At 36.2% G+C, this 144,179-nt stretch overlaps 4 protein-coding genes, 1 long non-coding RNA gene and 1 pseudogene across 19 annotated transcripts; all 6 read right to left on the bottom strand.

Moving 5' to 3' along the window:
* Window positions 1–44,345: 44,345 nt before the first annotated feature.
* Window positions 44,346–50,760, bottom strand: LOC113780024 (beta-glucosidase 12-like). The gene is made up of 13 exons (XM_027325850.1): window positions 50,660–50,760; window positions 50,472–50,544; window positions 49,705–49,757; window positions 49,491–49,566; window positions 49,270–49,353; window positions 49,069–49,156; window positions 48,342–48,663; window positions 47,810–47,925; window positions 46,785–46,987; window positions 46,595–46,626; window positions 46,281–46,383; window positions 45,352–45,460; window positions 44,346–44,780 (listed from the first exon to the last, which is right to left on the bottom strand). The coding sequence occupies exons 4-13, from the start codon at window positions 49,549–49,551 to the stop codon at window positions 44,594–44,596; spliced, it is 1,305 nt and encodes a 434-aa protein (XP_027181651.1). The 5' UTR covers window positions 49,552–49,566; window positions 49,705–49,757; window positions 50,472–50,544; window positions 50,660–50,760; the 3' UTR covers window positions 44,346–44,593.
* An 8,444-nt stretch (window positions 50,761–59,204) lies between these two features.
* Window positions 59,205–61,751, bottom strand: LOC113767314 (G-type lectin S-receptor-like serine/threonine-protein kinase LECRK3). The gene has a single exon (XM_027311365.1). The coding sequence runs from the start codon at window positions 61,749–61,751 to the stop codon at window positions 59,340–59,342; it is 2,412 nt and encodes an 803-aa protein (XP_027167166.1). The 3' UTR covers window positions 59,205–59,339.
* A 7,130-nt stretch (window positions 61,752–68,881) lies between these two features.
* LOC113779887 lies at window positions 68,882–80,298 on the bottom strand. 15 transcript variants are annotated; one of them, XR_003469505.1, is made up of 4 exons: window positions 80,155–80,298; window positions 79,984–80,035; window positions 70,133–79,865; window positions 68,882–69,496 (listed from the first exon to the last, which is right to left on the bottom strand). It is a non-coding gene; the product is annotated as an uncharacterized LOC113779887 (long non-coding RNA). The 15 variants fall into 15 exon arrangements; XR_003469501.1 differs by having other exon boundaries at window positions 68,891–69,496; window positions 70,133–76,076; window positions 76,166–76,222; window positions 76,315–80,298; XR_003469504.1 differs by having other exon boundaries at window positions 70,133–78,626; window positions 78,734–80,298.
* Window positions 80,299–89,126: 8,828 nt separating this feature from the next.
* LOC113767305 lies at window positions 89,127–89,570 on the bottom strand. Its single transcript, XM_027311355.1, has one exon. It carries the CDS (start codon window positions 89,568–89,570, stop codon window positions 89,127–89,129), a length of 444 nt encoding a protein of 147 aa, XP_027167156.1.
* Window positions 89,571–94,919: 5,349 nt separating this feature from the next.
* LOC113767283 lies at window positions 94,920–99,510 on the bottom strand (annotated as a pseudogene).
* A 5,910-nt stretch (window positions 99,511–105,420) lies between these two features.
* LOC113767267 (2-oxoglutarate-dependent dioxygenase AOP3-like) lies at window positions 105,421–106,892 on the bottom strand. The gene is made up of 3 exons (XM_027311338.1): window positions 106,807–106,892; window positions 106,356–106,680; window positions 105,421–105,672 (listed from the first exon to the last, which is right to left on the bottom strand). The coding sequence occupies exons 1-3, from the start codon at window positions 106,890–106,892 to the stop codon at window positions 105,421–105,423; spliced, it is 663 nt and encodes a 220-aa protein (XP_027167139.1).
* Between the last annotated feature and the right edge of the window lie 37,287 nt (window positions 106,893–144,179).

The raw sequence follows: 144,179 nt of genomic DNA, 5'->3' as shown, positions 1-144,179 counted from the left end.
ATTAATTCCAGTATCCAAAACTTAACCTAGTTGGCCGAATTTTTCCGAACTTTTCGCCCTAGTGGGTCCCATATCCGGTATACGTTCTTAATTTCTCAAAACCTATTCGATACTATAAAAATCATCTAAAAACTATATTTACTTATAAAAATTATCTAGAAAATTTTCCGGATACAGAAAGTGCAGAAAGCAAGCCATTGAATATAATAAAACCCTAAAATGAAAAAATTACGGGCTCTCACACTCGATTTGAGACTTAGTTATGTAGAGATGCTTAAGTGACCTTGTGGGTGACTTATAAGCTAAAATTTTTGCTCAAAAGTGTATATTTCTCAAAAACAAAGTAATGGCCACTTTAAACACGATTTTCTAGTTTCTTTCGCCAAGTTGCGAACTTAAACGTTTTAATCGCTTCTTTATCGAAAATAAAAGAGCGAGCATGAATTTTGTAGGGTTTGATAAGTAAAATGAGTACTACTTAAACGAGTTTTATTTACTTGATTTTCTTTAAGTGAAACTCCTTTATTTTGAACTCTAATTGATTTCAAACTGTTAAACGGTATTTTATTGCAAATTTGGACTCCAGCCAGGGAGTTGAACTTGAGCGTGAGTTTGAAAAGCAATAACTCATTGGTGAGTGTTTTCAAGTGCATGATTGAACTTGATATTTGAAAGAAATACTTGACTTGTTTGGATGGGCAAGGGTGTACTTTATCACACTTGCCCTAATGTGATTTCTTACTGTTTACTGGATATTATTGACTTGATATACATGTGTACAACTTGAATACTACCTGGGATCCTCACCCTATTGGTTAGTCAGTCGAATCGAGCTAGTAAGGGTTTGGTCGAGAAGACTGGCGAACCATAGGTACTGTTTATTGTTTATTATGTAATCCTTTGGATATGGTCCACTGGATTCGATATACTTGAGTATTACCATCACTCTTAATTAGGAGTTCGGGCCCGGTAAGGGGTTGATTAGTGGATAGAAATTGGTGTAAAGTGGAGATCTACGGTCATGGTTTTGCTTCTTTAAACATTAACGGAGTGTGTCAACGGGTTCGGATCAAGTAATACAATGGAAATTTGGCTCTTAAGAGCCATTTGTATCTTTATATTTGGAAATGTTGTATATTTAGTCAATTTGTTACTTGTAGTGCCATTGTTTCTTTTTATGAACTTGTACGCTCACTCATTTTGAGATTTCAAGTTTTATATAATGACCAACTTGCTACTTGGGTCTGCATGAAGTTTTGGAATTTCACTGAGTTTTGGCTCACCCTATTAGTTTTGTTTTCCTTACAGAGGAATACGAGCACGGGCGTGAGGCTGGTACAGGCTAGCATCGTCTAGTTTTTTTTGAATTTTTGTGATTGTACTTGTGCTAGTGCTTGATTAGGTTTGGAAGTTAGTTGGAACTTGGATCTTTTGTTATATTTGGAAATGTATGAACGTTTAAGATAGAAATGAGTATAAATGTACTTTCTAAACTTGGGAATTGTTGTGTCCTTTACTTTTGAAGTTGTAACTTATTTTCTTGAAGTGAGTGAGTGAGTCCTAGCGAGAGTTGGTCAGGCGGTCTGCTAAACCCTGTGGTACGCCTTAGGGAGAGGTGGGGTCGTCACATACCTTCCACTCAGATTGAGTGTGGTACATGCTGCCGTTTAGCGCTACAGTCGATGAAGTAACTCTCCCATCGACTTAATCAGTATAAAAGTACTGAGACGGAATGAGAGGCACCTTCAACTCGAATTGAGTGTAGTACATGCTACCACTCAGCACTTACAAGTCAAGCACAAGCACAAATACAAGTACAGGTCAATCAAATTCAAGCAAGTACAAGTTCATTCAAGAAGAGGAGTACGAGTGTGATAAAATACACCCTTGCCACATAAAATTCAGTATTCAACACATAACACGTGGCAACATGTATCATTCAAATCAATATATCAAGAAACATGCACTTGACACTCACCATGTAAAGCAAAGCTCAAACATCCGTCTCGGATGTAAATCTTGTGTTCACTTCCAAGTCCTAGAGCCAAGTAATTAGAGTACAATGAGATTCACTACTCCAAACCACCATTCAATCAAAACTACTCCCAAGTCCCAACTTAGAAGTTCCAAGATGTTTCTCAAGATTTTCATATTTTTACGTCCCTAAAAGTCTTCCAAAACACATGTTTTCACTTCCAAGTCCTAGAACCAAGTAATTAGAGTACAATGAGATTCACTACTCCAAACCACCATTCAATCAAAACTACTCCCAAGTCCCAACTTAGAAGTTCCAAGATGTTTCTCAAGATTTTCATATTTTTACGTCCCTAAAAGTCTTCCAAAACACATGTTTTCAATCTCAATTTAAAGGGAAAATCCATATGCATGTTAGGTCAATGGTTCAGGTATAATATTGTGAGAACCTGAAAATTTTCACATTTTCTAAGTATTATTTTATTTCTTTGCCTACATTTTTATACTGTCCTTTAAAATATTAAATTTTCTATACATTTTATAAGTAAGTACAGTTTTTAAATCATTTTCTTGATATAAGTTAGCGTACATTAAATTTCAAGTGCATTATAGACGTGAGACCCACTAGTGCGGTAAGTGAAATAAAATTTTGGTGACTAAGTGATTTTTGTTTAGAGGGATATTATATTACAAGGTGTTAGGAGATGATTAGAGGTTAACTAGATAGATGAATCATTGGGAGACAAAAGGATGAGCATGAACTTGAAAGAGCCAAGTGTCACTACACTATTGGAGGGTGGACTTTGACCAAATTTATTTAACTTTCCTAAACTCCAATTTTGACCCAATTTTCTTCCATTTTGAGCTTCCTTTGGCCGGCCCTCTTGAGGAAAAAAACAAGAGAGACTACTTCAATTTCTAGCTCCCAAACTTGCTTGAATCTTGAGTTCTAGCCAATCAAATTGGAAACTACTCCATACAAATGCTCACTAAGGAAGTGTAAAGGCTTTGGTAGAATTATTTTGGAGGAGGAAAGACAAAGCTACCATTTTCTTTGAGGTTCCAAGGTAATTTGATAAGAACATCCCTCTTTGCTTCTAATAGTTGTAAATTAGTGGCTTGTGGTTGCCACTTTGGTAGTTTTATGCAATATTTCTTGGTTAGAAGTGGTGATATATGGATTTTCAGTTTTTATAGTTTCTGCCCATATATGAAGCTTAAGGGTTGGCCATGATTTACTAGCTTTGATATGTGAAAAATCTAGTATTTTGGTGTTAGTTTAATTTGCATAAAGAAATTTCCAGCTTATGTACTTAAATTTCAAATTAGGGTTTCTAATTAGGGCTTTATTGTGGTTGGTTGTAAAGCTACCAATTGATTGTGATTGAAGGGTATTGTGACCTTAAGGAAGTGTATTTACTAGCCTATGATTTGTGTGTGTGATTGTGGCTGTTTTGAATGAATGTTGGTGGTTAAGTGTAGGATGGAAAATAGGGAATTCAAGGGGAAATGCTGTCCGTTTATTTTCTTGTAGTTGGAGTGAGTGAAAGTGAGATTTGAAAAGATGATTTGTGATGCGTTGGACTTACTTTGCTTAGACATACTTAGGTTCACTCTAGTGATGTTAGATGAGCTGAATTTCATTTGAACTTATACATTTTCGCATGGTGAATGTGATGACCGTTTTAAACATGATACTTAGTTACAAATGTCAAGTGTTGAACTTCAAATGTTTGCTTATTTTCTTCCCAAAACAAGGAGGAGTTGCATAGGGTTTCTCAGCCACAAAACCTATTTTATCAAGCGAGGCTTTAGGTGTGAATTTAGGGTTTGTTTATCTTCCTTTTCATATGATTTTACCCAAGACACTTGTTACACATTCTTTCCTTGCATATGTGTTAGTTTTGAGCCAAACAAAGAGTTTTACAAAAAAGAAAAAAAATGTTTTTCATATCCGGCCGTGTATCCGGCCAAATCTTCCATATCCGGCCGGATTGACAGGGGAAGATGAAAAAATTTTCGTTTGCCCACTGCCTTGAATCTGGCCATGAATCCGGCCAGATCTTGGCTGGATTCTGACGTGGCACTATTTTATTTGTTTTTCGATGAAATTTTCTAAAAACTTTGAGTTTAGTTTTATTTTTGGTTTGGGAAGTTCTTCGTTACTCATGTCCCTTGGTCTAAATGTACTCTTTTCACTTCCAAAATCATATTTATATCTTGTACTAGTGGGTATTCGGATTTTCTTTGATTCACCTAAAAGTTTGATGGTAGAACCGTAATGTGTTCTCTTGGTTGCTCTTAGGGTTCCTTAGTGATTGAAGGTGATATCCAGAAGGATACTTTGGACGTTATTTTGCTTAAATAGGTGAGTGTTCTTTGTACGTTATGTTTCTAATGACTATGTGGATTGTTGTGACTATGTGACTATTTGTGAATGTGTGATTAAATGTTAAATGTTTTCAATGATTTCTAAAATGAATTTTACTAGGCGAGTGTGTACTTTATCGCACTTGACCTAAATGAATGTGAAATTTATAATGATTAAATAATTAAATATTTAAATACTACTTGTGCATGAATGTAAGTCTTTTAGCTGAATTGGGCCCTTGCCCTTCGTTGCCGGTCGACTCGAGCCAGAAACGGATTCGATCGGGCGATTGGTGACCCTGGATTAATGTTTGGTATACTTGAGTATGACCAAGAAGTCTGGTGGAGACTGGCCAATGAAATGGCTAGTAGCGGGGAATGAAATTAATGAATGAATGGTAAGGACATTGGAGAAGTTTTCAAATGCAAAATGTTTTCTAATGTTGGAGGAATAAGGGGAATGGTCGGTGAATAAACGAATGAATGGCTCCACGTGAGCATGTATCATTTTAATGAGTGTGATACCATTGCTTTATATTGTAAATGTTTTCTGGATTACTTGTTATTACATGATTAATGTCCCTGTTTAATTACTTGGCCATGTGTATGGAACCTCACTGGACTTTTAGCTCATTCCGTTAGTTTTGTTTTCCTTACAAGGGATGCGAGCGAGGGCGTGAGTCCTGTGCAAACTAGCTTGGTCTAGTTTTTGAAATTTTGTTTTTATTGTACTCGTGCTAGTGCTTGGATAAGGTTGGATGTATTAGGAACTTAAGGCTTTTGTTCTAATTGGGATTGTATTTCTATTTGAGATGGATATGAATGTAAGTACATGTTTCAAGTTTGGGAATTGTTATTTCGCTTAGTCTCGAGGTTATATCTTATTTCACTTGTTGAGAACGATCGAGTCCTGGCGAGAGTTGGGCAGACGGTCCGCTGAACCCTTTGGTTCGCTTTAGGGGAAGATGGGGCTGTCACAAGTGGTATCAGAGCCACTTCGCATGGTCTCTGCGCGGAGTGAGCTTGGGACAAGTGGTGTTATGGTCCTGATTTCGTGAATAAGTATGAAGGACCAAGTGCTCTTTTGAGCATAAGTTACGAATCATGAATTGTTATCGATTTTAAATCTTTCTCATGGTACTTGAGGACAATAGATATATACGTCCGGTAGGAATCTCGATATAGATAATTTATTTTTCGGGCTGGCCAGCTCGAGTGGTGAATTATCTCGTATTCTTGTACCCGAGTACGCGGGAGTTGAGGGCAATACTAAGGACTTGCGATCTTTATTTCGGGGAGACAGGAATGGGCTAATGTTTGGTGAGAGTAAGCTAGCTTGGTCTAGTTTTTGAAATTTTGTTTTTATTGTATTCGTGCTAGTGCTTGGATAAGGTTGGATGTATTAGGAACTTAACGCTTTTGTTCTAATTGGGATTGTATTTCTGTTTGAGATGGATATGAATGTAAGTATATGTTTCAAATTTGGGAATTGGTATTTCGCTTAGTCTCGAGATTATATCTTATTTCACTTGTTGAGAACGATCGAGTCCTGACGAGAGTTGGGCAAGCGGTCCGCCGAACCCTTTGGTTCGCCTTAGGGGAAGGTAGGGCTGTCCCAAATATGGAGTGAAAAATGTTAAATTGAACCCAGAAAAATGAAGGAAAGAATGCAAAGGAGAAGAATCAAAATGACAGTTTTGACACCTCTCGACATTTTGATCATAACTGGAGGTACATTTATCGGATTCAGATGAATTTTATGACGTTTTGAAGTAAGATATAGATCTACCTTTCTTATGAAAATATCAAAATTCAGTTCATGCATTTTCATGGTCAAAAATAACAATCACAGAGGTACAAGAAAGCTGTCGCGTCATATCAGGGCATTTGAGCAGTCTCGGAAAAATGGCTATAACTCAATGTAAAAAAATAAAAAATGCGATTGGTTAAGTTTGAAACTAAACTCAAAGGGCTTTCCAATGGCATAAAATTTAGACTTTAATTCGTTTTCAATTATCACCAGAAAATCTGACAAGTTGACTGAAAATACTCTCTGAGTTTCAGTCCATTTTACAACTTTCCAACAAGAAAACAAGGAAGAAATCCATAGTTTTGATTCAAATTCAATATACAAGTAAAAAGTGATGTGTTAGAAAGTTTTTTGAACAAGAACTTGCCCACAATTATTAAGAAAAAGTGGAAATCAAGGCTAGAATATCTTCCCCTGTTTTGGATAGCAAAGGCAGAATTTTCCCACAAGAATTTTCCAAACATTTCTCCATCAAATCTTCCCAATTTTCCCATAACAAATCCATGAACATAGCAAATAATATATAGCCAAGATTGTTAGTACAAAAAATCATGAAAATTTGCACATAAACAACCCTTGACAAAAAATCAAACACTTGGTAGACATAGAGATTTCTTCCATTTTCACCAACAAATCACTAGAAATATAACTCAAATCCTCAAGGGTTTCATCAATCATTAACCCTTGGATATCAAGAAACAACAATCCACAAATTCTTGGCCAAAATTTTCAAGATTCAAACATACAAGAGACTATCAAACTTCTAGTAGCAAAACTTCCATAAAAAGTTCAAATCCACCATGGATCTTCCATGAAATCCTCCAATATCAAGTCATATGTGGATTAAATTGCAAAGTAAGAAGAAAAAGAGGAGTTTCTTAGTATAATACCTCAAAACCCCAATATAAGATGCAAGACAAGAGGTTTCTTCCTCAAATAACTTCACCACAATCTCACTTCCAACTTGATACAAGATTTGTCGGAGTATATTTGAGTTTTCTCTTGTTTTGCCTCACTAATTGGACAAGAATCAAGGCTTGAACTTGGAGCTTTTCTCTCCCTTTCCCTTCTCATGTTTTTGGCCAAGGCAAGCAAAAAAAGAAGATGATTTGGATGATATAAAACTTGGTTGGTCATATAAAGACTTGGTCTTGGTCAACTTTCCATGGATGATGGACATTTGGCAAGAAAAGGAGTAATATCTATCCATTTAGCTTCCTAACATCCAAATGCTCCAATTAGCTTGTAACAACTCTTGTCACATAATTTTTTTTTTTTACAAAACTCCTTCTAATCCTCCAAATTTATGATACACACTTTACTAATCGATCACACTTGTATTATGCACTACGAGACTTAACATGTATCACATGAAAAATGCACCAAGTAAAATAAGAAAATAGGTTAAAATCATGATTCAACTAGTAAAACAACCAAGAATTCAAGACAAGTAAATGAAATCAAAGAAAATATGTAACTAACTATCAGGTCACAACACTGTGAGGACCCGAAAGTTTTCTTATTTTTATCTTATTTTACTGGTTTAATTAATTAATTATTCATCCGTTTTCTTCGAATAAATTATTTCAACCCTTTTAGAACCATTTACATGGAACTATGATTTACATATATTTTTAAAACATCCCGTTAATAAATTTAATTTTCGGAAGCTCGTTTAGTGAGATTTAGCGAATACGCGTTTGGAGGCAATATTCGATTTGAGAGTACAGTGATTTTGGAGATTTGAGAACTCATGCGTTAGTCTTAAAATAGTTATTTTTATGATTAAATACCCTAGTATTGGTTAGTTATACTATCGTTATAAGAATTTCTTAGAAATTTCGCTTTATCGTGCACAAGTCGGAAGTTCGCGTTTTCGCGCGCGTGACTAATTGAGGGACTTTGGACATTTATATTTAGACTACTAAGAGTGGATAATAATAGTGTTAAAGGAAATATATTATAGGTTTAGTGCACAAGTGAAACAAACCCGAGAGGAAACGGGCACGAAACACGCGCGTACGCGCACTATTGGAGAGTTGACTTTTGTGCACTTAAAGCTTACACCTACCAAGCTTCTCCAAGAAGCTTTGCATCAGCACCATCTCTCTCTTTTCTCTCTCAAAGCAGCCGAAACCCTCAAGGCAAGAAGGAGCAAAAAATTTCTTCATCATCTCACTCAAATCATCCATCCATTTCACTTCAAATTTGCCACACAAACTCAAAACAACTTGGAGACTATCTTGGACTAGGAGAGGAGCAACTTATCCACGGTTTCTTGGAGCTTCTTAGTGGCTGAAATTCTGGTCTTCAACATCCAAGAAGGTAGCAAATCATCCAACCTTTGAATCTTAGTTTTAGTGAGTTAAATTACACTTAGAAGCTTGTAGTTTCATGTGGGTAACTTTGGTTGGTTGAAAATCATGTGAGTGGGCTCTATGAAATCCCACAATGGACTTGTTGGACTGATATGATGATTTTGGATGTTATTTATGTTGATTAAGTGTTAAACTAGTGGTTATATGTTGAAAAAGTGGAAAGAAACTCAAAGGAAACAGAAGGGAGGAAGGGGCCGAATCTGCTCTGTTCTTGCCGCAGCCTTAGTGCGATTCTTTTGTGGTTAAATTGCCTTGATTTTGATGTAGATATATTGTATAGGTTGTGCGGAAAGTTTCCACCAAAAATCACTTGATTTGGTTGGCAAAAGGTTGAATTTCCGAAATGGTTTCAAAGCTGGAAAACGTGTACAGAGGTACTCTGGCAGTGAACATTGAATAATCATAACTCTTTGCTCCAACGTCGAAATCAAGTGCCGTTTGTTGCATTAGAAACTAGACACTTCCAGTTTTCTAACAGTATAAAATACATCTCTTGATTCGACTTGAGTGAACTGTACCAGCTCTTCAAAGTTACCTGTCCTGTTTTGTTACTCTGCTAGAGAGTCAATGAGGTGTTGGGAATTGTTGTTTAAATTTGAGCTAGCTATGGACAGAATTGTAAAATGATTCCTTCTGAGACATTGTAGCCCTATGAATGTAGTTTCCAACTCCACCAACCACGTACAATTTCAAGTTGAATTGAGTGAGTTGTGGCCAAATTACAGACCTGCGTCAGTGACCAAAAACCCTAATTTTGGCTAGCCGATGCCTTAGCTCGAATTGGGACTTGTTATTTTGAAACTTTCAGTGTCAATCACCTACCAAATGTATTTTTGGATGTTTCTTAGACCTTGTCTTCATAAATGAACCAGATTTGAGATGATTTCATTGGCCAAAAGTTAAAAAAAGGAAAATGGAAGCATAAGGCAGAATAGCCTTGTATATTCCCAGAACTTTAGTGGTCTTGATAACTAACTTCCTGTGCGAATTTTTGCATGAAATTTGACAGAGGAGTAGCTCTTATATGGTAGTATAATCATACTAAATTTGGCGCCATTCCAAATCTATTTCGATGTCCAACTGAAGTCCCAAAGTTCATGTTTCAAATCTGGAAAATTGCCCAATGGTCTTCATTTTGAACCAATTTTGAGCTGCTATATCTTGGCCCTCAAAACTCCGATTCATGTTCTGTTTGTTGTGTTTTAAACTTTGATTGTAACTCTAATTGAGTTTCAAATTTGAGAGGCTAGTTCATATTCTGTAGATTTTGCCGAATTTTCAAAATTTACCAAAAACCAACCCCGAATCTGTCTTAGGAGTCCAAATCAGCAACTTTAAGCAGAAATTCGAGTGTTTTCCATTTTGAATCATGGAAAGGTGTTTTCTAGGAACTTTTAGTACTCTGGAAGTAGTTTCCAATGGTACAAAGTTTTCCAATTTTGGACCTACATAGAGTGAGATATGATTTTTCAAAAATAACTCCTCAAATCTGCAATTTCCGAACCTAAAGGAAATTGAGTTTTTAGAACTATCCATTTTCCTTCGATATTGCTTGACCGATTTACACTTGATTTCAAAGATAAAAATCGGATTTTCCTAATATTATTAAACCCCACTTTTGAACCTCGATTTACGAGAAATTAAGACTCATTTTCACAATATTCTCTAAGATTGTACATGAGTGCAATCTTTCTTGATAATTAGGGGTTTTAAGCGATAGTGTGTAATGGTTAAGCCGACTAGTTTATGTTTTTTATTGGAAATCTTGGTTGTAAATTTTTAATCGACTTTTAATGGTTGTATTTTGAGATTTGAGGTATCTTTTGAGAACCTGATGTAAGATTTGGAAAATTGGTGTACTTCGAACTCGTGGTGTAAGATTTGGATTTTCGGTCTTGGAAGCGACTTTTCTTTATTTGACTTGTATTAATTGTTTTGTATCGTTAAACTTGAATCGATTTGTCTTGAGTCCTGGCGAGAGTTGAGTAGGCGTCCCGCGGATACTCTTTGGTTAGCCTTAAGGAGAAGTGGGGGTGTCACAAACACAACTTGCAAACATCTAAAAGTGAGCAAAAATGAACAAAACTTTTTTTTTTCTTGGTCAAAGTTAGGGTTTGAAATCTCTTGTATTAAAATCTCTTTCTTGCCATAAATATCTCGTACCACAAAACGTTAGACAATCAATTAAAAGAAGCAATAAGGTACAACTGTCCGTTATCATTCGCTATATATATACAAGCAAGTAAGCCAAAATGAAAGGTATGAAAATTTTGGGTCCCCCTTAAAAAAATTTCGTCCTCGAAATTCTAATCTTTGCTAGCAAAAACTCAAGTTTGCAATCTCCAATTTACTCATGGTCATTGTCAATGCCATACCCAAAAGACACTATAGCTACTTATTCCCCTAGTATCCTTTTCCATCCTCAATCGAAGCTGTCAGCCTACATTCACCAAAAGAACATATACAAGATTAGAATCCAAACCCTTTTCTCCAAAACTTCCATACCTAATCCAAAACTCTCAATCTGGGCAAGATAGGAATCAAAGCCAAATCCCTGCTCTTGCATCGTAGGGTAGGTATCAAAGAAGCACAGGCATGGGTAGTCAATCAAGAACCAAATTAGAAGGAGACAGGTTAGCAATGCTAGCTTCTCCAACATGCATGACAATCTAACCACCAGCCATAGAAATCCTAACCACTAGTTACTGGATTAGTCCTTTATAGCACTTGTCGATCCATTCTTCTCAATCAGTTCAATTCCTAGGTCACACATTAAAATCTTCTGTGCCTTGACCTTTGTCATTTACATTTACCTCAAATATAGTCGTGATGTCGACTTTCATCCAAATGTCCACAACTCTTGTGTACTCGGGTACAAGAATCCAAAAATAGGGCAATTCATAACTCGAGTTGGTCATTCCCAAGTGTAAATCAATCACATTTAATATTCCTATCTGACATACATGTCTGTCTTTCCCAAATATCATGATAAACGTTTTACGCCTATAACATTCATGATTCACAGCTTATGCTCAAGAAGAGTACGCAATCCTTTACACTTATTCTCATAATCAGGACCATAACACCACTTGTCCTAAATTCACTCTGCGCAAAGACCACGCGAAACGGCTCTGATACCACCTGTGACGATCACATCTCCTCCTAGGGCGAATCCAAGGGTTTGACGGACCGCCTGCCCAACTCCCGCCAGGACTCATGCACTCACTCGAACCAAATCACGATTTTCAAACCAAACAATTTCTTAAAATCAAGAAAATACTTGAACAACAACAGCCACAATCCTTAGGTAACAACGTTAACTATTACAATCATAATATTTCAAATACAAATGAAATCCATATTTCCAAATGTCCAAAAGTCGCTCAAGGAATCACACTAACTCTAGACAAAAGTTGGCTAGTCTAGCGCCTCCAATTCTTCACTTCAAATTCCTGTTAAGAAATAACAATTTAAAGGGATGAGTGGATGCTCAGTGAGGTCAAGAAATCAAACAAGCAAGTAGAGCAAGTACCATAATTTAACTCAAGTAGCATATGTACAGAATAACAATAATAGTTTCACGTAAAGCCATAAAAAAACCAAAACACGTTTATTAAGAGGATACAGGAGCTCTCAGGAGTCAATTTCCCCGTTGCAGTAACTTGATCCAAACCCGTTGATATTTCGTCAACGTTTAAAGAAGTAAAAATAATGACCGTAGATCTCCACTTTACACCAATTTCTCGTCCATCAAACATACCCCTTACTGAGTCCGAACACCAAATAGAAACAGTGGTGATAATACTCGAGTATACCCAACTAAGAACAAGTATGGTTGACGAGATAACACTCCAATCGACTTAATCAAGATAGAGGCACTGAGACGGGATGAAAGGCACCTCCCACTCGGATTGAGTGTGGTACATGCTGCTACTCAGCGTTAGGGTCGACGAGATAACTCTCCAATCGACTTAATAAGGATAAAAGTACTGAGACGGAATGAGAGGCACCTCCCACTCGAATTGAGTGTGGTACATGCTGCTGCTCAGCGTTAGGGTCGACGAGATAACTCTCCAATCGACTTAATAAGGATAAAAGTACTGAGACGGAATGAGAGGCACCTCCCACTCGAATTGAGTGTGGTACATGCTGCCGCTCAACACTTACAAATTAAGCACAAGCACAAATACTAGTACATGTCAATCAAACTCAAGCAAGTACAAGATCATTCAAGAAGGGAAGGACGAGTGTGATAAATTACACCCTCGCCTCATCAAATTTAGTATTCAATACATAACACGTGGCAACATGTATCATTCAAATCATTATATCAAGAAACATGCACTTGACACTCATCATGTAAAGCAAAGCTCAAACGTCCGCCTCGGGTGCAAATCTTGTGTTCACTTCCAAGTCCTAGAACCAAGTAATTAGAGTATAATGAGATTCACAACTCCAAACCACCATTTAATCAAAACTACTTTCAAATCCCAATTTAGATGTCCCAAGATATTCCTCAAGATTTCCGTATTTTTACGTCCCTAAAAGTCTTCCAAAACACATGTTTTCAATCTCAATTTAAAGGGAAAATCCATGTACATGTTAGGTCAATGGTTCAGATATAATATGGAGTGAAAAACATTAAATTGAACCAAGAAAAATGAAGGAAAGAGTGCAAAGGAGAAGAATCAAAGTGACAGTTTTGACACCTCTCGACATTTTGATCATAACTGGAGGTACATTTATCGGATTCAGATGAATTTTATGACGTTTCGAAATAAGATATAGATCTACCTTTCTTATGAAAACATCAAAATTCAGTTCATGCATTTTCATGGTAAAAAATAACAATCACAGAGGTACAAGAAAGCTGTCGCATCATATCAGGGCATTTGAGCAGTCTCGGAAATATGGCTATAACTCAATGCAGAAAAATCGAAATCGAATGCATTGGTTAAGTTTGAAACTAAACTCAAAAGGCTTTCCAATGGCATAAAATTTAGACTCTAATTCGTTTTCAATTATCACCAGAAAATCTGACAAGTTGACTGAAAATACTCTCTGAGTTTCAGTCCATTTTACAACTTTCCAACAAGAAAACAAGGAAGAAATCCATAGTTTTGATTCAAATTCAACATACAAGTAAAGAGTGATGTGTTAGCAAGTTTTTTGAACAAGAACTTGTCCACAATTATTAAGAAAAAGTGGAAATCAAGGCTAGAATATCTTCCCCTGTTTTGGATCGCAAAGGCAGAATTTTCCCACAAGAATTTTCCAAACATTTCTCCATCAAATCTTCCCAATTTTTCCATAAAAAATCCATGAACATAGCAAATAATATATAACCAAGATTGTTAGCAAGAAAAACCATGAAAATTTGCACATAAACAACCCTTCACAAAAGGTCAAACACTTGGTGGACATAGAAATTTCTTCCATTTTCACCAACAAATCACTAGAAATATAACTCAAATCCTCAAGGGTTTCATCAATCATTAACCCTTGGATATCAAGAAACAACAATCCACAAATTCTTGGCCAAAATTTTCAAGATTCAAACATACAAGAGACTATCAAACTTCTAGTACCAAAACTTCCATAAAAAGCTCAAATCCACCATGGATCTTCCATGATATCCTCCAATATCAAGTCATATGTGAATTAAATTGCAAAGTAAAAAGAAAAAGAGGAGTTTCTTAGTATAATACCTCAAAACCCCAATATAAGATGCAAGACAAGAGGTTTCTTCCTCAAATAACTTCACCACAAGCTCACTTCCAACTTGATACAAGATATGTCGTAGTATATATGAGTTTTCTCTTGTTTTCCCTCACTAATTGGACAAGAATCAAGGCTTGAACTTGGAGCTTTTCTCTCCCTTTCTCTTCTCATGTTTTTTGTGACGGTCCCACCTTCTCTTAGGCGTACTCTAGGGTTTAGCGGACCGTCTGCCCAACTCCCGCCAGGACTCACTCACTCACATCAAATAAAATAAGATGCAATCTCAGTAATAAACGAAATAATAGTTCCCAAATTTGGAACATACTGTGAGGCCCCAGTCTGTTCTTAAATTTGATATTAGGTTATATTCATTATTTGTGCGGTAACATTTGGTTTTGGGACTATTTCAAAAACCCTAAATTGGGGTTAGGATTGAAACCCTAGTTTTTGTATTAATTATAAGTTCGAGTGGTGATTAAAGTTAGTTATGTTAGTGTGTGTTTTAGTATAAGTAAGTATAGGATTTAATCCATTTTATATAGGTTAAGTGAGTTTAAAAGTTAGAAAACCCTAAGTTAGCAAAATCTTTAGTGTTATGATGTATTAGAAGTTTAAGTTGGATTTAAAACCCTAATTTCACCCTTGACAAAAAGGTTGGTATTTAATTGCTTTTATGTGGGATAAAGTATTTTAAGTATAGGTGATTAAGATAGGAAGGTGATTAGTGAAGCAATTAAGTGTGATTACATGTTTTGGACTAGATTAAGTTATGACCCATGGAGTTAATTGAAAGAGTTCCAAATGTTTGAGGGCAAGAGTTGATCATATGCAAAGTTGAAGGTGTAAGGGCTTGAGAGCAAAATGTGAGCTTTTATGTGATTGGTGGAGAGAGAAAATATCTTCTTACACTTTGACCATCTTATATATATCATAGGATTGCAAGATTATCATAAGAAAAAAAACAAAATAAAACTAAAAAAAGAGAGAGAAAGGAGCCGAACCAAGGAGGAAAGAAAAGAGAAAAATTTCCTTCAAGTTCTTCATCTTCTAGCCTTCCATCTTGTTGTTGGAGCTTAAGGGATTAACTTGGGTACTTGATTGTTGAAGGTTGATCAACTACAAAGCTTGTTTGAAGGTAAATCACCTCTTTTGAAAGTTAAGTTTTGGGGTTTTAATCTTGAAGTTATGAAAGTGACACTTTTGTGGTGATTATGCATTTTTATAGGTTGTGTGATGATTATTGAGTAGTTTAATAGTTAATTTTAGTGATTTATTGCTGCTGGAATTTCGGTCAAGATAAGAAAGAATTAGGGGTTTCATAATAAACATTCTAGTTAGTTCTAATCTTGTGTTATTGAACTTGTAGTGGTTGTGTTTGATGATTGGCTTCATTGGTTTGGTGAGTGAATGGTAAAAACTGATTTGGGTTAAGAAACCCTAGGCTTTCTTAGGTTGGTTTAGCTTGGCTAATGTTTAATGAATTAGGGTTTGGTTAGTAGGTTGTTATATTAAGTTTAGTGATGCAAATAAAGTTAGGTTAGGGATTATGGTTAGTTTTGGGCAAGTTGTAGTGTCTTAGAAGGAAAGTTTCAGACCTTTGGTAGGTCATTTAGAAGCTGGTATATATGTGTTTCTTTGGTATGAAATTGGTTAGAAAATTTGCATGAGAATCATGGAACGGACCATGCGTTTGCGACGCGCAAAACCGGCAAATCCGGGTAAACAGGGCAGCCAGCACCTGAACTTGAGCTCCATTTTTATTGATACTACGTATTGATTCAGAATTTTCTCGAAATATGAAAGTTGTAGCTTTTGAAGTTCTTGTGGTGCCTACAAAGTTTCGGGTCAAACGGATCTATGTAACCTGAGTTATGGCCAAAATAGTCGCATCTATTCTAAACTCAGAATTCTGCCGCGTTTCTTGTTTTAGCCTCTGACCGTGTTCTGTCTGTTTTGATAACGTACGAATTGGGTGTTGACCTCTTCATAAGAAATGTAGATCTTGTTCTTAGTTTCGAAACGGTATAAAGTTCATCCAAATCCGAGTCCCGTAGCTTCAGTTATGACCAAAACAAAATCGGTTGTCAGAACTGCCTTCGAATTTGGACAGTTCTGACAAGAATGTTTAGACCCGTTTTCCCCCATGCTCTGTATTGATTCAACTTTTAGTCCAAACACGAAAGTTATAGCCTTATGGATGAGCTTTCTAATGCCTCTGGAATTTATTGATTCCGATTTCTAAGCCCTGAGTTACGGAAAACTGAAATGAAATGGATGGAACTATTTTGTACATTTTTTACCAATACCTATTGAGATCTGGGTTGAAATGTTTAAATAAAAGTTGTAGCCCTTCCTCGTAGCTTCGAAACGGTGTCTCACGCACCTTGATTCGATATTCCTAACCTAACTTTTGATCAAAATGGTTTGAGGTGACAGATTTGGCCGTTTCCGTTTGCCGTTCCACGCGCGCGCGCGTGTCCATTTTGCCGTTTCCGCACTTGCATGTGCCGATTTTGCCGTTTTGCTTGTTTTGGGCATGTTAGTGGCCGTTTGTGATATAATGTGATGCAATCTTCTATTTCAGACCGTGGTGAGTTAGGCGGAGCTAGTGGGGCCAACTACTAACTAACACGTACGAAGTGATTTCTGCTAATGTACTACTTTTGTGTTTTGAGTAAGTATTCGGGCCATTTTGTATATAACTTGCTTATGTGTTTAAGGTGAATGAAATGGTACCTAGGCGAGGGTGTACTTCATCGCACTCGACCTAAACCCTAATTTACGTGCATATTTATACATGACATGTCTAAATGAATTATTTTGGGTTTGAACTCCTTGAGCTTGGAGTTCGGGGTGACTTTCGTGAGTTCATGAAAAATGTTTAAGTTGTGGGCCCGATCTCAAGACTTGGATGGACTATTCGAGCCGGCCGGGGTTTGATCGAAGCCAGTCCAACCTAGTCTAAGGTCACCAAGTTCGTAGATTCAAGTGGTGAACCAAGTTTGTGACCCGAGCTTGTGACTCAAGCTCAAGTTTGTGATTTCGTTCGCTCGAGTAGGTTTGAGGTGACTGGCCAGTGAGGGTGATAAGGTGTTAGGTGGGAGTACAAGTGGAGTTCTACGGACCCTTATATGTGGTCGACGGAGTGTCGGCAGGAGGTCACGCATGGCAAACGACTTGGCTTTGAAGCCAACCTGTATCCTTCTTTTGTGTTGTTACTTTTACACTTGACTTGGCATTTTGTGAAATAGTTGTTTATTTTAATGTGAAGTTTACGTGTTTACCTCTGTTTACTTACTAAGCATATAACTTACCCCGTTTCCTTTGTTTTCCTTAGCAGGAGAAGACGCGGGGAACTTCTTGGCACATTCACTAGTATAGTTAGGTGTGCTTGTAATAGTTCGATAGTTAAGGTGTTTATCTTTATTTTAGTGATCTGTATAAGAACCTGTTTTCGGGTCTACTTTTGCTTTTGGTTAGTGGTGTGGAATTCGATAGTAGTCTCGATAGCTCCTTTCGAGGATGTAAATACTCTTTTGGGGATTGTATATATTATGAATAGTGCTCTTTTAGCTCATATCGTTAATATTTTGTTTTGAAATTTTGAGTCCTGGTGCGAGTTAGGCAGGCGTCCCGCCGATACCCTAGGGTCCGTCCTTGGGAGAAGCGGGGGCGTCACACATACGAATACATTCATTTCTATTTCAACCATCCATACAGTCCCAAATACATCAAAAGATTTAAGTTCTCAGTATATTCAACCCTAATCGAGCGACTAGTGCGAGTACAATTACAAAAGTCAAAACAACTAGACTACGCTAGTCCGTACACGTCTCACGCCTCGCTCGTACCCCTGCAAGAAAAACAAATGGCATGGAATGAGCTAAAACCCCAGTGAGGTTCCAAATAGAAAATTGACTATTATTTATAAGTACAAGTTTCCAATGTAGCAAAGTAACGAGCATGAAGAGTTCATAAAAGTAAGCAATAACACTTCAAGTAGCAATCTCAAAATGAGCGAGTGTAAAGTTTTAAAAGAAACAATAACACTACACGTAACGATCATCTCCAAGTATAAGGATACGGATGGCTCTTAGGAGCCAAATTTTCATTGCATCACCAGGAGTTTGATCACGTAATAGTTGACACTCCGTCAACTTTCAAGTAAAGAAACCAATCCAATAGAGCACCACTTACACTACTCTCCGTCCACCATTCACACCCCCTACTGGGTCCAAAATCCTCAATAAACACTTATGATAGTACTCGAGTATACCGATTAGTCGAGGAGATAGCACTCCGCTCGACATCACTAACTACCCAGGGTTCGTTAGCTAATCGACCAAGCTCTTGCCGGCTTAACTCGACTAACTAGCCACAGGGTTTCTGGAATTTCATGCCAAATACAATTCATGTGCATGTATAGCAAGTCAATTGCAATCGATGAACAAGAACAAATCATGTTAGGGCAAGTGCGGTAAAGTGCACCATTGCCCTATCAAATCACTTATATATATCATGTAATCACATTGGTCAAAGATAACTCACAAATATCAAGTTCAATCAGATATTTGGAAGCACTCACCAAAAGTATTGCCTCTAGTGATTGTGTCTGGGTTGTACTCCAGGTTTGGAGTCCAAATCTGCGATAAAACTTTGTTTAAGAACTTTGAAAATCGACTAAGATTCGAAACTTAAACGTTTCATTCAATAAGAATCAAGAAATGAAAATTCACTTGGAGAATATTCATGAAACACTCGCTCGCTTTTCAAACTATATAACTTTGTAACATTTATACTTGGAAATGCTATTTGAGTCGAAAGTACAAGAAAAACGTATTCCTAGTAGTCATGATTATATTTCTCAAGGGTACAAGTTCGGTCAAATCCTCACCGATATACCTCGATAAAAGAAGACGCAATTACTCTTAATTAGGGTCACAACACCCTTAAATCTTAACCAATTAAAAGCACAAGAACCAATCATAAGAAAGCCCCAAATCAAAACCCTAAATCTGAAATTTACCCTTCAAATGGAAATTTTCCGCAATTAACAACAATTAAGAGACACAAACTTCATGTTATACCATATCAATCCATCATTCCAAGGCTAATCCATGATTATTATATGAAATCAGAAAAATCTCCAATAAATCAGAAATTGGTCCAATTTTACTTAATAGGATAAGTTTGGATGACAAAATCAAAGGCACGGGGGATGTGAATAGTCTGGACTTGAAATATATTGAAGATATTCATGGGATTTGGGACCCTTATTATTCACGTGCTTCAAGTTTTGATTAAGTGTAGTGCCTGAGCAATATTTAGGGTTAATGTCCTATATCCTATAGGGTATGTGACTTGTTTTGATTGAATGTGTTGCATTACCCTGTTTTACGATTTGGAAAGGTTTATTTGAGCCTTATTTTATTCTGTTTATATCTATATAGTTATTTAGTGGCTATATTCTATCATTGATTAGTTGGCTATATTGCTTTGTTATAGTTGATTAGTCGCAAAACATGGAAGGTACAAGAAACCAGAATCAGGGAGCTACTCGCGGGCGTGGCTCTAATCGTGTGCGTGGGGGTAGACAGACGCAGGGACCCACGCAAGAACCCAGAGGGGAAAGAGGTGAAACGAGCGGACCACAACCTGGACCCCAAGTTATAGAGGGGATCAAGTGACAACTGCGATTCAACAGATGACTAATATCCTTGCTCGATTGGTGGAGCAACAGGGTCAAGTCCCTGTGAATCAACCTAGGAATGATATGGGGCAAGATAGGACCCTCGAGAGATTCCAAAAATTCTCTCCTCCTAAGTTCTTGGGAGGGCCGGACCCTGAGGCAGCTGAGAGATGGCTAGAGTCGATGATTAATATTTTCGCTGCCTTAAACTATACGGAGGATAGGCAGATGCAATTCACTGTATTTCAGTTTGAAGGACCAGCTAGGACCTGGTGGAATGTAATTAGGGCTAAATGGGAAAGAGAGGGGACTGCATCAATTTGGGTGAACTTTGTTGGAGAGTTTAATGAGAAATACCTTCCACCGATAGTCCAGGAGAAGAGGGAAGATGATTTTATTAAGCTCTGTCAAGGAACTCTAAGTGTATCTGAGTACGAGACTCAATTCACTAAACTGTCAAAGTTTACTCCCAAATTGATAGCTACGGAGCAACGGAGGGTTAGGAGGTTTGTACAGGGGCTCAATGTGGAAATACAGGAGGCCTTGGCAGCGGCCCAGATTAACACTTTTACGGAAGTTTTGGAGAAGGCTCAAAGAATAGAAATTGCTAGGGCACAAATGAGAGCTTTTCATGCAAAAAGGAGAGGTGTGTCTGGTAGAAGTCAAAGGCAAGGACAAGGTGATTTAGATATACCACCCTCTGAGTTGGGTCGAGGAGATGGTAGTGAGAAAATTTCAGGGACACCTAAGGAAATTACTCCAAGAGGAGCCTCGCGTGGAAAGGAGCAAGCAAGAGGTACCTCACCAGGAGGTCAAACCTCAGTCCCTCAAGTATCTTGTAGGTATTGTGGGAAGGCCAATCATACGGAGAATGATTGTTGGCGAAAGGCAGGAAAATATTTATGGTGTGGTAGTGCCTAGCACCAGCTTGAAACTTGTCCCCATAGGTCACATCTAAACCCTGAACAAGCAAATGTATGAGGGACTAAGCCAAGAGTGCTAGGAGGGATTTGCAAATTCCTTATATTTTTCTTAAAAATTCCCTTAAATTTGGAAATTATTATTTTATAATAGCCCTACTACCCAATCACCCCACAATAAATGTAAATGAACATAGAAATAAGAGTTTTCCCTTTTTGCTTTCACGTTAGCACGAATTAGGATTTTTACGTCTTTTCGTAGTACAAGTAACCGGTACGGGGTGTGTACAAAATTTGGTGTTTAAGAGTGAGTTTTAGATGAGAAATAATGTATGTTTAGAGGTGATAATAATAAGTTAGTGAATTATAAGTTAAAATCCTAGTATACACGATTTAAGGAAAATAGGTTCAAACCGGCGGGTATCGCTCACTATCGATTGACCACACCACTTGACTACCACTTCCTCACCATAAAATATCATTGATATTGGTGCAAAATATCTCCCTCATCCTCAGTCCTCTTAGCCGAAATATTTGACCAAAAAATGCAAGGAAAGCAAAAAATTTGAGATGGATTTTGGTTGCGACAAGTGGCAACCATCCCTTAAGTGTTGACCAACCAATTTTCCTCCATATTTATCATCAAAAAACACACAAATTGCCCTCATTTTCCTCCTCCTAGCCGTGAACAAGAGAGAGTGTGTGAGCAAGAGAAAAACAACTTCATTTCATCTTGATTTGCACCATTTGAGTGAAAAAAAATAAGATTCTAAACCGATTAACTTGTAAATTGGAAGCTTGGGAAGCTTAGGGAACTAAAAATTTCAAGGGGAAGTGAAGGAGAACACTAGCAAGCTCTAGTTTTGAGGTAAAATGGCTGACCACTCTTTTCTTTTTCCCTTAAACATGTTGGAGTTGTTTAGTAACTTGTATTTGTGATTGTGATGCTTAAATCAAGAGAATTTGGATGATTGGGGTGATGCACTTGAGTTAGGGTTTGAATGATTTCCTTCTCATACTTGTTGTATGGATGGTATATGATGTATACAAGCTTGTATATGAGGTGGTAGTGATGGTTTTAAACTAGAAATGGAAATTATATCTTGATTGTAGCAAATTTCCAGAATTGAAGTTAGTATGTACCCTGTTCTGCCCGGTTATAGTTCACCATGTTAGAGGCCGAATTAGGCTTAGTATAAAACATAAAAGTTGTAGAGAATGATGTTTTATAGGTGCCTGTAAATTTTCAGCTCAATCCGAGGACTGTAGCATGTAAAAAGACAAAAATACCCTTGACTGCCATAGGCAGAACTTTAGGGACAGTTTTGACATTTCACCAATTTGACCGCGCCTATTCACCGTGATGCGTACTGAATTAGCATTTAGCCAAAACATAAAAGTTTTAGTGCTATGTCTTAGCTTTCCAACGACCCTAGAATCACCTCGATTGGACTTCAGTAGCCTGAGTTATTGTCATTTAAACATAGTGCGATTAACTGACCTGTTTGTGCGATTCTGGTTCAGTAATTTCAAATTTTGACTTAGATACACTACGAACTGGACTAGGTGGTCTTCATCAAAGTTGTAAATCTCTATTTAGCTTCGAAACGGTATGCATAGTTTCGGTTGTGTCCGTTACGCAAAACAACGTCAAATCTGTCTTGTGCTAAACTTCATTTTCGCACATGTCCTTAGCTTGATTTTGTACTTGTATGACTTTAAGCCTATTGAACCGCTATTGAAATGAGATTATTTTATGTGTAACTGTGGGGTTGATTGAGGAAAAGAATGAAGCAATAAATAGCTGAAAAATAGAAAAATACAAAGGGCGTGCTGCCTAAATTTATGCTCAAGGGCTAAGTAGACATACTTGCAACTTGAGTAAGGGTTAAGAGCGATTACCCCTTGAACCCTCGAGATCTCAACTTATCGTAAAGGTACCACTCTTTGGTACTTGGGTACAAGAATCCGAAAATATGATAATTCACCACTCAAGTTGGCCAGGCTTAAGAGCAAATCACCCGTATTAGAAATTTCTACCCAACATACATATCTAAGACCCCAACAATAGACAGTTGTTCCATATTTAACAAGTCAATCGCCGCAGTCCGAGAATCCTCTCCCGGCACGAGCTCAATAGGAGCTCTGATACCATCTGTGACGGCTCCACCTTCCCTTGGGCGTACCCTAGGATTTAGCGGACCGCCTACCCAACTCTCGCCAGGACTCACTCACTCTCATCAAATAAAATAAGATGCAATTTCAGTAATAAATGAAATAATAGTTCCCAGGTTTGGAACATACGAATATATGCATTTCTATTTCAACCATCCATACAGTCCTAAATACATCAAAAGATTTAAGTTCTCAGTACATTCAACCCTAATCGAGCGACTAGTGCAAGTACAATTACAAAAGTCAAAATAACTAGACTACGCTAGTCTGTACACGTCTCACGCCTCGCTCGTACCCCTGTAAGGAAAACAAATGGCGTGGAATGAGTTAAAAGCCCAGTGAGATTCCAAATAGTAAATTGACTATTATTTATAAGTACAAGTTTTTAATGTAGCAAAGTAACGAGCATGAAGAGTTCATAAAAGTAAGCAATAACACTTCAAGTAGCAATCTCAAAATGAGCGAGTGTAAAGTTTTAAAAGAAACAATAACACTACACGTAATAATCATCTCCAGGTATAAGGATACGGATGGTTCTCAGGAGCCAAATTTCCATTGCATCACCAGGAGCTTGATCACGTAATAGTTGACACTCCGTCAACTTTCAAGTAAAGAAATCAATCCAGTAGAGCACCACTTACACTACTCTCCGTCCACCATTCACACCCCCTACTGGGCCCAAAATCCTCAATAAACACTGGTGGTAGTATTCGAGTATATCGATTAGTCGAAAAGATAGCACTCCGCTCGACATCACTAACTACCCAGGGTTCGTTAGCTAATCGATCAGACTCTTGCCGGCTCGACTCGACTAACTAGCCACAGGGTTTCTGGAATTCCAAGCCAAATACAATTCATGTGCATGTATAGCAAGTCAATTGCAATCGATGAACAAGAACAAATCATGTTAGGGAAAGTGCGGTAAAATACACCCTTGTCCTATCAAATCACTTATATATATCATGTAATCACATTGGTCAAAGATAACTCACAAATATCAAGTTCAATCAGATATTTGGAAGCACTCACCAAAAGTAGTGCCTCTAGTGATCGTGTCTGGGTTGTACTCCGGGTTTGGAGTCCAAATCTGCGATAAAACTTTGTTTAAGAATTTTGAAAATCGACTAAGGTTCGAAACTTAGACGTTTCGTTCAATAAGAATCAAGAAATGGAAATTCACTTGGAGAATATTCGTGAAACACTCGCTCGCTTTTCAAACTATATAACTTTGTAACATTTATACTTGGAAATGCCATTTGAGTCGAAAGTACAAGGAAAACGTATTCCTAGTAGTCATGATTGTATTTCTCAAGGGTACAAGTTCAGCCAAATCCTCACTAATATATCTCAATAAAAGAAGACGCAAATATTCTAGATGGTTCAAGGGGTAATCGCTCTTAACCCTTACTCAAGTTGCAAGTATGTCTACCTAGCCCTTGAGCGTAAATTTGGGCAGCACGCCCTTTGTATTTTTCTATTTTCCAGCCATTTATGGCTTCATTCTTTTCCTCAATCAACCCCACAGTTACACACAAAATAATCTCATTTCAAAAGCCGTTCAATAGGCTCAAAGTCATACAAGTACAAAATCAAGCTAAGAACATGTGCGGAAATGAAGTTTAGCACAAGACAGATTTGACGTTGTTTTGCGTAACGGACACAACCGAAGCTACGCTTATCAGATTGAGGTGAAATTTATACTGTTTCGAAGCTAAGGCAGAGAGCTACAACTTTTCTGAAGACCACCTAGTCCAGTTCATAGTGTATCTAGGTAAAAATTTGAAATTACTGAACCAGAATCGCACAAACAGGGCAGTTAATCGCGCTATGTTTAAATGACAATAACTCAGGCTACCGAAGTCCAATCGAGGTGATTCTAGGGGCATTAGAAAACTAAGACATAGAACTACAACTTTTGTGTTTTGGCTAAATGCTAATTCAGTACGCATCAGGGTGAACAGGTACAGTCAAATTGGTGAAATGTGAAAACTGTCCCTAAAGTTCTACCTATGGCAGTCAGGGGTATTTTTGTCTTTGCACATGATACAGTGCTTGGATTGAGCTGAAAATTTACAGACACCTATAAAACATCATTCTCTACAACTTTCATATTTTATGCTAAACCTAATTCGGCCTCTAACATGGTGAACTAGAATCGGGCAGAACAGGGTGCATACTAACTTCAATTCTGGAAATTTGCTACAATCAAGATATAATTCCCATTTCTAATTTAAAACCATCACTACCACCTCATATACAAGTTTGTATACATCATATACCATCCATACAACAAGTATGAGAAGGAAATCATTCAAACCCTAACTCAAGTGCATCACCCCAATCATCCAAATTCTCTTGATTTAAGCATCACAATCACAAATACAAGTTACTAAACAACTCCAACATGCTTAAGGGAAAAAGAAAAGAGTGGTCAGCCATTTTACCTCAAAACTAGAGCTTGCTAGTGTTTTCCTTCACTTCCCCTTGAAATTTTTAGTTCCCTAAACTTCCCAAACTTCCAATTTACAAGTTAATCGGTTTAGAATCTTGTTTTTTTTCACTCAAATGGTGCAAATCAAGATGAAATGAAGTTGTTTTTCTCTTGCTCACTCTCTCTCTCTTGTTCACGGCTAGGAGGAGGAAAATGAGGGCAATTTGTGTATTTTTTGATGATAAATATGGAGAAAAATTGGTTGGTCAACACTTAAAGGATGGTTGCCACTTGTCGCAACCAAAATCCATCTCAAAATTTTTGCTTTTCCTTGCATTTTTTGGTCAAATATTTCGGCTAAGAGGGCTGAGGATGAGGGAGATATTTTGCACCAATATCAATGATATTTTATGGTGAGGAAGTGGTAGTCAAGTGGTGTGGTCAATCGGTAGTGAGCGATACCCGTCGGTTTGAGCCGATTTTCCTTAAATCGCGTATACTAGGGTTTTAACTTACAATTCACTAACTTATTATTATCACCTCTAAACATACATTATTTCTCATTTAAAACTCACTCTTAAACACCAAATTTAGTACACACCCCGTACCGATTACTTGTACTACGAAAAGACGTAAAAATTCTAATTCGCGTTAACGTGAAAACAAAAAGGAAAAACCCTTATTTCTATATTCATTTACATTTATTGTGGGGTGATTGGATAGTAAGGCTACTATAAAATAATAATTTCCAAATTTAAGGAAATTTTTAAGAAAAATATAAGGAATTTGCAAGTTCTCACATTTTTGGCCAAGGCAAGCAAAAAAATAAGATGATTTGGATGATATAAAACTTGGTTGGTCATATAAAGACTTGGTCTTGGTCAACTTTCCATGGATGATGTATATTTGGCTAGAAAATGAGTAATATCTATCCATTTAGCTTCCTAACATCCAAATGCTCCAATTAGCTTGTAACAACTCTAGTCACATATTTTTTTTTTACACAAAACTCCTTCTAATCCTCCAAATTTATGATACACACTTTACTAATCGATCACACTAGTATTATGCACTATGAGACTCAACATGTATCACATGAAAAATGCACCAAATAAAATAAGAAAATAGGTTAAAATCATGATTCAACTATTAAACAACCAAGAATTTAAGACAAGTAAATGAAATCAAAGAAAATATGTAACTAACTATCGGGTTACAACACAACTTGTAAACATCTAAAAGTGTGCAAAAATGAACAAATCTTTTTTTTCCTTGGTCAAAGCTAGGGTTTGAAATCTCTTGTATTAAAATCTCTTTTTTGCCATAAATATCTCGTGTCACAAAACGTTAGGCAATCAATTAAAAGAAGCAATAAGGTACAACTATCCGTTATCATTCTCTATATGTATACAAGCAAGCAACCAAAATGAAATGTATGAAAATTTTGGGTCCTCACATTCAAGATGCTCTTTAATTGGAAATTTTAACAAATTCATTATGATACTAGATATAATATTGCAATAATTACCACCATTAATTACCAAATTAAAGATGTGATTAAAATTTCTGTACTTGGTTCGGAATAATTGATGTCACTGTGTCTCATCCTTCCTTAGCAAAAAATTACGAACCATATGCACAGGCTATTTGTTCTAACAAAGATTATCCCTAGGGTTAGGGATAGTCCCGCCAAAACTTGTCAAAATTTCATCATCCGAAAATGACGCCTCATAACTTAGTTGTCTATAAGGTTGATGTAGATCAGGTTGAATAAGGATGCGATCCTGAGCAACTCTCCTACATGCACCACCATTTTTTCATGATCCAAATTGTGGTTAAGCATTACAACTATCATCATTGGAGAAGTCTACTCTGATCATCAAGGTAACAAAGCTCATTTAATTGGTAATTTTTATTTGCAAGAGTAGATCGGAATTTCATAACCCTAAAATTTTCTTTGTTATCATTGTTACTGTTTTATCGCATGATTATAGTTTAAATTTACTTGCTTGCTTGTGATCGTCTAAATAATAAAGGAGTTCAATTTACACTGATAATTAATAATCTTTCTTGTGAGATTGGCATCTAATATCTCTTATAAAGATCTATTGATCAATTCCAATTCTTTCTTGACCAGTGAGACGATAGGGGACAAGCTTCATTGTTGAGAGGGAAACAGTCTGAATCACCAACTAAGACCCCTAAGTGACCATTCAGTGACTAAACTATACCCGCTACAATGAAATTATTGTATACAACTGAGTTTTTTGTCAAGCTTTTTTTTTTTTTGGCTAATCTCGCACACGAGGGGGGGCGCCACTCCAAAATTTATTCAAAGGACACACTACATACAGCAGTTGGTCTGAACGTTTGCCAGTAAGGCTAAGCCAAACGTACATAAGGCACCCGTATCTTATCTAGGCGGGCTAGCCCCTATATATGGTTCGGAAGTGTGGAAGCACCAAAACTTTGACAGACACTTGTGGAACTTGCTAGATTTGCAAGTGCGTCAGCAACCCCGTTTGCCTCCCGATAAACGTGAGTGAAGGTGACCTGGCGGCCCAGCGCTAAGGTTTGGATGCGTGAGATAGTCTTCCATAGCGTCCAAGGTATTCTTCCATTGCCATTCACCATAGCCAGCAGAACCTGAGAGTCCATTTCAACCTGTAGAAAGTGGAAATCTGTGGAGAGTAGCATACCCTCTAGTAATGCCGAGGCTTCCGCTTCCATATTTGTCCTTGATCCCAAAAAGGATGAGAAACCGCGTAGGACATTACCCCCCGAGTCACGAAGCACCCCTCCAGCACTAGAGGAGCCTGGATTCCTTAGAGATGAGCCGTCAACATTCAGTTTGACATACCCGTCCGGTGGTTTTTTCCAAACGACCCAGCGCGGGGGCATCCGCTCGCGTGATGTCAGTCGAAGTAACAAGCCCGAGTGGACCAGCTCCCCGTTATCCCGCGTCACTTGAGCGAAAGGCCAGACCTGGGACACGTGATGCAGCAACGTTTGAATATTCCAGCAAACCTGCGATGATGTTAAAATAAGCCCCTCATAAACTGCCATGTTCCTAGCCTTCCAAAGTCCCCAACAGATTACCGACGGCAACACCCTGCACAGCTTTTCCCGTACGGAGCCTGGAGGGTGACAAAGCCACCAATGCTGTAGCCGGCAGAGAATGGCCGTCGTAGGTGCATTGGGAACCTACATGGCCCTGGCAAAGAAACTCCATACCTCAGATGCTAGAAAGCAGCCCGATAAGATGTGATCTTGAGACTCTCCATTCAGGCAGAACGGGCACTTTGAGGGGAGGTGGAGGCCAAACCGCTGTAGGGCATCAGGGAAAGTGAGGTACTTATTCAGTAGCTTCCACATAAAGACGGCGATCTTGCAAGAAACTCGACCACTCCATACACATTTCCTAGATCCAAGGCAAGCCCGTTTAGGCCGCAAAGCCTCCCATGCTGAAGAAATAGTGAAATTGCCAGAGGATGTAAGAATCCAAGCTGGTCGAGCCCTGTCCTCGAAGTCTATAAGTCGGGTGAACTGTGCCACCGCATCAAAAACGGCCAGCATTCGTCTCCGGACTCTGGATGCCCCGCGGGCTGCCCCATTGTCTTCACTATACCGAGACCTCATGAAAAGAGCCCACAAGGAGGTCGAATGGCGGAACCGCCACCACAGTTTGCAGCTGAACGCCCCCTGTATGTCTTTAAAGGATCGTATGCCAAGGCCATCTTCCTCCACTGGGTAGCATAGGTTTTGCCAGGAACGCCAGTGATGTTTAGGGCCCAGCTCCGTCTGACCCCAGAAAAAATTTGCCATTATTCGCTCCAGATCCTTGAGCACCCCGGATGGTGGGTCCATTACGGCTAACACGTGCGTAGGTATGGCAGAAAGCACATGCTTAATGAGTATGAGCCGTTCCCCTTGGGAGAGAAATTTTTTCTGCCAGCCCGCAAGTTTAGTAATAAATTTGTCTATTACGAATTGGAAGTACACCTTTTTCCGACGCCCAGCATATAGATTGCATTCCAGATAAGGGAGAGGTAGAGACCCATGCCTGAAACCGGTCATCTGTTGAATTCTACGAATTTGGCCAGTACCACACCGACGCGATGCTATGAATAAGCTCTTGTGATTGTTAACCGCTGGCCTGCTGCAGTATGATATAGATTTAAGAAATGAACCAAGTTCCCTACCGACCTCCTATCTCCCCGAGCAAAAATGATGATGTCGTCAGCGAAGGACAAATGTGTGACCCGAACGCATCCACGCGGTGTTGCATAGGGAGCCACACTGCCATCAGCTACCTGTGCATTCAGTCCCCTACTAAGAGCCTCGGATGCCAGATTAAAGAGGAGAGGGGACAGAGGATCACCTTGCTTGATCCCGCGGGATGCCTGGAAAAAGCCCCTGGCCCTACCATTTACCAACACGGAAAACCAGCTGTGGGAGAGGTTATTCAAAATAAGCAAAATGAAACGATAGTCAAAACCAAACTTGCAGAGGAGCTGCCGTAGAAACCACAATGACACCCTATCAAAAGCCTTCATCATGTCCAGTTTGAAGACGCAATTGTGTCCGCGGGCCTTCTTGTTAATGGAGGCAATCATTTCTTGTGCCAGGAGAACATTTTCAGCAATATCACGACCAGGGCAAAACGCGGATTGCTCCGAAGATATAATGCTCGGGAGAATAGTCTGCAACCGATTGGCAAGGACCTTCGTAAAAATTTTGTTTACAAAGGTGCACAGGCTAATGGGCCGGAAATCTGCAAACGTAGCTGGGTTCGGCTTCTTCGGGATTAACACAATCAAAGTGCTGGCAATTCCCTTTGGGATCGGAGTCCCAGCCAAAAAATCCCCGGTCGCTGCTAAGACGTCAAGGGCCACAATATTCCAGCAATTGCGGAAAAAGGTGCCAGTGAATCCATCCGCACCCGGGGCACTATCCTTGTTGAGCTCGAAGACCACCCCCTTGACCTCCTCCATTGTTACCTCCCTTAATAAGACTCAGTTTTGATCCGCAGACACTAGCTTCGGTATGTGTATGAGAAGATCATCAACATCGCTGACCTCCTCAGCTGTAAGAAGACGCTGGAAAAAACACACCGCTGCCTGGCCAATCCGGTCTTCATCCTCCATCCAAATCCCCCCTCATCCTTAATGCGGTGAATGGCCAGCTTTGAGCTTTTCTCTCTAACCGATGCATGGAAATATCGTGTATTGGAGTCCCCATCCTTCAACCAACGCAGGCGCGCCTTTTGATGCCAGTAGTCCTCTTCAACCCGGAGACTTTGCAACAGGCAGGCTTTTGCCCGATGGAGTTCAGCTCTCGCCTCATCCGTCGGGGTACCTTCAAACAAGATTTCCTTTTGTTGTACCTCAAACTCGTTCTGCCGAACAGCTTGGAAGATGTTTCCAAAATGCTGCTTGCTCCAGTGGCGTAAACATGCCTTCATTCGCTTTAGCTTGAAAGCCAACCGATACATACCATATCCCTGTGTAGGAAGTTCCCAATTGCTCTGCACCGTCGATTTAAAACATGAGCTAGAAACCCAGAAATTCTGGAATTTAAAGGGCTTCGGAACACTAGCATCAGCAGAGCGCAGATTCACCAATAAGGGCGTATGATCAGAGGTGGCCCGGTTGAGATGCTGAACCGAAGTATTTGGTAAGAAATTGAGCCATTGCTGGTTGATTAAGACCTTATCCAAACGTTTCCATATCCTAGCTCCTGCCCTAACTCCGGACCACGTATATGAGCTTCCGGAGTACGGCAACTCCTGAAGATGACAGTCAAAGATTGCTGTGTTGAAATCTGAAATGGCACCCAGGTCCTGGTTTGCCCGACCCGTATACTCCGCCAGCGTACGGATAGCATTAAAATTCCCCCCTACCAACTACGATCTTGTGATCGAGCTAGCAAGAGTGCGCAGTTAAGACCACAGAGCACGTCTTCCCGCCCTAGTACATTTAGCATAAATGAAGGAGGCAAAGATAGTCTCTATCCAAGAATCATGACCCGCCATGACATGGAGAATTTGCTCCGAGTTATGCAAGACATTAAAATGGAATCCAAAACGCCAAAATACCCATATCTTATTTGAGGGATTAAATAAACAAAAATCAAATGATAACTTCACCCGCAAGTTTTCTAGGTTGTACGCTTCTGCCATAGGTTCTAAGAGTACTAAAACGGCAACTTGATGAAGACGAACTGAAATGCGCAAGCAACGTACAGAAAGCCTGTTCGTCGCTCCCCTAATATTCCAAATAAGAAGATTATTCATTGGAGTTAGGGTAGAGGGGTACCATGATGGCTTTAGCAGCTTGCCGTGTCAAGACTTGTCGGGGCAGAGGGGTGTAGGCTCGCCTCTTCCTTGACCTTCGCGAGAGCACCATGGTGAATCCATCTTCATCCCGATCAGCAAACTTCCGTTGTACCCGCGGCCCCAAAGCCTTGCTGAATTGCTAGAGAGAGGCGACCAGTGTCATCCTATCACGCGCACCCTCCTCTGGCAGTTCCTCCCCATCCGAGAGGGATCCTTGGGGAGACATCTTCTCATGCAGAGCCGGCTGAATTTGCGAATCATCGTAGATACTACCCAAAACTGGTGGGTTTGCAGTCACTTGCAAAGGGCCGCTCTCATCTACGAGCTTCGCAAGGTCGGAGTATCTGTGCTCGGCAGTCTCAACCTGCCCTTGCTTGCCTTTGTGCACAGCGTCGTAACGACCATCCAAAGCCTCCTGATCCGCCGCGGCAGCTAGGCGCTCGACACTAGAGCAGTGAGCTCCACTTCTTCCCCCCTAGGCCTGGCTATCCACAGCTGCTAGGTGTAGAGTTGAAATGGAATGGTGGGAACCGCCACTCCCGTCTTGTGTCTGGGCATCCACGATCGTGAGGACCGCGAGCGCTGGGTGCGGAGTAGCATTGGAGTGTTGTGCGCCGCCCCTCACCTCTTGGGTCTGGGCGACCGCCGCCGCCGTAGTAGGCCTTGGGCCATCTCTGCGTTGTTTGTTTTGCCGACAGCCGTCACTGGAGTGCCCCTGTCGACTGCAAAGTGGGCAGTAAAGCGGCAGGTTCTCGTAGAGGACTCGTTGCCAGAAGCCATGGTTGCCTGTCCCAATCCAGACGCGAACCGGCAATTCCTTTGAGATATCAAGGTCCATGCATATTCGAGCAATACTGGGCCGCGCCAAAGAGGCAGTAGCGGTGTCAATTTGCAGCGGGTTGCCAATGGTGCTGGCGATGGAGAACAGGGACATTTTATCAAAAAAATGAATAGGTAAATGCTCCAATGCAATCCAAACAGGGGCTCGTGAGGATTCACTGGATACTGTAAAGTCAGTGCTCCACTTAAAACACGCATGGAAAATTCTGCAATGCTCCATAAGCCCTTCGTCCAACACCGTAGGAAATCCTCCTCCAAGCAAAATCGTATGAGGATATGCCTCTGGTCTAGAAGTCCGACAGCGAAGTTGGATTTGAAGCCTATCGCCGAGAATGACTTACGGATGACATCCAGGCTTGGCCTTCCATGGGAGAATTTTCCCACGACAGCAAACTTGAAAGGAGCAGATAGCTTCGCAATATCCTCTTCCGAAAACAGGAGGGCTGGTTCCCCTCGATACTGAGCAGCAGTCTTGATCTTGCAAGGAGACAATGACGAAGATGACGGCTGATTCTGGAGCACGGCAGCAAAGGAGCTGCCAGCCCCACCTCCAGGCGACTGGAGGCCAGCCATGGAGAAAACCCTAAACTACCAAAAATAGATTCTCGAGTCTTCAGTTTCCAGAGAGAACCCTCCAAAAAAAAAGTCTGCAAAAATTTGAATTGAAGAAAGAAGTCTCGTCAATCATATAATGTTGTGTAATTCCTAAGCAATATGTTCCCAAGCATGTTGCCTTATCCCACTATATATGCTTATTGGAATAATGTGGTCATTTAAAAATTAAGCATAAATTGAGCATTCATATATGTTTATTGGAGTAATATGGTCATTTGATGTGAAATGAGATTCCTTGTCAACAGTAGCAGTTTGATTGTGTAATATAGTGATACAAAATCAATCCTTTGAGCGCACAAATCCGTCCATGGCAACGGAAGTATGATAAGCGAATATATGAACATTCTCTACAAGAATACATAGTTAACAAATTATAACCAAGATTTAACAAGAATCTAGACCTAGGGTGCATCCAAAGTATATAAAACCCAAACAATCACAACCGTTAAAATCACAACCGTTAATCCAAAGTTTTCTAGGTTGTACGCTTCTGCCATAGGTTCTAAGAGTACTAAAACGGCAACTTGATGAAGACGAACTGAAATGCGCAAGCAACGTACAGAAAGCCTGTTCGTCGCTCCCCTAATATTCCAAATAAGAAGATTATTCATTGGAGTTAGGGTAGAGGGGTACCATGATGGCTTTAGCAGCTTGCCGTGTCAAGACTTGTCGGGGCAGAGGGGTGTAGGCTCGCCTCTTCCTTGACCTTCGCGAGAGCACCATGGTGAATCCATCTTCATCCCGATCAGCAAACTTCCGTTGTACCCGCGGCCCCAAAGCCTTGCTGAATTGCTAGAGAGAGGCGACCAGTGTCATCCTATCACGCGCACCCTCCTCTGGCAGTTCCTCCCCATCCGAGAGGGATCCTTGGGGAGACATCTTCTCATGCAGAGCCGGCTGAATTTGCGAATCATCGTAGATACTACCCAAAACTGGTGGGTTTGCAGTCACTTGCAAAGGGCCGCTCTCATCTACGAGCTTCGCAAGGTCGGAGTATCTGTGCTCGGCAGTCTCAACCTGCCCTTGCTTGCCTTTGTGCACAGCGTCGTAACGACCATCCAAAGCCTCCTGATCCGCCGCGGCAGCTAGGCGCTCGACACTAGAGCAGTGAGCTCCACTTCTTCCCCCCTAGGCCTGGCTATCCACAGCTGCTAGGTGTAGAGTTGAAATGGAATGGTGGGAACCGCCACTCCCGTCTTGTGTCTGGGCATCCACGATCGTGAGGACCGCGAGCGCTGGGTGCGGAGTAGCATTGGAGTGTTGTGCGCCGCCCCTCACCTCTTGGGTCTGGGCGACCGCCGCCGCCGTAGTAGGCCTTGGGCCATCTCTGCGTTGTTTGTTTTGCCGACAGCCGTCACTGGAGTGCCCCTGTCGACTGCAAAGTGGGCAGTAAAGCGGCAGGTTCTCGTAGAGGACTCGTTGCCAGAAGCCATGGTTGCCTGTCCCAATCCAGACGCGAACCGGCAATTCCTTTGAGATATCAAGGTCCATGCATATTCGAGCAATACTGGGCCGCGCCAAAGAGGCAGTAGCGGTGTCAATTTGCAGCGGGTTGCCAATGGTGCTGGCAATGGAGAACAGGGACATTTTATCAAAAAAATGAATAGGTAAATGCTCCAATGCAATCCAAACAGGGGCTCGTGAGGATTCACTGGATACTGTAAAGTCAGTGCTCCACTTAAAACACGCATGGAAAATTCTGCAATGCTCCATAAGCCCTTCGTCCAACACCGTAGGAAATCCTCCTCCAAGCAAAATCGTATGAGGATATGCCTCTGGTCTAGAAGTCCGACAGCGAAGTTGGATTTGAAGCCTATCGCCGAGAATGACTTACGGATGACATCCAGGCTTGGCCTTCCATGGGAGAATTTTCCCACGACAGCAAACTTGAAAGGAGCAGATAGCTTCGCAATATCCTCTTCCGAAAACAGGAGGGCTGGTTCCCCTCGATACTGAGCAGCAGTCTTGATCTTGCAAGGAGACAATGACGAAGATGACGGCTGATTCTGGAGCACGGCAGCAAAGGAGCTGCCAGCCCCACCTCCAGGCGACTGGAGGCCAGCCATGGAGAAAACCCTAAACTACCAAAAATAGATTCTCGAGTCTTCAGTTTCCAGAGAGAACCCTCCAAAAAAAAAGTCTGCAAAAATTTGAATTGAAGAAAGAAGTCTCGTCAATCATATAATGTTGTGTAATTCCTAAGCAATATGTTCCCAAGCATGTTGCCTTATCCCACTATATATGCTTATTGGAATAATGTGGTCATTTAAAAATTAAGCATAAATTGAGTATTCATATATGTTTATTGGAGTAATATGGTCATTTGATGTGAAATGAGATTCCTTGTCAACAGTAGCAGTTTGATTGTGTAATATAGTGATACAAAATCAATCCTTTGAGCGCACAAATCCGTCCATGGCAACGGAAGTATGATAAGCGAATATATGAACATTCTCTACAAGAATACATAGTTAACAAATTATAACCAAGATTTAACAAGAATCTAGACCTAGGGTGCATCCAAAGTATATAAAACCCAAACAATCACAACCGTTAAAATCACAACCGTTAATCCAAAGTTTTCTAGGTTGTACGCTTCTGCCATAGGTTCTAAGAGTACTAAAACGGCAACTTGATGAAGACGAACTGAAATGCGCAAGCAACGTACAGAAAGCCTGTTCGTCGCTCCCCTAATATTCCAAATAAGAAGATTATTCATTGGAGTTAGGGTAGAGGGGTACCATGATGGCTTTAGCAGCTTGCCGTGTCAAGACTTGTCGGGGCAGAGGGGTGTAGGCTCGCCTCTTCCTTGACCTTCGCGAGAGCACCATGGTGAATCCATCTTCATCCCGATCAGCAAACTTCCGTTGTACCCGCGGCCCCAAAGCCTTGCTGAATTGCTAGAGAGAGGCGACCAGTGTCATCCTATCACGCGCACCCTCCTCTGGCAGTTCCTCCCCATCCGAGAGGGATCCTTGGGGAGACATCTTCTCATGCAGAGCCGGCTGAATTTGCGAATCATCGTAGATACTACCCAAAACTGGTGGGTTTGCAGTCACTTGCAAAGGGCCGCTCTCATCTATGAGCTTCGCAAGGTCGGAGTATCTGTGCTCGGCAGTCTCAACCTGCCCTTGCTTGCCTTTGTGCACAGCGTCGTAACGACCATCCAAAGCCTCCTGATCCGCCGCGGCAGCTAGGTGCTCGACACTAGAGCAGTGAGCTCCACTTCTTCCCCCCTAGGCCTGGCTATCCACAGCTGCTAGGTGTAGAGTTGAAATGGAATGGTGGGAACCGCCACTCCCGTCTTGTGTCTGGGCATCCACGATCGTGAGGACCGCGAGCGCTGGGTGCGGAGTAGCATTGGAGTGTTGTGCGCCGCCCCTCACCTCTTGGGTCTGGGCGACCGCCGCCGCCGTAGTAGGCCTTGGGCCATCTCTGCGTTGTTTGTTTTGCCGACAGCCGTCACTGGAGTGCCCCTGTCGACTGCAAAGTGGGCAGTAAAGCGGCAGGTTCTCGTAGAGGACTCGTTGCCAGAAGCCATGGTTGCCTGTCCCAATCCAGACGCGAACCGGCAATTCCTTTGAGATATCAAGGTCCATGCATATTCGAGCAATACTGGGCCGCGCCAAAGAGGCAGTAGCGGTGTCAATTTGCAGCGGGTTGCCAATGGTGCTGGCGATGGAGAACAGGGACATTTTATCAAAAAAATGAATAGGTAAATGCTCCAATGCAATCCAAACAGGGGCTCGTGAGGATTCACTGGATACTGTAAAGTCAGTGCTCCACTTAAAACACGCATGGAAAATTCTGCAATGCTCCATAAGCCCTTCGTCCAACACCGTAGGAAATCCTCCTCCAAGCAAAATCGTATGAGGATATGCCTCTGGTCTAGAAGTCCGACAGCGAAGTTGGATTTGAAGCCTATCGCCGAGAATGACTTACGGATGACATCCAGGCTTGGCCTTCCATGGGAGAATTTTCCCACGACAGCAAACTTGAAAGGAGCAGATAGCTTCGCAATATCCTCTTCCGAAAACAGGAGGGCTGGTTCCCCTCGATACTGAGCAGCAGTCTTGATCTTGCAAGGAGACAATGACGAAGATGACGGCTGATTCTGGAGCACGGCAGCAAAGGAGCTGCCAGCCCCACCTCCAGGCGACTGGAGGCCAGCCATGGAGAAAACCCTAAACTACCAAAAATAGATTCTCGAGTCTTCAGTTTCCAGAGAGAACCCTCCAAAAAAAAAGTCTGCAAAAATTTGAATTGAAGAAAGAAGTCTCGTCAATCATATAATGTTGTGTAATTCCTAAGCAATATGTTCCCAAGCATGTTGCCTTATCCCACTATATATGCTTATTGGAATAATGTGGTCATTTAAAAATTAAGCATAAATTGAGTATTCATATATGTTTATTGGAGTAATATGGTCATTTGATGTGAAATGAGATTCCTTGTCAACAGTAGCAGTTTGATTGTGTAATATAGTGATACAAAATCAATCCTTTGAGCGCACAAATCCGTCCATGGCAACGGAAGTATGATAAGCGAATATATGAACATTCTCTACAAGAATACATAGTTAACAAATTATAACCAAGATTTAACAAGAATCTAGACCTAGGGTGCATCCAAAGTATATAAAACCCAAACAATCACAACCGTTAAAATTTCAATAATAATGTCAAAAGCCGTCAAAATAAAATTTAGGATAAAGTATTCTAAACTAAAAAGAAAAGAAAGTACACTTAAAATCAGAAAAATAACTTAAATTTGTAATGTGCAATGACCAAGGATAGGTAGACGGATCCAAGTCGACTAGGTGTGGATTCGTCTCACGAATCCATGTCGCTGTTGTCTCCCTTGGATCTGGCTCAAAAATCTAACTAGCTGAATTGTCTTTTAAAATGGATCCGCAGATAGAAACATGGGTTGAGGGATAGATCTGTGCACATTTCTCATTACTCCATTAAATGATCCAATCGCTACTAGTGACAATAAATCTAGTTCCACATCAATCCCCCTACTTCGAAAAAACTCAACCTTGAGTTCCAAAAAAAAACTGCAATATCAGAAAATCGAAATAATCCAATGACTCTTCCATGTGATTTGTAAGAATCTTTGAACTCGATCACAAATTGTGCTCCCGTAAATTTTATTAGGATCAAATTTATTCTCGAACCTCTGCATCTAACCACAAACATATGTAGTTGTATATAATTTTGAACTAATTTTAAATTCCACAACTTCATCATCCAATATGATTAGAAAAAATTGGACTGTACATGTGGAGATGATTTAAAATTCAACTTTTTCAACCTTCACAGGAAATATTTAATCGAAGAAAATTTGTCGAAGACAATATTCTCTCCAAAGTCAATATTTTTATGACTTGAAAAAAATTGATGCCATAGATGTGGCAACAATTAATGAGGTTTATTTGCAACTAGTTTCAATTTCTCCAAAAGGACTTTTATTTTTCTCATCTAGGATTACAGCTGCATCTTCATATTTGCTAGACAGCAAATTTACTTAGGGTTCAATAGCTGAGTCAAGAAGTTTTTCAACATCTTTGGCACCTTCAACATCCTTTATACCTGCATATAAATTACAATCTGTAGTGCAGCATGTAACAAATTGGTTACAATCAATTGACTGGACATGGATTTTGAACGCGGTTTCAGTGGTATGAGGTCAATATTTTTGCCATTTCGACAAAATGATATATATTGTCACATCTACTATATGCTGCATTTACAATATATTGCCATGGTCTATCAACCAATGAGTGACAAGCATTGATGTCCAACACATCACACAAGATTTCACATGTATAATAGCCTATTAAAAATGGAACATGACACCTTGCAATCACTTCAACAAATTCTACGATTTATTATCTACCCAATTCTATAAGGTTCAAGATGCTCTTTAATTGAAAATTTTAACAAACTCATTATGATGCTAGAGATGATATTACAATAATTACTACCATTAATTACCAAATTAAAGATGCGATTAAAAGTTCTATACTTGGTTCGGAATAATTGATGTCATTGTGTCTCATCCTTCCTTAGCAAAAAAATGCTAACCATACGCACGGCTGTTTGTTCTAATAAAGATTATCCCTAGGGTTGGGGATAATTCGGCCAAAACCTGCCAAAATTTCATCATCCGAAGATGACACCTCATAACTTAGTTGTCTATAAGGTAGATGTAGATCATGTTGAATAAGGATGCAATATCAAAAAATCAAAATAATCCAATGACTCTTCCATGTGATTTGTAAGAATCTTTGAACTTGACCACGAACTATGCTCCCGCAGATTTTATTAGGATCAAATTTCATCACGAACCTTTGCATCAACCACAAACATATGTAGTTGTATATAATTTTGAATTAATTTTCAATCCCCTAACTTCACCATCCAATATGGTTAGAAAAAATTTGGCTTTCACAGGAAAATATTTAACCGAAAAAAATTTGTCAAAGACTATTCTCTACAAAGTCAATATTTTTGTGACTTGGAAAAATAATTGATGCCATAGATTTGATAGACAACTAATGAGGTTTATTTGCAACTAGAGGAATTTTATTAATTTCAATCTCTCCAAAAGGACTTTTATTTTCCTCATTTGGAATTACAGCTGCATCTTCATATTTGCTAGATAGCAAATTTGCTTAGGGTTCAATAGCTGAGTCAAGAAGTTCTTCAACATTTTTGGCACCTTCAACATCCTTTATACCTGCATATAAATTACAATCTGTATGTGCAGCATGTAACAAATTGATTGCAATCAATTGACTGGACATGGATTTTGAACGCGGCTTCAGTGGCATGAGGACAATATTTTTGCCATTTCGACAAAATGATATATATTGTCAAATCTACTATATGCTGCATTTACAATATATTGCCATGGTCTATCAACCAATGAGTGACAAGCATTGATGTCCAAAACATAACACAAGACTTCATATGCATAATGCCCTATTGAAAATGGAAAATGACACCTTACAGTCACTTCAACAAATTCTACCATTCATTATCTAACTAATTTTATAAGGTTCTAGATGCTCTTTAATTGAAAATTTTAACAAATTCATTATGATGTTAGAGATAATATTTCAATAATTATCACGATTAATTACCAAATTCAAAATGTAATTAAAAGTTTTGTTTTTGGTTCGGAATAGTTGCTGTCATTGTGTCTCATCCTTCCTTAGCAAAAAATTGCGAACCACATACATAGGTTATTTGTTCTAACAAAGATTATCCCTAGGGTTAGGGATAATCCCGCCAAAACTTGCCAAAGTTTCATCATCAGAAGATAACGCCTCATAATTTAGTTATCCATAAGATTGATGTAGACTATATTGAATAAGGATGTGATCGTGAGCAACTCTCTTAGAAATTTCATCATTTTTTCTGGATCCAAATTATAGTTGAGCATTACAACGATCATCATGGGAGAAGTCTACTCCGATCATCAAGGTAATAATACTCATTTAATTGGTAATTTTCATTTGGAAGAGTAAATAGGAATTCCATAACTCTAAGAATCTTTTTGTTATCATTTTTACTGTTTTTATCACATGATGATAATTTAAATTTACTTGCTTACTTGTGATCGTCTAAATAATAAAGGAGTTCAATTCACACCGATAATTAATAATCTTTCTTGAGGGATTGACATCTAATATCTTTTACAGAGATCTATCGATCAATTCCAATTCTTTCTTGGCCAGTTAGACGTTGGCAGATAAGTTTCATCATCGAGAAGGAAATAGCCCGGATCACCTACTAAGACCCCTAAGTGACTGCTCAGTGACTAAACGACACCCATTACAATGAAATTATTGTGTACAACTGAGTTTTTTGTCGAGTGTTTAAAAATTTGAAGTAAAGAAAGAAGTCTCGTCAATCATCTAATGTTGTGTGATTCCTAAACTATATGTTTCCATGCATGTTGCCCTATCCCGCTATATATCCTTATTGGATTAATGTGGTTATTTAAAAATTATGTATAAGTTGATCATTCATATATGCTTATTGGAGCAATATGGTCATTTGATGTGAAATGAGATTCCTTGTCAATAGTAGTAGTTGGATTGTGCAGTAGAGTGACATAAAATCAATCCTTTGAGCGCACAAATCCGTCCACGGTAGCAGAAGTATGATAAGCGAATATATGAACATTCTCTACAAGAATACACTGTCAACAAATTATGACCAGGATTTAACAAGAATTTATACTTGGGGTGCATCCAAAGTACAAGATATAAAGCCCAAATAATGACAACCGTTAAAATTTCAATAATAATGTCAAAAGTCATCAAAATAAATCTTAGGATAAAGTATTCTAAACTAAAAAAAAAGAAAGTACACTTAAAATCAGAAAAATAACTAAAATTTTGCAATGTGCAATGACCAAGGATATGTAGACGGATCCAAGTCGGCTAGGTGTGGATTCGCCTCACGGATCCATGTCGTTGTTGTCTACTTTGGATCTGGATCAAAAATCCAGTTAGCTGAATAGCCTTTTTGAAGTGGATCCACAGATAGATACATGGGTTGAGAGATGGATCCGTGCACATTTTCCATTGCTCCATTGCACAATCCAATTGCTACTATTGAAAATAAATCTCGTTCCACATCAATTCCCGTACTTCGAAAGAACTCAACCTTGAGTTCCAAAAAAAAAACTGCAATATCAGAAAATCGAAATAATCCAATGAATCTTCCATGTGATTTGTAAGAATCTTTGAACTCGATCATGAACTATGCTCCCACAAATTTTATTAGGACAAAATTTCTTCACGAACCTTTGTATCTAACCACAAACATATGTAGTTGTATACAATCTTGAAATAATTTTAAATCTCACAACTTCACAATCCAATATGGTTAGAAAAAATTTGACTATACATGTGGAGATGATTTAAAATTCAATTTTTTCAACCTTCACACGAAAATATTTGACCGAAAAAAATTTGTCAAACACAATATTCTGTCCAAAGTCAATATTTTTGTTGTTTGGGAAAACAATTGATACCATAGATGTGACAGACAACTAATGAGGTTTCTTTGCAACTAGATAAATTTTATTGATTTCAATCTCTCCAAAAGGATTTTTATTTTCCTCATTTGGAATTACAGCTGCATCTTCATATTTGCTAGACAGCAAATTTGTTTAGGGTTCAATAGCTGAGTCAAGAAGTTCTTCAACATTTTTGGCACCTTCAACATCTTTTATACCTGTATATAAATTACAATCTGTATGTGCAGCATGTAACAAATTGATTGCAATCAATTGACTGGACATGGATTTTGAATGCGGCTTCAGTGGCATGAGGACAATATTTTTGCCATTTCGACAAAATGATATATATTGTTGTCACATCTACTATATGCTGCATTTACAACATATTGTCATGGTCTATCAACCAATGAGTGACAAGCATTGATGTCCAAAACATCACACAAAACTTCATATGCATAATAGCCTATTGAAAATGGAACATGACACCTCACAGTCACTTCAACAAATTCTACTGTTTATTATTTAACCAATTCTATAAGGTTCACGAAGCTCTTTAATTGAAAATTTTAACAAATTCATTATGATGCTAGAGATAATATTTCAATAATTACCACCATTAATTACCAAATTAAAGATGTGATTAAAAGTTCTACACTTGGTTCGGAATAATTGATGTCATTGTGTCTCATACTTCCTTCGCAAAAAATTGCGAACCATATACACAGGCTGTTTGTTCTAACAAAGATTATCCCTAGGGTTAGGGATAATCCCGCCAAAACTTGGCAAAGTTTCATCATCCAAAGATGATGCCTTATAACTTAGTTGTCTATAAGGTTGATGTCGACCATATTGAATAAGGATGCGATCGTGAATCGTGAGCAACTCTGTTAGAAACTCCACCATTTTTTCATGATCCAAATTATGGTTAAGCGTTAGAAACTCCACCATTTTTTCAATGATCATTATAGGAGAAGTCTACTCTGATACCAACTGACGCAATGGCAGAAGCTTGAGAAAAAGAGTTACACAAACACACTCTATAAGAAAAACCAATGGTTGATACAAGACCAAACCCCAAAATATCACAAAGATTCAACAAGAATCTAGACCTAGCCTGCATCCAAAGAAAGGGTATAAAATCCAAACAACATGACAAGCATTAAAATTTCAATAATAATGTCAAAAGCCCTCAAAATAACCATAAGAGTGGCTATTTATAGATTACAAGTGTTCTAAACTGAAAAGGAACAAAATTACGCCTAAAATCAAAAAATAACTAAAATTCACAATATGCATCGACCAAGGATCCACGGATGGATCCAAGCCGACAAGGCACGGATCTACCTCGCGGATCTGTGTTGCTACTATCTGGCTTAAATCTAGCCCTGCAATCTGATGCTAGATCCAAGAGTAGGATTGCCTTTTGAAGTGGATTTGCAGGCAAATCCATGGGCTAAGGGATGGATCTGTGTGGATTTGTGCATGCTCAATGCAATTTTGCAGCTCCAACGATTGATTTTCCGTTGCTCCATTGCGAGATCCAGTTGTTATTGTGGACATGCAAGAAATCTCATTACACATCACCATTTGAAAGCAATGCATCTACAATCCAATTTCTAAACTAAGAAGAATCGCTGTACGTTTGAGTTGGAAAGCTTCCCTATCGATCTTTGGTTAAACTTCAATTTGGATGCTTGAACTTTAATTTTAGATACTTTATCCCTTAAAGTATGAAATCTATCATAGTTTAGTCATTACACATTAATGTTGGATAGTTTATCCTCTAAAGCATGAAATCCATTCCACATTAGTCCTTAAACTTAAGTAAGTTTACGGATTAAAGTGAAATGGATTTCCTATGTTATGAAATAAAGTGTCCAACATCGAACTCTGAAAATTAAAGTGAGAATGTGTTTATAGTTTGAAGGTCTAAAATAGAATTTAGCATTGATTTTTTCTTTAAAAAGAGATAGTAGAAAAATCAAAAATTGGCATCATATTACGACAAGTAGAAATTCCCTTTATTATGCAGTACACATCGTGCTTTAGATAGTACAAACAACATAGCATAACACAAAAAAACCAGGAAATACATTTTATGAATCCAGCATTACTCTAAATAGTAAATGATGAATCCAGGCACAAGTTAAAAGCACACTTACAATATTTTTTGGTAAACGAACTTCACGTGAAGTACAAGAAAGTCTCAATAGCACACATACAAATAATTCTTGGTAAATGAACTTGATAGGGAAGTGGTATTGGAGAAAGTCTCCAGACCATTGAAGTCCTCAAGCGTTAGTTTCTTCATCGTTGTGGAGGAAGAACTTAAACCATCCAGCTGACAGTTTTGGATACCTTTTCAGACCATCAGCATAGTCAATGAAGTTCATACCAAAACGAGAATTAAAACCTGTGCTCCATTCTAAATTATCCATCAATGACCAGACATAGTATCCTTTCACATTTGCTCCCTTGCTGCATTAAACACAACAACATGAAAAGCCTTGAAGTCGGCCTTAATTTACTCATTCAATTAAGGAAGATGATTTAGTAGATGTGAATGTTCAGTTTCTAAGAGCTAAATGTACGGGAAAATTAAAAATTTGCGTAGGATTTATGGTCCCTAGGTTTTCTATCCATTTCTTTGGTTAAAAAAGGGTACATACTTTGCAAAAGATTCTGAAATTTTCTCTTTGCTTGCTCTTGACTTTTAGTATAAGTTGGATATCCATGTAAATGCTTGTTTCCATCAACTAACTTGAACTATTAGAGGAATAAATTTTTCAGAAATTGGCAGATTTTTTTTTTTGCGCCACAACTTGGCAGAATTAGTGATAGCAAAACTTGGTTAGAATTTGCAAGATTATTTGTTTAACCATACATGAGAATAGCAACATCTATTCCAAATAAGATCTCAGTGCTTTAATTTTCATCATATTTATATGTGCATAGATGGCCTAAACGTCAATTTTTTTTTTTTAAGTATGAACCATAAAATGAAAAAAATACTGAACGTAATAACAATAGTAGAAGCCAAAGATCTTACTCTATTGCTTTCTTCAGAAATCGAAGATGCCTGTAGTGATAAGATATCCTTTTGGGGTCAAAAAAAGCTAGCCAGAAAGACAAGTTCTTTTCATTGAACTCATCACGCCCTGCAAGATATGCATATATAGGTCAAAGATTGTTTACGGAATGTGCAATTTGTGACAACTTATAGATGGTAAGATTTATAATTGCAAATATCATGCAACAAGCAGCGCATTTGGTGGAGCTTAACATATTGTATCGCCAGAAAACAAAATTAAATACAGTGCCCAAGATACAAGTGTTCTATTAATTAATCTCCAAATAACATCTTCCATTTCTTTAAACCTACTTAACAATTAATAGATTTAAGGGCAAATTACATTTTACCCCCCTATAGTTTAGTATTTTTGTACATAACCCTCCTATGGTTTCAAAAGTTATATCCCCTCATAGTTTAGATTAAAGTATCAAAATGATGGAAATGATCATTTGTAACGAAACCATTAAACATGTCAAAATTACCCTTATTTAAAAATTAAAATGACTGATGTAACCAAAATATATAAACATAATATATATGGTATACTAATCCCGTATGGTTTTATGTTTTACCATATAACTCCCTAATGATTTAATATTTTATCATATAACCACTTTATGATTTTCAAAATATACACATAACCCATCATATGGTTAATAAATAATTTTTAACTTTATATAGGGGTATTTTTGAGATTTTAAGCGATTCAGTTATGGATTGCAAATTCCATTAATTTGACACTTTAATCCAAACCATGATGGAGTTATGTATAGCTTTTGAAACCATAGGAGGGTTATGTTCAAAAATACTAAATTATAGGGGGTAAAGTGTAATTTGCCCAGATTTAATAATCATCTAAAAGTAGTGAACCAATAATGCAACTAACTAAGAGTCAATTAACATACCATTCTCAGTAATGTAAATAGGGGGGTTGTTGTATTTCTCTCGAATGTAATCAACATGTTCCAATATTCCTTTTGGATAAACGTAGAGCCAGTCAGAAGCAGCCTGCAAAATGCTGAGATAGTCATCATATTGTGATAGTGATACAAGGACAAAAAAATGCTAGCCCTTGTAAGTGTCAAGAAATTTGTGTTTATCTCTTCAAAGTTTTTCATTGACATGATATGACCCATCCATAAATCAATTCTGCAAAAGCAGGCCTTCTTCATTTTTCGTTGACTTCTGTGATATATAAAAATTAAAGGAAGAGCCTTACCCGTTCTCCAATTGGTTTGCCATTACGGTAAGCTGCAAGAAAGAAATTAAGTTAATATTGTTGAGAAATATGCTGAAGTACTAATCGTAATGTTGGAGAGAAGTATTTAATTATCATATAGTAGACTTTGAAGTATTTAGTTCTAAAATTGCATTCCGATTAATGATGAAGGTAAAGGCATTGGACTTACGAGTGCATTTAGCCCGAGAATCCAAAGTGTAAGGAGGACCTGGTTCGTTGAGCACATAGTTAGCAGTGTAGTAGTTGAATCCCAGGAAATCATATGATCCTTTCAAGAGTTCTGATTCCGGTTTAGAAAACTTTGGAAGTCGATGGCCTACAAGAGACCGCATTGAACTTGGATAGTCGCCATGGGTTATGGGATCCATGAACCTGAAATAAGCATGACGAGGGACTTACTGTTCTTATTTGAAGAAGAATGTAGTAAGAATCAAGTATAATTTGGACTTCTATTTGTATGGATCTACAAGTTGACAAATGCATGGCATGGATGTTATACATTACCAACTTTTAATCCATATAATCAAGTTAGAGATCCTAAGATCCCGTTTTACTGATCATCTAATGGTAATTAACAAAAGAAAGCTCATGTTACCCAGGGGCGGAGGGAAGGGGGGGGCCAGGGGGGGCAATCGCCCCCCCTCCAATTGTTAAAAAAAAAAATTTCTAAGTAAAAAAATTTTTATTATATTGTTTTGCCCCCCGAAATATTGATAAAAAATTTCACTTTGCCCCCCCTCCAATTGTTATAAAAAAAATTTCTAAGTAAAAAAATTTTATTATATTGTTTTGCCACCCCCCAAAATATTGATAAAAATATTCACTTTGCCCCCTCTCAAGGACCCAAACAATAATATTTGAAAGTTATTTGGACTTGGTCCAAATAACAGAGACTCGCCCCCCCTAATTGCAATTCCTAGCTCCGCCACTGATGTTACCCTCAAATATATTGAATTCCATGGATAAAATAGGAGTATTAATATCATTTGTTATTAGAACTTTCGAAAGAAAGTTAATATATGAAAACTTCTTAGTCACAAATTGTAGACAGAAACATTAAGGTACCAAAAACTTCGTACTCAATAACAAAATTTAAAAAAATTAACCTCATGCTCACCTTAAAGTTTAAAGCTTAATTAGCATAATGTATTGGAATTATGAAAAATAATCGCTGGCACTCGTATGCTTTCTCACCATCCAAACATGAAGTCGATTGCCCTTTGTGCAGCATCCCGATCTTCTTTAGTATTGTGGTAAGGTACAGCCCAATTTGACACAAGTGTAATACCAATTTTACCCTTTTGGCTCCTCTGCAAAATGTAAAAAAATAATCCTCCTGTTATATTCAAAATAATAATAATAATATATCACAACGCTAGATTTCATTGAAACATATTGAAATAATACACACCTAGTAAGTTATAGGGATAATCTTTAAGAAAGGTCCATTTTAGTTACAGAAATTGGTAAATCCTCTCTAGCTCTTCAGTGTCAAAACAGCTTGAATTAACTCTGAGGAATAGCTTAATTTCTTTAGATTTTTTTTTTTCTAATAAAGGAGAGGTGGGATTTAAGAAGTGGGAAAAAGGGAGGGGGATTTGAATACAAGACCTCTAATTCCTTAGGGTTCAAACTTAAATTCTCAAACAGATAGATTATTAATTTAAACTGATTACCAGATGCATCATCTATGTACCAAAATTTATCATGATATCCAAACTCAAACCTGATACTTCTGCCTGTATAATTGAACAGCAGCAGCATGAGCCAGAAGCTGGTGGTGTGACACTATGTATGGCTCAGTGGCGGCGTTCCCTTGCTTGGGAGCACCAGCAAATTCCGATGCTTGCTGTGAAGTTGCCTTGCTTGAGGGAAACTGGAATGCTATGTCAGTTCTTGCATTAGAAGAATCTCCACGACCAGGTGCCAAAGTGCCCGTTGCATACCCTCCCACACTGAAGCTCCATGGCTCGTTGAATGTTATCCAGTGTTTCACTCGATCACCAAATCTGCTGAAGCATATGTCTACGTAATCCACGAAATCAATCCTACAAAACCAATAAAACAGTATCTTTTAGGCATCAATTTTCTTTTAAGGCATCAATTTGATAAACAACTAGGGAACTCTAGCCAAAAGTGTGTGCGATTTTGACTAGTAATTGATAAGGATGTCACAGTTTTCAGCTATTCGTTGTAAATAAAATAATACTAGTTCTATATTCCGAGTGACATTTAGAATAGATAAGTCAAATTTATGCCACGCTTTACGGATCCAAGTTATGCCACGCTTTACGGATCCAAGTTTCAATCACACAGTTTGTTATAAATTTTCCCGATCAAGAATCGGTGGAAGTCAAACCTTTTGTCGTATCAAATTGCTCTTCATGCATAAAAAAATTGAAGAATATATGTATACTGGAATTTGGAAGCATAGTAATTGCAAGTTCACATACACAATCTTCTTGTCAAGAAACCCATGGTATTCATCCTCCAATGCTTGGGGTACATCCCAATGGAAGATAGTCACCATTGGCTTTATACCTGTAATTAAGTATATAGATTTTTCAAACTAAAAGCAATATGTGTATTTGTCAATAACATTATCAAGAGGATAAAATGAAATAAATGTATGTCTTTGAGGGGATGTAATTGACCGTTGGCAAGCAGCTCGTCTATGAGGCTATTGTAGAATTGTATTCCTTTCTCGTTTATCCCAGCTCCATTAGTTCTTCTTCCAGCTAAGAAGCATTACACATTTTGGAAAATTTTTATGAGCGAATTTTTGAATTTCAAAACAATTATATGGCTGATAAAGATAGAATATTCATCATTTGAACCAAAAGTTTTTCTAGTTCGAGGTCATTATGGTTCTTACTAGGCAATATTCTAGGCCATGAGATTGAGAATCTGTAGGAATCAAGTCCCATTTCCTTCATCACCCGCACATCATCCTGAAAAATGTTTAAAATTCACCACATAGTAATGATTTTCTTCGAAAGGAAAGAAAACGAAAACAAACGTAACTTATTTTCTTTCTTGAAAAGCAAAGCCCAAAATGCAAATAAGAGTTTCAGCAGTCACTACCGTACTTTGTAGTGGCGATAATGTGCAATGGCATCGAGTCCTCCAGCTTGAACAATTTCTATAATTTAAAGTTAAAATAGAACAGAAAAAATGTTATCAGAAGTCATAGAAACTGTAGAATATGTGAAATGTGGCACAAAAATTGTGCCTAATTTTGATTTCTTAAGCTGCATCCTGTTCTTGGAGAAGATTAAGATTTGACGCCAATTCAACTTAACAAAATTTCTTGGATTTGGGACAGTTGACTCGCCATTTTAATGTTTTGGAAGATTTCATCTGGAGAGTTGGTTTTTGCACAAAAAATGGTGTGTGCCCTTCATTTGTTGTGTAAATGCCAACTCTCCAGATGAAATCTTCCAAAACATTACTCTTCTGGGCAAAAAATTGATGTCTACCCTTGCAGAAAACTATAACATGTTATTGACAAAATTAGTAAAAATTTGGTCAAAAAGAAAAAAAGTAATAATCTGGAGTACAAAAGCAAAAAAGGTCAACAGTAAGTTGAATTATTTACGGCATACCCAAAATTAGAAATGTAAACACAATTTATTTTAAAACAAAAAATAGCATTTTTGTAAAAATTTTGTAGAAAGATAGTGACGCATGTTCTTGAAGTCAAAACCTGCTGCCGTCTTTGCACGTCTTCCCATTTGATGATAAATAGACGTTTTGTTTTTCTAAGAAGAAATATTAAATCATCAATGAATTTTTGGACTAGCATCAATAAATCATTCATCCATTTGAGAGTTCTGACAAAGAAAGAGAAAGAGACCTGGATGTCTATCAATAAGAAAAGTATCCCATATACTTGGTCCCCTTCCATCTATATCAGGTGCACCTTCGTACTGATCAGAGCAACAATGGGGAAAGAACAAAAGAAGAAGAAAAAATAAAGTTAGTGTTTAATGGTATAAATGGTGCAAGAAGAGAAGAATTAACTTGCACGTTAAATGGCTATACCTGAAAAGCTGAAGCAGAAGCCCCGAAAAGGAAACCATTAGGGAAATCTTGGCGTCTAAGGGATCCTTCAGTAGGGAACACATGACTCTCTGGTGTCTCCATTTTGTGGGTTTTAGGCAGTGATTTTCAGTTAGTTCATATTAGAGGCCTATTTATAGGTGGAATGAAAGGGGGGTTTGAAGGGGTATGGAATCCAATCTCTTTTCTTTTCTCTTTTTTTTTTTTGACGAATTAATGGTGGAGATGGACACATCCTTTCGTCTATTCTCACAAGTAACCGTGCCTTTGATCGTACCGTTTTATTTATTCTTTTTTTTAAAAAAAAAAGAAAATGACATTCTTTGAAATTTGGACCTTAAATATGTTTGGAATGCTATTTTTAAGATTTTTTTTATAGGAAAATGTATTGTAGTGATTTGATGTATGTGAGATAAATATGCATTAGAAAATGTATTCACGGAAGACATAAAATTTTTTTGGCAAAAGATCACAATCCAAACAATTATATTGTAATTTTTTGGATAATTTTGTAGAAAAATTTCCTGTAGCACTTTTTCAAGATGTGATGTATGTAAGATAAACAAAAATAATTAAAAATATTATATCTAATATTCTCACAAAAATCCAAAAAAAATTTGTTCTACAAAAAATGCTATCCAAAGAAGGCCTAAAGTACCGGGCATGCTTGAACCCCCCCCCCCCCCCGCTCTCTTTCCAGCTTAATAGGTGAGATTATGTGTTATTTTGAGCTTATCCTTTTTGCATTCTAGTCATAGGAAAATGGTTACTACTTAATTGGTGGTTTTAATAATTTTATTATTAGTATGAATTAATTCCAGAAGCCTTAGCTATGAATATTGTTAGCTAGAAACTAGTACTCTAGTAGTACAAATGTTGTTAAAAAATTGAAAAAAAAAATGTATGAGGTTTTGGTCTACTAATGGAGTTAAAACGGGAAAGTTGGATGCCTTGTTTTTTCCATGGAAATAGCTGGAATGTTCACACGTAATTTCTCAATCAATGCTGGACCCTGCGATGCAGAGGACTATGCATTAGTATGCAGAAACTCCAGTCCATTCACACTTTGTTGATAAGTCCGTTTAGATAGAAAATTATCTGGGGAAAGAAATAATTGATTGAGGCGTCTTTGGATAGATGATTATTTGAAAAAAAATTATAACATAATATTATAATGATAGTGGGGTGGGGATTTAAAAAACGAAAAACCGATAAGGGGACTGATCAGAAAGCATATTTATGATACAAGAAAAAAAAAATCATTTACATGCCCGATTGGATGGCCGGAAATTTCTGCTTATGTGTCTGATGAATGTTGCCATTTGTGATCGAAGTAATGGTCAAAACAAAGGTACGTTCAGCATCAAAAATTTACTCTCAGCTGACAAGCTGGTGGTGGAAACGTAGGTGAAGCAGTGAAGAAGGTAAAGATGCATAAATGAAGTTTGGTCCACCGATAAAATTAAAGCTTACGCGTTAAGCACAGTTTGCTGCAGTTCTTGATTGCTTTGGAGAAGGTTGGAATTTGGATGCTTTTACCAAACTTGCTTTTTGGCATTTTGTGTTTTGTTAGAGAACACTGAATATATTTTGATGATGACACATTAATTTTTTAGGACAAATTACACTTTACGCCCTGTAGTTGAGTTTTTTTTATATAATCTCCTATAGTTTCAAATACTATATATAACTCTCTCATGATTTGAATTAAAGTGTTAAAGTGACGGAAATTATCATTCGTAACGGAAACTTTAAAAAATATCGAAATTACCCTTATAAATACATGGCACACTAATCTCGTATGGTTTTATATTTTATCATATAATCTCTTGTGATTTAATACTTTACCATATAATCCCCTTACGATTTTTAAAATATACATATAACCCCCTTGGTTAATAAATAATTTTTAACTTTACATAAGAGTATTTTTGACATTTTAGATGATTCCATTACGAATGATCATTTCCATTATTTTGACACTTTGATCCAAACCACGAGACGATTATGTATAGTTTTTGAAATCATAGGAGAGTTATGTAAAAATATACTAAACCACAACGAGGTAAAGTGTAATTTGTCCTTTTTTAAAGTTCGTATGCTATGTGTAAAATTTTCTCTAGTCTAAGTAGAAAACATTGAACAATTATATCGTTTTTTTCCTGAGCAACATCTGGAAGAGAACGTACGTCTTAAATCTTTAATTTTAGATAAATCAAGATTAAGTGTAGTTGTTAGTTTTTTCATCCAAATGGCTACACTTTTTGCCTTTTTTGGTGTATGGACTAAAAAAGCTATACGAGATAAATAACTGCTGTGGTTAGCTTTGACACGATTTCATTAACTCAAGCTACAAATTTGGGCAAAAAATGAATATTACAAGTTTCACTGAAGCTATAGGCTCTATTAATGTTCAGAGTCTTTAAGGTATTTTTTTAAATAAAATTTAAAATAGTTGTCTTTTTTAAATATTCCATGGAATGGCGCTTTTGCGATATTTTATAAAGATTGCCTCAAATTTGCCCATAAAATGACCAGAAAGTGTCAAAAATGTCCGAAAACAAATGTTTTTTACCTGAAACTTTAGAGATAAAATTATCCAACACCCCAAATAATGTGGATGAAAAGTGCATTTTTCCCATCTTAATTAAGGCTAATATCTAGACATTTTTTTCCCTCACGCAACATCATCTGTTATTTGTTCCGTCTTACTCGAAAAGAAAAGGGAATCCCAATTGTGTTATATGAGAGATTAACATGAAAATACCCATTCAGACTAGAGGAATACACTATTACTGCATAGTCCAAATTTTTTAATTTCAAGTGCAACATTTTGAATGTCCAACCTACAACCCAAGAGGACTTTAACCCCCCTTTTTAGGGGCCAACTTAGCAAAGACAAGCTGATTAAGGCCAATAATATTGGCCCAATATTTAGACAAGCAAGCTGAAATGTGTACTAGTCCCAATTTGAAATTTAGCGACCAACTTGTTTGATACTAATTAAGTTCCTGCTCATAATTAACTTTTGGCATTTAATTGTCATAGAATATTTTAATATATGAAGTTTTTGCATCTATAATACTTTGGACGACAAGGAGAAACGTGAAATAAAAAAAAAAAGAAAAAAGCTATGGATAGTACTTTGAACAATAGAGTGGGGGATATCACAGCACAAGAAATTAAGAATAGGCCTCAGTTTAGAATTACAAGAGAAGCGGACAACATAAGGCCTTTTTGGTACGTACATTTATTCCGTTGTAAAAATTAAGAAAAAAATTAATCCTCCTTGAGTTCATTACTATCATATATATTTTTCACAATATTAGTAAAGTTGGAGGAATAGAATAAAAACACAATCATTAGTATAAAAATCTTGAAATTTCATAATTTGTTTGGACAATTTTGGTAAATTAGAGAAAATAAGATCTGACATTTTATCCCCTAAAAATATACTATTAATGTCTGATTTTATATCAAGACATTTATACCATGTCTGGAGAAGGCAATGGGAATCAAGGACAGGTACTCCATGCCAAACACCAAAAAGAAAAAGTGATTATTTTCCCCTTTTAAGAGAAGAAGAAAGAATGGTGAGATTAATAGCTTTGAGAATATGTATCTTATGTTCTTTATTATAAAGTCATTAAGCAATATCAAAAGCCTAATCACAAAGAAAGAATGAAACTTCTTTGCCCCATAATTAAGGAAAAAAAGGAGTTTGTCTTGATTACACCTAGATCTGGTAATTATGCTCAAAACCCAACAACCCACCCAACCCACCCATTAATTTGAGAGGTTGGATTGGGTAAGTTGGGTTTTGGGTCAATTTTGGGTTGAGTAATAAAAATTCACATATATTTTGAGCGGTTTGGGTATTTATGTTGGGCACCCATTACCCAACTTCAGAAAAAAATAAATAAACAAATTAAAATCAAAAACAAGAAATAATAATGAAAGTAAACACGTGTTTTATTCAATTTAGGAGCTGTATGATCGCGGAGCCAGAAAATTTGGATTTCTGAGCTTATGCCCCTTGGGTTGCTTGCCAGCCCTCCGAGTTCTCAATCCTAAAGGCTACCATGCTGGCTGTTTTGAACAAGCTAGTGCTCTAGCATTTGCACACAACAATGCTCTACAGGTTGTCCTCCCCAATCTTGAGCTCCTGCTCAAGGGTTTCAAATACTGCAACTCCAATTTCTATGATTGGCTCCTTGATAGGATTAATGATCCCACAAAGTATGGTAAGTTAACAATCCACAAGTGTATTTTAGTAGTGTGTTTGTATGCGTAAAAATAAAGTATTTCAAAAGAGCTTAAGAAGTGAATGTGTGTTTGTATCTGTGAGTGTTTTAGTGTGTGAAAATATGTCTTTTTTTTTAAATATATTTATTTGTGTGAATATTTTTTTATTGTATGTGAAAATATATTTGAGAGAGTTTATTGATCAAAATCTATTAATTCATATATTGGGTCATATTTAGGTCATGGGTTTGAATTGACCCAATATGTCCCAACCCAAAATTGACCCAATCTAAAGTTGGGCGGGTTGAATGTAACCCATTTAAATAAAAATCCAATATTAACCCGTTCAACCCTCCCAATTACCAGGTATAATTACACGTTGTTGGGATGTATTTTCCAGTCTATATTAACGTTAGCCACTTTGCATAAACTTCACAAAAAGGGCTTCAAACAATTAATCTTTTTTCATAATAGCATTAAAATGCTTCTCATTTAAACTGCTTGCATGAAAGAATCCTAAGTACACTGAAAAAGTCTCGTTTATAATTGTTTCGCAACCTGCCTGGCTAAATTTAGGCAATAGAAAATTTTCTAGCATAGATAATAGGGTTTTTGGAGCAGATATTTAGTGGGCACTTGTAAATGTATATGTATCACTCCTAACATGTTATGTGAATATGCACACTAATACTTATCATACCTTACATTTATACACTATTCCTATTTAAGTTTTACTTTTCCAAAATATTATATTTGAACTCTATACTAGGCGCTCGATAGATAAACCCTAGATAATATTCATAGACATATTTGTTGAACTCATCAATTGCCCAAGGTTTCCCAATTTAAATTCGAAAAACTACGAAAAATCAATAGTTGTTACCAAAAATAGTTTAAAAAAACATACAAGACCGCCACTAAGGTCTATATTATTTCTATTCCAAATGTTATATTGGGTGTTTGATGTGAATATAATTTTGTTGGCTGCTGTAGCATGTTTAGCTATTTATTGTTTATGTTTCCTACTTATTACAAATTTGTGGCTCAATTCCCTACCTTGCATGCATCAATAATTATTGATTTACAAATTCAGACTTTATTTCTAATACCAAAAATTAAGAATTCCGTAATGTCATAATAATTGTCTGTCTTATTTTTCCTTGAAATATAGATTACGGTTGCAAAATTACCTAATATTGAGAATAAAACAACAAATTCTCTTAACATTTTCTCTTTCTCTTAACTTCTTATTTGATATTAGCATTTTTGTTAGAAATCAACACTAAAATAACACTCTTCTAAGATTTTTTCATAAAAAATTATTGCATTTGTGATTCAAGATTTATGCCCATGCTACGCGTTGGTCAAAGTGCTAGTCATGGTAAGAAACCAAGATATAGACAACAGATTTGATAATAAAACGTCTTAGCAAGAATGCTTTCAATCAACTCTTCCCAAAAGTCCATATATTATCAATGTACGAAAGATTAACCAGTTAAACTAATGAAATATAGACCCTTTATGTCGATGTCCGAGGTTCCCAAATTTTAATAAAAACATCCAACCTATATGTTCGGCTTCTCTATCAGCCAAATTGAAAAGTGAATTTATTAGCTTCAAAAATTGACTTAGTCCACATATGAATTAACTGGTGAATTATGCATTAACCTAATAGTTTCTAACTTTTAGTTTTTGGTCCACAAAGTAATCGAATAAGTACATTTTCTTCCCCGTGCTTTACCAGGAAATATATTTTGTGTGGATAGTTGTTAGTTTAATAACATGAATTTTAAAGATCTGAAAAAAAATAAGAAAAGGAAATAATTGAGTTGGTCATTGGACAGAGGGTAAAGTGCATCGCGAGTTACCAAACTTCTATAATGTCTCATCTAACTTACTGTACTCTACTTTATGTTAATTAATCCACTAAACTCTTGGAAGTGATCGATTGGGTCATTTTGTCAAAAGTGAAGGAATTTAAGCATGTAATCGGCACAACACATTTGAGGGGCATTTTTGTCAATTTTTAGATAAATAAATAATACCGTAGGGTAAGTGAAACTTTAGTGACTATTGCCGTGCTTTTGTGAAAAACTTTTATGGAAATTAAAGAAAGTAAATGGAAAATAATTTTCTCAGCAAAGAGAATCATAAACAAGTGGCCATTGCAGTCCTAAATATTTCGGGAAAATGATAAAAGAATTTTAGCAAAAGAAGACTTATATTTAAAGAAAGAAGACAATGAAAAACTTCAATAAGAAACACAACCTTACATTTAAGGAAATATTGTAATTGTGAATGGGCAAAGTAGAACAATACGAAACTTAGGGAGATCTATTGTTTTGACCCCTAATATTTTGGCCTTCGCTAATATTTTAGCCAAAACAAATTTGGCCCCCAAAATTTTTTATTTTGGAAAACTATTAGACAATTAACAAAAAATCACAATAGCTAATGGTCAAAATCAAATCGGTGTTATCCAAAAATTTTGACTTTACATTTTTAGTCCATAATATTTGGAGTTTCAATCAATATGGTCCCTTAAGTTTCAAGTGGCTATGGTTAGAGGTTTGTTTTAAGATGAAATGGAATGTCAATTCAATTACATATATGACAAATATTTTTCTAAATTTCTGTGAGATTTCATGAAAACATTTTAAGATATTTCTTTGTTATATAAGTTACAATCGGATAAAATAAAATAAAAAAAGAAAAGGAGAATTCTAGCATTAATATAAAAATTTATTATCATCACCACTAGTCTACTACACAAGTTCTTGAATTACTTGTGCACATAGTAATGATAATAAAATTTCATCTGGACTAGCAATCAATAGTAAAAATTTGGTCAAAAGGAAAAAAGTAAAAGTTTAAGGAGAAAATGAAAACGATCAATAGTAAGTCGAATTATGAACTGCATAACAAATGTTAGAAACTACCCGTTTGGATTGCATTTTCCGTCAGTTTCTATGGAAAAATTATTGTAGCGATTTGATGTATGTGAGGGAAAAAGGTAATAGGAAAATGTGATCACGAAAAATGACACAATTTTCTAGTAGAAAATGGCAATCCAAACAGAGTTATTAATAAGTTTACACTTTTCCGTAACCAAAAATGATTTTTTTGTAAACAACTTGTGTTAAAAAAAAAAAATTTCGACGACTTGATATTGAAGTCAGAACTTCCTGCGCTGCATTAACGCGTCTAGTGGTCCACTAATAAATTGACATTTATTTTTGTGGGGAATAAACGTCCAAAATTGTGGATAACTTTTTGACATTTATCTATGCTAGTCCATCAATAAATGAATTTGAAACTTTGACTAAAGAAAGAGGAAGATACCAGGATGGTTATCAATAAGGAACTTGTCCCATATACATGTGCTTTTCCCATGCATGTCAGCTGTACCTTCGTACTGATTAGGGGGATCTCCATTTTCCCCTATAGGTGGAATGCCAGTGAGTTCGAGGTGCTTGGAATTTAAAATATTTTACAATGATATGATACGATATTTTTGAGATAAAAAATTATTAAAATTTTTTTTTTACAAAAATTCACAATCAAAAATAGTCTAAACTAGTTTAGTTTGATGAATTGATGGCAGACATGCATGATGTAAGATATGCTTATTGTCGGTTCTCATAATGTAATCTTGTCCGTTCTCATAATCTTATAGTTTCATGAAATGAAGAACTCCATTCTTGGTGAGAAAACAACAAATAAATCTACACATATTCACAAGTGGTCATTGCACGGTTTTAGTGCTGCGTCTTAGGTGATTTTGATAGCAGAAAGAAAAGCAATTTTGTCCTTCAATTTTTGATACTTGTGCAATTTCAGTTTTTAAACTTTCCTCAAAAATAAATCTAGTCCCTAATGTTTGATGTCTGGTGTAAATTTAGTACTTAAAGTTTTGAAAAACCAAATTTGGTCCTCGATGTTTCTAATTTGAAACAAATTTAGGACAATTGACTGATTTTCTCAAACATTGATGAAATTCAGTTAACTGAAAATAACCATACAGGGCTAAACATTAAACACTAGAACTGCATTTTTTTTTCCCCTTTGATAGCAAGTGGACTTAACAAAACGGATTTTAAAACAGATATCGTAGGGCAAACTACTGAACTTGGAAAAAAAAATATGGGAAGCTGCATATTCAAAATAAGAAATGTTGTATTTGGCTTCTAACTGGACAATAATTTACAGGTAAAACGGCTAAAACGTTAAACATTCATTTCATATGAATGAAAGAGTAGATAAATGCAAAAAAACTAAGACAATCCAGAAAATTGCTCTAGGAAAAAATACAAGATCTCTCGTCAGTGAAATTTAATACAAGTTGTCAATGAAAGAGTAGATAAATGCTTAAAAAGATAGACAATCCAGGGCAAAGATAATCAGTGAACCTATTGTATCAGATAGTAGAGAAGAAATGAGAGGGACAAGGGGGCACCATAACTTCCACAATCCCTTCAAGCATATGGCTCACCTTTCTCATTGTAGGCCTGAGAGATGGGTCTTCTTGGATGCACCAAATACCGATCATCACAAACTTTTGTAGCTTCTTCCTATCCTCAAGAACCTCAAAGTCATTTTCTACCAAAGCATCTAACCTTCCTTCTTGGAAGCAGTCCCAAACCCAATCAGTTAAGATTGAATTTCCTCCTTCGCCAACCTCAACATCCTCAACATGTCTTCGGCAACATATGATCTCTAATAACAGGACACCAAAGCTATAAACATCAACCTTAGAAGTGATCTGAGTGTTCCTGAACCATTCAGGAGCAACATATCCCCTCGTTCCTCTGATATTTGTGAGTGTTCTACTCTGATTAATCTGCAAAAGTTTTGCCAATCCAAAGTCAGAAATTCGAGCATTGTAGTAATCGTCAAGGAGTATGTTCTGAGGCTTTATGTCGCAGTGGATCATCGGAGAACTGCATTCTTCGTGTAGGTATACGAGTCCCCTTGCAATCCCTGTTGCAATTTGGGTCCTTAGTTTCCAGCTCGGTATTGTATCACCGAACAGGAGGCTTGCAAGTGTGCCATTCGGCATATACTCGTACACCAACAACCGGTGCTGATTTTCATAACAGGCTCCAAGTAGGCGGACCAAATGCTTGTGGTTTGTCTGACCAATTGAATTTACTTCAGCAAGAAATTCCTTCTCTGCATCTCGAGCCACTCTATCTAACATCTTCACTGCAACATTAATCTTGTTGGTCAAACTCATGTTTGTCTCACCTTTATAAACAATTCCAAATGATCCCCTCCCCAATTCTTCCTCAAAATGATTTGTAGCTTTTGCAAGTTCTTTGTATGAGAAAATACGCAAATATGTTTCCACAGCCTCATTGTGTAGATGAAAATTGGACTTCCTCTTTTGATAGATGACTTGAAAGCCAAAACAAGCGGCTCCAATAAATAGGATGTTAAGGAACAAAGAGCTGCCAAGAAACACAGACTCCACAAGTACCAGAGTTTCTCGGTCCTTCGACTTCGGTCCTCCTAGACATGGATTTTGTGGAGCAACATCAATTTTGCTATACTTAAGGAAAACTTTGGAACTGAGGTTTGTGGCTATCCTCCCATTAGAGAGGGGCAGCTTCTTCTTCCAACAGCTATTGTTTCTCGAAATTGCAACAGCACATAAACAATCCTCCAAGCATGCTTTTCTGCAACCTGTTTCAGTAGATGGACTTATTTCCTCGTAGTCAGATTTTGGCCAGTAAAGGTCACTGGCCACCCATGTATCATATAGATCCTCTGCGGAGAGCTTCTCGACTTCACCACAGCTTTGATTAAAATTTGGCATGCAGCTACCATACTTATCATATAGATCAAGCAGTGTATACCCTTTTGGACACTCACAAACTGGTTTTCTATCAACAAGGCTGCAAATGCTGTTGCTGCCACAAGCCCCACCGCCTGGAACTCCATCCAAGTCAGAACATATATCTTCTGGCACGGCCCAAAGGACGGTCCAGGTTGAGTTGCCGGTGAAATTCCTAGGATGGGAATAATAAGTGAACACTCCATCAAAATCTAGTTTTGCCCTGTAATAATATTCAGAGGCTAAGGGTACAGAGAGCGGACTAAATTGTATTGTTTGGTTGCTCTTTTTCAACATATACAAAGACCCCGTGCTGTTAAAGATAACTCGGTAAACAGGATCTGATGAATTTTTAGGATCAGAAGTGTGGCTGTTGTAATATTCAGTATCATTACCCGAACTTGGCAAACTATTTGTCCGAAGAACCAAATTCCCGTCATCAAGAAAGCGCAGATAAAATCTTCCTCGCGTGAAGTTACTTTCTGATTGTCTGGAATTAAGAACGCTTCCATAAACCAGCTCTTGCAATGGCAATATTGTATCACTCGCAAATCCAAAACTTTCCCATATCCAGGTGTAATTTCTATCCTTAAGGATAAAATTGCCTGTATCATTCATAAAACCATGATTAACTGCACCAGAAAAGCCGTCAGTTCTCCAGAGTGTTACCCCTCCAGGGTCACGTAGCACCAAACCTGTTTGGGCATCGAGCACCACAGAGGATCCTCGTGGAACCGGATTGCTTGGAGAATCCACATACCAGGCTACAGTTTTGTCTGGTATCTTGTCATACCATATAGAGAGCAAGAACCTATCATTTTCTTGAAGATGAAGAAATCCAAACGCAAAATCACCCGAAGGTGAGAGCCACGAGCTGGATGCTTCTTTTGCAGTTAGAGTGCTACCCACAGCCAAACTGCCATCATTTTGAGCCAAAACACAAACTGAGAACATAGATATAAACAAACTGAGACGAAAGGATGCAGAAGCCATTGCAGAAAATGGTTTAGGCAACACTAAAAATCAAACAGGTCAAAATACTGATTAAAATATATATATGTGTGTGATGATGCCCCTTAATCTTATTGTCTTCTTATACTAAGTGAAAGACTTTCGGGCTCAACTCATATGCTCCATGATCGCAGATCCTTGCACTAGCATTGAATTAACTTCATAATCTAGGACACAGAAGCAGCAGCAGCTACTAACACAATTAGTGTGGTTGTCTGAACTTTGACACTGAGCTAAATGAGTAATGAACCATAACTTCAACTAGTAGCAGACAATGTTGACCAAAAGACGCCTAATAAAGACAGAAACTTAAGCACCAGCCCAACGGCCAGCCTTTGGCTGGTGCCAACCACTAAGGTTCGAGGAAATTCGTTTTACAAAATTGACCTTATCATCAATGCATAATGGTAGTAGTTGTGTCCTTGCCCTTTTGGACTCCAACGTTGCGCTGGAAGCCAAGATTAGAAACCCTCAATGTCGGCGGCTCATATGCAGGTTCATTTCAAATTTTGTTTTAATTTGACTTCACTCCTTTCATTTGATTTGTAGATAGCTTTGTTTGATTTGTTGAGAGGTTTTGATAAATCAGCTTCGCGTCGAGGTTGTTGAATTGATTTGTCGATTTTGTTGAATTAGCAAGATGGGCGGACTTTTTTTTTTTCCTGAAATGATAGAAGTTTTTATTTCTACTAATAGAGAAATTACACTGTATGAGCAAGGGCTCAAGTTTTTCTTCACAAAAGTGTACTAAGACACTGAGGATCAAAGACTTCCTCATTAAAATGTAAATGTATTGCTTGCTTACTCAGTTTATGACTGAGGCTATTAATCCTATCATTGCTTACTCAGACACTGAGCAAGATGGGCGGACATGAACTGCAAAAATTTGTCTTTCTTGAAAAATTGGACCAATTACTTGGCAAATGTTAGTAGTTTCATATAAACTTTTGTACAAAAGATTACCATCCAGTTTCAAATTTTGATACTTTCATGATAAAAGGTTGCTAAAATTTATACGTAAACTATCACTTGTTCTTGACAAATCACTTTAACAGAATTTTGATAGAGTGGGAGATCAAGAGTTCAAAAATCTTGTCTCTCATTAATTATTATAATATGTGATTTTCCAAAAAAATTCGTATGAATGGATAGTATATTCGTTTGGTTCGATGATGATTCCATTCTCATCAATCTTCCGTGAATTCAGTTAGACCTTTCTTTAGATAAATTTAAATAAAATAAAATAAAATAATAATATAAACAAAATGACGATGATAAAAAATAATAATAGACACATGGACTTCAACTAGCAGCACAAAATGTACATCTGTCATTCCCAAAATTCAACTTAATTTAACATTTTCTCTAGTTATATATTACTCTGGAGTGTAAAAGTCGTCAGCCCGTGATGTTGATTTTGTCAAGATGCATGCCACTTTGATTATATCCATTCGCATACATTATTAATGAATTGGAAATGTAAAGAAAACACGTCATTTGATTTATCCTTTGTAAGGTTTGAAGTTTTCTTTTGATTAAAAAATAATAAAATAAATAAAAAACAGAAAGAAAATATATATATATATATATATATATATATATAAAAGTATGTAATCTATGTATGTATGTAACTCGTCCATTTGCTCATAAGTATATAGTAAAAAAAAAAAAAAAAATCTGAATGCCGAGTAGTATGTCAACTTCACACTGCTCGTAGGAGGTAATTTTGGCATCATTCATTTAATCACAGTAGCCCCCTAATTTTAGATTCTCAAATATACATTTCATGATTGAAAGAGAACAGCAAATCAGGTTTAGTAATTCTTTTTTTTTTTTTCTCAATATCCAAATTCCTGTTCAATTCGAAGCACAGAGGGTTTGAACAAGAGCGGGAGTTTCTTGACTTTAGCAAAGATTACGCAAGGATTTTCTGAATTTTACCCTTTAAGTAATCAAGGCTCAATATATTTTCAAAAAAAGAGCAAGAGAGAGAGAGAGATATTTGAGAATCACCAATACATAGTTTTGTCTCCTTGAATGGATCAAATTCCCCAAATCAAAGTCATTAGGAGTAAATTTCAGTATTTGATGCATAGTTATTAAACCCGGCCCGGCCCGGCGGTTCGACCGGTCAACCCGGCAAACCGGCCACTAAACCGGGCCGGTTCTTCAATTGGATCGTTTCTGCATATGAACCGTTGACTTTTCAACGGACCGGCGGTTCAACCGGATTAAACCGGAAACCCGGCCGGTTTTGTGGGCAGACCGAGTTTAAGGAAAAAATGTTTTTCCTAGGGCTGCAAACGAATCGAGCCGCTCGCGAGCGGCTCGAGTCAAGCTCGAGTCGAGCTCGACATTAATCGAGCTCGAGTCGAGCTCGAGCCAGCTCGAGTCAAACTCGAGCTCGAACTCGAGCTCAGAATATTAAGCTCGTTAGCTCGCGAGCCGGCTCGCGAGCTTGAGTATATATATATTTTTTTTTATTTTTATTTTTATTTAATAATAAAATTACGTATATTATATATATATTTTTTTATTTTTTATTTTCATAGTGAAATTACGGATATATCCTTAATATTTTATTATTTATTCAGAAAAAAATATTATTTTATTTATTTTTTTAAAAAATAAAATAATTTTATTTATTTTTTTCGAGCTCGAGCTCGAGCTCGAGCTCGGCTCGACTTGATTCGAGTCGAGCTCGAGCTCGAAAATTGCCAGCTCGTCGAGCTCGAGCTCGAGCTCGAGCTTGATAAAATTTAGTCGAGGCTCGGCTCGATTAGCTCAAAGCTCGACTCGGCTCGGCTCGTTTGCAGCCCTAGTTTTTCCAAGCCTTTGCTTGGATTCGAACTTCAGACCTTCGGTATTGTTTGTACGTAGCTCACCACCAAGCCACTTTGTCACTTGTTCAATAAAGGCCATTCTTATGCTATATGAATGTTTTGTTAATTTCATCTTTATTTTTTTAAACTCTCCAAAACAAATGTATTTGGAATCTTTTAATAAAACTTATGACCCTTATATTCTATAAATTATAAAATAGATTTCAAAAATAACATATTACATAATTTATTTTAAAGACAAATATTGTTTTTTAAATATTTTTTTGCATTTAAAATTTGTAAATAACCTAGATAATTACAATAAACATCTACACTTGAAGTTTGGTGGATTACTAATTAAATTTATGTTTTGCTGATTCTTATATGAATTAAATATTCTATAGTAAATTAAATTAAATGAATATTTGTTATGACATTATTTATTACAATTTATCTCATATATCCTATATCAAAATTTATAAAATATAATATTTAAATATATGTAGTGACCCACTGGTTCAACCACTCACCCACCGGTTGAACCAGTGACCCGTTGACCCACCTCCTTCGCCGGTCTCCTCTCCGGGCCGAGTTTAATAACTATGATTTGATGTCTGGATCGCATTTGAAGGAACGTTCATCGAAGTTGTGAAAATGAAGATAAAAAATCAAGCATAGTTGAATTTCCCAAAATCCTTGTGGCTTATATGGCCGCCCAACGATAAGTGGCCCATTTGGTCCCGAGATCTATACTGACATGTGGTAAAGGGAGAACTAATGAATCCCTTATTGAGCCAACCCCTTGGCTAACCAGTTTAAAACTTTACTTGAGGATAGATCAAGGAGCAAATCCCTTGACATTCATTCTAATATTTAGGTTTGTTTAAAAATTTTGTCAACGAATACGTAGGCATCTATCTGGATCAGTGGTAATTTATCGGATTTCTCTTTGACCTCTTTAGGTTCTCTTTTCTTGACATGAAGTAGAAGTAGGTGTAGAATATAATTTATTGTGTCGATAAAAAAATTAAGCGATTGGGCACTATACAGTTAAAATATTTCAGAAAATATGAATATACTTTTTTGTTGGTATGAACTATGAACGTCATTTATGAATTAGTTCAAGCTTGCACTGCGTTTTTTATTTTAAGATTTCTGGTCTCCGTGTCCAAAATTTTTCCAAAGAATATTAGGCAAGTTCTCACCAACATAGGACAAAACTTCCATTCATGTTCTCAGACACCAAACCTACACGACTCCAGCTGTATATACATGTGTATGATACTTAAAGTACCCCAAAAATGGAAAAGTACTCTTTGCGTAATATTCCTGGGACAAAGAAAATTGGGAAGTTGCGTTAGAGTGGGAAAAAGAGCAAACCTGTTTTTGTCCCTCTAGCATTCATTAGTCAATAATTGTCTGTGCTTAAGACTTTTATTAGCGGTGCCTAACCTCTGTGTGTACTTTACTTTTCTGATCAATAGATTTCTTATATTTGCCCAAAAGGATTAAAACCGAAATGAAAATTTTAAAAACCTTATGACACTTTCAAAAGTTGAGATCAAATTGGATTAATAGTAAAAATTTATAGACCATCGGATTCATTTGCTGTAAGCAAATTATACGTTTCATTACCAAACAAACATCTCACATATTCCAATGACACTTTTAAAGTTTAGACCAAATAGGACTGACAATAAAAATCTAGGGTCCTTATGGATTGAATGTTTTGAGTGATGTCTTTCAAAAACTTTATTGTAGTATTGTATTTGAAAAGCTTTTAATTGTAAATAGTCCACTTGAATTAGGTGTTTTTGGATATGTATTTTAGAGCCTTTTTTTAAATTTTAAAATTTTATTGAGATATTTTTCAAATTTGTTAAAAGTTTCATATTACTACCACCGATAATCGACAAATTTTGCAAGTATACAAAGTCAATTTGTACTAATAAATCACTTGGAATATTCTTGCGGTTGAACCCGCAGGGACGAGTTAATTTTTTTATTTTAATTATTGTCAAAAATAATAAATTTGAAATTGAAAGGATTTTAATTTCTAATTAAGAAATAAAATCAATAATCAAGTCAAATAAAATAAAGTTGAGAAAACAATTGGTAAAAGACTAGGATTTCAAATTTTGATCCAGAATTTAAATTAATTATCCAGTTATTTTCTTAACATGACAAGAACGTAGCACACAAAAATATTTAGATACATCTAAATTGTATCCAATTAAATCTCACATCACAAGTTTTAATTGCACCTTTTAAAATCTTAGGTGATTTGAATTATGTCATATAAACGCTAAACTATTCTCATGTTTAGACTCAGTATATTTATCTATTTAGTGCCCGATTGTACATCCCTTTTCAATTCAATACTGAGTATTCTAACTTACTGATGATTGAGGTGTTAATATTTGTGTAATACTAATAGTGATGGCTGTTGGCGTAGTTGGAATGAGTACATTCCTTTGTATACACTTCCGTTGCTGATCATTCCTTTGTAACAAAATTTCTATTACAAGTTGGAAAAGTATACTTATTGTCTCCTTGTAAGTATATTACCCTTATAGTTATTTAAGAAAAAATTGTTAAAAAGTCCCTTATATTTTGTTAAATAAATTTTTTCATCCCTCATTTTTAAAATATTGAGTTTACGTACATTACAAAATTTAGTTCAAAAAATTTGATCCCAATCTAAATTTGCAACCACTTTTTACCATGAAATCACTATATGACCCATATGCAATCAATTTTTATGTACGAAAAGTTTAGATCTCACTTTTTTTAGTGAAAAACAAATATGATTTGTTTATAATGTAGTACTTTTTCGGGAGTAAAAATTAATATGGATCGGATCATTTATTTGTCTATAAATAGGATCTAATTTTTTTGCTCCAAAAAAATGATCATATGTGGATCATGTGATGGATTTAGGATAGAAAGTGACCGAAAAGCTCAATTAGGACCAAACTTTATGTATTTGATTTTGTAATGGATATAAAGTTACTATTTTAAAAGTTATCAGACATTTCCTCTCTTCACCTATGATGAAAGCTAATGTGCAACTTCTATAAATAAGGAAGCACTCGGTAGGTGAATTTTAAATTCAATCATAACCTTACATATCGTTTTTTAAAGGCCAACATAAGCTCGTTCCTTAAATTTAGCGGTTAAATATCATTAAATTGGGTATAATTTTGATTACCCACTCATTTTAAACATATTATTACGAAGGGTCTGTCTAATAGGTATTCATTGGACATTCGTTAAGATATATTTCGTGTGGTATATTTTTAGAAATATAAGATTAATTAGGAAAAGTAAATAAATCCAAGAAAGAGAAAAAAGTGTGACATGGATTCAACTTATAAGTATATAATTTGAGTAAATCTTATATACACTGACAGTATATATACTATCATGATTGAATGTATGACACATGAGTAAAATTTGAATTTTAAATTTAAATTCATATGAGTTGTAATGTATCCAATGATAATTGTGTATATACTATCAGTGTATAAAAAAATTAATCTATATAATTTTATATTTGCCAAGTTTTTTTTTTTTAAAGTGACATTGAATGTTTATTGATCAGCAATGGAAGTGTATACAAAGGAATCGGACTGATTTAACATTGGATCAAAGTTGTAGATAACTCGCTTTGAACCGTTTGATCCGGACGGTCGAACCGATTACTTGCTAAACCCAACGATTTTTTATTGCGGGTTTCCGATTTTTTTTCTTCCTTTCTAAGTTGTTTCTTAAGAACTTGAACATAATCATAGAATATGGTTGTACCAAACACAATTGTTTTAACAATTTTGTTTGATATCAATATTTTTCAATACCATTAATTATATAGAAAAGAAATAAAAAAGATTCAACATATGAAGATATGGGAGTAAAAGGACAATCTTCCTTCCTATCATTTTAGAATTTTTTTTTAAGTATAATGTTAGATTAATTAACAATAATTATTAAAAGAGACCTATCATTCAGAAATTCGAACCTAAGTAAAATTGCTTTAACAATTTTATTTAATATCTAAAAATATTTTTCAATACCATTTATTAGATTCAACAGATGAAGATACAAGAGTAAACGGACAATCCTCCTTCCTATCAAACAAAAATTCGAAACTAAGAAAGTGAAGTCGTTTTCAAAGATTTCAGAAATATCTCCAAAATGTGTAATACTTCAGATTTGCAACTGTATGCATGCCCAAAAAAATATGGAAGACAAACTATATATCTTTAAATCTTATCTCACATCAAAAAAATCTAGGAGAAGGAAATTCAACAATCGGATACTTTTGTTAGTAATACTAAACCTCTGATTTCTACAAATCTTGTGTGACAATAGTAGCGTTCCTGTAAATGAAAAATTAGGACACTACCACAATGTTGACTGAAGCCTCTATGGTAAAATTATGCGAACAAATAAACAACTTCCGAAATAAGTCAAATACAAAAACAAAAATAATAAAAAAAGAAAAAGAGCAAAATGGCATACACAAGAAAAGCATGAGCTGCCTAAGATTCGAATAATGCAATCTTTCAAGTAAGCGATCATACGCATAATGCAGCCATAGCATGGGTTGTTGAAGATAACACTGGCAAATTGATCTTTCAGCATTCCATCCAAATTCACGCTTTGACAGCTTTGCAGACTGAGGTTCTAGCATGTTTGCGGGCTCTTAAACATCTTTGCACCATCCCCTGCCATTCTGCTCAAGTCAGAGCTGATTCTCTCCTGCTACTTCATTCTCCAGCTAAACCAGAGAATTGTCCTTCACATATTCACTCTATAATAGAAGACATCTTATATATGTGCAAGTCTTTCCCTGTAATCCAGGCGGTTAAGGTTGCAAGATCCTTAGTAATGAAAGCCCATAATCTGGCACATGTATCCAGAACGTTGTAATTGAAGGTTTAGCAATGAATTTTATTTTGTGTCTAAAAAAGAATAATGCAATATTTAAGTGCCTACAACTATTATGATGTCATGAAACCAGGAAAAAGACTGTTGGCCAATCTTTTCCTTTGTTTTATTTCATCCTATAACCACCAAGATTCATTCTAACCAAAAATAATAATAATAATAGAGCACAACAAATCTTGACGACAAATTTCAATTTTCAAGTGATTGTGCATAAATTTTTCTCACCTCCCAACAATAGTTGGACATTACATGCACCTTTGTGCCCCTGAGTAATCGCATCAAGATGAAATAAGAAAAAACTAATAAGTTTAGACCACTTTGATTGTCAAATTTTGATCAATAATATATTTCAAATTTGAATTTGATTCCTCAAAATCAAGTGGGTCCAATTTTACTTCATTGATCCATTTCAAACGTTAAATTTGAGGCTCTCTATTGTGAAGAGCCAATCCGATACATAAAATATCATGGGCTAAAAGTATATAACTAAAATAATTTAAAAACTCCCTAAATAGTTTACACCAAATATTTCTCTGGTTAGGGATTTTGTTTGAAATATTCTCAAATAAAAGAACAGAAAAAATGAACCACCTGCATTGTCTTCAACTTGATGACTGGCATATCATATATTTTGTCTGCTAACCAGATAGTAATTTGCATTAGTACAACATTCGTCCACTTTCTTTTGGGGTCGTCCTGTAGAAATTAGAAGGGATCCAACATCTTTACACGATCAGATAAAAGCATGAATGGAAGATAAGATGTTTAAAAAGGCATTCGCATCCACATAGATCTTCAAGAACCATCCAAGAAGAAATTGTTTCGATTAAAAACAAATAGTAATTTGCATTAGAAACTAAACTATATGTCACCATACAAGCTTTGGAGTTAAAAATGGTTTTCACTTCCCCCAACAAAAACAACACAAGCCATTGCTTCAAGTTCTTGCCTCGCCTAAGCCTTTAAAAAATAACCCATCTAACAAGATAACGGACCGATAAAACAAAGCCATTGAAACATTCTGTACTGATCACCAACTCTAAAAAGGCAGAAATTGTACGTATGAATGGAGCCCCAGCCATTCACAAATCCACCAAATGAAGAGAGGAGGAAAATACATCCTTCCAAGGAGAGAACATCAGCAAGTATTTCCCAGATCACACAACAGCAAGACATTGTAATCTATTAGTAAGACTTGGAAGAACCATAGTAATGAATATTTAGTAATGACCTATCTCACATAAGATCATGCTTTCCCTCCTCTTTTTGCCGGGCTTGGGACCGGCTGTCTGATGTGACAGGCAGAATTACAAGCATCCTACCAAACAAAACAACATAAGGATACAAGCAAGCCGCAATCAAAAACCACAGACAAGAAAGTGCTGCCACAGATGCATCTCCAACAAAACAAAGAAAAATCCAACTCATATGCAGCGCGGTCAAAAAAGACCAACAGGCCGAGGGTATCACCTAGCTATCCCCACCAATAGGCAAGCTACAAACGTCTCACAGCAATCTCAATTATTCAGTTTTAACACGAATAGCAAAATAAACTTATGCATCAATAATCATTGGTCATCTGCAGCAATCTATACCAGAGTACAAAAGAACCGCACGAATAGCACACCTTTCCTTGATAATACGCTCTTTTTTTTTTTTGAGTTTTTGGTTTTTTTTTTTTGGGGGGGGGGGGGATTGGGTTTGTGTGTGTGTGTGTGGGCCTTGAATCCCATCAGACAACCTTAAATTTACCACTAATATCACAAATCAAGTGACTCACCAAACATATACCACGATTACCACACTTTCTTCACTTGTTTTCATACCAAATCTCACCTTCTCCTGATAATAAGCTTTTTTTATATTGGGTTTTATTTTTTTGAAAGAAAGAGGGGCCCGGGAGGGGGTGTGTGTGTGTGGGTGTGTGTCCACGGCCTTGAATCCCATTAGACAACCTTAAATTTACCACTAATATCACAAAGCGACTCGCCAAACATATACCACGATTACCCCCACACTTTCTTCACTTATTTTCATACCAAATCTCACCCTTAGAATAACTGCAGGACTTAACCGATAAATCAACTAAGTTATCACCATCAGTTATGAACTTCCAAATAGGAGATCAACCAGTGTGTGAAACAAATATTATGCGACAATTCTATAACACTCAAGGGGCTTAAGCTGCACAGGTAAATCAACAACAACAAATGACTAAGTTGCCCTGGAACTCTTTCATTTCAAGAATCCAACGAAATCAACCTCAAAGTCGTACGCACTTCAAAGAAATTAATGATTTTCAACACTTGAAAACAAGGCATTTGGATTCCTCTCAATTTGTCAATCATTTACAAATGGTTCTAACCACCTCCCAAAACAGCAATGCATACAACTACTGCAGATCTTAGATTGGACCTCTTAATGCCACACCATGTCTGTTAAGGTCATAAGCAAATATTGTCCACTAACTTCTTCCTTTAAAAAAGGAAACAAAACAAAATTCAGTTACTTGCACTTTAAAATTGCATACTAACAATACCAGGGGATCCCAAAATTCAAGTATGAAATGAAATTCACAAACAATACCAGTACCCGTGTCAGTTGATGACTATGAAAACAGATATTGGATGCATTTGTCCTTACATGACTGAACAATACCAGTAGCGGTACCAGTGGTATGTAAGTCGATGACTACCAAAACAGATATTGAATGCATCTGTTCTAACCTGACTGAACCAGCATCTGCTTACAAAGTGAGAATAACCAAATGTTTTCTTCCATTCAATTGTAGATAATGAAGGCTATCAGCAAGTATTCAATGGTGATAGAGGAGGACTACGGTTTTCTGACCCTCTTCTATAATAATGGACTTGCCAGTTACAACACACCAAAAGCCCAAGAACGATACAAGCAAGAAATATACCACCAACTTGACCATGACCATAATCCATACTGAGTTACATCTTAGGCCGCACCCCATTATCAGAAGTTTCTTTCCACATTCAAATAATATCAAAGTTGTCAATCAAATTCCAGGTACACTGGGAAGCGCCACATCAACAATCTATATGACTTGAAAGGAGAAACAGAAACAGAAATCCCAATTTCTGGATATTAAACTCAAGAACTGGTTGAGGTAAAGATATCTCAAATTCACTGGAATAAGCATGCTTGCTACAGAATATCCAAAATTTTGCTAGACACCACCAAATCTCCTCTCATGCTATCGAAGCAGAATTTGCAAACTTCAAAGTATATTGACGACACCGTCATGAATAAACCTGGACAAACAAAATGACACTGCAATTGCACTCATATCCATTACAAATGATCAGGATAAGAAACGTCTATGTCTGTTTCGATTTCATGGCAATCAGTAGTATGCAAGCAGAATGGGTTAGTAAATGCAGAAATTCAGGCTTGAAAACATTCATCCCAGTTCAACTCCCAGCTCTTCCTGAAATTGAATGCCATAACTTAAAAAAAACAGTGCTGTACAAAGAAAACCAGGCACAACCACGAGTGAGGAACTCCTTTGAAATCATGTAGACCACAATACCAGGTAACAAAAGGTAACAAAATGACCAGAGATTCTTGAATTCAAGCTCCCTAAATGGAAACCAGATAAGTCAATAATAAGCCCAGCAACAATCACATTCAGCATATGCAAAATCAATCAGGATCATGGTGAACCATAAATTTTCCCATCCCTCCAATAAAGTTCTTCTTTGCATCCCCGAATTCTGATAATTCACCCCGTCAGTCTACAGCAAAAACATCAAATAGCGACAAAGAGTGTTTTGACAGATGATGACGCTAATTGATGTCAGGATTTTCCAAACACTTGTACTGGACCCTGAAGAACATGACAAACCAAATATTTCTATGCACCCTTTATCCTTTCGAATACTTACTCATGAACTCAATAGTAAAAACGCTGAAAACAGCATAGCTGAACGACCATCATGACTAATTCAGAATTCATCCATCAAAAGCTAAAAACATCATCCCACCGTGCTACCCAATTCCATAAGGCCTAAAACATTTATCTTGAACCTGTTACTTAAGAATCAAACCATGACCAAACTCTAAATCCAATCTGCAGAATTAAACGAATTATAAAGCCTGACTAATGCATGTGATGTTTTCGACAAACACAATAACAGGATGGAATGGAGAGATTCCATGATTCAAACCACAGTATCGTGGATATCTGAATAACATCATCATCCAAGAGACCTCTCTGTCTTCACAATCCTCTCGCTAGGACTATAGAGTTCTACAAGGAAGTACCAGGACATCAGAACCCAACTTAAAACTCGACACCAAGATGGAAACCAATATCAGAGCTGTCCATTAGTCCCCAACCATCCAGAAATTTAGATTATATACACACCATCAAAACTAATTAATATACCAAGCATAATGTTAATTCTTTTCAGATCATGATGAACACCAGGAACCGGCTATACATACATGTTCAATGGCAGAATTAGATAGCTTACAAGAAAACAATCCCCAAAGAAAGAAAGTGCCTGGGATTAAGCTAATCGCACATTAATGGGGAAGCAAAATAGGTGCAAGTGAATTAAATGGGCAGGTCACAGCACAATTAACAGTTGGGATTAAGCAGTGATACGCAAATCGCTGCTCTCTTAAATGAGGATCAGGAACATGGACTTCCAAGTGATTACTGCCAGAATGATTGATGCATAAGGTATTTCCATAAACATAGTGGACTGCAGAAGAAAGGGATCATGAAAATTTTAAATTAAATTTAAATTATAGACATCAGAAGTACCAAAGCCCGTAACATCCTCAAGCAGAAAGGAATGGTAAGGCCACTATGCTACAAGCAAAATTCACATACTTCTCTACATCTCGGGAAACAACAGGTTTTCACTGCAGCAACTATCAAAGCATTCTTCCACATCTTTTTGCGTGGGACTGACATTGCGCATATTTTGATCCGTGCCTCATATTACTGTGCTGACTTCGCATTCACACAAATGCTAGCCCTCATCTAAGGCAAATCCAATAGGGGTGACTGTTCAGACTGAGGTTTCATGTGGCTAGATCGTGACGCTGAAGAGTAGGTAAGAAGACAGCCCCCCTCCAAAACAATATACTAGCCTTTGATCTGACAATAGAGACCTTAAGTCTTCACCAAACCTCCAAGTCATGGGAATCCTAGACACTAACACAAAATAATATAATAAATTAAAGCACACAGAAAGAAAATCATTTTTCAAGAAAATGAACAAAAAAATAGAAAAAGAAAGGGTAGGGAAAAAGAAAAGCTCATCCAAGATCTCATCACAAAACCAAATAGCAGGATACCAAACATGGCCAATACTCCCGGTTCAAGCTTCCCTAAAATCAAGACAACAGATAGCAACCATCACCAAGTACCCCCAGTGAATTTTCCAGGAAAGAGAACAAACACGTTGGCAAGAAAAACTCCCGATTTAATTCACATCCATCCAAAAGAAAGCCTTCTACCCTCCGCACGCCAGAAGTCCACTATTCTTGAAAGACGACATCAAAAGAACCAGAGAAGAAACGAAATCTTGAAACATCACAAAGATCGAAGCAAACAGTAATGCAACTGCCTATAGCAATGCAACAATGACACAGAAAGCAAAACTCCAGATTACAGATTACGTTCACATCCATCCAATAATTGTTAAGAATCAACACATCCAAAAGCCCCCAGTCAGTCACCACCCTCAGCAGAATTCTGCGAGTGAAAACATGAATAGCCAAACAGAGACTTGAACTTGGCACAAAGATGAAATAAAAATTGTAGATCATCTACCATATTATCAGAACTGATAAATGTAGCATTCATTCTTCATCAGACCATGATGAATCAGCGACACCAAAGAGCCCTACCTATACAGACATGTTAGATGACAGAATTTAATTCCCGTTAGATACCAGGCACTGCAGAGCCATCCCCAAAGAAAAGTCCTGGACTAAGCTAATCCATCAAAATACGAAAGCCAAGAAAAGAAAAATTGGGTACGATAACTTAGGTGAATTTGAATGGACAGAAGGCAATTCATAGATGGTTTAGAAATAAACAAGTTGACAATAAGCAGAGACACTCTTGGTTATACCTCAATCTATTTCTCATGGATCAAGAGAGTCAACTCTGCAGGAATTACTGCCAGACCAAATAATGGAGACGGTATAAGTAAAGATTAACAGAAAAATTATAAATAAAGTGTCAAAACCCCTATATTCCTCATGCACAAAAGATAAATTAGTATAGGCGAGAAAATAACTCCCTCCAAAAAAGTTTACTAGCCCTCAATCCGAAAATGGAGAGGTAAGTTGAACCAACTTCACCGAAGCCCTAGTAATATAGGAAATTAGAAAAGAGACAGCAAATCTACCATCCAGAGATCTCTCAATCAATTTCAAGGAAAACAACAGAAAACAAGTAGGGAAAGAGAGAGCTCCTCCAAAATTTTTTCACCCAGAATACCACGGTAGCAAACATGATAAGAATGCTTTGATCCAAGCTATCCTAAAATGAAGAAAACAGAGAGAAGCCATTACCAATAAACACCAGTGATTTTTAGGCAAACAGAACAAACAAGAGAACTCCTGATTTACCACATCCATCCATCCAAGAGAAGAGAGCTCTTTTTGCCCATGCAGAACTCCTCCATTCTAAGACCACCACACCAAAAGAACCAGAAAAGAAGAGACAATCTTTAGAAAAAAAAAAAAAAAGAGTACCATTCACAAAGTACTCAACATACTGCAAAACTGCAAGAAAGTGTAGGCCTTCATGATCAATTCTTAATCAACACCACAGAGAAACTTCTGGAAACTCAGAGCCACCACCTCTAGCACCACCACCTAGAGCAACAACAAATACACCACCTGCAGGTCCAAATAAAAGCTCCAGATTTTACATTATGTTCAAACCCATCCAATTTATTCACAAAGAGACACATCGCACAGACCTCCCTTTGACCATGAGTTCGGCAAGCAACACAAAAAAGCCAACAAAAATTTGAAATTAGGCACAAAGATGAGAACTGACAATGGAATGAACCAATAATACCAACTTTTTACAAATTTAGATCACCTACCATAACACCAACACCATTCATATAACAAGCATAAACTTCAGATCATGATGAACCACCAAAACACCAGAAACTACCTTAAAAAAACATGTTTAGTGGCAGAATTTGAGCACTAAGAAATACTTCAGAAGATCAAAATCGCCAAACTGGTAAGATCCTAAGCACCTGAAAACCATTCGCCAGAGGTAGAAAAGGCATGGGATAAGCAACAAAATGGGTGCATGTGAATTGAATGGGCAGGTCGAAGGTGTCCAACCATTAATCGCTGGGATAATCCCAGCGATACCTTTTCCTTGAGGGTCAGAAATACACGACTTCCAAGCAATTACTGACCAAACAAATGATGCATAGGGCATTTCTACAATCATGATGGACTGTGAAGGAAAAAATTTACAAAAAAAATTAGATTATATTTATAATAGTCTGCAGACATCAAAACGTACTAAAACCTGTAAAATGCTCAAGCAAAAAAAAAAAAATTGATAAGCATAGGTAAGAAGATAAACCCCTCTATAATAATGTACTAGCCTTTGATCTGAGGACAGAGACCTAAGGTTTGGCCACACCTCTGAATCACCAAAATCCTAGATTTGACACAAAATGATATAGTAAATTAGAGAACAAGTAAAGAAAATCATTTTTAAAGAAACAGCCAAAAAACATAAGAGTAGGGAAAGAGAGAGCTTATCCAAAATCTTGTTACAAATCCGGTTAGCTGGGTATTAAACACACCAACACTCCTGCAACAAGCTTCCCTAAAATCAAGACAACAGACAGAAGCCATCACCAACCGCCCCCGTGATTTTTTCAGGCAAAGAGAACAAAGAAAGACCATATTGAAAAGAAAATCTCCCAATTTTATTCACATCCATCCAAGAGAGAGCTTTTCTAGCCTCCACGCACCAGAAATCCACTATTCTTGAAAGACGACATCAAAAAAACCAGAAGAAGAAAAGACAAATCTTGAAAAACCACCAACAACAAAACATAGTAATTAGCGTCAAGTCCTTCTACAATCAACTCTATAGGGAGACAGCTGAAAAACCAGAACAACTGCCTACAACAATGCAAAAATAAAGCAGAAAGCAAAATTAAGGATCACATTCACATCCATTGCATAATTCCAAGAAGAATCGCACCCCATAATTCTAAGAAGAATGGCATCCAAAAGCCCATGCTCCGTCACCACCCTCAGTAAAGGAATGGATCAGAAGACTTGGCGCAAAGATGAGAATAATCCTCAAATAAAAACTGTCAACAATTTACCATTCGATCAAACCAATATGCATAGCCTTAACTCTTCTTCAGATCCAGCTGAATAAGCAAAATACCAGGAACCCCCCACCCATACAAGAATGTTTGATGACGGAATCTACTTCCTGTTATATACTGAGTAGCACGGAACCATCCCCAAAGAAAAGCCCCGGATTAAACTAGTCCATCAAATCCAAAAGCCAAAAAAATGCTAACCTTAGGTGAATTGAATAGGTAGGTTGAAAGCATTCATAGACAGTTTTTCCCGAAATAAACTGTTGAATAGCAAAGATATGCACTTGGTTACAACCCGTTCTATTCATTCATAGTGGATCAGGAAAGTTGACTCTGCATGACATGCTGCAGACCAAAAAGATTCACAGACAAATTATATTATAAATAAGGTGTCAAAACTCCTAAATTCCTCAAGCACAAAAGAACAACTAGCGTCAGTCAGAAAATAACTCCCTCCAAAAAATTTTACAAGCCCTTGTTCCGATGATGGAAAGGCAAGTTTGAATCACGAATCACTTCACTGGAACAATAAGTTGCAACACCCTAGTAATATAGGAAATTAGAGAACAAGCAGAGCAAATTCACAAACGTCCTAATCAACTTCAACAAAACAGCAGAAAACAAGCAGGGAAAGAGAGGTCCTCCAAAATCTTGTTAAGCCCGAATAGCAGGGTAACAAACATGATGAGAATGCTCTGATCCAAACTTCCCTAAAATGAAGACAATAGTTAAGCCATTACCAACGATCGCCAGTGATTTTTAGGCAAAGAACACAAACAAAGAATTGATTGGTAGAAGAGAACTCCCGATTTATCACCTTCATCCATCCAAGAAGAGCTCTTTTGCTTCCATCCATCCAGGAAGAGCTCTTTTTACTTTCATACACAGAACTCCATCATTCTAAGATCACATCAAAAGCACCAGAATTTAAAAACTAAGAAATACTTGACAACATCCATATTGCCATATTGATACAATCCTAAGCATCTGAGAACCATTCCCAAAGATACAGAAGGCATGGAACCAAAATAAATTCAAAAGCCTAAAGAGAACAAATGGGCAAAGATAACTGACGAAGAAGCAGCAAAATAGGTGCAGGCAAATTGAATGAAGAGGTTGAAAGCTATTTCAATGGTGTTTGTCCTGGGAAAAAAAGGTCTGCAGATATCAAAAGGTGACAAAAGCACAAGATTGTTTGTAAGAAGATAACTCCCTCCAAAACAGTTTACCATCCGAGGAAGGCTGGCTCAGTTGTCACAACAACTCCGAACCACTGAAACCCTATATTGCACAACACAAAGTAATGCAGGAGATCAGAAAACGAACACATCTGTCTCACAGAGCAAATCAGCTTCTATAGCCAGAAACCTCCCAGTCAAACAGAACAGCTGAAAACAAGTAAGGACAGAGAAAAATTCTCAGGAATCTTGCAAACCAGTATAGCAGGGTAACATGACCAGACCCTCTTGCATCCAAGCTCCCCTAAATCAATACAACAGATAAGGCCAGTTACTAATTGACTCCCCAGTTAATTTTTTCAGGAAATAAAAAAGGAAACCGGAAAAAGGGACGAGGGAAAAACTCCCGGTGTCGTAGTATAATATGCGCATCCAGAAAGTCTTTTTTAGCCCCACCGAAGACTAGGATTCTGCCACGCCACAACGAGAACATCAAAAGAACCAGAAAAAGAAAAGACGAATCTTGATAACAAAAAACGATCGAGAAATTACTAATTAACAAACCCAACAATAGTAAAAACTCAATCTTCCTCATCAATCCTCGATAGACACCACACCAAAACTACCGAAAGTCCAGAGCACCGCCTACAGCATTCGCAACAACAATAACAGCCACAGATATGGATTAAATAAAAACTCCAGATTCAGATTACGCTCACATCCATCCAACAGAGAGTTCCTTCCCACTGCATCCGCCCGAAATCCATCATTCTACAAGAAGCACAGCAAGAAGAACCAAAATGGGGCTAATTTTGAACCAAAACAGGGCCAATTTTGAAGGAAAATTGATGTCAAATTTGTCCGATAATTGGAATGATGCAGACATTACCACATAAACAAACCGAATCTAGTGCAAAAACTGGTATCCTTCCCGTTCAATCCTTCAAAATACCGCCAAAAAAAAACCATGATTAAATCTCAAAAGTCGTCATCAAAAAAATTAGCGATAATAAGCTTCAAATTAATCAAATCATCACAGCCACAGAAGCAACGATTGAACCTAGCGATGATCATCAACTGAAGATCCTGACCTTCAGCTAAGACAAAAAACCACAACAATTAAATCTCATTTAGGGAAAGCCTAACCGGAGAATCAAAAGAAAACCCACGATGAAGATAAAGCAGATGATTTCTTACCACACAACGAAACGCAAGCAAAGGCTACGGGAAAGGAAAGCGGGGATTGGGATGCATTTATAGATGCTTGGGAAGAGAATGAACGGCTAGGATTAAGCGGTCACCCGTGATCTGGACGGTTAAAAAGAGGTCTTATCCTTGTTGGACTCGGGCTAAGATTTCCTTACGCGTATTGCCCCAAAGTCGGTTGTTTATTTAATTTAGGAAATTTGGCCACCACCACATTTATAGATTTTTTTTTGGTACGATAGAAATCATTTTCTTTTACTGAAATTATTTTTTAAAAAAAATCCTTGACAGCCGCGCATGGGCAAAGCTCGTAGGCTTGGAGAACCTTCTCAACACTTCCGTTCGAATTGTTTTTTTTTTATTTAAATTTTTGTAAACAAAATGTACTTGATATATGTGAGATAAAAAAATTAAAAAATAAATTTATAAAAATGATAAAAAAATTTTAGAGAAAAATGACAAGATCTAATTTGGTAAATAAATTGATTTTTTTAAATAGATTATTATTTTAAAAATGCAATAATAAATAGCAAGATCAAGTAGGGATATTATTGCCTAATGGATGTCGTAAATAAAAATTTGGATAAAACATTGATAAATAATGATTAAAAAACAATTTTAATTAGATTATAGATACTCGTATTTTACATCATAATTCCTTCATTTTATTTATGTGAATAAACAAAATACTTAAAATTTTAATTTCAATTACAATCTCATAACGAAATAGTTGTTGAAATGCAGTAATTGATAGCAAAAATGAATGGGGATTGAATAGGGATATTGTTACCTAATTGACATGGTATATAAGTATTAAGAAGGGGAACATTGATGAATAATTGAGTGCCAATAACAATGAAAAAAAATGTGAATATGGAGATTTTTTTCTTTCTCTTTTTTTTTTTTGGTCCCATGTAGGGCTGTCAACGGTCCGGGTCTAGATCCGTACCCGGACCGGATCCGTCAAATTTATCCGGGTATGGGTAGGGATTTAATTCCGTTATCCGGACCCGGATCCGGATCCGTTTTATCAAACAAAAAAATGGGTCGGATACGGAATATAGTATTCCGACCCGTATTGGACCCAGATTCGGATATAAATGGATTAATAATTTAAAATATATATTTATTAATATAATTTGATTAGGATGATGTATTTGAGTAATCAATATAATTGGACCCGGATCCTAATCAATATAATTTGATTAGGGTGATGTATTTGAATAAGGTTAATTTGATTTCTTTTCTTATTTGATTTTTTTTGTATTAGTTAGAAATTAGTTTATAAATATATGTTTTTTTTCTTATTTTTGTTAGGAATTATAAATTTTGTTAGTTTTTTTTCGAGTAGACCTGGATCCAGATCCGGAACTAGAGTAAAAGACCTGTCGAGTAAACGGGTCGGATCCGAATCCGATATAGTGTGCCGGGTCTGGGGTCTGGAATAATGAATTCCGACCCGGACCCGGCCCATTGACAGGCCTAGTCCCATGAATATGGACTAGTGAAAAAGAAATGGCCGAAATGAAAACACAGTATTCGGTACTTCAAGAAGGTTTCAGATTCCTTCTGAAGTCGCATCTAGGCCCATCTCCAATTTGCATCATTACATGGTTGGGCCTGATAGTTGAAAATTTGTTGGAGATTGGGCATCAGACTTCAAAGTTAAAAATTTGTTTGGATTGTGGGTTTTAGCAGAAAAATTTTATGCTTTTTTGAATATTATTTTGAATTATTTTTTTATTTCATATATGTCAAATCATCACATTTTTCTACAAAAAATTCTAAAAATAGCAATCCAAACCAGAAAGAAGGATGTTTTTCCAAGGTGAAATTTTCGTCAACTAGGTTGGGCTAAAACTCAGCATTCATGGATTGGCTTTGGGAATTAGGACACCTTGGCTTGGTGTAGCCTGTGGCGGGGCGTTCTCCGAAAATATCAACGACATTGGCTAATGGGTTTTACCGGAAACACGGGGAATGCATCTAGCTTGGCAATTGAATTGTAAGCACTTTGGCATGGCATTTGGGACCTTGACATAGAAGTTTCAATGAATTGAATTTTTCACAGGATCGTGTTCAACTTGTTTGAGTTAAAAAGATGTTCGATTATAAATAATACTCGAATTGAGCTCAAGATCCTTTCATATATTATATGAATAAAGTTGGAACACTAAATATTTAATTTGATTCGAGTCATTAAAAGCTTTGTTCATATATTATATGAACAAAGTTTCAACGCTAAGTATTTAGTTTGATTCAACTTACTAAAAATTATATTTCAACATATTGAAGTTGTGTCGAACACTCACATAAACATTCAACTTGTCAATTATGCAGATGCTCATCATAAGTTCTCAACCTGATGTTAGAAAATTGGGAACTTCTAAGTAGCAACCGGCAATGCAAGCGTTCTCAATACTGGCGAAAAGGCAATTCCTGCATTGATCTCCTAGAAAAGATGAGTTTGAATTTGCAATTTGGGGCGCTTTATTTCCTAAGCCTCTATTATCAACAAATTTTATGAATGTTTCCTTGATTGTGCTATTATTATGTAATTGGTAGTTAGGCCTCCAGTTGAACCCCCTTTCCCCCCCCCCCCCAAAAAAAGACTTAGTGTTTAAAATTTTTATCTATTTATTATTCTTTTTGGTAAAAATTTTCATCATAAATCTATGATCTAGATGTTGGATATATGAGATTCGTGTCAGCATCTATTGATTCTTTCTTTTTTTGTTTTTTTTTTTTTTTTTGGAGTGTCTCACATTCATGATACCTATATTAGTTGATAAGCTATAAAATCACCAATTCTTTTCACTTAAAATAATCTTGTGTACACAGAATTAAAAAATGATTGATCTACATTAAAACATAAAAAGTTCAAATTTTTTTGTTTAAGTAAATTTTGTCCTAGACACACACACATATATAATCACAACTTTCTGAAAACTCAACGGATCATTGTACACGCATTGCACACCCCAGGTCCATTTTAACATGAAATCCCAATCTCCAATCATGTGATTTTCCTTTCTCCCATAATCCCATTTTCCTTCCTTATTCAAGTAATGAAACAATTTTGTTGACATAATTGACTAGAACTTCAATCTCAATTAAATTCTTTTACTCCAATAACTTTTCCTCTCCAAGTATATATGGACTAAGTACTAAATTCACTGATCCCCATTGAATTATCTTTAAAATAAATTAATGGAAAAAATTGAATTGGATAATAAACTTCAGTCAATATAATCCCATAGAGATAACCGCTATAAAATTGAAAACCTACATAATTTCTTATTGAAAAAACTATATGATGGTAAAAAAAAAAAAGCACTCACAAGAACCAACAAAAACACAAAAGATCATAAATTGGTAGTAGATTGCATTAAATTTAATCTTTATTGCAATTTGAATAAATAATTCCCAACATAAAACTCTTTGTCTACCTTGATACTCCATTTCCTATTATATTTTGTACTAAAGTTTTTTTAGTCAATACTAATATACGCATATTTAAAAGGTGCTCTTAAGGTTTAATTTACTTGGATCCAAAAAAAAAAAAAAAAAAACTCAAGATACTTTTTGAAACTCATAGTACAAATTTATTATATTTTGTTTCATGTTTGAAATACTTTCTAAACTTGGATTTTGTAAATAAAATTTGTTCTTCTTTCTTTGGTAAATAAAAAAAGTATAGGAATCTTTCATTTTTGTAACTGCAAGCATTTTTTATATTATTTATTAATGATGAAATGCAATGCAATATGTCCATTTATTAGAGAAAAGTGTAATTTTGACATCAATAGGACTGAAAACAAGCCTCAGCGGACAGAGGTATGTTCCAGATTGATTTGAAAATTAAAAAGAATGTTTGAACTCGACTTGTGTTTGATAATTTTTTGAAAGAAATTGATCGAGTTTGGTTTGAAATTTCAGACATATGTTCATGTAAAGCTTAGCTTGTCAAAATATCGAGTTCAATTACATACCATTGGAGTTTGGCTTGGCTTGAAATTTCATGTTGCATTATATAGAGATTTTCACCTGAATGTATTGCTTTTTTTTCCTTAATTTTTACTATCTGGTATTCAAGAAATCTATTACGATGAATCAGGGATGCAATTAAAGTCAATTATTCCTATCCAAGAAAACTATTACAATGAATTATGGATGTGATCAAAATCAATTATACCTATTCAAGAAACAAGAGCATTATATGCTTGTCATTTTATAAGATAAGCAATATGAACCCTAAGAACACGTTTATGGTGATCAAGTGCAAACATATAATTAAAACAAGATAGATAAATCAAAGAAAAAGTCAAGAATTTAACTAGAATAAATAACCAATACTCCTTCACAAAATTCTAACCCTTGAAACAAATTAGTTCAATATAGCCATTAATAAACCCAAGAATTCAAGCAGCAAATACAATATTAGAAAATAAGTAAGAAAATTTTCTCAATTTTTAGTGCTCTAGTCTCCGTATTGATTGCTCCTTAATTCTTGCTTGCATGTCTCTCAATCTCGATCTCTCAAGACAAGTTATAAAGCATGAACTAAAGCTAACCTATTATTTTTCTAATCTAAAAACATCCTAAATAACTCTTATTTATAGCTCGCTCAACTTGTAGTCCAAGTATGCTAGGATTAGGTCTTAAAGTGCTATCAAAATGTTGAGTCCGAGGAGAATTTTGATGAAGTTCGGTCCTAAATCCAGGCCCGGACATGTTTCACATTGAGATTTGGTTCAAATTTTTGTGAACACTCGGTGACTTGTCCATGGTCGGATTTCTTCCTTTACTTTTTCCGGTGGAAATCGGGTGATACATTTGGCAATAAATCTGGCATCGGACTTCCCTTTGGCTTTTTCCCACTTTTGTCGCATTTGCCAATTGTTCCCTACTTTTTTTTTGCTTAAAGGTGTTCTTTTTTTTTTTTTAACTTAAATCCCTAAAACCGTGTAGAGACTTGTTCTAAGGCACAGCGAGATAACACACGGGGTCGATCACGAAACCTACTGATAAAAACTAAATTATTAAATCAGTCGGACTATCCACAGGATCTTACTTATTCCTTACTCGATTGCATATATTTCCTATAGAAACTGACAAATATTCAAATTAGGCAGTTTCCATTCAAATTAAGCACTAAAAACATAATTAACTGACAAGTTACACATATAAAATCACTATACTTCACACCCTATCAATCCACCACCACCTCCCCTCCTCCACTGCCACCATTGTCCCTCTCCCTTCCTTCTTTTCCTTCACTCTCCTAGGGGAGGAGGGTTGCCAAGGATAAGAGAGGGAGCAATACATAAAATTTTATCATAAAATATATCAAGTTTATAAATATATAGGTAAATGGAGTTTCAAAATCTTGTTATAATATAATATCTGTTTTTTTTTTGGAAAAGGGAATTGTAAAAATTTTAAATTTAGGTGTTGAAATCTAATTTATCAGAGGGATACAACTGCTATTTAATTCATAAGAAAGGCATTAGTTACTTTTCAAATGACTTACAATAAAAGTAGATAATTCATCATCTATCTATTATACGTCCCTAAGATGAAGTGGTGTTGCCATCTCACTGTAAGCAAGCCCCATGGTGACATGGCTTTGCCATATCATCAAAGTTGCCCTATCATTGACTTGAAATGTGGGACTCATTGATGACGCATCATGACACATCATCTCCTTTGGGACCATTGTGCTGACTTGACATGGACCATCCAATCAATGCAGCTTGCCAAAGCAAGCTCTAAATGTTGTATTTAAGTATGGCTACCAGTTCTCGAACCCAGACTAACACAATAGCAACGACTTGAACCCTGGCTAGGACAATAACGATAACGATTTGTTGATGCTCCAGCCAGGGCAGCTATTGAAGAGTAGTTTGTTAGAAAATAAGATTAAAATTTTCTACCATGACTTACAAAGCATGAACAAAGAGGATTAAGATATATCTTGTGCCATTGATTATGTCTCTACTTGGAGTTATATGGTTTCAAGTCTTGATCTTTTCTTTACTATTTTCTCTTATGTTTGCTCTCGTTTTGGGATAATTCTCACAAACTCATTGAATGGAGAGAGGAACCAAGAGCCTATTTATAGATGTATAAGTGATCCATCCCGTTATTAATTATTAATAAGACCCATTAATTCTTTCTACTTGATAAGATGAATCTTACCATTAATCAATTATTTCAGGGATGTATATACATAGTCATAAATGTATATACATTTATTTATGTAAAGTTTCATAAATGTATAGATAAATTCATTTATTCATGAATTTGGTCATTGAATCTTGTTACTTATTAATTTGGTACATGACTTTGGTCATGATATTTTGATTCTATCCAGTATTTGTTCTTCAATGTATGCGGGACTTTTATTACTTATACGTTTATGTGATCATGTAGGCCATAATAAGTAATTAATCTAACAGTCTTCAGTTTAAATGAAGTCTTTTTGTGGTTTTTCAGAAAACTTCCTCCCATTACCCAAAAACAACCATACGATATTTTAACAACATGAAACTAATAATATGGAACATCCCACTATGGTTTTTTTAACACAAAAAAAAAAAAAACAAAGAAAAAGAAAACTTATTTGTATTGTAATTATAACTTGTACGTTTCGAAGCTTACCATCTATATGTAAGATATTTGTGAATATTACTCGAGTATTTATCTGGCCGTAATGGTTAACCCAAGCCATCCCATCTATGCGGTAGACATTGGATTCATCCCGCTTTAGCAATTGATACACCCTATTCCATCTACACTCTACATATTCACATTAGTCTCCCTTATATATGTATACAATTTAAAACTTAATTTTATCTGCTCTAGAAAACTAAAACATTAATACTTAGAGCACACATAATCAGTCCTTTAGGAGCACTCATTAGACAAACATATTAAATAGTTTGTGTACTAATCTAAGAAGAAAAATGATATATGTACACGGATTATACACATCATTCAATATACATAACATAGTTTGAATCTTGAATTTAAACTTGAGTTACATCTAGAAAAAATACATCGTTAGATTGGGCTTTATAAAAGAAATTATAAATTAAAAAAAATTGTCTTGAATTACATCTAAAAATTACGTGTAAAAGTACATCACTATATAAATTTAAAAAATGTCTTGAATTACATCTAAAAGAAAATATCGTTAGATGTATGTTAGTTTGGGCTTTATACGTGACCATGTACAATCGTCTTTTGATTTTCTTTTCCAGTCATATTTTGTTGCACCAAGATAGTTAGCCCATCCTAGCTAGGTTTACACCTTGCTGTGGCACATTTGGTGCACAGGGGGTGTAGACTTGAGGAATTATATTGCCTTACACTTATTTTATGGTGATTGGTGCCTTACTATTTCAATAGATTGACTTCATTTTGATTGTGAGGGATACAGATGCATCATCTGCAAATCAAAATCATGTGGGCAATGAGGTTACCTAACTTCTCGTCCAGACATCATATTTCCTTTTCCACCCAAGGAATTAAGGACTAACTCCTTCATCGGTGATTGAGACACTAGTTCCCTCATCAAGTAGCATATCATCTGACGCCTTTGTGGATAGTCCGACTGGTTCCATAATTTAGTAGTTACCAATAAATCCCGTGATCGATTCCCATGTGCTACTTCATTGTGTATTCTTAGGACAAGACTTTACATAACTTCAGGAGATTAGTTTGACCGAAAGTTTGGGATATCCCTAAGTTAAAAAAAAAAAGTAGCATATCATTTGAGTAGGTCCCTAATTAGTGGCTAAGACATTAGTTCGCTCATCAAATAGCATATCATTTTTGGCTCGTATTTAATTTTATTTTAAGAAAGAATGTTTTTCTTACTGGTGTTGTTCTCTAATATACTTGCTGTAATTACTGAATTTTTTGCGCCCGTTCTATGATGTATTCCACTGCTAAACTAATAGGTTATTTTGAGGACCTCTTCTTTGGTCCTGATTCAGATGATAAATGATCATCTAGCAATCTAGCAAACGTTCACCCTTTTTGAGTTTTTTAAGCATTGTGTAATTAAATTTCCAACATTTTGTGTGTGTCTGGCTGATTTGGTGTCATGATAAACACCAATCTGGAATTCAGTCATCCCGAAAAATCTTCTAATACTATAGCCTAAAGTTTTTATCATACTTTGGTAAATATTTGAGCTGTGTTGACGTTGCATCCCAAGTCACTTTTGCTTTTCTGTTACTTGTGCACATACATTGTATACATGACTTTAACATATTTAATAGAGTTTGATATACAAATATAAATTCATTCTCATTGCTTCCAATTTATTGTCGACCCAATCAATCCACCATCGATTCTCTCAGAAATTGAGGCTGCTAAGAGGTCATGATGTTGGAACCAGGCACTGGAGGTGATTTAGGGCAAGGTTGTTATAGAGCACTAACAGTGGATTGTATGCGGTTTTGCATTTGTAACACTAAAACTCTTAAACATTAAAAAAGTATGACTCAATGATGCTAGCAACACATCATGACCATCAATTTCACTCCCTAGCTCTAATTAAAGCAAAATTTTATACCACTTCAAAAATGCTTTATTTTAGCATCTGAATGTTAAAAATGTATGACTAAATGACGCTAGCAACACATTATGACCATCAATTTCACTCCCTAATTCTAACTAAAGCAGAATTTTATTCCAGTTCAAAATAGTAAAATCCGGCTACAGTCTTCTGCCTCCACTATCAATTTTTTTTTTTTGTTTTGACAAACGACAATCTCATATATATATATATATCAACACTTGAAATTACAAGAGTTAATTACAAAAAGGGGTAACTACCCCCATATCCTTTCTAACTAGCCTTGAAAGCCAAGTTGGGAAAGAACCTTCCCATTCAAAGCTTCTAGTTGCCTTTGCTGCAAACTGAGCTAATTCATGGCTACATTGATTCACCGTTCTAGGTACAAAAGTGAAAGCGCAGCTTTCAAAATTTTTCTTCTGAACGTCAATGTCTTTCAGGATTGTTTGAAGACTACAGTCCTGGACATTGTCCGTGTTGATGAGGCTCACTACATGCTTGCAGTCAGATTGGACTTCTATATTTGTCCATCCTGCAACCTGAGCCATTTCGAGTGCCCCTCTGATTGCTAGAGCTTCTTCAGTGGCTGCAATTCCTTTCCTCCTCGCAGTTATTCCTTTCGCTCTCACTAATTCTCCGCGCCAGTTCCTTGCAATGATCCCAAGACCTGATCTGACCATTTTAGTCGAGATAGCAGCGTCCGTATTGATCCTTATTGTTCCTTCCTTAGGAGGTTCCCAACGCTACTGGACTGGTGTTGCCTTTTCTGGTGCAGAATTTGTCCCTGTGTCTGACTCCTTTGCTGCTTCATACTCGATCCATTCCTGTTGTGCCTTGTCTACAATTACCTTTGCATCAGCTATCTCACACTGGAAAGTAAACTTGTTCCTTGCTTTCCAGATTTGCCATAAGATGTTTGCTGTAAGCTGGATTCTGCCTACACCTTGAGTCTCTTTTGCTGCTTGCAACGCAGCTTCCCACCATCTCCACAGGTTGCCTTGAAGTTTAGCCACAGCCCTTCCCACCGTACAGGTGCAATCTTCCATATTACTTGCACTGTTGGGCAGTTGAAGAAGATATGTTCAATGGTTTCCGTGTCCTCCCTACAACAGTGACAAATCTTGTTCCCTATTCCAAATCTTTTGTAGAGAGCTTCATTAGTAGCCAATCCGTTTTGTAGACATCTCCATAAAAAAATGTTTCAATTTCAGCTTAATGTTTAGGCTCCACAAAGTTTTCCAAACTGTATGCTTTCTTATCTCCCAACTGGTTTCCTGATCAGGTGCTAGCCTTTGATTCGTTTTTTCCTTTTCCTCCTTAGCAATCACATATCCGGTCTTCACAGTGTAGATTCCAGACTTGCTGAAGTTCCAGAATAATCTATCTTTCCTGTCATACAAACTAAGTGGAATATTAGTAATATGGTTCACGACATCTACATGAAACCAATGCTGTAGAAGATCAATGTTCCACTTCCCTCCCTCTATAAGCTCATTAACAAACTCAAGTTGACATCCTACTGGTTTAGCTGTGTGAACTCTTCCATCCACCAACCCAGGTATCCATCTATCATGCCAAATCCTCACTGACCTCCCATCTCCCACCCTCTTCCATAACCCCTTTTGAAGCAATTCCCCCCCTTGTGCATACTTTTCCAGCACCATGAAGCATTGTTAGGGGGTTGCTGTCCTAACCAATTCTCCTCCTTCATATACCTGGCCTTCAAGACTTTGCTAACTAACAAATTTGGATTTATCACAATTCTCCAAATTTGTTTCGCAAGCATAGCCAAATTGGAGGCTTCCAGGTCTCTAAAACCCATACCCCCTTTCCCTTTCACCTCAGAAAGCTTATTCCATCTAACCCAATGCACTTTTTTTCCTGTTCCCCACCACCCCACCAGTACCTCACAATCTTAGCACTAACAGCCTTACACAGACCCTTGGGTAATTTAAAACAGGACATGATATACGTTGGCATGGCCATGATGACTGCTTTGATCAAAACTTCCTTACCCCCTTGACTAAGCAATTTTTGTTTCCAACTTGGAGTTTACTGTTAATGTTGTTCATCAGAAATCCAAAAACCTGGTTTTTATCTCTCCCAATCGTCATCGGAAGTCCTAGATATTTGCCACTATGCGCCTCCTTCATATTGTCCAGCATCTTACTAATTTCCCCTCTAACTCTCTTGAGAGAATTCCTACTGAAAAACATAGCAGATTTATCAAAATTTACTACCTGTCCAGATGCTTGTCCATAAATCTTGAGTACCTCCTTGAGCTTTTGAGCTTCTTTTTTACTTGTTTTACAACACAGTAGGGAGTCATCTACAAAAAATAAATGAGATACCATAGGACTGTCCTTGCAAATTTTGATTCCAGTTAAATGCTTATTATCCACAGCTTTCTTGATCAGGTTTGAAAGCCCTTCAGTACAGATAATAAATAAGTAAGGAGATAAGGGATCTCCTTGTCTAATCCCTCTGGAAGGTTTCACACTACCCACTTTTTGCCCATTTAAATTAAAAGAGTAAGAAACCGTGGAAATGCAGGTTATGATCCAACGAACAAAAGTGGGACAGAAACCCATTTGCATCATGATTCTACCAAGAAACTTCCACTCCACTCTATCATAGGCTTTAGACATATCAAGTTTAAGGGTCATGAAGCCTACCTTACCAGCTCTCTTACTTTTAAGGAAATGTAAAATTTCATGAGCAATGATAACATTGTCTAAAATTTGCCGGCTAGGAACAAATGCAGACTGTGATGGACTAATGCAATGCTTAAGGACCTTCTTCATTCTATTAGCCAAAATCTTGGAAATGGGTTTATACAAAACGTTGCAAAGACTAATAGGCCTGAAGTTAGCAAGCATCACAAGGTTATCAACCTTGGGGATTAAGGAAATGATGGTCTCATTGATGGTCTTAAGAAGATTGCCCGTATGAAAGAAGGTAGAAATGGCATGGACAATGTCAACATTGATGATGCTCCAGTAAGATTGAAAGAAACACAGGGACATACCATCAACTCCTGGGGCTTTGTTAGGGAACATAGAAAAAATGGCCTGTTTAATCTCCCCCTCGTCCACAGGTTTAATCAACTGTGCATTCATGAGATTGGAAATAGTGCACGGTATGCCTTGTAGCACATCCTCAAACTCTATTGGATTGTTGGAGGTGAAAAGTTCATTGTAGTGGTTACACATTTCTTCCTCAATTTTCCTTGTCGCTCCTACACCATTCCCCATCAGATTTTTGGAGAACACTAATTCTGTTTCGTTTCCTTTTAGCCATGACACTTTGATGGAAAAAGCAGTGTTTTTGTCCCCCTCCTTGAGCCATCTGCTTCTGGACTTCTGACTCCAATATAGTTCCTCTTCCTTGTAAGCTTTGCTTAGCTGAATCTTCAAGGTTACAATGACTCCTCTGTTGCACAACTCACCCGCTTCTCTTGTGACCTTCAATTGCTCCTTAATTTCTTGAATTTTTAGCTTTACATTACCTTTTGCTATTCTGTTCCACTTGATCAATGCTACTCTACACTCCTTAATTCTTCTTGTAACTTTATATATCCTGGATCCATTTTGTTCTTTTCCCCACGTTGTGCGAACCACAGGCACAGTAGCTTTGTCTTTCGCCTATCTTTGGTCGAAGAAGAATTGTCTCTTCCCACTCCTTTGTTGCGGTTTTGTGTCCACCATTAGTAGGCAGTGATCAGAGGCCTCGGTTTCAATATGCTCACAGGTTACCTTTTCATAGACTTGCGTCCATCCCACACTCCCTAAATATCTATCCAACCTCTCCTTTACCTCCCCCTCCTCCTCTCATGTATTGCACCAAGTCCATGGAACCCCCACAAACCCAATATCCACTAGCTCGTTCTCAGAAATGAAACCCTTAAAGTCCCTAAAACTTTCCTCAGATCTTTCATTCCCACCCCATTTCTTTCCATTAGAGCAAATGTCATTAAAGTCACCCATCACAGCCCATTTCTCACCCCATTCTCATTTTTTTCCTCAATTATTTCCCACTGATGTTTCCTAACTCTACCCTCCGTACTTGCATACACCCCTACAAATCACCAGCTATCATTTGTTTCATTGTCCACTACTTTCGCTGCAATATACCAATCCGAGCCATGCACATCCAGTAATACCACTCCCTCCTTCCAAAATAAAGCTAACCCCCCAGCTCTACCCTTAGGATTTACTATAAAACTATTCTCGAACTTTACTTTTTTTTGCACTTGTTTCATAAAAGCCTCCTGGTTCTTTGTTTCACACAAAAATAAAATACTAGGAGAGTGGAGGTGAAGTACCTCCTTCAATTGGGGAATTGTCAAGGGGCCTCCTGCATCTCAACAATTCCACACCGCCACCTTCATTGCGCTGGTGGAGGCATTGCGGGGCTTGCCTCCATTTCCTCTCCTTGTTTACCAGTACCTTCATCCCTTTTTGCCAGCTTGAACCTCGTGCCTTCATCCACATCTTCCTCCATAATATCCAACTCTTGATTATCCACCATCACTTTCCTTTTCTCTCCAAACGAGCACACTGGCTCTCTGCCAGTAATGTCTCGTAATGGAGCTCTTTTAATTCGTGAGTTTCTTCTCCATTTCCCCTTCCCTTGTATGCTCTCGTTTACTGGTGAACTGCTACCTTTAAATCCACTCTCATTTGTTTGACTTATTATGCCACCATTTTCAAGAATATCCAACATCTCCTGCCCTGGCACAGTCTCCATCATCATATCCACTGGAGCATGATCAGACGTTCTACTCTCCCTATTCCCCAATTCCACAATCACCTTGTTGATTTCTATCTTTTCATTCTCCACTGGCTCTTTTCTTTTCACTTGTTTTTCCCCCTCCCTTTCACCTTGTTCCACACTTTTATCCAGTTCCTTGTTTTCTCTCAAAATTTCCCTCCACTTCCTCTCCATAGCTTCCTTATTCTGCTCCCTATTCTTACTCTTATTCTCACCCCTATTACTACTCGTCCCAGCTATACCCCTAACACCCTTCTCCCTAGAAGTTCCTACATGAATTCCTGGGTCTTTGTTACTCACTGCTACCACCATACCTCTTTGTTTCACCTCAGCCTTGACCCCTTTGTATGCTCTCAAAGGGGAGGTCATGATATTCCCCGCTCTCATCCACGCTCCATATTGACCTTCCCTACCGGACTGTCCTTCCTTCCATTCCCCAGTGCAAGATTTGTCACCGTGGCCAACTATCCCACAGTTATAACAAAAATCCAGACATCGCTCATATTTAAATTCCACCCATGTATTCACTCCCTCAAGCTTCACCAAAGTGCCTCTGAGAAGAGGTTGTTGCACATCCACCTCTACCATTATCTTCATATGTCTACCCTCTTTGCCCCCCCTCGGTGGAACTATAACCTTCTGCCTCCACTATCAATGCTAATATGAAAATAGTAAAAAATTTTATCTTATATAATAAGCTAATCACGTAGAAGAATATGCTTTGTTGATTGTAAAAGGAATTTTCGAAGATAAAAAGAAAAGGAAAAAAATTAAACAAAAGAACCTTGAATGGAAATTATAGTAGTCCTACACAAATTTCTCTTTACATATCAAACTGATGGAATAACCTACAAGTTACCTCTCCAGACCGCCTTTTTCAATGAGGATTATCCTCATTGCTATTTGATTTGTCAATTTTGTTCTATTGTTTTCTGAATCTTTGATGTTCCGTATGAAACCACTTGGAACCCTAGAAATACAAAGATAGGTTCCATGTGATGTGTAAATCATGTAAAACAGATGTTATTAAGACTAAGATATTGGAATTTATTTTTTCAATTATATGAATCATGATGTTATTGGGGAATCATTTGGTGCCTTAATTATAAAAAAAAAGGAGAAAATACAAGAAAATAAAAGAAAAAGTGGGGCATTTGGTCAATAATCATTCTTCCATCTTTAATTCATTCTATGTAATTCTAAACAATTCAAGATTGGCATTCTGTCTGTTTTAAACGTAAAAAAAGTTTCATGATTTAAGCATCTCTTTGTTTTCTAATGGCATAAAGATCGGCATAATGCTGTTTGATCCATCCTTCAATGATCTCAACCTCCATTTTCCTTTGAGCAACCAACCAGGACAGATCACTTTTTGCTGCAGGTAATATGTCCAGGCAATGCGATCCTGCAAAAATTCATTCCGAAATGGTCATCAATCACCCAATGGAACCCCACAATCCCACATACTAAAGGCACAAAAGCATGTGGCTCATATATTTTAAAATGGCATCAGCACTTAATTTGGTTATACTTGGGAGGAAATAGCATGCCGAATCAAGAAGAATCCTTGAGAAGATATAAAAAGCAGTAGTGGATCGAATTAAAGTTTACTTGGACTGAAAACAGCAAGAAGGCTGCTGGATAAGTTCTCTCGCACTCTGTGATTGAGAAATCAAACAATTAAGCTCAAGAAGCCATAAGTAATAAGTATTAAAATGTACAAAGAAATCAATAAACAAGGAAGAGTAAAAATGTCTTATTCATTTACCCCGCACTACTATAAGGATCCCTCAATCCATTGGAGAATATGATATTGCTTCCAAATCTTTGGAAAACCAATTTTATGTCCTACAATTTGTTGAATTTGTATATGAGAATCAAGAATGAAAAAAAGTGAAAGTGATATTAATAACTAAGTTAGAATTTTCTATTTGGAAAAATATGAACAAATGACAAAGAAAATAACCAAAAACAACACTACATGGCATCCATAATAAGTAGTGATCCAATGAGGTCGAGGTGAGACCCCATATGAACTTTCACAATACTCAATGAAATCTGGTAGGATGAAAGGTGACGGTGGGAACATTGTATCATTGCTGCCTAGATGGGATTTTCTGTCCATTATATTTTTCTATTTTTTCTATCCAATGCAAAACTATATAGTTCTACTTATTAATATTACTGATGTGACACATTACATTGAATGCATATTTAGGGGGTGTTTGGTAAATGAGTGTCAAATTTAATTTTAGCATGGACGACTTACTTTTTGAATCAACATGACTGCACATAACTGTAACTCTGAAAAACTCAATAATCTCGTTCTCAAATGCTTGCCTAATCTCATCTGAATCATACAGCGTGAAATTCCAAAGTAGAAGACTATGGGTACAATTAGGCATAAACAAACATTATTTATGGATATTATTGAATTTGAAACCCATTTACCAAACACCCCCTAAATACGCATTCAATATTATGTGCCACATCAGCAGTATTAATAAATAGAACTACGTAATTTTACATTGGACAGGAAAATGGATAGATATAATGGACAAAGGATCCCGTCTGCATTGCTGCCACACCCAATGGGCATCACGATCTCACTACAGGTCTATTAAAAAATTAAAAAGAAAAAGCTTTTCAAGTGAAAATGGTTTCTAGGGCCATATAGGCTCGAATACACCACTTTTTTTTTTCTTTTAATTGTGTGTAGAAGGATTTGAATTCAAAATCTCACACTTACACTCCCTCTCCCTCCGAATCATCTAATCCGTCCCTTTCTCCTATCGATTACACCACTTAATTATCTTGCTAACACCATTAATCAGGACCTAGCTTAGCCGCCAAAAAATGAAAAATAAAAATGAAGTGAATACGTCTTTTCACCCAAAAAAAAGGAAAAAAAGAAAAAGTTAAAATAAAATGGAAACGAGAGTCTAGAGAAACTTACTTGCCAAGTCCATCCGATACATGCTTCGCTGGGATAGGCATATTCCAATGGCTCATAGCATGAGTTATCACCTTAGTAAGAAACAACACCAGCAAAAATACGGCCAAGAATATCAGTTCCTTTAGGTGCTTTGTCTATGCCATTACAAATTTGAGTGACGGGATAATTCGAAGGTGAGTTGTACTGAGCAGCCAATGTGTACACATAATTCAAGTAATCCTTAAGCTCAGACGAGCTATTCAAAGGCCTGAAATTAAAAAAGAAGGACATTTCATTAAACAAATTCTTATTGATAATTTCAGAAACCTCCCTTGAGGTTTCTTACTATTTCACTTAGTTCCCTTGATGTTTTAAAAATTATACTTATCTCCCTTGATTTGACACTTTGATAACCAAACTTTAAAATAGAGTAAAAAATTTAATGAATATCCTAAAATGCCTTTATCTTACAAAGTTCAATTTGTTCTTCTAAACAAAAAGAGTATCAAGTTTTTCATACTGATATTTATTATTTAATAATCAACTATAACAATAAATCTTTTGCTATAATAGGGTATTTTTCATAGTGCTTTATTGGGAATATAAATTCTTTTAAGATAAAGAAGAAAGTGCTATTTTGTTTCTTTTAAAGTTTATGGACTATTGTTTTAATAAAAATTTAGGGACCAGTTTAGCGGAAAGAACCATCATAATTTGGTAATGATTTTGGGCCATTTGTTTTTAATCATTGTTGACTTATCCTTGATTTTGATACCCAAAAAAAGAGCTACAAAAAAATTGGAGGATATTAAAAATTATCAAAAAAATATTACTAGTTTAACATTTAATTTGGATAGATATTAGGGACAATATTGATAGTTCTTCGATACTTCTAATGAAATACTATAAGAGAAATGAATAAGAAGGAAAATGGTAAAAAAATTATAAAATCCATCCTTTGCATAAACATGGCAACAAGAGAGTTTTATTAAAAATATTAAGATTAGTATTGTCATTTTAAATGGACAAGGGAGGTAGGTGTAATTTTTGAAACCTGAGGGGAGCCAAGTGAAATTTATTAGAAACCTAAGCGGAGGTTTCTGAAATTATCCCTTATTTTTATTCATGTTTTACTAATTTGATCCTATACATATGTAGGTTTGGGTACACCTACATGATTAATGTACTTGTGCACAAGTTTTTCTTTAAAGTTTGTGTAATCTACTTTAATAGAAATAACAAATAAAATTGATAGAAAAATGTTGACAACTTATAAATATAATCAGACAATGAAGTGCAGTTTAATTGATAAGACGTTTCACTTATAACCATTAGGTCATGATTTGAGTCATCAAGGAGATAAGTGGGAAAACCACTGTTAATCCTTTTTTTTAAAAAAAAAGAGAAAAAAAACTTATAATATAACTCAAAATGGCTTTTAATTGGGGGCCAAACTATCAGCTAATGTAATGTCAACATAAGATGGTAAGGTAACTAGTTGGATTAAAATAAAATACGCGTGAAACGCTTCTCCTTAATCATTAGACGTCATACCTAGCAAATAAAGCCCATTACTAATACATAAATGATCATGAATAAAGCAAGTTATAAGTACATGTTTGATAATGACTAGTTATATATTGGCTTGACTATTTCTATTTTATGAGAACATCTTGATTGGTAAAATGAACGAAAGCAAAGAGGATGGATTACGAGCAAGTCTTGAATCTTTTGCTGAGAATGGAGAGACCATTTGGTTTGGAAGCAACTTTGTCAATCTTAGACCATGATTTTCTTATAATTTGGCAACAGTGCTCACTTTTCTCCTGTAATTAACATGACAAAATTATTCTCACTACTTTACAATAATTAATGTAATGATTAGATAAACTGAAAGCATGAACAACGTTTTCACTACTTTAAAGCCCTTGGTCACAATGGAATAGTAACCATGTTGAGGAGTGATGTGATCGAAATAAAGAATTGGAGCTGATGAGGCTAAAGCAACAAGAGCAATATGAGGATATTTGAGCCGAAACCACGATGCGGGCACTGCCCAATTGAAATCAGAAACATTTCAACACCAAGAAGTTTTTTTTTTTGTGTGTGTGTGGGGGGGGAGGGGGGGCGGGGCGGTGGAGCATGAAAATGCAGGATACTAAAAAAAAAAAAGAAAAAAACTGCATGGCAAATTAGCACTTACTTCCTCCGTACGATCCACCAACAACGATAACCAGAGAACTTTGAGCAGAAAATTTGTCTTTTACATGCAGTAAAATCTCTGCATAATCAGTTAAAGCTTGAGCCAAGTTGAAATAACCCCGTATAGTCTTATTTTTCAAGGCTCTTTCCATTGATCCAAGTGGTGTAGATTTTCCATAAAACCTATGCTGAAAAGGAAAATCAAGAGTCCTGAGTTTATTGAGTATCTATAGTTTATTAATAATATAGCAAGTTAAGAAAGAGGATTTGAAAGATGTTATGATAGTACTTTACCTCTATGTAGACAAGGAGAGCCTTAAATCATGGAGCATTATCAGTAAGAAAACCAATAGATTCTAGATCTTCAGCCAATGGAGCTTCGGCGCCAAGATATGCCAAGATTGAAGAGTTCGAACTGGCACCACCCAGAATTTTGAATTGATCACATAACTTTGGTTGAATTTGGTATAGCTTTGTGGGTTATAATTGATGTGGTCTAGTGTCTGCTCAAAAAAATATGTCTTGAAATCTTCTGAAAGAGAAGCTTCAGTTATAGCATTCTCAGGGTCTCGAAGGTTTGTTCTCCGTATTGGACCGAGCCTCGGTATTTTGTGGGGATGGTATATAGCTGATGAAATGGAAGTCGAGAAGCATAGGAGAAGAAGAAGAGGAGGCAGCCATTGAGATAATAGGCTGCGAAGAAAATCCATGGCCAAAGAATTTGAGTTTCTTGGTCGATGATTGGTATTTTGGGTATTTTCTTAGTTTGTAATGTTCCAAGTTCCAACATGTGGATTTATATAGAGATATATGCTTAGAGCACGTCGTTTTCATCATTGATTTTGGTTTGACCACATCTCTGGCCTGTATGTGCTCATACTAATTAGGAAAATTACTAGCTGGTGAAGTTTACCAGACGGATTTTGTCATTTCTTAGGCATATTTGACTGAGACGAGTCTTGATAGAATAAGATCACTTATTCTTTTTTTTTTTCATAATTGAAATATGTCCACGTACACTTTTATATCCTGGAATTTATAATCTTATATATTGTAGAATTTCTGCCAATAACAGGTGGCTCAATTGGTAAAAATGAATACATTTCTTACAAAATATTGTGTGTTCAAATTTCATTATCGATATGGGAACTGTATCCGTGGACAATTTATAAGAATCCTTGTGAGCGAGCTATGATTTCGGAAACATGTTCTTACCTGTAATGGTGACCGAAACGAATCCATCCAAACTTTTTTTAAGAAAAATATAATGTTGAATTCCTACAAAATTCCTCATGATTGAAATATTTTGTAAATTAGGGATATGACAATATCACTCTAATCCAACTGAAAAATTGTTGTGCGCAATTACATCTAACAAAGAGTACCTGCAAACAGCAGCAACTTTTCTTACACCTGGACAATGATTTCTAGAAAATTTGTGAGCAAGTTGCGATTTGAGAAATAAACGATAAATCTTCTAACAGAAAAAAGAATTAGAGAAAACATACAATACAACTTGTAGTTCTCATATCTAGTTTTCTTAAACATTGGTGGATTTGACAATGTTGACTTTGGCAACTCAAACGTATAGCGCTAATGGGTATTTATTCATTGAGTAAAGTGTGCCACAGACAATCAATAACCACAGGCACACACAACCGAATGCCTATAATTTTGGACATTTTGTACATTTATTCATTGGGTAAAGTGTGCCAGAAATCATTTCATGAGCGACATTTTGGACACATTTGAGTAACTCATCTTCTTCCTATCTGACTAATGCCAAAAAAACTCCATATAGGACGTCGTATTCTTACTGTAGTCTAACACAAAACCAGCAATAACCACACACTGCTGAATGCCTTGCCACCAAAACCATTGGATTGAGATCCTCTGTTACTGAAAATGCTTGTGGCTCGTAGATTTAAAACTCAACTTAGACTATATCTAATTCTAATTATCTATTAGCTTGCATCCGGTAGATTTTGAGTAAATAGTTGCTTGTTTATCAATTTTGCAATGTGATCTTGTGTTGGCAATAAAAATACGCGAACACGGCCAAGCAATTTTAACACATATGAAAATATGTTGGTAGAGGAGGAGCATAAATACACAACAAATATTCAATAATTTATTAATTCAAAACTCAACAATAATAATATCAATTTGTAGTCTTTCGCTTACGATAATTTACAAATAACAATTTTTAGGGCTTTTCCTCTATCTAATGACTTGACTCGACTCAACTTTTCAAATAATAATTTACTACACTAGTTGTATGTATAGAATGCAAAGCTTCCTAAATAAACAGAATTACAAGCCAAAACTCATTTGGAATTGACTTGAGATTTTTTAATCTAATATGGAAACTAAACAAACAGGAACCAAAACAAGAAACTAAAATAATTAGGAAATAAAATAGCTTGGTTTAGTTTCGATCATTACCTCCCTTAAATTAAGCTCTTCATTATGGTCATCTCTAATGCCATCTCGATCTTGAATCTCTATGAAAAGTGCAATCGCAGTAAGCACAACATTCAACCCTAACTTATGATTGGTCTTCAACTGCATCTTCACGCGTGTCAGTGGACTGAACTTGCATTTCTCGAACAATTTTTTTGCATGCCCTCCTTTGTCAAAATTTGTCAAAAAATTCAAACATGTTTACCCATACTTGGTTGCACGCTCTATAATTTAATTCATCCACATTACCAACACAATTTCCCAACAAGGCAAAATCATACATTACCACCAAAGATTTCAACATCGCCATTTTTTTTTGCTTTAATTTGTCCATTTGTACAATCCCATCCATTAAAACAATGTGAAAATCATCAATTAAATCATCCACTCCATAATTGATATCAGTCAACTCCACTAGTTGATTTTTCTCTTCAAAAAATTCATCAATGCCAACAAAATCAAGAATTTCTCACTAGTGATTTTTACTTTCTTTTTCAACCACATGTGAAACTTTCTTTTAAATCACAAATTCTTCAACTTCGTGTGCACTCACAATTTCTACAATTTCTTCTTTCTCTACCTCATCCAAAAATTTTTTTTCTTCTTTCTCGTCACAAAATTTCTTCTACACCATGGCCATAATAAGAATTCATCAAAATTTTCCAAGCCCCATTTGCCGTTTTGCATGTATGAATTTTTTAACTACATGCAACTTAACTTTTGTACTAAGATAATGGAATGCCTTACATTCTGAATGTTTATTTCTCTCTAACTCTTTAATTACATTGCTCGATAATTTCATATCTTCTGTAGGTTTACTGAATCCCGTTTGGATATATCCCAAATTCCAATAGCTCAAGAAAACATTTTCATCATCATAACCCAAACTTGAAATTCGTTTTTACCATCAAAGATAAAAATAGCACAACATTGTAAATAATATGGATCCATAATTTAATTTCACAAATAAATCTCAAGATCGAAATCCAGAAGTCTGATACAACTTGTTGGCAATAAGAAAAACATACGCACGGCGGAAGCAATTTTAACACATAAAAATATGTGGAAGGAGGAGGAGAATAAACATACAACAAATACTCAACAACCCTTTTTTACTTCAAAATTCAATAGTAACAATATTAAGTCATAGCCTTTCACTTACAGTAACTCACAAATACCAATTCTTAGAGGCTTTCCCTCTATCTTACGACTTGACTTAACTTAACTTTTTAAAACTCAACTCAACTCTTCAAATAACAATCTACTATGGTAATAGTATTCATAGGCTGCAAAGTTTTCTAAACAAACACAATTGCAACAAAACTTATTTGGAACTAATTTGAGATTTCCTAATCTAATATGGAAACTAAACAAATAAGAACCAAAACAAGAAACTAAAATAATTAAGAAATAAAATAGTTTAGTTTAGTTTAATTTCTATCTTCTCGTCTTGCAATCAACATCCTACACTTACAGGTTTTGAAGTTTGAACATTGTTTCTACGAAATAAACAAATAAAGCGGTTCGTGGAATCTCCAAGTCAAATTCGGCAATTTTGGTAGTTTACCGAATTCTGAAATTAATTCAAAATGAAATTGAATTCGAAATTGGTGAATTTGAATGCGAAATTGTTCAAAAATTCCAACGTCCAAATTACTAAAAATTTCGACTTCAAACTTCTAAGTTACAGTTTTCGATTCAATTAATGCATACCCCTAAGGAGTGAGGGGGAAGAAAAAAGAGGGAGTAGATAGAAAGAAAGGGACGAAGGAGGAAGGTGAGGAGGGAAAGGGAGGAAGAGGAAGGAGAGAGGGGAGAGGGGTGATGATGGTGGTGGAGGAGGGGAGGTGGTGGTGGTGGGTGGTACGTGGGAGAAGGAAGAGATGGTAGACTATTTATTTATTTATTTATTATTTATTTTTGTTAGGTGTATTTGAAATTATATATTTTTAGAGCGTTTTTGGAACTTGTTACTGTTGATTTTAAAAATAAAACTAGTTTTTGGCAAATTGGACAGTCCAAGCAGAGCCTTAGAGAGCGTGGAACTCATGTACTGTAATTAAACTATATACATTTCAGCTCTTATGGATGATAACCAAACAACCATCCAAAAACTTTCTACCTCGACATCCACAATCAGTCTTTGATTTGATTAATTGAAACATTGATAAAATGTAGAGAACAACCAAGTTAAATGTCCACCATATAGTCAAGCAACATTGAAACCAATCTCAGCTAGTACAGGATAGATGAGATGGGCATGGGCCTGCTGGTGTGTTTGCAGACCCTTCAACCATGACATTTAAACTTTCTCAACCTCTGAGATAGTCCCATTGAACAAGCCCAACACCGCTCATTCGCTTGGCTTTTGATCTATCTATAATCTATTGCTCTTATAAATCTATTACGCTTTATATAAAGTAGGATGGGTCTTGATGTTTTTTAAAATAAGCATCCTTGTGTATTAATTTTTATTATCCCCTTTATGCCCTTATAATTGAATTTTGTTGTTGATTATTTCATATTGTGATATTATCAATTTATGATGATTACAGTTTATTATATATATATATCATAGCATTTTGTTTTAAGGAGAAAATAAAAGTTAATGAGAAGACAAAAGATTAATTGATGATTAAGTTCACACACACACACACAGATATAAAATATTGATCGAGAAAAAAATGAAAATAGAATGGCAAGAATAATCCAGAAATACTAAGACAAACAGTTTACAAATATTGATATTGATAAGCGTTTACTAAATTTGAACTTTTAACTGCGATTAATGTTTCAAAATTCTATTTAAACTAATGCACCTTCTCTCCAATCATACTTAGTACTTCTTAATGTCTTAAACTATAAAAGGTCACAAAAATGTTGCTTGCAATGGTTTAGACCTTTTTTAAGGAGCGTCTCGGTGGAAAAGAAGGAGCATTGCTTGATAAAATTTTATCAAGTCATCAGACTTAGGCTGTCAGGCTTGAAAACTTGCTTAGTTATGTAAAAATCTTGGGAAGGCAATATTCTTGGTAAGGAATGAAAGGTTAGTAAAATAGACCAAAGGTTATAGTAAGAAACATTCCTTATGAACTTCTTGTATTTTAACTAGTAATTAGCCCATGCCTTAGCACATTTTTTTTACTAGTTTTGAATTTGTACAAGTAGGAATAACTCAAGCAGAAAGTTTAGCAATATTCCTACATATTCATGAATATTACTTTTAGAAAATTAATGTATTCTAATTGTTCAACTACCATGCCAATTTTCAAAGTCTACTCAATTATATCTATAACTCCACCGGATTTTAGGCACTTTTTTTATTTTCCATAATGTACATCTATAGCATCATCTGTCCTGGTTCAGCACAGGTTTGCAAATAATTGAGTTGATGACTAAGATCAACTTGCTCAAGAGTCAAGACTAGCAAGCTTCTAAGATTTTAAAGATCAGAACTAATAAATTGTTTCATCCGCTCTCCATCGATTTGAAGGGGAAGATGATAGATGGTCGTGATGATCATGAGGTTGACAGGATTGTCTAACAAATCCTTTTGTTACCTACTTCTTGTAGCGTGCGCACTTCTGTGCTCCAGTAATTGGGTAATGTCGTAATTGGAGTTACATAGCCTGATATAATTCAACATTTGATCGATATAGGAAATTTACTTCGTCGTAGCATTGAATTATTCGTCTATTGAGAACTCGCGCGTATGCACCCACTCGTCCATCGGCCCGGCGTCTGCACTAATGTCTGAGTGTCCTACGACAGCAGACCAGCCTAAACTGGATATGATTATTTCATTTTACTCCCTGCTTGGACTCAAAAATTAAGAATAGTACATAAATGTATTTAGTTTTGAATCCTTTTGAAGACCCATTTTTAGTACGAAATAAAGTTGAAAAGAGTTCGCGTCACCATTAATGGACTAGAATTAGTGGGGCTTATTACGGCCAAATATAGTTTACTTGTACTGAAAGATTCTCTTGATTTGAAGGGAAATTGATGTCTGGTATTCAAATACTGGAAGGTTAATGAAGTACTAGTAATAATGCCTATGAAGAGAGAAAATGATTGCATAGTTTAGCTAAGATATGCATGCTTTATCATGATCCGCAGCATGCGTACAAGAGATCCCTCTAAAGAATCATGATACTTCAAACACCGCAATATCCCTTGATGGCATCACATTGAACGTGCTGGCCCGTTTGCACTTCTTTCTTTAAGAAACTGTGGTATCCCAGGTGATCAAATGGCTTATAGCGCTGTGGATTTTCCTCATCAATCAACTCCTGAGGGATGTGCAGGACCCCCTTATGGTAAGAGAGCATCAACACTGAGGATCTTCTTGCGTTCGCGTTCATTTGAACTCGATGAAGACAAGGTCGTATTCTGTTGTTGCTCCATGCCTGCAAAAATACATTGATTATCGAGATTTTTGTTTTTTAAAAAAATAAAGATGCTTTCTAGAGGACAAAAAAATATAGATTAATTTTTTTAAAAAAAAATTATAGAGGACAAAAGGAATAACTATATCAAAATCATTTGAGAAAACAAATATAAAAGTTATTCTGCTAGAGAACAATTGTCGTTTCTACAATGAGGGGGTCAATTGGTATACATGTTCACGTGACATGAGATCGCATCCTTATTCTTGTTTTTGTTTTTCCTCTTTCTTGTGGAATGCAAGTGTTTTGTTTATTATACTGAGAATGATTTCACCTTGCATTTTTAAAATGTTTCTTCAATTTATTTAATTTTGCTCCCAACCCAAACTCTTGTTTGAGACTCTTTTCACGCAGTAGGGGCAAGCAAAAATATTTTTCAGTAGGGGCAAGCAAAAATTAGCCACCAAAAAATTAAAAAAAAATCCTTCTAAGCAAATACTTCTAAATAAGTTACTCAAATGATAGGTAAAAAATCAAGTAGTATAAATTCACATGAAACCCTTACCATTTACCACTAGTTGTTGGAATTTGATAAGAAACCATGAACACTACTGACACCCTAAAAGTCACGCCAGTGGATTCCTATTGTCAAAATTCCTACTTTTTGTTATTAAATTCAAGAAAAGGAAGAGGACGTAACCTACCATTAATGCATCTGCTGACATAACAATAAATGATGAAGGCAAGAAATCAACAGGGATCCATTGCTCATCCTTCAAGTTTACCTCCAATCCATTAACTTGACTCGGAGCAAGAATTGTGATGAGGATCTTATCAGTATGAGGGGGAGCAATCACGGTTTTCTCGTGTACTCCAGGCGCCTCGTAGCTGTTGAACCGAAGCAAGTACGTGATTGAATCTATGTGAGAATCAGACTTCAGCTTCTCTACCCCATAGCTTTCGAAAACCATTCGAGTCACCACTTGTTCCAACTTCGCCACCAGATTTGCATATTCATGGATGATCCCGCTAAAAATTATTCATAAAAGGAAACAAATTGAAGGTTCAATTCACTTGGGATCAATACATTGCGCGCTAATTAATTGTTGGATTTACTACGAAGAATTGATATGATGAGGATAAATCAAGTTGTACCTGAAATTGTCATCATTTCCTTGGGGCCACATGAGCTTAGAGAATTTCTTGACTTCTTCTATGTTGGTTGAATTTTCGATTCCCATGCTCTCATGAATAGATGGGTCACGGTCGTTGCTAAAATAACCAAAAAAAAAGCCTATCAGAAGTGTTCTTCTTTTTTGTTTCCACGGGAAGATTGAACAGTTTTTCTTGCGCAGAAAATGCTGAATCCCTCAACTTGAAAGAAACTGCATCATACACAGCAAGAAAGCAACCGTACTCTTCAAGAGCGTGGCGGACTTCGTTGCTTGCCAAGGACCAGCTTTCTGGGCCATGCTGCAAATTCTCCTGGCCGAAGTTGATGACAGGAAGTTTGCAACTTTGGGTTATCCATGAAATTGAACTAGACGGGATTTTGCAGCGCTAGCTCGATATTTAGTGTATTGAGAATAGTCCGATCTCATCTGCTCCCATCAAGGGTGTAGGATGCGGATTTATAGCATAGGTCTATGTTTTCAAACTCGGACCGGGCATTGACTCGTTCGACCTCAAGGGTCAGGGGTAAATGGGTTCGATCGGATTCGACCGGAGTTGAACCGGATGATGTCATAAATAAAAATTATTTAAAAATTAAAATATTATATGTAAAATACCTAAGAGTATGTTAATATTAATAAAGGTATATTCATATATATTTGATCTTTTAAATATATTTAATAAGAAAATACAAAGAAATTAGAACAATCAAGTAGCAATTTATATTATTTAATGAACATTAACAACTTTAGAATTGAAATTATGAATTTGATTGAAAAATAACATCAAATTTTAGGATAATATTTATAAAGTATGAAACATTTGAGGTATATTAATAATTTTTAACAACTTAGGGGTCAAAAGATAATATTGAAAATGTTTGACCTTTTTAAAAAAATGCTTTGACTGAACTGGTTCTTCCGGTTTTTTCTCGATCAAACCCAATCAAACTCGATTTTTGACGAGGTTTGACCGAGCTTTTAATTATCCGATTTTTCAGAATAACTCGGACCGGATGCCTGACCGGTTCTCGATCCGACCGGCCGGTTCAGTCCGAGTTTAAGAACACAGCATAGGGTCTGCGGTCTCACCTGTGGACCACGTGAAGTACTGAAGACAGCATAGCGGTATATAATTTAATTACCATCTGAAGATTTTAATATTGAAGACAACAGAGTCTCCTTCGGCTTTCTTCCGAAGCTCCGTTTCTTTGTTTTTTTTTTTCCGGTGATTGGTAAGGCAGTAATTTTGGGGGGTTAGGCGTTTCGATCTTTGTGCGGAATGCCAGGTGCAGAGGAAATGGAGACAGGAAAGGCGGATGAGGAGGGGCTGGTTGTGTAGATGACAGCGCTGAGGAGGAGGAAGCAGCCATTGGGTTTGCGGAGAGAGAGGAACGCCTTGTTGTGGCTATGGAAAACGTTTGTCAACAACAATAATAATTACCTAAAACTTTGCGTATTAAACACATTAATCCAAAATTTTCTTTGTACACAATTGAATATTCTACTGTGCATTGCTAATAATTCTTGGTTGAGTAAAAAAACATTTATTTGTGTATACGACAAGGCAAAGGTTGTTGTTAGTTGTTACATGTAGTTTGAAGAATAATAACACTATGATTTGTTTTTTTTTTTTTTTGAAGGACGATTTGTCTATTTCACTATACAATACCAGTTGCCGACTTTGATTCTATTGCATGTCATCAACAAATTAGCATGGAGATTATGCCCCCAAACTATTCTAGTTTACTCTCAACTGCACATGCAAGATTACAAATTTTTCAGACGCCTATTACGGTAGAAACTACTTTAGAAAACTAAAGAATGAATATGCTTTTTCAAAGAACCAAAAAGAACAATACCTATACAAAAAGATGACTCAGGCGCAGAACAATACCTTCCATTTTTTGAAAAACAAGTTTCTCATATATAGTACTATACTAATATACAAACAAAAACAACTTTAAAAATGTCACATTCATACAATATATCAAAAATAATTCTAAATATATTTAAAAATTAAAAAATAAAATCTACACCATCTTTTTCATTCACCCATCACCACCAACCCCACCCCCCACCTACCACTGCCACCATCCCCTCCTTTCTCCTCTTTCCTCTCCCTCCCTCTCATTTCTCCTCTGAAAGAAATTAAACCAAACTATATTTAGTTTTCTAATTCTTTTTAGTGTCCTATTTGTTTAGTTTCCATATTAGATAAGAAAATCTCAAGTCAGTTTTCAGATAAGTTTTGATTTACAATTGTATTTATTTTAGGAAGTTTTGGAGTTTATAAATACGGCCAATCTAGTAAGTTATTATTTGAAGAGTTGAGTTGAAAAGTTGAGTTGAGTCTTGAGATTAAGTTTGAGCGAAGGTCTTATAGTTGAGATTTGTGAGCTGTCGTGAACGAAAAGTTACAACTAGATATTTGTTATTATTGAGTTTTGGGTTAATAAATTATTAAGTTATTGCTGTGTGTTTATTCTCCTCCTCTTCCCACGTATTTTTACATGTATCAAAATTATTTTAGCTGTGCATGTAATTTTTTATGCTAACATCTTCCTTTCTTCCCCTTCCCTTCCCTGCCACACCCACCCCACTCCTCCCCTTCTCCTTCCCCGATTTGATCTCGACCAGATCGAGGCCTCTTGTAGGAAGAGGGAGATGATGATGGCGGTGATGGGTGGTGGTGTTAATTTTTTAAAAAATGTCCTAAAAATGTTTAAACTTTAAATATATTTCAAATATATTCCAAAAAATCATCAAAAATATTTACCCATAAAAATTTTTCATATACATTGTTATAGTAAAATATTTCAAAAACACCCCAAAAAAAAATTAATCCAAACGGATTTAAAAGTTTTCACTGTTCCCTATGGGTTCGAATAGACTCCAACTACTAAAAATTTTGGGAATTCAATAATTAAACTTTGACACTCGTGACAAGTGATCAATTATCACCCTAGAAAGGCTAACATTGTCATAGATGCACTAAGTAGAAGAGCACAGGTGGCCAGACTAATGGTTATGGAGTAGGAACTGCTTGAAAATGCATGCGAGTAGAACCTAAGACCAGTTCTGGGAAGATTAATATATTTGGTAATATAACTATTCAACCACCTTTGTTATTATGGATTAACGAAGTTGAAGAACAAAATCCCATCTTACGAAATCGTCAAGAAAGGGCTCAGAAAGAGGACTTACTGAATTTTAGTATTGGATCGAAAGGAGTATTGAGGTTCCAGAACAGGATATATGTGCTAAGGAATGATGGTTTGAGATAGGAAGTACTTGAAGAAGTGCATCGGTCAAGATATACTGTTCACCCGGGTATCAATAAGATGTATCATGATCTAAGATAGTTGTATTGTTGGGGTAATATGAAGAAAAATATTGCTCGATTTGTCTCAACTTGTCTGACTTGTCAGCAAGTTAAATTAGAGCATCAGAAGCCATGAGGATTACTTCAATCCTTAAACATGCCAGCGTGAAAATGGGAACATGTAACAATGGATTTCGTATCGGAGTTACTTAGAATTCAAAGAAGTCATAATGCAATATGGGTCATCATTGACAGACTTACTCAGTATGCTTTTTACCTATAAACATGTGATACACGCTTGAAAAATTGGCAAGACTATAGTTGGATGAAATTGTGTGGCTACATGGAATACCAGTGAGTATTATCTCTAATCGAGATTCCAAATTTGTCTTGTGGTTGTGGCGGCAATTGCAAGAGGCATTGGGTACTAAGTTGCACTTTAGCACTATTGCTCATCCACAAACTAATGGATAGCTCCAAACTCTTGACAACATGCTCTGATCATGTGTTTTGGACTTTGGGAGAAATTGAGATCAACACCTTATACCGATAGAGTTTGCCTATAGTGACAGCTACCATTCTTCTATCAGAATGGTTCCTTATGAAGCCCTATATTGAAGAAAATGCCGATCATCAGTTTATTGGGTTGAAGTTGAGAGGAAAATCATTGAATCGAATGATGTACCTTGGGCTGATGAAGCCTATGAAAAGGTGAAAATCGCTCAAAGTTGACAAAAGACTTATGCAGATAACCAAAGGAAAGAGTTGGAGTTTGAAGTGGGGGATCAAGTATTTCTAAAAGTATCAACTTATAAAGGAGAAAAAAAGGTGGAAAATTAAGTCTAAACATGTGGGATCCTTTGAAATATTACGACAAGTAGGGAAAGTGACATCTTGGCTACACTTGCCGATTAATTTGTGCAAAATGCATGACATTTTCCATGTTAAAAAAATATCACCATGATCCCAAGCGTGTTATACAACACGAGCAGTTGGAGTTATAGGATAATCTCCCTTGAAGAGAAACCAATAAAGATATTGCATTGGAAAATCAAAGTCTTAAAGAATAAAGAAATTCCATTGGTTAAGATACTTTGGAGACACCATGATATTAAAGAAGCAACATGGGAACCCAAGAAGAAGATTCAAGAAAGGTACCCAAAATTATTCACGAATTACAATAAGAATTTTGAAGGCGAAATGCTTTTAAGGAGAGAGGACTGTGAGGACACGTATTATATAGTTTAGTTAACTCAGGTACCGAATAGTCAAATTTTGCATGATTGTGTGACAAGTTAGGTCTATGTCCGTGGTGGAAAGTCATAAATTGATATTGGAGAACTTGCGGAATAATAAACTAGTTGGTAAAGTTCTGCAAAAAAATCCGTTTGGATTAATTGTTTTTTAGGCATTTTTGAAATATTTTACTGTAATAATATATATGAAAATTTTTTACTGTAGATATTTTTTGGAGGTGTTTTTGGGCTATATTTTGGGTATTTTTAAAGTTTAAAAATTTTTAGAATATTTTTTAAAAGTTAATACTACTATCCACCGTCGCCACCACCCCCTCCCTCTCTTTTCTCCTCCCCTCTTCCCCTTCCCCTCCTCCTTTCCCTACCACTGATAGGTTGTATTTTTGCTATAACTTTTATGATTATATCACTCTTTTATTTTACCAAATATTGAGTTAATTAGTAGATTCTATTTATTTTTGGTAATTGTTGTCGGTTGCAAAGAATTGGAGCAAAAAGGAGTTAAAAGGCGTGATTTCTTCACTAGACTTACTGTTCGGCACGGTCACATCAAAGTTAAAACTCTGCTTGTTCAAGAAGCTCGGGATTTGGCCTATGATCTCCAAAATTTGAATTGAACCTGCCAGAATCTTAGATGCTTCACCAGATGGATGAGAAAATTTGTCTTGTTCGATTAAGATACAAAATTGAAAGAACAACTTGACCTCAATTAGTAGTAGTAGGAGTCTAGTCAGTAGTTTTTGTTTTCTTTAGTTGTTTCCTTATCACTTCGTTATGAATCGGTAGAGACTAGTCATAAGATTATCTTTTCTTTTCTTGTTGACGACAAGAGACGAGAGAAAAACATCTTTTTGTTTACCTTTTCTTCAGGTACTCTATCTCAATATTGAAGAATGTTTTCGACAATTGATTCTACAATTTTGCGTGGGATTTCTTCAATGGAGATGAACTAATTTTCTATTTCTAGTCAAGAACCAACGGAGGACTTGGTTCATCTAAAATTATGAGATCGAATTGGTTTTATTTATTCCTTTTATTTTCTGGTATTCATATATTCCCTTCTTTACTGTCTTACGGTTGTTGTATTATTTAGATATCCAGGGCCTGGAATTTAGATTAATTTAATAACCTAAAATCAATCAGACCAATTAAATCCGTAATTGTTTAATTATTCTAAACTAGTGGTAACTGGTATGATTGGGTTTGCGTCAGGGGAATATACGGGCTAATTTAAAATAACTCTCGTAGTGCGTCATTTGATTAGAACAGAGTTTCTCTAACTCTTGAGACAATTGAGAAATTGAACTCTAAGGTTGTATTTAAGGTTATTTCTTAATTAGGGTAGTGATTAACGGTTGTACCTTAATCACCAACACTATAAGGAGAAGTTGACTGTCACCGCTTGTTTGGCAATTATAACTTGTTTATCAGTTAATAAATGGAATTGTTATTGTATCAATGACCAGTTAAGTGAATCATTTTCGAAATTATTTTTTGGCTAGAGTTATTTATTATTGATTCCATTTTAATAAATTGTCATTTAGTTTTTATTTACTTATTTATTTTATGCGATTGTTTACTTATTTCCATTTTTATAAAAATCCCCCAAATACTCTGAACTTTCGAAAAAACAAAATTTTTCTTAGTCCTTATGGATTCGACCTTACTTACCCTATAAACAAAATTTATAATTTTTCTCGAGTAAATATTTATTATTGCACAGGCTTAACACCAGTCAGTTTTTGGTACCGTTGTCGGGGACTAGCATTAGTAAATTTGTCTCTATTTTAGTTCATTTTATTTTTAATTTTCTGGTACTTTTCTAATTTATGTCTCGTTCTTCTCGTACCAGCAAATTAATTGTTGATCCAAAAATAGAAAAAGTTGTGCATAGAGTAAGGAAAGAGACTAGACAACACATAAAGGAGCAGTCAATTGTTGCATCCTAGAGGCTCGATTTAGAGGCCAAATCGACGAATTCTTTGAGTGCCGCCTCGAGTGGTTCTGAAAAGAAAGAAGTTACCATGGACATCAATCGAACACTAAGGGAGTTGGCTACTCCTGATTTAAATCAATAGCCATTATACATTACCTTTCCAAATTTAAATGTTAATACCCCTTTTGAATTAAAAACTGGTCTAATTCACCTTTTACCTTCCTTTCATGATCTTCCAAGTGAGGAGCGCCACAAGCACTTGCAGGAATTTGATTTAGTATGCGCAAGTATGAAGCCCCCTAGAATTACTGAAGAATAGATAAAAATGAGAGTATTTTCCTTTTCCCTCAAGGATTCAGCAACTGATTGGTTATACTATCTACCAATAGGTAGTATCACAACCTGGACGCAGCTAAAGAAGAAATTTTTGAAAAAATATTTTCCTGCATCAAGAGCTACCAGTCTAAGGAAGGAAATATGTAGTATTAAACAACATCCTAGAAAAGTCTCTCCATGATTACTGGAAGTGATTCAAAAAGCTAGATACTAGATGCCTTTAGCACCAGATAAGTGAACAATTGCTAATTCAGTATTTCTACGAGGGTTTACTCTTTAAAGATAGAAGATTATTGATGCTACAAGTGGAGGAGCGATAGTAAACAAAACTCCGTGAAAAGCATGGAAATTGATTGAGGGGATGGCCGAGAACTCACAACAACTTGTATATGAGAAGATGTTTCAACACGCAGAGTGAATGAGGTAGAAACTTCATATATTCAACAGCAATTGTCTAAACTAACCTCTTTTCTTAAACAATTGGCTGTAGGAAACTCACTAGAAGCCAAGGCGTGTGGGATCTGTATTAATATAGGGCAATCCAAGGATATGTGTCCAATGCTTCAAGAGAAGAATGCTGAGCAAGTAAATATGGCTGATCACATGCCTGCGCCAAGAAAGCAGTATGATCCATACTCTAACACCTATAATCCAAGGTAGAAGGATCATCCAAACCTCAGTCATAGAAGGAATAGACAGCAAAATTTCGAACCCAACAGACAGCAGGGGTACCATTAGCAGTACCAATCCCGACCACAACCTTCTGCTTCCATTTGGGTCTGTTTTTAGAAGAATTGATGAAAATATTAATTGCTAACACTTTGCAGTTTCAGCAGAAGATGGAGTCAGACATGCAGGATTTGCGAAACCAAATGAGTTAGATAGCAATATCACTCAACCGTTCAGAATCCCAATCTCAAGGAAAATTGCTATCTCAACCAGAAGTGAATCCGAAAAATGTAAATTGCTATGACTTTAAGAAGCGGGAAGGAGATTGAAGGCCCCAAACTCATGACTTCAAAAGATAAGAATGAGAACCAGATTGAGAAAGAGCTTGAGAAGGAAGGAATAAACAATGCAAACCCTGAGGTAATTCCTGATCCTATAATTAAAGTTAAAACTAACCCGCCATCTTTTCCTAGCAGGTTGGAGAAACCGAAGAAACCGGATAAGAAGAAAGAGATTCTAAAGATATTTCGTAAGGTGGAGGTCAACATTCCCTTGTTGGACGCAATCAAGCAAGTATCGATGTATGCAAAGTTCTTGAAGGATTTATGCGTCAACAGAAAGAGGAGGGAGATGAGAGAGTTATCATGGAAGAAAATGTGTTGGCAGTTCTACAAAGGAAACTCCCACTCAAATGCGGGGATTTAGATATGTTTACTATCTCGTGCAAAATAGGAAGCACCTTGATTAGAAATGCCATGCTAGATTTAGTAGTATCGATTAATGTAATGCCAAAATCCATTTATGCTTCTTTAAATTTAGAACCGTTAAAAGAGACTAGAATTATAATTCAGTTAACTGACCAAACTAATGCATATCCTAATAGGCTGATTGAAGATGTTTTAATCAAAATTAATGAATTAGTATTTCCATCTAATTTTTACATCCTTGATTTGGACGATGACCACTCCTCAGAACCATCACCTTTGCTATTAGGTAGACCCTTTTTTAGTACAATTCAGATAAAAATAGATGTCAATAAGGGTGCTTTGACTATGAAATTTGATGGAGAAATTGTTCACTTTAACATATTTGAGGCTATGAAATATCTATCTAGTTTTAATTCTGTTTTTGCTGTGAGTGTCATTGATCCTGTGATACAGGAGATTTTTGAAATTGATGGTAGGGATGAGTTAGAGGTTATTTTAATCAAGCACTTGAGTTGGAAACAACTTATAAGATGGAGTTAAGTGATGATCTAGAACACATGGTTGGAGCACTGCACTCGTTAGCAACCACGCCAATAAGGTAGAACTTGCACCTATTTTTTTGCTAGAATTTCACCAAAAGTTATTACTCTCTGTTGTGCAGGCACCTATTGTAGAGTTGAAACTCCTGCCAGACTACTTGAAGTATACGTATCTCGGTGACAAGGAAACTATTCTTGTGATTATCTTTTCCAAATTGTCACCAATTTAAGAAAACAAGTTGATTCGAATTCTTAGATAGTGCAAGCAGACAATAGGTTAGATCATAGTCAATATCAAAGAGATCAACTTTTCTGTGTGTATGCACAAAATTAGGCTCGTAAAAGAAGCTAAACCTGTAAGACAAGCCTAATGGAGGTTGAATCCCCTGATGATGGACGTAGTAAAGAAAGAGATACTCAAGTTGTTGGACATGGAGATTATATATGCTATATCAGATAGCCCGTGGATGAGTCCAGTGCATGTAGTTCCGAAGAAAGCTAGAGTGACAGTAGAAACTAATCAAGAGGGTGAGCTAGTTCCAGTCCGACAGCCCACCGGATGGCGTCAGTGTATAAATTATCGAAAACTAAACGCCATCACAAAAAATGATCATTTTCCTCTCCCTTTTATTGATCAAATGATTGAGAGATTAACTTGTCAAGTTTATTATTATTTTTTGAATGATTTTTCAAGTTACTTCTAGATTACAATTGCATTGAAGGATCAAGAGAAAATTATTTTCACGTGCCCGTTTCGAACTTTTGCATACAAAAGAATGTTTTTTGGATTGTGTAATGCTTCTACCATTTTTCAGATGTGCATGGTAAGTATTTTTTCTGAATATGTAGAGAAAATTATAGAGGTATTCATGGATGACTTTAGTATTTATGGGGATAGTTTTGACAACTACCTTGACAATCTGAAATTAATTCTAAAAAGGTGTATAGAGACAAACTTGGTGCTCAATTGGAAAAAAATGTTATTTTATGATTGAACATGGGATAGTTCTAGAACATGTAGTGTTGTCCAGGAACATAGAAGTTAATAAAACTAAAATAGATATTGTGTCTGTGTTACCTTATCCCGCACAGTACGTTCTTTTCATGGACATGCAGGTTTGTATCGCAGGTTTATCAAGGACTTCTCAAAGATTGGACCACCTTTGTTCAAGTTGTTGCAAAAAGATGTGACATTTGAGTTCAAGGACGGGTGCAAAAAGGCATTTGACAAGTTAAAGATACTCTTGACCTCGCCACCTATCATCCAACCCTCTGATTGAAGTCTCTCATTCGAGATCGTATGCGATGCTAGCGACTATGCAGTGGGAGTAGTGCTGGGTCAGAGAGTGGGAAAAATTGCTCATGCTCTTTACTACGCATCAAGGGTCTTGAATGGATCTCAACTTAATTACTCCACCACTGAGAAGGAACTCCTAGCCATTATTTTTGCTTTAGAAAAATTCAGGTCATATTTGTTAGGTACTAAAGTTATCATGTATTCTGATCATACAACTTTACGGTATCTAATACCAAAGAAGGATACGAAGCCAAGGTTGATTAGGTAGATACTGCTTCTACAAGAGTTTGATCTGCAGAAAATTTAGTAACTGATCATTTGAGTCGCATACCAGTTGTTGAAGAGGATTTTCCATTGAGAGAAGTTTTTCCTGGCGAATAATTATTTTTCATTAATTCTTTTTTGTCTTGGTACGCTAATATTGTTAATTATTTAGTGACTAGTAAATTACCTACAGGGTGGTCTAAGGCAAAAAAGGATAAGTTGAGAAGTGATGCCAGATATTTCATATGGGACAATCCTTAACTATGGAAGCAGTGCGTGAATCAAGTAATGAGAAGATGTGTAAATAAAAGTGAATTGCATTCAATACTAACCTTTTGTCATAATTTTGCATGTAGAGGTCTTTTCGAACCAAAGAAAACTGCTTGCAAGGTGTTGGAAAACGGGTTCTATTGGCCTTTCCTGTTCAAGGATGCTTGCACATTTTGTAAATCTTGTGATAGATGTCAGAGAGTAGGTAATATTTTTCATAGAGATCAAATGCCACAAATTTCCATGTTTTTTGTTGAAATTTTTTATATTTGGAGTATTGATTTTATGGGTTCTTTTCCTCCATCATTTGATTTTTTTTATATATTGTTAATGGTAGACTATGTTTCCAAATGGGTGAAAAATAAGGTCACCCAGACTAGTGATTCAAAAGTCATTTCAGATTTTATTAAATCCAATATTTTTGTACATTTTGGAATGCCAAGAGTCATGGTGAGCAATAAGGGTACACATTTTGCAATAAGATGATAGCTGGACTATTTCGAAAGTATGGTGTCCTTCATAAGATCTCAACATCTTATCATCCTCGGACAAATGGCTAGGCGAAAGTCTCGAACAACAAAATCAAGTTTATTTTGAAGAAGATGGTTTGTCTTGACAAGAAGGATTGGAGTTTAAGATTAGAAAACGAGTTTTTGACTTGTTGAACCGCGTACAAGACACCTATAGGGATGTCCCCCTATAGGTTAGTGTTTGGAAAACCATGTCATCTTCTAGTAGAGTTCAAGCACAGGACATTTTAGTCAGTGAAGTAATGCAATATGAACCTTAAGGAGATCGGAGTTCACAAGAAGCTCTAATTACAGTAATTAGAAGAAATTCGAAATGAAGTCTATGAGAACGCAATGATCTATAAAGAGAGAAATAAAGCTTTTCATGACCAACAAATTTCAAGGAAGACCTTTGCGGTTGGCCAGAAAGTTTTTCGCTATCAGTTGAGACTTCAATTATTTTTAGATAAATTACGTTCTCGTTGGATTAGTTCTTTTGTAGTTACTCATGTTTTTCATTATGGTGCAGTGAAAATCCAAAACTTAAAAATAGACAAGAAGTTTGTGATAAATGGACATCACCTCAAATCTTACGATGAAGGTCTTCCGGTGGAAGATGTGGAAATGATGCGACTTGAAGAGCCAACTTATACAAACTGAGGACATTTAGCCATGTTTAGCCAAAAACATTAAATAAAGGCGCTTGTTAGGAGGCAACCCAACTCTATTTGATATTAGTTTCAATTGTGTTTTCTTCATTTTTATATTTGTGTTTCATTTTGCTCATTGGTGTTTGTATATTGTAGTTGAGCAAGTTTGATTATATAGATGGACAGAAAACTACCTCTTCATAAGACATGCCTGCGTTTAACCTATCAGTCCATCATTTTCATAAGTTCAGAATTCTAAAGAGTCAAAGGGTCGACAAGTCGTGCCTAGGAGTGTTCACGAATCGAGCCGCTCGCGAGCTGATCGCGAGCGGCTCGAATACGAGCTCGACTCGAGCTCGTCAATATCGAGTTCGAGTCGAGCTCGAGCTAATTAAGTGATCTCGAGCTCAAAAACATTAAGCTCGCGCGAGCTCAATTATATATATTTTTTATTTTTATTTTAATAGTAAAATTATATATATATCCCTAATATTTTATTATTTGTTAAAAAATTATTATTTTATTCATTTTTAAAAATAAATAATTATTTTTTATTTTTAAAAATAAAATAATAATAATTATTTTTGTACTTTTTAAGCTCGAGCTCGAGCTTGATATTTTGAGCTCGTCGAGCTCGAGCTCGAGTTCGAGCTTCACAAAATTAACTCGAGTTCGGCTCGATTAGCCAAAACTCGACTCGAGTTCGGCTCGTTTGCATCCCTAGTCGTGCCCATGCCTTCCAATTATGTGTTAGGAAAAAATTCTTCGATGCAAGATTAGAAAACTCTTCTACTTTATGACGTCCCCATATATTGTTCCAGTGCTTTTGACAAAAGAATATTTTTTAAATAATAAAAATTCAAAATAAAAAAATATTTAAAAAGTAAAATAAATAAATAAAAATATATATATATATATAAATTTATCCTTTTCCTTTTCCTTTTTCTCTTTCTTTCTTTTTCTTTCTTTCTTCTCTTTCTTCTCTTTCTCTATTTTTCTTCTTTCTTTTATCTTTCGCTCTCTTTCTTTCTTTCCCTCCTCTTCTTCTCCAACTGCATGACTGCCGCCGCCGAGACAAGGGTTTTCGCCTGCTGCTGCTTACTATTGACCTTTTCATCCGTTGTTTCCTTTCGGCACACAAACAGTCGCCACTCGTCATTTTCTGATTGTCGTTGTTTGCTACACATTGAACTTCATTGTTGGCATTCACTACTTGCCGCCAGCTGTCACAAATCAAAGTCCGCCGCTCGCTACTCTTGTCCAATTTTGTCACTGCTTGTCGCTTCTCACCGACTCCCTCCAATCACCTTCAGTTGTCACCGTCTTCAGTTAGCTAGTCACCACTCGCTGTCGTTTACCGTCCGCCAACGAGCATCGCTAACCGTCGTTATCATTCTCTGTGATCTTTGTCTCCACTTCCACTCGCCATTTGTTGTCAATTGCAGACCACCATCATAATGCTGATTACAGCAATAAACTTGCCGCCATTTTGCTGCTTGACTCCAGGCTAGCACTCGTCCATCATTTCTAGCCACTATCACCAGCTTTGTTCGTCGACTGTCATCAACTGCCACGTCGACCATCAACAACTCGTGTTTCATCTTCAATTCTAGAACTGATTTGGAACGAAGCAGAGGTATTAGTAACCTAACTTTTGCTTTAATCTGCTGATGGTATTGGGTCAATAACACACTAATTCGTTGGATTTTCCATATGAATTTATTATTGATTGTTTTGCAATCGATAGTAAGTAAATTATTGGTAATTTGCTATCTCTATGCTGGCCAATTGGTGAGTTGAATTGGTTAATCATATATTTTCTGATTGAATTGGTGAATCGACATCAATTTCAAACTTAATTTTTGAATTGCGGTTTCTTGGCTGGGCAAAGTTCATATTTTCTTGGGATGAATTGATTCAGTGCTAGAATATGATTGAGACTTTTCTTTGGTGAACATACGACGGTTCATTTATTTGGATGATTTGACAAATCTGTTCTGCTGGTTAATTGATTCTTTAGTCGATTGTTCACCTTCTAGACTGATTAAGAAAGATAATGGACAAAAAAAAGCCCACCACTAAGAAAAAGACCAACATCCCATCACCAAACCCACCATTCGAAAAACTAAGCCTTCCGTTGCCTCTACTTCAGGACAGCAATCTCGGTTGGGTAGGGATAAAGGCATACACATAGATTCGCTTGCGTATTTTAGGGGAAACTTGAACTTTACTAGACAGAAGGATAAATGCCGATACGTCATTTGTTGTGAGAGGCGAATCATTGCTGGTAAGTACATCCACTATCCTATGCTAGAAACTCTACAAATTGCTAATGAGGTGGATAAGTTGTTTAGGATTATCGGGTGGAGTAACTATACTCGTATTCGATGTCCAGCTTTTGTTGAGTTGACTAGGGAGTTCTACACCACATTCGAGTTTGAGTTACCTAATGAATTCACTGTCAACACTCCCAATGTGATTAGGTATTGATTATTGGATAGGGAGTTCAAACAGTCCATTATCGAGTTCAACCTTGCCTTTGGTTTTATTGATAGAGTCTAATCAGAGACTAGGGAGTATATTGATAGTGCGTGTGACTACATCGAGCCTTTCTTCTCGACATATGTGAGTTTGTGGCAGTAGTTATCTGTCGATAAGGAGCGATATGATCCGAGCCAGTCTAAGAGCTCTTTCCATAAGTTTTCTTGTTGGAGGTATATTCAGCGTTTGTTCGCTTATAACTTCTCGGGTAGGAAAGACAGCTCGGGCATTATGACCAAACTCGAGTACTTCTTCTTGTAGTATATGTTGAATAACATTAAGGTTAATCTCGGGTGTTGGTTGGTCACACAATTCCATTTGATTTTGCCTAAGAAGAACAAACCTCATATCCTGGGTTCATACGTTACTTATTTGGTAGTTAATCTGAGTCTTTTGGATTTGGCTAACCATGATCTGCATCTGTTCATCTCAGTCCGTATCTTTTGATGATTACAAAATAAATGGATGTTACTAATATTCTCTAAATAGATGTTTTCAGATTTGGAGCAAAACAGGCTAACATATACTGAAGCATGAGTCGGATGCACAAAAAGTCTGCATCGGTCGTCCGACAACCTTCGAGTAACTTCGGACGCATAAGAAACTCACTCTCGGACGTCCGAAGACAATAAGTCGAGTTCTATAAACTCACTGACTTCGTTTGGACGTACAACACCTGAGTACCGGACGTCCGACAAATATTGTGACATTTCGGACATAAAGCATTGAAGCACCGGACGTCCTAAACATTTCAAGAAATCTTTTTGAACTCACTGCCTGCAATCGGATGCGAAAAACTAGCCTATCGGACGTCCGACACCACCAACGGCTAGTTGACTCTTCAGCTGCTTTCTATCCATTAACAGCATTAATTGAAGTACTTTTTGGTCTCTTATAAATAGAGCAAAGTCAACCACTTAAAAAGTACTTTTGCACATTGAGACTATATCAGATCTTGAGTGATTCAAGTGTGAGAATACTCCAAAAAGAAGATTTGTACTCTTAGTTGTGTAACTTTTGATAAGCTTTTCAAGTATGTTACAATTTCTTCAATAGTGTAGCTTTGTGAGGATTATTCGAGTGATAGTAAAACTTTCTTGCTTGACCAAGTGTTGCTTGGGGTTAGGAGGAAGTGATCCTTCCTTTGTACACAAGAAATTGGTTGTAAGTTGATCAACTTGAAGAAACTTACTATATAAAGTGATATTCAAACTCAAGTGGAGTTTGAAACTTGGTTTGCTATTCTATCTTTTTACTTACTGTCTTGCAATATAAATTGTCTATCTCTTCTACTCCCAAGCACTTGTGCTTATTCATCAATTGCTCCATTGTGTGGTCCTTTAGAAAAAGAGAGCAAGTTCTAGAAAAAGTGACTCATATTTTGGCTAGTTTTTAAATCATCTAATTCACCCTCTCTTAGGTTGTTTTCGATCTTTACAATTGGTATCAGAGCTTGGTCTCCTAAAGATTAAGCTCAATCGGCTTTGGAGTAAAAATGACAACCAACAATGCCATGTTCTTTGAGGGACAATCAGTCACTAGACCTCTAATGTTCAATGGATCAAATTATGTGAGTTGGAAGGAGATGATGATTATTTTCTTACAATCTATTGATATTGAGATGTGGTTTATTGTCAATGAAGGTCCATATAATGCCTCTATTATTGATGAAGATACTAATAGGTCGAGACTAAAAATAAGAAGTGAGCTGACTGCTGAAGATAGAACTCAATTCACTCTAAATGTCAAGGCGATGAATGTACTATACAGTGTTTTAGATTCAAATGAGTCTATTAGAGTCAAGGGCTACAAATCTACAAAAGAGATTTGGGATAAATTTAGAGAAATCCATGAAGGACGTGAGAATGTGAGAGAACAGAAGAAGTCCATTCTGGTTACTAAGTATGAATCTTTTAAGATAGAACCTCATGAAAACATTGACAAGATGTATTGTAGATTCAATGATCTTATTAAGGATTTAGAAGTGCTTCAGGAGGATTACTCTGTAGGTGAGAAAAATAGAAAAATTTTGAATGCCTTATCGAAGAATTGGGAGAGTAAAGTGACTGTCATTGAGGAAGCCAAAGATCTAAATACCTTACCTATTGAATATCTTATTAATTCACTGACTTCTTATGAGTTAAAACTCAAGTCCAAGGTGCAAGAAGAAGAAGACACAAGGGTGAGAAAGAATATTGCTCTGAAGGCTTCACAAGATGAAGATGATACAGCCTCCCTGGATGGAGATGACATGGAAGGTGATGACAGTGATATTGCACACATCACACGAGATTCAAAAGAATACTCAACAAGCGAAGATTCAGAAAAGGTGGATCTAGCAATTTCTTCCCAAATCAGTCCAACAACTTGAGAAACAAAGGGAAGCTAGAATTCAACAAAAAATAAACTGATAAGTGCTTTGAATGCGGCCAATCTGGATACTATGCAAATGAGTGTCCAATGAAAAAAAAGAAGAAGAGCAAAGTTGAACGAAAATCAAAGTTCAATTATTTTCAGATCACCTGGAATGACTGCAATTCAGAAGGTGAAGTTGAAGAAGAAGAGAAATCTGCCCAAGTGACTTTCATGGCCATTGGTGATGAAGAGGTAATCACGTGTAACTCTCAAACTGATAGTGATAGTGAATCTGATGATGATGTTAATTCGTTTTTGAAAAAAATGCACAACAGTTTGAAAGAATCGTATGTTAGAAACAAGAAATTAAAACAGAAAATTAACTTTCTGATACAAGACAATGCAAGCCTTTTTCGACAAAACAAATATTTGAGAAATGAAAATGAGAACCTGAAAAGGATTCAAAATATTTTGCATGCTGAACTTGATAGAAAAATAAACTTCTGTAACATGCTAAAAAATGAACAAAGTAACTTGAAAAGTAGAATGGATGATCTTAGTTAGATGCTTCAACATAAGAAACAAAATTATTTTCAAAGGAATGATGCAAAATCTCATTTTGGTACTCATCAGATAAGGCTGAATCAAAATGCAAATGAATTTGCTATCCATAGGAAAAGACAAATCAGATTTATTAAACCTGTTCATTTGAATAATTCTTTAACTGAATGTAGCTTCTGTTGTCAATTTAGCCACATAAAAAGCAATTGTTATGTTAGAAAAAATATGAGAAATGACATGAGATGCATGTGGATGGTTAGACATAATGCTAACTCTCAAGAATCCAAAAAGTAAAGGGTACCAAATATTATCTTGTGGATCTCTGTGTAGGTGAACTTGGTGAACATTGTTAAGGAACCAAAGTGGTTCATAGATAGTGGATGCTCAAAACATATGACTGGTGATACATCACAGTTCATCAAGTTCAAGCCAAAAGCAAGCGAAAAGGTAACTTTTGGAGATGACAACAAAGTCAAAACTGTTGGAATTGGTGATGTTGGTAAGAATGGTCAAACTTTTGTTCACAATGTTCTTTTAGTTGACAATTTGAGCTACAACTTGTTAAGTGTTAGTCAATTGTGTGACAGAAATCTGTTTGTGTTATTTAAAAAGCATGAATGCCTTGTTCTTGACTCAAAGTTCAACACTGCTTCCAAAGTAAAAAGAGTAAATGACATTTATGTAGTTATCCTTGAAAAAGTTGATTCCTCTAGCTTTAGTTGTCTCAAAGCAGCAAATGAGGACCCCTGACTGTGGCATAGAAGGTTCTGTCATTTCAATATAGATTTGCTAAAAGAAATTTCCAAAAAGGGACTTGTTAGAGGGCTTCCAAAAATCAAATTTGAAAAAAACCGAATCTGTGGTGCTTGCCAATTTGAAAAACAAGTCGAGGTATTTTTTAAACCCAAGAAATGTGTTTCTACTACAAATCCTCTAGAATTTTTACATCTTAATCTATTTGGTCCTACTCAAACCACAAGCCTAGGTGGCAAAAGATTTTATTTTGTTGTTGTTGATGATTATTCTAGATACGCTTGGATGATGTTTCTTGCACACAAAGATGATGCTTTCAAAAATTTTGTTTCCCTATTTGTAAAAGTTCAGAATTTGATTGGTTTGAAAATCATCAAAATAAGGAGTGACAATGGCTCAGAATTTCGTTTCTATGGTTTTTCAGAATTTTGTGATAACAATGGTATTACACATGATTTTTTCATTGCAAGAGTTCCCCAACAAAATGGGATTGTTGAAAGAAAAAATAGAACTCTTCAAGAGGCTGCTAGAACCATGCTTAGTGAATGTAATTTACCAAAGTATTTTTGGGATGAAACTATAAACACAACCTGCTATACTATGAACAGAGTACTTTTAAGACCAATTTTGAGCAAAACTTCCTATAAGCTGTTGTTTGATAAAAAGTCTGTTGTTAGATATTTTAAACTCCTTGGTTACAGATGCTTCATTCTAAACATCAAGGAACATCTTGAAAAGTTTGATAAAAAATCTGATGAGAAAATTTTCTTGGGATATTGTGAGAATAAGAGAGATTTTAGAGTCTATAATCGTAGGACTCTGGTTATAGAGGAATCTATACACATTACTTTTAATGAATCTAATGGTAACATTTCCATGAGTTGTGGTGAAGATGATGATGCAGGTGTTCAAAAAGAACTAAAAAAGCTAACAATCAGTGACCAAGGCACTGCTTCACCAGAAAATGATTCAAAGGAAGATGAAACTCAAGACAGTCCAGTTAGGAAAAACAATGACAGAGACACTACCACTCCTAATGATCTTTCAAGAGTCTGAAAATTTGTTCAAAATCATCCTAAGGAATTCATCATTGGTGATCCATCCGTAAAGGTCAGAACATGTTCCTCCTCTAGACAACTAATAGATAATTTTGCATTGATCTCACATTTTGAACCCAAAAATGTTGTTGATGCATTGAAAGATGAGAATTGGATTTTAGCTATGAAAGAGGAGTTAAATCAATTTGAAAGAAACAAGGTTTGGACATTAGTTGTTGGACCACAAGATCATCCTATTATTGGTATCAAGTGAGTTTTTAGAAACAAAATGAATGACAAAGGTGAGGTAGTAAGAAATAAGGCTAGACTGGTAGCCAAGGGATACACTCAAGAAGAAGGAATAGATTTTGATGAATCATTTGCACCCGTAACCAGGTTAGAATCAATTAAAATGTTTTTGGCCTTCACATGTTTTAAAAATTTTAAATTATTTCAAATGGATGTTAAAAGTACTTTCTTAAATGAATTTATAGATCAAGAAATTTAAATTGATCAACCTCCTGTTTTGAAAATGAAATTTATCCAAATCATGTTTTTAAACTCTCAAAAGTCTTGTATGGATTAAAACAAGCTCCAAGAGTATGGTATGAACGTTTGAGTGATTTTTTTTTTATTGAAAATAGTTTTAAAAGAGGTATTGTGGATACTACCCTTTTCACTAAACAACGTTCACGTGATATTTTAATTGTGCAAATATGTGTGAATGATATTATATTTGGTGCTACTAATGAGAGCTTGTGTAAGAATTTTTCTAATATCATACAAAAAGAGTTTGAGATGAGCATGATGGGAGAATTAAATTTCTTCCTTGGACTCCAAGTGGTTCAAGCCCTAAATGGAACATTCATCAATCAAACCAAATATACCAAGGAGCTGCTAAAGAGATTTGGAATGGAGGATTCAAAGTAAGTTGGAACACCTATGTGCACATCTACCAAACTTGACAAGGATGAAGAAGGTACAAAAGTTGATGAAAAGAAGTATAGAGGTATGATTGGTAGTTTGTTTTACTTAACTGCTAGTAGACTTGATATTATGTTTGCTGTGTGCCTATGTGCTCGTTTTCAGTCTTGTCCAAAGGGATCATATTTGAATGCGGTAAAAAGAATCCTTAGATATCTAAAAGGAATCTTGAGTTTTGATCTTTGGTATCCTAAGTGTCATGAACTTCCTCTGTGTGGATTCTCTGATACTGATTTTGGTGGCTGTAGGGTAGATAGAAAAAATACAACAGGTATATGTAACTTTCTTGAAAATTGCTTAGTGTCTTGGTTTAGCAAAAAATAAAATGCTATTTCATTGTCTACAACTGAAACTAAATATGTTACTACTGGTGCTTGTTGTGTTCAATTGTTGTGGATGAAAAACACATTAAATGATTTTGGTTTAGTATATGATTTTGTGCCTATGTATTGTGATAACATTAGTGCCATCAATTTGACAAAAAATCTCATTTAACATTCTAGGACTAAGCACGTAGACATAAAGCATCATTTCATTCGCGATCTTGTCCACAAGGGTAAAATTTGTGTTCAATATGTTTGTTCTAAAGATCAAATTGCTGAAATCCTCACAAAAGCCATTCTACTGGATCAATTTGTGTATCTGAGAACAAAACTAAGCGTTTTAGAAAAAATATTTTAAGATTTTTTTCTGGTCATTCTTTATCGGACATCCAATGGGTTAGAACGGACGTCTGACAGTGTTCTTCATCCTTTTTCTAGAAAAGTTTTGGTTCGGAAGTTGTGTTGGACGTTTCACTTCGTTCGGCCGTCCGACACTTAAAAATTGCATCTTATAAAGAAATTCTCTGCGTCATTTAGTTCATTCTTACCCTTTTATTTCGGACGCAACTCTTCACATTCTCTCAAAGTTCAAAATTCAAATTCGTCTCTCCTTGGAACAAGTAGCAAGAAATCACTCTGACCGTCACCTTCTCACACCTATTGCGGGTTTATTGCACTTCGTAACTTTTTCCAACCGCCAACTACATTATAAATTTCAATTACTACCTGAAACCCTAATCACAAAAACTCACTCTCTGTGGACTGTTTGTGTATTCATTGTAGTTCATACTGAACTTTTCACCGTTTGATACTTATTCGCATCAAATCACACAACACAAACCACACTGCATTTCAATCATGGTGAGGATTAGAGGGGGATCCGTGAGTGCCTGACGCACTTTCAGGCTGCGTGACGAAGAGGATGAAGATATTCAAATTGTTGAACCCACCATCAAATCACCCAAGAAGAAAACTGAAAATCGAGGTGAAAAAATGAAACAATCTGCAAGAAAAAAACAGAATATGCCAACTAGAGAGCCATCTACTGAACCATCTGATGAGCAGATGGAGGAACAACAATCTGAAGGACATCCAGTGAGTGACAATGAAGAGAAACCAGTGCAGCCCACCAATGCAAATATAACAGTAACCAAATCACCCAAGAAAGGAAAAAGGACTGCCAAAAGGAAGAACATTGCTCACCCCAAGGAAAACCAAACTGTTGATCCTTCCGGGGATCAGCAGAATGCAGAAAAAATTGCTGAGGAACAGCAAACTGAGGAACCATCTACCAGGAGATCACCAAGGACAAGGTCTGGTGTCCAGAATGCTGCGCAAACTGCTCAGCGCAGTGAAAAAAGAAAGCATCCTGAGCAGCCTGAGACCCAAACTGCTACTGAACCTACTTCTCTACCCAAGTTCATCGACGATGAAGCCAGAGAAAAGTTTGAATGGATCTCGCAGAAGGTCATCACCCAGAGAACCATTATTCCCTACGAATTCCGTAAACTTGATCTTGAACCTGTTCTCAACCTGTTTGAATTCTAAAAATGGACCCATCTTTTAACCATTCCAAACACATACTATCCTGACATGCTCCATCAGCTTTTTGCTAATCTTAGGAAAGACAAATCACATACTGATCTCATTTCTCGTGTCAACTTTGTTAACATTGAACTGAATCCTAACATTGTTAACTCTGTTTTGAAAACCAAAATTGAAAGTGATTTTAAAAGCAAAATTGCAAACTTCTTTTCATACAAAGAATTTCTCTCTGCATACCATCACTTTCATGTTGCAAAATTAATGACCTATTTTCAATCTCACTTTAATACTCCTGCTGAGGCTAGATTGGAGGATTTTAGCCCTCAGAATCTGATTATTTTCACCATAATTTTCAACTTGTTGGTGCCCACTGATGGCCACCGAACTGATGCAAATAAAATGAAACTTTACTTGTTCTACTATTTTCTGAAAAAAATTTGAATTGATTTTGGTTTTGTCATGTGTAAGTTTCTGTTCAAGATAAGTTCTGACAGCCGTAAGAAACTGTTCTATGGAAAATTTCTGACTCCTATTTTCAATCATTTTGAAATTCCTTTTACTGGCAAATTCCCAAAAGAGAGTGCATCAACTGTGTTTTCAAAGGCTTACTTTGAAAGGAAAAATCTGAAATTTTTTTAGGGTCACTGGTGCTACAAAGAAACTGTCTTTGAGTCTAGGAAGAAAAATCTTCATGAAACCCCTGTCACCCCTAGGACTCGTCGTGACCAGTCAATGTATGTGACACCATTCACCATTCATCCCAGAAAATCAGCCTCTAAATTTCCTTCATCCAACCTTGAGGTCATCACTTTATTTGAGGACCTCAAACAACATATCCTGCTTCTTGAAGATGGCTTGATGATGACCATGACTTCTGATCAACAAGCCACCTTCGTTGCCAAAAGGAATCTACTCATACCTTCCATTCCTCCAGAAAATGAAAATGCACACCGAAAGGAGTTTAGAACTGAGCCAACCACTGAGACTACCCCAGAGTACTATGCCTCCAGTTCTCAACCACAGGACAAGGAAAAAGGTCTGCCAACTGAAGAAGAAACTGAAGAGGAGGATGATGAGGATGAGGACACTGAAGAAGAAGACCCTGCTCAGTTTCGTCTGGCTAGAAGAAGGTCTGAATCCTCCAAAATCACATTATAGGTACCTCTAGGCACATGCACCTCATGATAGTTCATAATAGGCTCTTGGCATCCCTTGCGTTTCAAACTTTATGTGTTTTGTATTAAGACTTCTACTTTCCCTTTCACTGCTGGTCTGTAAGAATATTTAGATATTTTGTGTGCTTTGAACTCATGGTTTGTTATTCCTATGATGTTTGGATGAATGTTTGGCACTTAATGTCTGATATTGTTTGTTACTGGACAATATTGTTGGTAATATGGCCATAGTTGATTTAATGATGACAAAAAAGGGAAGAAATAGATTGAATTCTCTATGTGAGGGGGAGTCATCTTTTTCTGAGTAAACATGGGTGAACATTATTTGAAGGGAAGTTGTACTTAAATTTTGTACTTAAGCAAAGAGGGGAGATGCATTAAGTAAGGGGGAGCTATACTTAAATTTTTGCTCCATCCATTGGTTTGTCATCATCAAAAAGGGGGAGATTGTTCATCTCAGTCCGTATCTTTTAATGATTACAAAACAAATGGATGTTATTAATATTCCCTAAATAGATATTTTCAGATTTGGAGCAAAACAGGCTAACATTTACTGAAGCATGAGTTGGACGCACAAAAAGTCTGCATCGGCCGTCTGACAATTTTCGAGTAACTTCGGACGCATAAGGAACTCACTCTCAGACGTCCGAAGATAATAAGCCAAGTTCTATAAACTCACTGACTTCGTTCGGGCGTACAACACCTGAGTACCGGACATCCGACAAACATTGCGACACTTTGGACGCAAAGCATTGAAGCACCGGATGTCCTAAACATTTCAAGAAATCTTATTGAACTCACTGCCTGCGATCGGACGCGAAAAACTAGCCTATCGGACGTCCGACACCACCAACGGCTAGTTGACTCTTCAGCGGCCTTCTATTCGTTAGCAGCATTAATTGAAGTACTTTTTGGTCTCTTATAAATGGAGCAAAGTCGACCACTTAAAAAGTACTTTTGCACATTGAGACTACATCAGATCTTGAGTGATTAAAGTGTGAGAATACTCCAAAAAGAAAATTTGTACTCTTAGTTGTGTAACTTTTGATAAGCTTTTCAAGTGTGTTACAATTTCTTCAATAGTGTAGCTTTGTAAGAGTTATTCGAGTGATAGTAAAACTTCCTTGCTTGACCAAGTGTTGCTTGGGGTTAGGAGGAAGTGATCATTCCTTTGAACACAAGAAATTGGTTGTAAGTTGATCAACTTGAAGAAGTTTGCTATATCAAGTGATATTCAAACTCAAGTGGAGTTTGAAACTTGGTTTGCTATTCTATCTTTTTACTTACTGTCTTGCAATGTAAATTTTCTATCTCTTCTACTCCCAAGCACTTGTGCTTATTCATCAATTGCTCCATTATGTGGTCCTTTAGAAAAAGAGGGCAAGTTTTAGAAAAAGTGACTCATATTTTGGCTAGTTTTTAAACCACCTAATTCACCCTCCTCTTAGGTTGTTTTCGATCGTTACAGCATCTAACTTGCCCTATGGAGCCCTTAGATTTAAGTTGCTTAGAGAACATAGGGGTTGTACAGTGCATTCTTGGTGAATACATGTTTGCCCCTCCAGACCCTATTCAGCCACCTCCTTAGCCAGGATAGCATGAACGTGGTCCCCCACGTACCAAGGATTTACTTCGTGAAGACCCTGGGCCCTCCACAAGTGCCCGGCCACCTTCATTTTGTGAGGATGAGTAGTACCAGACTCTTCACAAAGAGATACAGCAGATGAGTGGGCGTCTTACTCATCTCGAGCGGTATATATCCAAGATGACACAAAACTTGGTGGTTTTCTTCCATCACGTGAGTTTCAACGCACCTCTTCCTCCCTCGCCGTAGCTGTGTGATACCTTCTCCACATACAGAGAAGTTTCATTGTCCCTTTTCTTTTAAATTTGGTTTTTGTTTCTTCCATTGGGGATAATGTTAGATTTAGGTATGGGAGAGGAGCTATGTTAGCTAGCTAGGTTCATTTGTGCATATTTTTATTGGCTAGTTATTTTGGTTGTCTTTTCTTTTCTCTTTTTATGGGTAATGATGAATTTATATGATCAAGATGCAAGTGTACGTGGTGAATTTGTGTTAGTTGGGCATCTTACTTTTCATGACAAGGATTTGAATGATGAATATACTGGATTTGAAAATTTTGAGCCACTTTGTGAGTTTGTTGGGCCTATTTGATGAGCATTTTTGTCGTAATTTGCTATATATTTTATTGTTAAGTGGTTTTCGCACATGGTTTGTCATTCTAGTACTTGCTTCGGTATACATGTCAAGACCACATGTTTGCTGACTTTGATACTGGAAAATGACAAGGGTATTTAGGAGCTAAACTCTTTTGACTTTCTTAAAGACCCTTTTTTACTTTATCTACCATTAGTGAGCCATGTTTGAACCTTTCACCCCTTCATTGTTTTAAGCCATACTTGACACTCGAGACCTTTTGTTTTAGACTTTCTTATTGAATCTCATGTCAAAAAGTATCTTGATATAATTGCATGAAAACTTTCTATGTTGATACAAGGCAATGTATGAATTTTAGCAAGTATTAGCAAGCAATTGATCCCAAAAAATAATGAATGAAAAAAATGAAAAAAAAATGATGAAAAAAAAGAAAGAGAGACATGTTGTTACATGGTTCGGGGCATAATTCAATATTTGGTGATCATTGATGAAAGCCCATGAGTATGCTTTTACTTGCTATATGGGTGAGAATTTGGTTGTGTGCCTTAGAAAGTGAAGTGTTGAGAATTTGGTCATTTGGTTCGTGCAGTGATTTTCTGATGTCTTCTTTGACATGTTTACATCTTCAATTCATCTTTCTATCCTACCCTTAACCCAAGTCCCGTTACAATGTTATTTAAGTCTCTTGGATTCTGGTATTAGATTCACTATTAGTGGTGGAGATGTGATACATGAGCAAACTTATGGTAAAGTCATTCCATAGTGTTGATTTGAGAGTATATTATGCCTATACACTTTTGTGAGTGGTGAGTGCTCTTGTTAAAAGTTGCTAAATTCAGTGTGTTTGGACTTTGGGGAACTTGTTGGGATAATAGGGTGCCTGTGTTGGTATGAATTGCTGCAGAATCTTGCTATCTTAAGTGTATTTTTGAGCTTGGATATGCTTGAGGACAAGCACAGTTTGGGTGTGGGGAAATTGATAGGTTGCATTTTTACTATAATTTTTTTGATTATATCCTTTTATTTTACCAAATATTGAGTTAATTGATAGATTCTACTTATTTTTTATAATTATTGTCGGTTGCAGAGAATTGGAACAAAAAGGAGTTAAAAGGCGTGATTTCTTCACTAGACTTGCTATTCGGCATGGTCACATCAAAAGTTAAAACTCTGCTTGTCCGGGAAGCTCAGGATTTGGCCTGTGATCTCCAAAATTTGAATTGAAGCTGCCAGAATCTTGGATGTTTCACCAGATGGATAAGAAAATTTGTCTTGTTCGGTTAAGATACAAAATTGAAAGAACAACTTGACCTCAATTAGTAGTAGTAGTTTAGTAGTAGTAGGAGACTAGTCAGTAGTTTGTTTTCTTTAGCCATTTCCTTATCACTTCATTATGAATCGGCAGAGACTAGTCATGAGATTATCTTTTCTTTTCTTGTCGGCCACAAGAGACGAGAGAAAAACATGTTTTTCTTTTCCTTTTCTGCGGGTACTCTATCTCAATATTGAAGAATATATTCGACAATTGATTCTACAATTTTGCATGGGATTTCTTCAACAGAGATGAACTAATTTTTTATTTCTAGTCAAGAAGCAACGGAGGACTTGGTTCATCTAAAATTGTGAGATCGAATTGATTTTATTTATTCCTTTTATTTTCTGGTATTCATATATTCCCTACTTTACTATCTTATTGTTGTATTATTCGGATATCCAGGGTCCGGAATTTAGATTAATTCAATAATCTAAAATCAATTAGAGCAATTAAATCTATAATTGTTTAATTGTTCTAAACTAGTGGTAACTGGAATGATTGGGTTTGTGTAGGGGAATATACAAGCTAGTTTAAAATAACCCTCATAGTAAATTATTTGATTAGAATAGGGATTCTCTAATTCTTAAGGCAATTGAAAAATTGAACTCTAAGGTCATACTTAGGATTATGTCTTAATTAGGGTAGTGATTAACGATCGCACCTTAATCACCAATACTGTAAGGAGGAGTTGACTGTCATTATTTGTTTGGCAGTTATAACTTGTTTATCAATTAATAAATGGAATTGTTATTGTATTAATGATCAATTAAGTGAATCATTTTCGAAGTTATTCCTTGGCTAGAGTTATTTATTATTGAATCCATTTTAATAAATTGTCATTTAGTTTTTATTTACTTATTTATTTTATTCAATCATTTGCTTATTTCCATTTTTATAAAAATCCCCCAAATACTCTGAACTTTCGAAGAAACAAAATTTTTTCCAATCCCTATAGATTCGACTCTTCTCACCTTATGTACAAAATTTGTAATTTTTCTCGAATAGATATTCCAAATAGAGCCAATGTTATGTTACTTTATTATGTTCCATCTAGTTAAGTCTTTACCCCATTAATTTGTCAATGCATCATGCAGGTAATCTAATCCAACACAAGTTAACTCAGTTAGAAAAAGGGATCACTTCAGCACAAAAAGTCTTGCGTTTAAATTTCATAGTCGATGTGAAGATTGTGTTAGTAGACGTTATGTAAGAACCCATGTAAGCGACCTATGATTCAAGTTATGTCTTAATCAATGGTGGTGATCAGAGTCAAACCTATTGAAACTTTTCATTACAAAAAAAAAAATAATCTGAGGATTTAATATGTGAAATTATTGAACGTGTCACTATTAACGTGTCGTTTTTTAACACGTCAATAACTCATTTAAATTTTCATTATAAATGAGTCATTTTGGTTCCAAAAGCATAGGTTAGTAGAACTCATTGGCACAATGTTTCATTTTGTCGAGTAATATTTGCAACTATAAAATTGAAAGCGACTGTGGGTTTTTTTTTTAAAGGAAAAATATGTTAGAGGAGAAGAGATTAACGTATTCCAGGACAAGCTTCCACTGACCTCAATAAATAAAGCCTTCTAGTAGTTCTTGGATGGATATAACGTACTTACAAAACAGTATAATTGTATTTCATTTAGAATTCAAGATTCCTTGAATATTTTGTTGGAGTTACAAAATTACCTAGCACCTTGAATTTGGTAGGAGAATTCAAAATCAATAGTTGACAGGAATTTCATTAAAATACTGTTCCCAAGAAAATGTTTTAAAATTTCTGCAAACTGGAGAAAAGTTAAAATGAGATATTAAAGAGGCTTCAAAAGGACCTTTCAAAGAATCTTTCAACAGCAAGTCAAAAAAGGAATCTTTCAACAGCTAAATAAATATATCAACAAAATTTGGTACTGTAAATGATTTTTAAAAGAACACGTTGAAAGATCCAGAGATGGTTCAACGGTGCATAACTTTCTCAAAACAAGACAAAAGGACACGGACGCAGCAGCATTGGCTAGCTTCAGCTCAGACCCATTTGATGGACTATGAGCACATGACCTAATGAAATACAAGGCATAATTTCAAAAACCTCCTTTGAGATTTTTGACAATTTCATTTAGTTTTCTTTAAATTTTAAAAATTACATATACCTCCTTTATTATTTAAAATGACAATACTGCCCTTAAATATTTTAATGAAATTTCCTTATTTGATATGTTTATACTTAGAATGACTTTAAAAATTATTTTTTCATTCTTTTCCATCTTATTCCTTTTTTTAAATTTTTTGCCAATAAAATTATAGTACTACCACAATTATGTCTAGTTTTTATTTTAACTAAATGTCAAATTAGTGATTTTTTTAATGAGTTAACTTTATATGCAATTCAATATTTTTGCTAATCTTTGTTTTCTATTTTTTGGCATTAAAATTAACAATAAATAAAAAATAATGGCCTAAAAATATTACTAAATTATGATAATTCCACTACTTGAAAAATTCATAAATTCTAATTGAATTATTTCAACATTTTCTTTTCTATTTTATAAATCTAAATCCATAAGAAAATACCATCAAAAGTATCTTATCATAGTGATAAAATTATTATTATAGTTTTTTATCAAATAGTAGATATGGACATGAAAATTTTGATACTTTTTCCTTATAATTATACTAGATAATCTTATAATTGTATAGAGAAATAAATTAAATCTCATTACACAAGGGCATTTTTAGGTATTTATTTAAAAATTTGTCTAAGTCAATATTATTTTAAGGTTTTATTACTAAAATTATCAAATCAAAAGAGATAGATGTAATTTTTCAAATCTTGAGTTCAGTGAAATTATCAAAAACCTCCTTATCTCGAAATATTGGGCCTATTTGGAACTTGAGTTTTTACTCAAGTTTGTTTTATACTAGTTTTATACCAACTTTAGCTACAGTAACAAAAAAAACTTCTCAAAATTTTTTACCTACACACTTCAAAATATCCAAAACTCAAAAAAAAAATAAAAATAAAATTCCCTTCCCATTTTCTTCATCTTCCTCTCCTACCCCAACCCATCACTACCTCCGTCGCCGGCCATCACCTTCGGCGCCGATCACCTCTTCCGGTGGGTCTTCTTTTTTTTTTTTCCTTTCTTCCTCTCCCCCTCTTCCTGCCCCGCCATCATCCCCCTTTGCCCGATTTGATTCTCCCCTTTGTTTTTTCTCCCTCTCCCTCTCCCCCACCACCCTTCCCTTTCCCCTGTTCCCCTCGGGCCAAAACTGCCAATGAAGCAGCAAAAGAAAGCCTTTTTTTTGCATTTTTTCTCTCCCCATATCCTGCCTCCCACCTCTCTTCTCCCTCTCCCCCTCTCCCACTCCTCTCGCACCATCCTTCCCCTTCTCCTCTGGCCAATCTGGAAAAAGGAAAAGGAGCAAAAATAAAATGGCGGCATTGGAAAGCGTTGGGGGATTAGCGATGCACGTAATCCTCTGCAAACTGGCACCAAATGACGCCGCATCAGTGGCGTGCGTGAGCCGATGGTTTCGGGCATGGGCTTCCGACGACGATTCCCTTTGGTCCAAATTTTGTTCCGATGACATTCAGCTTAATTCGCCACTTGACCCTGTCGGCAACCCCACTACTACCTTCAAGGTCCAAATTTTTGTCCAAATTTTTTCGGGAGAGGGAATAGGGGAGGGAATAGGGGGAATTTTTTAGGGTATACGGCTCTACGACTCACTCCCTGATCCTCGAACTGAAAGAACAACAACAAGAAGGTGAAAGACTGCCTTTGCGGTAAGAACCTCCTTCCAAAAGCCTAGTAGGGGTGGGGTGTCAGGATGTGCGCGCCAGCTATGTCCTCTACTGAGGGCACATCCTTTCGAGATGTCTGACTTTATTTCTAAGACTATACTTGAACGAAAATGACTCTTTCCGATTGGGACTGCACTGCTGGAGGAACTTGGGCTGGGGCTGTGATATGATGAGGGGAAGGGAGGAAAGAAAAGACAAAAGAAAGAAAGAAAAAAGAAAATGAAAAGGAAAAAAAGTTTTTCATCTTACAAAAGTTCTTTTAGAACTTCTACAGTGATCTGCAGTAAAATTTTAGACAAACTTCCAAAAAAACTCAGGTTCTAAATGGGGGCATTATTGAAAATATGTCTCGGATGCTACAAAAAGATGTTGGGCACAGTTCAATCAGACCAATGAGAAAGAAGACAAAACCGTCAGCAGCCAATAAAATAAAGTGTGGACAACAAAAAAGTTATTATGTAACAGGAGAAGAGTTCCAGGACGAGGGTGCGACCTCAGTCGGTGGATCAATTTAGCTTGACCAATTAACAACAAGGGCTAGCCAGTGCTGGTGTTTTCATGCTGCTGTGGGATTGGATTCAAAATTTTGAAGGGCCAAGAGTTTAATTAAACAATTCAGAATACCATGACAAAGAAGTTGATTTGAAACAATTCATGGTTCTGTATTTTGGGATGACAATTGGAACGAGTATGCTTGGAAAATTAATGGGGCTGGGGATGAGGCATGACGAGGGATAAAATGCTCCCCCCGTTAAAAATGGGGCTGGAGATGGGGGACTATACCCTCGCCTCATCCCCTACCCCGTTCCTCGATTAAATAAAATAATAATATATACACACACACACTTATATATATATATATATATATATTAACTATATACATAACATATTTAATAGTATTAGTTATAAATATCGAATTATGCATATGTAATATAATTAATATTATTAATTATACTAATAATTATATATTTATATTAATACAAATTATTGATTAATTACACTAATACATTTATACTAAATTACTAATTATCATTTTACTAATTATATATTTATTCTATTATATATTTTTTATTAATTATATATTTTTATTAATTATAAACTTTATCCCTCATAGGCATCCATTGGAAAAGTGGGACCGGATTAGGGTTGCAAACAAATCGAGCTGCTCGCAAGCGGCTCGAGTCAAAGTTCAAACTCGAGTTCGATCAATATCGAACTCGAGGTTGAGTTCAAAATATTAAGTTCGTTAGCTCGAGAGCCGATTCGCGAGTTCGAGAATATATATATGTATATTAATAGTAAAACTACATATATATCCGTAATTTTTAATTATTTATTAAGAAAAAAATTTATTTTATTCATTTAATAAAAAATAAAATAATTAAACCAAGACTCGAATTCGAATTTGATAAAATTAAGTCAAAACTCGACTTGATTAGATCAAAATTCGAATCGACTCAATTCGTTTGTAACCATAGACAGGGTGGAACAGGATGGGGTGGGGACGCAGGTGAGGGGGCGGAGGCAGGGGATATGTTTAGGCCATTTCTATATGTATTAGCATAAATGTGGGAGTGCTAAGTTCTTTCCCAATTATATAATACATTTGTCAGACGTCAATTCGGGGCAGGTCTCATAAACTATTTTTTTTGGGTAAAAAATAAAAAAATCCCTATGGTATACCTAATATATAGAAAAGCCCCACATAGTTTCAAAACATACAAAACGACACCTCATGTTTTGAACTAAATTGTAAACTAACAGAATTTGTTAAATTTAATGAAAATGACGATTTCGCCTGTTAAACTAACCGGATTCCGTTAAGTTTACTGTTAACTTTACCGGATTCCGTTAAATTTTCCGTTAAGTTTACTGGATTTTATTAAATTTAACAAATTCTGTTAGTTTACAATTTAGTTCAAAACATGAGATATCATTTTGTATGTTTTAAAGCCATGTGGGATTTTTCTATGTATTAGATATATCACAGGGACTTTTTTGTTTTTAACCCTTTTCTTTTCGGTGTACATTAATTAGCAGTATACATTTGTCAGACGCAGGTCTCACTCTGTCTTTTTCAACGAGGTATGTGAACATTAATATTAAGTACACAGTGCTGGTAAGTTGGAGTTCTTTCTGGGACTACTGATAAGTCTTTTCCAATTACACAATACATCGTACATTTGTGAGTCTTCAGTTAGAACCAGGCTGGTCTCGTTTGTTCTTTTCAGCGAGGCAGGTGTGCAATTCAGGAGGTATGTGTGGATCGTACATTAATTAGCAGTGTGACAATAGTCTCATTACGATTCGCTTTTTACAAAAGGCCACCAAATCAGTTGATATTTGGAGAGCCCACAAGGTTGCTATTCTTGCTCACTAACTAACATCTGTATCACATGATTAAGTTGTATTTTCTAAGACAACAAGAATAAGGTTCACTGGGTAGCTTGGAAGCAGCTGACAAGGGAGAAAAAACGAGGAGGCATGGGATTCCAAGAGATTCAAAGTTTCAATAGAGCTCTGCTGGCTAAACAGATTTGGAGAATCATCAGAAATCCAAATCTGTTATCTAGCAGAATTCTGAAAAGCAAGTACTTCCCAAATTGCAGTGTGTTGGATTCCAAAACCCCCAACAATGCCTCATGGTTTTGGCAAAGCATCATGAGTGCAAGAGAAGAGTTTCAATGGGGGATATGGAAAAGGATAGGGAATGGACTCTCAACAAGAATCTGAGAAGATCAATGGATTCCAAACCAACATTTAGGGAGGCCTGTCACAACCAAGCCAGGAGACTGCCAAATTCAGAAAGTTGCTGATTTGATAGAAGGCTACAGGTGGAACAGAAATCTCATTTTCAAAAATTTCAAAAAGGAGGATGCTGAAAACATTCTCAAGATCCCCATAAGCATTACAGGAAGAGAGGACAACATTTTCTGGACAGAAAATCAGAAAGGGGAATACACGGTGCAATCAGGCTACAAGGCAATCCAAGCTAAGAAAGAACAAGAAGGCAGAGGGAGAAGAGAAGGGATTGAGGCTAGCAGCAGACCAAGAAGGACTGACATGTGGAGAGTGCTGTGGAACCTAAGAATCAGCCACAAAGTTAAGATCTTCATATGGAAAGGCCTGAAAGAAGCAATTCCAGTCAAAGAATTAATCTGGAGAAGAATGTCTAAAGGAGACCCTATATGCTTAGGCTGTGGGGAGGAACTAGAAACATTGGAACATCTACTACTGAAGTGCAAGAAAGCAAAGGAGATCTGGAAAGCTGCACCAGTACAATGGGATGGGATTCAGGAGCTGACTGGGAATTTCAACAGGTGGTGGGCGGCACTATCCGAAGCAATTCAGAGGGATCAGGGGATAGACCATATATCTCTTACAGCTTATATTCTGTGGCATATCTGGAAAAGCAGGAACGACAAAGAGTTCAACAACAAAACACATGAGCCAGCACAAGTGATCAGCAAAGCCTGGAATGCATGGATGGAGTTCAATGAAGGGACCAAAAAGGCTAGGAGTTGTAGTTTTGAATCAACAACAGCTCCACTTCACAGGAAGGAACAAGAAGCTAGCCAAACCCCAGACAATAGAACAGTAGGAATGCAGTTAAGAATAGCAACCAAGTGGAACAAGGCATCAAAGTCCATTGGATATGGTATTGTTGCAGCTGATTGTAGAGGGTAGGATGTGATGGGATGGAAAATGAGAGAAAGTGAAAGCTCAAACCAAGTTCAACACGAAGCTGAAGGTGTTAAATGGGCTTTGATTAAAGCAGCAGAACAAGGTTGGAGGCTGGTATGCATTGGAGTTCCTAATACGGACCTTTTGCAGCAAATACAGGGAACAAAAACAGTAGGCATGTGGCTAGCTACCCTAATAGAGGACATCCGCGAGCTAAGTAAGATGTTTTACAAATGCTCCTTTTGCATAGGAAAATATAAAAGGAATGATCTAAGTTGTTTGTTTAGCGCTCAAGCTTTGAGCAATTATTTTGATGTAGAATGGGTTAACCCCAATCTATTGTGCTAAATGCACATTGTAAAGTATCGAGCAAGTCTTGCCTGTATATATTTCTTTTCCAATCAATATAATCCTATCATTTCGACAAAAAAAAAAAGATTAAGTTGTATTTTCTAGTTGGAGGAAGTAATTGATCAGTTTAGATAATTTATGCTGAACTATGTCCAACTGAGATTAAAATGAAAAAAAATATCTCATCAGTTGCATCAACCTCCAAATACTTTTGATTGGGCAGTAGATAATTTGTCAAATTTTATTTATTTGTATCATGAACATATTTTATAATTATTCTTTTATCTCACATATATCACATCAAAATAGCGCTATAGTACTTTTCAAAAAATTATCTCAAATTATTTATTTTTTTTAAAAAACTATCCCAAATATTTTTTTTTCAATAAATAGAAAATGCACGATGCTCGTTTGAGCTTTGCCGAAAGCAAATGCCTTGATGCACCGCGCTTCAGGGGAAAAAAATAAAAAGAAATTGTTAATGGACAAGGGTGCACGACTTCAATTAAATAAACAAGTTAATCAATCCATTTGTTCAAGATTTGCTTCATTCATCTTGTTCCGAATTGATTTCCAGTTCCATAGTAAACAAGTGGAAGTAATTGACTTAGGATTAAACATGACTGATGTTTTCTCAAGTCTTCCTGGACACACTTAATAGGTAAAACTCGTTCACTTCTTATCCACTAGTGAACCTCGTGGATGCTAAAATATGTTGGAGGAGAAGAGATTAACCTATGCCAAGGCGGGTCCGTGGACCTCTACAAATAAGGCCTTCTACCAATTCTTGGATATAACGTACTTTCAAAAGTAGCAGAAATGAATATTATTCTATCTTCTCTTTCAATACTTAATACAACAGAAAAAAAAAATCGTGGCACAACAATTATTATTATTATTGATTCTCTCTCTCTCTCTCGACGTAATTAAGCTAACAGATCCCAAATGCGTTTCATCTTCTCTTTAAATTATTAAAATATATGTCTTCAAACTAAAATATTGCATTTAAGATAAAAAAAATACAATTTTTGGCATGTACTTCAACATACTTTTGTACTATGTAATATGCAATTCAAAGCTGATGATCTTTATGTTGTAAATTTGAAACGCTAGCAGCAGCAGATTTAGATGAATAGTAAAAGCTCCATAAATTAATAATTTTAAAATTATACAAAATTTATTAATTTCAAGAGGTATTAATTAATTAATAAACTAATAAATTTATTAATTTGTCGAGTGTTCTTACAATTCAAAAAAACACTCATTTAATTAATTAAAATTTTATTTTATTTTATAAAATATAAATTATTCTGTTGATAAAAGAAGTTGAAAGTCTAAGAGATATAAATCATTCCTTATCTATTTGATTTGTAAGTACAATATAATTGGGTAAAAATCTGGATGGTCCTCAGATATTAAGTTGGTGAACTTTTAAACCTTCAACTGTTAAGTATATACCGTCGCCTCTCAAACTTATAAATTGGTGTGCTCCCCATCCTTTTGATTAGAGATAACCTCCCTCGAGGTTTATGTTAATATCACTTAGCATCTCTAAAGTATTTAAAATATCACCTACCTCCCATAAAACTATACGTTTGTAATAATATTACCCTTGTATTATTAAAATATTCTTATAATAATCAATTAACGAGAGATATATTTTTCTTCAAATTCTACCCTTTTGTGTTGTCTTATATTCAATTTTCTACCAAATTAATTATAATATAAGATTTACATTTTCTTCCTAAAAATTTTCTCTTCTATAATGTTTTTTCTAAAAATTGTTAAAGTAGTGAAGATGATTTTGTCATTTTGTATATTATGATAGTGATTAATAGTTCCATCTCACTAATATAGGAGTTACAATATATTTTTGAAATTTCAACAGTGTCAAGTGATATTATCACAACTCTCGGGGAAGGTTTTTGAAATTATCTCTAGCCAATAGTGTAAAAAGTATACCCATTTTACAAGTTCAAGGGACAAATGCAAATACTTAATAGTTATAGGTTAAAAGTTGACCAACTATATATCTTAAGGGCCATATAGGTTTTTTGCCTAAGGTAGTTCTATTAATATCTTCAATGTATTTACGTAACTCATATCATAGCAAAAGTAACTCTTAAGAGGAGAGATATGTTGAGTGATATAAAGGAGAGTACATTAACTCGAAATCTCTCACTTACACAAAAAGAAAAGTACAAAACTCTTAGATGTAATAAGAAAAATTAGGAATAAGATTCAGATAAATCTAATATTTAAGGGAAATAAACAACAATAGATTCGTTTTAGGAAAATATGATAGGTAATTTTAATGAATTATTAATTTATAATATGAATGGGATCAAAGGATTATGTCAGATTTTTTTTAAAAAAAATTATCTTATCATTTATTAAAATTATTAATTGAGCTCATCAGTTCAAATTAAGACTGAAAGAATTACTATTTAATAAAAATTATTAATTTATCTAGTATTAATTTACAAAGGTTTTACTGCAATGTGTACGCCTCTTTGCTAGCTAAAGGCGGGCCATTGAGCCTAAGAAAGGGAGTAAAACAACATAAATTACCTGAGTAGGTCTCCCAACTTGTATCGGGCCAAAATGAAAATGAACTTTAACGGAAACAATTGTAACTGTGGGTCTCTGAAAATTATCCAAAAGTCTTGGGCACATGGACTCTAGACTGTCATTGGGCCCTTGCTTGTAATTTCGGTCCTGTTCAGGCTGCAATCAGTTTCTTGCACCCAATCAACGAATTTCTTTTGCCTTATTTATTTATTCTAGGTACAAAACAGATAGTGCATTAAAATAAACTATTTCATAGATTAATCCCGGAGAAAGCTACTCCCCTAACATTGTCAAGAAAAATTGGGCACAATATGGGAAAAGAATATACATAGACTGAAATGAAGAAAAAGCTTTTCATCCATAGAGGAGAAAAGACATTGCTCATTATTGCTCAAAAAGGCATGTAGTCTT

Source organism: Coffea eugenioides, chromosome 1 (assembly GCF_003713205.1).
Source record: "Coffea eugenioides isolate CCC68of chromosome 1, Ceug_1.0, whole genome shotgun sequence".
NCBI classification, from domain to species: domain Eukaryota; kingdom Viridiplantae; phylum Streptophyta; class Magnoliopsida; order Gentianales; family Rubiaceae; genus Coffea; species Coffea eugenioides.
The sequence above is the reverse complement of the archived record's forward strand: the minus strand, read 5'-3'. Positions and strand labels throughout refer to the sequence as shown.

Coding starts and splice junctions, on each gene's coding strand:
- LOC113780024 (XM_027325850.1), bottom strand. CDS start 49,551: ATGAAGGAAATGGGACTTGATTCCTACAGATTCTCAATCTCATGGCCT. Junction 47,926..48,341: donor TATACAGGCAGAAGTATCAG/GTTTGAGTTTGG, acceptor TACATTTTGCAG/AGGAGCCAAAAGGGTAAAAT. Junction 46,384..46,594: donor GCAAACCAATTGGAGAACGG/GTAAGGCTCTTC, acceptor AGCATTTTGCAG/GCTGCTTCTGACTGGCTCTA.
- LOC113767314 (XM_027311365.1), bottom strand. CDS start 61,751: ATGGCTTCTGCATCCTTTCGTCTCAGTTTGTTTATATCTATGTTCTCA.
- LOC113767267 (XM_027311338.1), bottom strand. CDS start 106,892: ATGGGAATCGAAAATTCAACCAACATAGAAGAAGTCAAGAAATTCTCT. Junction 106,681..106,806: donor GGAAATGATGACAATTTCAG/GTACAACTTGAT, acceptor AATAATTTTTAG/CGGGATCATCCATGAATATG. Junction 105,673..106,355: donor TGTCAGCAGATGCATTAATG/GTAGGTTACGTC, acceptor GTATTTTTGCAG/GCATGGAGCAACAACAGAAT.
- LOC113767305 (XM_027311355.1), bottom strand. CDS start 89,570: ATGGTCAGATCAGGTCTTGGGATCATTGCAAGGAACTGGCGCGGAGAA.